The sequence below is a fragment of the Protopterus annectens genome, chromosome 5.part0 (genome assembly GCF_019279795.1).
Source record: "Protopterus annectens isolate FY-2018-M chromosome 5.part0, PAN1.0, whole genome shotgun sequence".
Taxonomy (NCBI): Eukaryota; Metazoa; Chordata; order Ceratodontiformes; family Protopteridae; genus Protopterus; species Protopterus annectens.
The window spans coordinates 353,387,445-353,531,623 of NC_056735.1; the positions used below are offsets into that span (position 1 = coordinate 353,387,445).

Here is a 144,179-nt window from a genome sequence, read left to right on the forward strand (position 1 = left end):
CTAAAGAAAACCATATCCCCTCGAGCCACACGCTCCAGGGATCTAAACCTCACCACAACAATGAATAGGACGTGCTGGAGGGATAGATTCCTGTCCCAGAGACTTCCCATGCTCTGGAACAAGATTCCAATCTACATTGGGCAGAGCTCTTCGCTAACCCTCTTCAAGAGAAACCTTGACGAGTGGATGGGAAACAGAAAGTTTACCCCAGGGATCACTTCAATGGCTCTGCAGGACAGAGGCACAGGGAACTAATCTAAGGGGGTGGCGAAAGCCAACACATTCTGGCTAGGCTTATAAATGCCTTCGGGCAGATAGCCTAGTACCTACCTATGAACCTAAGCAATTGTTTCACTTACTTCATTCTCAGGAATGTAGCTTCTGGTTCTATGAGTTTGGCTACAGCAAAAAGAAGCCTCTTACACTGTCCAACAATTAGGAAATTCAGTAATGCTTCTTAGAGTGAGCTGCCCATACCCTCATTTCATTACACAGTGAATTTTGTTTTGCTTAAGTCAGACTTATTGAGAAGCTGTTTCATGCCTTGTCATTGTAGTTGCCCACAACAGAAACCAGTTTATGATGAAAAGGTAACAGTTCTTCAGAAAGTGCACACTCAATTTCTCCCTCTGCAGGTGGATATGGTATGACTCAGAGAGCAGCAACTCCCTCTTTCCATAGTTGGAAAAACTAAATCACAAGATATTGGCACTTGCAGGTAGTGAGGCAGGAGCACAAAACATTGTAGTTTGGCATATGTTTGACCAAACTTTGCCTCTCCAAAAACCATTAGTGTAGTACAGCAGCACAACAGATGCACTTGCCCAGGATTAATGTAAGTTATCTGTAGTACAAAATAAGCAAGATCACTATTTACAGTGACAGTAACTTTTCATACCACATAGCTGGCTCAGTGACTCATAACTCAACTGGAATTTAAAAAACAATTCACAGGTCATTTAAGACCAAATTTCACCCAGGTACAAACCTAAATGCTGCAACCACCACAAGTTTCAGATTCACTTCATTAAATTGTCCTCTGAGTCCTCTTATAGGCTTCCACAGATTCCATCTTCAATAAAGATACCCAGATTCCCCATTCCAGACATCAGTCTCTCTTCCAGTTGAAAGGCAGATGCCATTCTCTTCCTGCCTTTGGCCATCTCTATAGGAAGGGGGCATGACCTCCTTCGCTCATCATGTCCCAAAATATTCCCTTTCATGACCAGTTCATATAGTTCCAAATCCTGCTGAATGTACATCTCAAGCTGTACTTTGGCTCAAACTTATGAGGTCAACTAAAGCATAGTAGTGGAGTTGTATCTTTGGTACAGATGTGCGGATAAGTTAGTAATATATACAAGCAAGGGAAGGTGGAGCGTGAAGGCCTCCATGTCAGGGGGTATGGAGCAAACCCCAATTTTAAAGATATTATAGCTATATTCCATTTACTGGCTCATTAGGGAGACATGATGAGAAGATGAAGTAAAATTAATTTTTTTTTATTGTATAAAGGCTAACATTTAGCAGAATGTGCAGTACATTTGCATTACATGAGCAGAAGATGAGTTGGCATAGTTGACATTATTTCAATGGAAATCAGATTGTAGCTGTAATTTATTGATTGCAAAATGAACATTTTTACACACACACATACCTGAAACACTTTCTGAATCACAGATCCACTTCTGCAATATAGAATCAATCTAAAATGTGGCCCGACATCAGTGTAAATGTTAACAAATGAGTCATACTGTTCACCAGCCCCACAAACAGGTCTATTTTAAGAAGGTTGTCATCCCTTGAACTAGCACTAGACTTTATATTGGCATCTTTAATATAAGAGCTCCTCTAAAGAGTCATACAATGTGCAGCAAATTCAAAAATCACTCCTGATGCCAAATAAAATGCGCACAATTTCAAAATGCTATTAGTACCCAAGTTCGTAACAAACATTCCATGTAGGAATGTAAGATGACATTCTTCTAAAAAAATTAACTTTAAGTAATAAAACAATTCTGCCTCCACCTGTCATTTCTGGAGAATTTTTAGCCATCTTTGAATCCTCTGGCACAGATCAACTTTATCTCCTTCCTCTGAATCGCTAGCCCTCACTGAGAGAAATAAATACAGTAAGTATTCTCAGCATGTCACCCAAGACAACTCATACTGTGGCTACCACCTGCCTACCGAATATTTCCCACTTATTTTCATCATAGGGAAGTAAGCAAAATGCAAGTAAATTGTCTGCCAATCTGAAGCAAACACACTCAAATGCAGCTAATATCTTAGTCTTATCCAAGTCTGGTAGAGGCTTGTGTGATTTGGTAGACCAAGTGAACAAAGGAAAGCTACCATGAGTAGCTAATGGTTAGCTTGGGGGTTTGCTAAAATATATTTTTTTAAAAAGTCATACTTTTCTGTAACAAAAAAATCTGAAACTTCCACTCACCAATCCTTAGTGTCTGCACACTAAGTAGATATTTTATATAAATCAATTTGTATCAGCTGGTCAGGCAGCACAGAGAATTAAGACTATTGTCTGTTAATGAGCCATTTCATGTGGTCCAGAGTTCCATTCTTTCATCCTCCATTTATCTACTGTGTGACTCTGAGCAAGTCTCATAACCAGACAATGCCCCCAGCCTAAGTATGAGACATGATACTGCTAAACAAGACTTTAGTTCCACACTGCTATCACAAATCTATATACATGTTCATGTGTTGTGGACATAGAGGAAACATTCTTTACCTGAAAAAGATTACAAATAATAAGACAGAAAGTTATATATTACATATTTCTGAAACATACTTCAGAAGTTCCGGTCATGTTTGCCTATATATCAATGGTTTCCATAGTAGCTGGCTGATAAATAAAATAAAAATGTAAGACAAGAGATTTTATATTAGATTTGATTATTGGACGATACACTGATAACTGACCATTTGCAAGTACTGTCTAGGAAAATAATTAAAGGAGAAATAACAGAGGCAGTAAGCTGTACATATCAAAAACAGAACAGAAAGGAATATACAACAAAACTATACAGCAGCTATTAATAGATGTAGCAAGAATTATGAGGGAAATCCATGTTTTACAATTCACATGAGTATATTTCAGGTCTACATCATTGTGGAAATACTGTAGGATAATGAGAGTCAGGGTCATGGATTCAATCTGACCTCCTGCTTTGGTCTATGTAGATTTTGTGCCCCCCTCAAGTTTACATGAGTTTTTTCTGGTTACTCCAGCTTTCTAAACACCCTGACAACTGGGCTAGGTAGTATACATGTACAAAGTACAGACTAAACAAAACAAACCATGTAAGAATGGAAATATGGCAACTTTATTAACCAAGCAAAAGATAACTGGTTTTATCAATAATGTTCAAAGAAAATCAGAAAGCATAAACCAAACTGTTTAAATTGGGTTACTATCAAAATATCGAAGTTCAGAAAACTGAACGTTCGATACTATGAAAATGATGTCAGACTACTAGCATACTAATTAGGTTATAATGTCAAATCTGTTGATCGAATTCAACAGATTCAACATTTATGTTGAAAATCAGCCACGATGCTAGTGTAGGTGCAAACGTAAGTGAAACACCTAAACTATCATTCATGTTTTAGCAGGGAGGAAAGCCCACAACCCCTGCAAATTAAATATTCTAACTCCAAGATCGCACTACAGTGAGAAAAGGGATACATTTCTATTTCCGCATTGTACCGCGACTCTACTCATAACATCAAGTTACTATCACCAAATGCACACTTGCATTCACTGATATGTAATCTCGATCTCCTAACATTCGGCAACATGGAAAGTCGATGATCGTTCAACTTTCCACATTCGCTGAACCAACATTCAACATTTTGATGGTAAACTGCTTAAATTTACCAACTCGCCACCGAAAAAAGTTCCATAAATTTAAGCTGCTTATGAAAATAGAAAACAAATTGCTTAAATACTGAAAAAATGCCATTATGCAAGTTCCTTTTGTAGAACCCAAGAGCCCCTTAGACCCTGTGATGGTGAAGACCTCTTGAAACCCCACTGTATTATAATCATCTCTATGGTTGATTTACTTTGGAAAAGGTTTACATACACTGAAGTAGTTTATATACACTGAAGTAGTAATCTCAAAAAAATTAATAGCATATTCCATTAAAGAAGAAAACAAATGGTGATGTCCCCATGATGGGCCAGTAATCAAGGAGCCTGAATCCTCACCACTGACACTGGAGAGGGACATTCACTTGGAATAAAAATGGACACAGTATTTCCAGATGCAGACATCTCTGCATCAAGCACAATTTCCCTTAAGAGCACCCATGGAAAATGCTCAGTCCAGGGGTTGGTTCATCTCTTTCTCTCCAGAACCCCAATGAGACTCCCCAGTGGCACAGCCTAGACTCTAGTCCTTAGCTGGGGTTACAAGTCAAATCCTCCAACACCCTCTCTGTGAAAGTAGTGTTTTGTGTCCCTGTTCCAACAGATGGCACACACACTCTGAGATTTGATTTGCACACACACACACACACACACACACACACACACACACACACACACACACACACACACACACCTACCTGGGAAAGGCTGGCAGATAATCACCTGCTGTGCCCCCTTCTGCCCAGACTATAAGGTAGCTATCGCTGCCACAGAACCCCTGCCAGCTACTTTAAGGCTCTTACAAGGGTACCCAATTATACCGTGTACATGTTAATATTAACAGAAATGGTAATGTTGACTAAACAGCAAGGATTCAGGGGTGGCCAGAGCTGTCACCAAATAAATATATGCAAATTCTCTCAAAACTTAATTTTTTTTTTTCAAAAAGGATCAGCCAGTGAGAAATTTAAATATATTTAATAATAAATAAAAACATGAAAACACTAAATATCTATTTACAGTAAACACCAGAGTTTCAGCCACAGGGAATATTAAAAATAACACCGATGGAAAGTTTCCAAGGTTATAAAAAACAGTATTTAGCTAATCTCATTATTTCCTGATGGACTAAAAAATTACTGATCCTACTTACTGAATACAGCAAGGCACTATGGATGAGTGGTCATTGCTGTCAGATCCAAGATGGAATACAGACTGCTGCTCAGACTTTGGTCACCTCTAATATTAAAACATTTATATCTGTACAGAATGACATCATACACATCTGGTCATCTGTTTCCCACACTATCCCCCATCACTAGAAACTACCAGGGTTTTAGCACCTATGTGTTACCATACACGTAGGCAGAGCTTTGCTCAGATGTTGTGCAGCTGCTGGAAGTCATAAAACCATAAACCATTTCACTCTTCCTACAGAAGCTACCAACTATTCTCTAGCACAAACATTGCGTCTCTGGCTCCATTCAAAACTGTGGGATAACATCTTTAAGGCTTAATCTATAAAGTAATTTAATTTCAAGAATATTTTGCAAAGTCAGGTAGATTAAGATCGACATTCTCACTTCCAATATAAGCTGTTAAATGTCTACATTTAAAGATTTACAATAATGCATGTACACTTCTTTTCCTTCCAGCAGGGCAAACAGTTGATAAATTAACACAAGCAAACCTCACAAATACATTTTTATCAAAAACATCTATACAAATCAGTTTGATATACAAATGACATATTATTTACAAAATTCCATCTACCTATGCTAGCATACGCTGCCAATCAACTGCCCTATTTCTCCTGGCCTGGCTGGCAGTACTCCTATCATCACATCTCTCCCCCTTTGAAGACTCAAGCTAGTTTTTCAAGTGCCCCTTGAGAAACGTCATTTTGACAGGAATGAGCCTATCTGGAATACATTATCCCATACCCTGTCTTGACAGCCCATCTGCATTGGCACTGCCAACCCCACTATGTTGCTCCACTGTCATATCATATGCCTGCAACCCTAGGCTCCACCTTAGTAACTTGGCATTTTGCTGGCTGGTTCAATGTCACCACATTAAGGGATTGTGGTCTGTAACTACAGTGAATTTCATTCAATACAGATAGGGTTGAAATCTCTACAGTGCCCATACTATGGCTAAACATTCTTTTTCTACTTTTGAATAACATTCCTCCCTAGATTGGAGAATATGGCTGCTATACCACTGAGTGCTCTTCTCCCTCTGAGGAAACCTGGCTGAGTATAGCACCCACCCCATGGCTCGAAGCATTCAGCTTCACAAAAAAATATTTGCTGTAATCTGGACTGGCTAACAAAAGGGGATCTCCCAAAGCCCCTTTAAACTTTTGGAATGCCTGCTCGGAGGATGGGGTCCACACTACCTTGTCTGCCCTGCTTTTCCTCATCAGGTCTGTGAGGGTAGCAGCTATTGTACTATAATTGGGAACAAACTTTCTATAGTACCCCACTGTCCCCAAGAATACTCTCACCTGCTTTTTAGTAACAGGGACAGGCCATGCCTGAATTGCTTTTACTTTGGCAGGTTCTGGCCTAATCTTACCACTCCCCACTCTATGTCACAGTTTGCAGACCTCTGCCTTACCCACCTGATACTTATTGGACTTAATGGTCAACCCTGCCCTTTGCAATCTGCCAAGGACCTCCCTGACATGCTGAAGGTGCTCATGCCAGGAATGTCTGTAAATGGTAACATCATCCAGGTAAGCAAGGGCATAATCACCTGCTAGGATACAATCTACCAGCCTCCGAAAGGGTGCTGGGGGAATTTTCCATCTCACAGGGCATCTCTGTGAAACCATATAATCCAAAAGCAGTCACAAAGGCTAACCTCTCTCTAGCCGTGGGAGTCAAGGGCACCTGCCAGTAGCCTTGGTCAGATCAATAGTGGTCAGAAACTTAGCCCCACCCAGTTGCTTTAAGGCTTAATCTATCCTAGGCATGGGGTAAGCATCTGACTCTGTGTGACTTCTTAGTTTCCTGTAGTCCACACAGAACCTGGTGCTGCCATCTTTCTTTGGTACCAGCACCATTGTGGAGGCCCAGGGACAGCTGGACTCCTGAATTACCCCAGTTCCACTATTTCCTGTATCTCTTCTCTCACAGTCTAACTCTCTCAGGCACCATGTAAGGGGCCTGGCTGATAGGCCTTTGGGTACATGTATCCACATGATGCTGCACCAGGTGGGTGCACCCAAGTTTCCCAGTGAACATGTCCCCAAACTCCTGCAACACTGCTCAAATTTCTTGAACGTGGGTAGGTGATAGCTGCTGGGACATTGCTATCCCTTCCATGGAGGTGTCAGTCCCAGCCTCACTGAGGAGATCAGTCACCAGATCATTGCATGTTTGCATGGTGTGCCGCAATGCGCAAACATGCTTTATAAAAAAACAAATCTGAAAAAACAAAAGGAATATTATGTGACAAAAATGTATTACAGGACCCTGCTTGGAGTATCTACAATGGTGCATTTGTGCTGTTGCTAATGTGGTAGGGCTTTGAACTGTGTTGTTTCCAGGGTCTGAGCACGGATCTCTATGCAAATGTGGTGGAGTTACTGAACACCACAAATGGGTATCTGTGTCCACATATCCCCTCTGTGTAGGCACAGGACCATGATGGTGTCCGCATAAGAGGTGGCTGACATCAAGGGAGGGTGTGTCCAATAATGTGCAAGCTGATTTGAACTTAGCTGCAACTGTTTGTGCGGTGTGCTGCCATGCTGAGCGTGGAAGTCTGGGGGGTGCGTGCACTAAGTCCTAACCTTTGTTTACCTATGGGGCATGTATTTCCATATGTTTGTGTGGTGTGCCACAGTGCTGAGAGTATCTAAAAGCTAATGATATAACAATTACTTTTGACCCTTTTTAACTTAAACTAGGACCATTAAATGATGTTAATGATATACTAGGCAGAGGGAATACATCATAAGTAGCCAATCACACAGTCAGCACCTACAGCAGAGCACTATAAAGTATGCATACACCCTATAGTCTTGATTTTTCCCCCATACTCTGGACCATTGGAGTACAGACTTGGGAATTATAACTGAAACTGTACAATGAGGCACTGGACGACAACCAGAGTACAATCCACTGTTTAATGAAGTACACAGCAAGACACAAACATAAGAATGCATTAACTGAATCACCGCGTTTTCATCACAGTAACTTCCTCAGATGAGTGTGCCAATATATATGCACAGAAAATCCCAATCAAGTAATCAAAAAATTAGTTACCATGCCTACCCTGTAAAAGTGCCTATACTTGAAAATGTGTATATACACAAGTGTTTAAAACAAGTAAAATGTATAAAACATCATACAGAGTGTGTTTGGGCTGCTGAAGTCATGCTTCTGGTGCCTCGATATATCTGGTGCATCCCTGCAGTACTTTCCAGCCAAATGTGCACATATGTTCACAGTATGTGCCATGCTATACAATATAATCCTGTGGAAGCAGCTGCAGTAAGATCAGCAAAGGGAAGGGATACACAGCCCCCCCCCCACCAGTGCCTAGGTCACCACAGCCACATTCACAGGTGGACTCCGAGGAGGAGCCCCAGACGTAGGCATGCCCAGTATTCCCTGGCATTGGCAAAGAGACTACACATAGCACATTCACTGACAACCTAGGACCCTAGGGACTGGCACCTTACTCCTACTCACAAACATATATTAAAATTTTTGATGCCATGCAACCCACAACCTGTACCTATTCATGTATTGGCTGTGTACTGCTTGCATCACACAGTCAGCCCTGAACTACAGTTCTGTCAACTGCTGCATTTGTAAGCAAGTCTCTAACCTACACACTAATTGTAAGGATTACTGTAACATGTTATCGTATGTATGTATGGATCTGCTGCTGTTATGCAAGGAAATATAGTGGCCTACTTGGACAGATGTAACATCCACATGGGGCTACAGATACCCAATCCAATGGTTTGTGTTTCTTAATATTCACTAGGCTTCATGTTTGAAATATTCATGACATCAGGCAAGAGAGATGTTAAACAGTGGGCCCACATGATATTTGGACTACTGTCTTCCCCAGCTGATCATGTGCTGCTGTTCCCCCACACCCAGCACAGCATTGTACACATATAACTGCTTTAGCAGAAAATCACCTATGGTATATCAGTGGACTGGGCAATGCCAGGGCAGTAACAGACATTGCTCACACACTGTACGTCTCTCTACAGGGAGTTTAACATACATATTTATGCTGTTGATTATGTGATAAATGACTTTTTTCTGTTTGTCTACCTGTGTGGCTCAGTGGACTAGGGAAGCTAGCATAGGTGATGGTGTTGATGGTTCTAATCAGGAATGACTCACATCTTTTACATGTGAGGTATTACTATGTTGATGTTTTCACAAACTGTCATACCTCTCAACCTCTCAGTGTAAGACATCTGGACAAAGCCAGAAAGACTGGGGGGACAAAGGTCCAAACATAGGGACAGACTTTAAATATTGTCCCTATAAACCTAGAAAGTTGCTGGAATAAAAGGGGTTACATTACTACATATGTTCTGAAGGATATAAAGTCTGAAACGCATGTTTTGTCTTATTTAGTATAATTTAGTGACGTCAATATGGAATAATACACCAGAAAAACACAAATGTATGAGGAACAGACCAAACATCCAAGGCAAAACTCTGGACATTCTGTGAAAATCAGGACAGCTGATAGATATGCAGACTGTCAGTCTATGTATGGTGTAACATTATCAACCTCAGTCATATAGTAAGTACAGCAGACAGCTGGAGAATGCTGTGGACATTTTGAGTGAAGTACAGTACTGCAGAAACAGGGGCAGATGTTAATGACTGCAACACACAAAATCCCGGACTGGAGTACAGGCAGGTGTGGCCTGGAGTCACTTTATAAAAGTACTGACAGTCCCATTGGGCATGCCCAGGACACACACACAGCTAAATATATATATATATATATATATATATATATATATATATATATATATATACACACCCCTGTTATATACAGCAATGTGTGTGTGTGGATGTTTGTATTGTGCTACATTCCCTAATAATGGTGAGCAAATCTTCACTATTACACATCCATACTGTTACTCAAAGGATCCAAACTAAGGGCGCAACAGTACATAATCCACTGAACTACAGACCCCCCGTCCCTGCTGGAGGTCACCATGTAGACAGACACAGGTGAGCAAGAGGTATAATGTATAATGTTGTCAATGCACGTATGGACAAGAGCACATTGTTCCTGCCCACAGGTTTGCCTTACTACAAGCAGCCACATATGGCCATACTGCAACTGTACACACATAGCTAGACTAAAAACAGTTATCTCACTACTATGATACTAGATGCAAATAACAGTATGAAGCAATATCACTCTGCAGGTCACAGATGCTGTTCAACACAAGCCTAGTTTGTGTAATGCACAAATACTGTGCCGGCAATCACGTATACAACATACTTTACTTTTCACATGTGCCACAGGTTCTGTGTAGGCTCTGTGATCTATAGTGTACAAGACAACACAGATAGGGATTCTAATCTCACTCTAGCCTGCTCAGTGTGTGTGTGTGTGTGTGTGTGTGTGTGTGTGTGTGTGTGTGTGTGTGTGTGTGTGTGTGTGTGTGTGTAAATCAAACTTCAGAGAGTGTGTGTATCAGCTACTTGGGCAGGGACACAAAGCACTGGTTGAATAGAGAGGGTGCCGGAGGTCTCGGCTTGGCCAATCAGCTGAGATCTCAACTCTATAGCTGTGCAAGTGGGGAGTCTTATTGGGGATCTGGAAAAGACAGAGAAACCTGACCCAGACTGACTGTGGGCTCTGTGTGCTCTTAAGGGAAAAGTACAGTTCTAAATGCCAGCATACAGTATCTGTCATTAATCACTACAAGTGGCATGGCAAAGCAACACTGCATTCCACAAGTACATATTAACTAATATAGTCACCCTGTGCAGCAGACACATGGCTTCATTTCCCTGCATCCACGGTGAGAATGACAGTGATGTGGCACAGGTATCACTTGCACAGGGTCTTGTGTGGGGGTGAAGGAGGCCTAGTCTGGCCCAAACGGTTGACAGCATGTGTGAGAGTCAGGAAGTGCAGTATGTGAGATGGACCATGGAGAGGTGCCATGTGTGTATCTGTAGGTGACCTGCATTTAACAGTGGTGGTTGAATGTGTGTGTGTGTGTGTGTGTGTGTGTGTGTGTGTGTGTGTGTGTGTGTGTGTGTGTGTGTGTGTGTGTACAGTCAAGCTCAGTACTAGCCCAACACATGTGTATGTCAGACAGCTCTGGACCGTACATGGTAGAGGTGACAGTTCATCTCCAGCCCCAAACACGGAAACTGCCTATCCCAGGAGTTGCACTAGCACCTTCGTGCCCAAGGTCAGAAGTGGTGCTAGTACCTGCTGGTGGCTACTGCCTGCTGGGACCGTGTCCCCCAAGGGACTACCCAGGACCACAAAAACATGGCCTGTCACATCATGGTGTGGACAGCACACTCCCCTCTGTAGCACTGGATGTCTTGCCACTATGGGAGTGTGTGTGCATGGTCATGTGGACTCTCAGCAGATGGGGTTGCTGACCAACATCCATGGAACCAACACCCAACTCCAACCAGACTTTCCAGCACAGACAATGTGCGGTCCAAGACAGACACTGTCTCAGCCCACTGTCTGTCCACTGCATCAGTGAACTGATCCAGGGTGTCCCCAATGCGGTGGAGGCAGTCACAGATGTCAGACTATACTGGATCCATAACCCTATGCATTCATATGGTGTTCCATTCAGAACATGCTTGTGCCTCCATAATGGCCCAAAACATGCACCAAGTGACCTGTGATGTGACACCTGCAACAGGTGTTGGATAGACAGCAGGCCTCCTACAAGCACTCCTGTCAACTTGCCAGTGTGGAACATCACCAGCTCTCTGACTATGGCCAGTGTCTACATTCACTACAGCCATAGTTACCACACTTTCCTGTTCAACGACTCCACCCTCTGACTGTCCAATATCTTGTGGCCTCTGGGGACTGGGTATGTGTGGGCATACTGACTGTGTGTGGTAATAATGGAGGCAGAAGACAGATGTCAACCTCTGGGACAGATTCAGGCCCAACAACCCTACCTGTGCCTCACTGTGGCCATCATCAAAGTCACAAGAGACATTGATATCAGGTTGTGTGGGGGGAGAGACACCAACCCCCCCCCCCAGTCACCTGTGAAAACCAAGATAAAAGCAGTACACTAATACCTGTACTATTAAGTATGGAAAATTCACCAAGACTCATAATACTGAAGACCCACAACTGGATTATCAGTCTCACATTGTTCATCTCTGCTTTTGTCCACAACAGACGTCCTCAGAACAAAATACACATTCAACTCAAGGCCTTTACAACAATCATGTTGGGTAAATCAAGTGAAATCTGACAAGTAAAATTTTACTTATGCAAAATGAAACTATACTTGATAAAACAACACATAAAACTCAGTACACCTATATTAACAAATATATATAAATACAAGTTCAATGCCTACTTTATTTACCATCAACCTTTCGTTTTTTTAAAAGGCATGTTGGATTAATTGCCTCATGTAAACCAGGAGGCTTACTTACTCTTAACTGTAACTGCAAAAGTGTTTCTTGTCATTCAACTACACTCCTGTGATTACCCACTCTAAGAACCTTAGGTAAATGTTCCAGACTGGAACATACAAACATTCTTCTCTGGTTGCACACAAAATTAAGTTTAAATACGGCATTATTCTGGGCCTTAACTTTAATAGCATATAAATGCTCTGTAACTAAACAGTATCAAGCTTATCAGAAGCAGGACCATAGCCTTGGATACTACCTGATGGACATGAAAAAAGTTGTGGGTGAGGTAATGTCAGTACCATGTGTTGCAGCACAACAAGGTAATACATACATATATCTCACACATACAGCAGCTGTCTTACTTGATGCACTGGTCACATTCTGAGTATGAGTACAAGAGAGGTAAAATCCCACCCCCTGTAAAGCACACAGACCTGACACCCACGTAAAAGTATGTACAGCCTGACACAATGACTGCTACAGTATTGCAATGGTGATCACAATAAGTTCACCTCCACGCCTCTCTGCTGTGGACACTGTGGCACCCACATCCACGATATATGGTGTGATGAATGCCTGGGAGCTGTCATGTATGCCTAGGTTTGCCAGAATTTCAAGTGAAAAATACACTCCAACCAACTCCAAAATGCAAAAAACACATCCAAACTGGAAACAAAGCTGAAAAAAATGAAAAACACATCAAGGTAGAATAAAAACTCTTTACTGGTGTTTCTCGGTTCCTCGGCTCAACAGCCTTTCAAGGCAGTCATTTTTACACCAAAAAAACACAACATATTTAAATGTACATCAATTAGGCTTGATAAGAGTCATTCAATTATGAAAGTGCTAAACAGTAAATGTAAACACATTAACCCTTCGCTATCTTGTCCATCTAAATCATAATACATCAATAACATTTGTATATATTAATGAATGAACCATGGTGTATAATAAAACATGCAAAAATGCACATCTTTTGATCATCTTCTGAATATCTTTTTACATCTTGTTAACATCTTTCTGCCATCTTTTTGATGTATTTTAATGCATAAATCCAAATTGTGTGACGCATGGGGATACATGAGAATATACACACATAATATACCTTGAAAAAATTATTAACATTAACACGTTCACTTATTAATTGCTAAATTGCATAAATGTATAAAAAAAAATATAAAATTTTGTGACCAAATAGCACATAAATGACATCCCTTGTGAGAGAGGAGAAACATTTAAAAAGAGAGAAATATCACGTTACATTGAAATAAGCCCTCTTACAACACTGAAACAAAACCAACTTCATTTACTAACAAATGTTGGTATAAAATTCTTGATTCAATCCTCTGGGGAATAATGTACCATAATTAATAATAAATTTAGGCTCTAATCTTAATAGTTCAGTCAAAAAGACATCACCCTGTCTGTTGAATGGTTTGGACAGAACACTAAAAAATAAACTGGAATCAAAACCAGCATGAACTGTCTGAAAGTGTTCAGATACAGGATTTTCCATCCTGCCATGTTTGATGTCACCCAAATGCTCCATTATATGATTTTTTTAACATTCTTTTCGTTTGCCCAACATACCATCTGATAGGGTCGCATCCACAGCCGATGATATAAACCACCCTACAGGACCTGCAATTAAATAACTCCATGGCCTTATTTTTTTTCCCATTTATGAGAGTTCCATCTATATTACGGACTCTCTTGCAGATTTTACAATGTCCACATGAATAACATCCCTTAAATCCCTGATTTTTCTTAACTCTTTGGGTGTTTAACAATTCTTTCAGATTAGAGAAATGACTATAAGAAAAATTGATTCTCCTGGGAAAGAAATTCTTTAGGGTTGGTTCATTCACAATTATAGGCAAAATCACTCCACAACCATCCTCAGACTTCTAGAAAACGGGGTATATTTAGTGACGAAAATTAATTTTTCATCATTATCTGCATTAAATACAGAACCAAAATTACCCCTACACATATGCAATGCACTGCCACTTGAACTATGTTTAAAAGGAACAGAATTCCCAAATGCCCTTTCTGCTTTATCAAGAACACTTTCAAAAATTCCTCTCTCACAGTGTGTTTTTTACAAGTATTATTGGAAATACGATTGTATTCTCCATGGAGTAATGCAGCCAGTAAGTGTGTGTGTGTGTGTGTGTGTGTGTGTGTGGGGGGGGGTGCATGCTGTTGGCTGATAAGAAATCATTAACTGCTCTCTCTTTAGTGAAAGACTCGAAGGTAACTTCCCTAAGTCAAGAAACTGAACTCTCTCCCTATCTATATTATAAGTAAATTCTAACCCAAGGTTATTTTTCTGGTTGAGATTGTCCACGAAGTCTTGGAACTCAGAAAGATCACCCCTACATATAAAAAATAAATCATCTATATATCTCCTGTAGATGATCACGTTACGTGAAAAATTCAGTATTATAAACAAACAGATTTCCAAAATGATTCATGAAGATTATAGCATAGTATGGGGCATATGATGCCCCATCACAGTGCTCTCTTTCTGTAGAAAATACTGCTTGTTAAATCTGAAACAGTTATGTGTCAAAGAAAACTCCAATAACTGTAATATAAAGCTTGTACGTGGACCCTCCCCCATCATCTTGCCAACTGCTTCCAAACCCCAAACATTTCTAATGCTCGTATAAAGGGCCTTCACATCCACTGTTGCTCAACAGTATCCAGTATTCCATTTCATACCTCTCACCAAATCACATAACTCTTTACCATTTTTTATATGAGAAGTAATCTTGCTCAAGTAGGCTTTTAACTGATGGCCCAAAAAAATGCCCACATTTTGCAAAAAAGAGCCCTTCCCTGATACTATTAGCCTACTCGGCGGATTGTGCAAATTCTTGTGTATTTGGGGTATAATTAAAAAAAAAGGCATCCATAGGGTTTTTCACAAAAGGTTTCTTGACATCCGAATGGGTAAAAAAACCCAAGCTTTCGCCCCTTTCCAATAAATCCAATAATTTACCACTGAAAGTGGAAACAAGTTCTTCCGACACCAAAGTATATACAGATTGATCCCTCAACAATTCTTCAGCCATGTTATTGTACTTGGCAATAGGTAAAATGACACAATTTCCACCTTTATCGGCTTGAGTGTACACATAATTTTTTATCATTTACATCTCTCAAGCTGTTAAGCACCAACCACTTACATTTATTTGAATTATATGTCCTGTATCTTTTTGTAAATCTATTGTATTCTAATTCTACCTCTCTATACAAGGCATTTTCAAATTGCTGCACAATTGCTGATAATTTCGGTGGAAAAAAGTCACTACAATGAGGGACCCGTGGAACTGTTAACCTACCATATCCTGTACAAAAACACACATCATGCCTGTTTGCATTCTCCTCTGCTTCCCCCACCAGAAGATCAGTCAACTCATCACAAAACTCATTGACATATAAAGACACATTCAAAAGTGAATCATCAGAACAAATACTCAAATTGTCCCCCTCATTTACAATATTAACCTCTTCATTAGCATTGTCATTAGGCACCCAATTTTGAAAAAAACACCTTTAAATGTAATTTCCTACAAAAATGACTTATTTCCAAAATGACATCAGCTAATGATGGAAAAAATGTAGGAACAAACTTAGTGCCCTTCAATAATAAAGCTTCAACATCATTGCTTACATTCAAACAGAAAGGTTCACAATATTTAAATCCATACGATCACTTTGAACAGCCCCATGTGCCACATACCTGGATAAAAAGCAAGCCTCATTGTTATTAGTTACAGAATTGACATTCAAATCGATACAAATGTCATTAATTCTTTCTTCTTCTATTGTTTCCACCTCCACCAAATGCATTCGTTCCCTGCCATTTCTGATCCCTTGTTTGGACTTGTGCCAAGGATGGTTGTTCTTCTACAGTGCCTTCATTCAAAATGGCCTCCTCGAATGAAAAATTCTTCTTTCCATTAGATGCTATCTCAGCCGAAGAAGCTGAAGAATCATGTAGTATGTGGGATCTGTTGCCATTACGAAAGCTTCTGGACCTTCCCCTTCTCGTTTTCCTTTGCCATGAGAAAATGGTGCCATTTTTATAGTCCCTTATATCATATTCTAATTTTCCCTCCTTCCGTGTAATCATAGCCTCCTCAACCTTGCTAACATGGCCTTGTATCTCTTTGATCCTGTTATTAAAAGACAAAACAGGAACGGATTTACTCAAACAATCTTGTAACTCTAAAATCTCCTCCTGCACATTAAAAAGACATCAAAAAGGTGGCAGAAAGATGTTAACAAGATGTAAAAAGATATTCAGAAGATGATCAAAAGATGTGCATTTTTGCATGTTTTATTATACACCATGGTTCATTCATTAATATATACAAATGTTATTGATGTATTATGATTTAGATGGACAAGATAGTGAAGGGTTAATGTGTTTACATTTACTGTTTAGCACTTTCATAACTGAATGAGTCTTATCAAGCCTAATTGATGTACATTTAAATATGTTGCGTTTTTTGGTGTAAAAATGACTTCCTTGAAAGGCTGCTGAGCCGAGGAACCGGAAAACACCAGTAGAGTTTTTATTCTACCTTGATGTGTTTTTTGTTTTTTCAGCTTTGTTTCCAGTTTGGATGTGTTTTTTGCGTTTGCCAGGAATTCCTCAGTGGCCAAGAGTGGTTGTTCCAGTGTAGGACCTCCACCAGTGTTGGCGCAATCCCTGGCTACATCTGCTGCACTTAGTCGTGCAGCATTCACCATGTCAGTTGCATGATGTCGAACCTGCTCATATGTCCTGCCCTGATGGCCAGTGGCATTCACATCCCAGACAAGGTCTGCCCACAGTCCGTGTTATGCCTCCCTCTGGATAGTAGGATGTGATGCTGCTGCTTTAGACCTTCAAGTATTAGTTCATTCTGTGCATCTGAGAAGGGTGCATGGCATCTACAGTGGATATAAAAAGTGCAGACACCCCTATTAAAATGCCAAGGTTTTTGTGATATAAAAAATGAGACCACAATAAATCATTTCAAAACTTTTCCCACCTTTGGAAGGGTGGCCTAATGGTTAAGGTGTTTGCCTTACAAACACAAGGTGCATGGTTTGAGTCTCACAAGGGATAATTGGCTAGGCTTAAAATGGCTTAAAAGGGCAGTTAGCTTAGTATGAACCTATGAACCTATGAACCTATTTAATGTGACCTATAACCTGTACAATTCAACTGAAAAACAAACCAATTTGTTAGGGGAAAAAATATAAAAAATAAAAAACGTACAATACGCTGGCTGCATAAGTGTGCACACCCTTAAACTAATACTTTGTTAAAGCGCCTTTTGATTTAATTACAGCATTCAGTCTTCTTGGGTACACACCTACCATCAATTAAAGAGACTCTGATTACCCCAAATAAAGTTCAGCTGTCCTAGTAGAATTTTCCTGACATTTACTCAGTTGTCTGCTACAGTAAAAGCCATGGTTCGCAGAGAGCTTACAAAGCATCAAAGGGATCTCACTGTTAAAAGGTATCAGTCAGGAGAAGGGTACAAAAAAAATTTCTACAGCATTGGATATACCATGGAACACAGTGAAAGGCAGTCATCAAAAAGTGGAGAAAATATGGGACAACAGTGACGTTGCAAAGAACTGGACGTCCCTCCAAAACTGATGAAAAGACAAGACAAAAACTGGTCAAGGAGGCTGCCAAGAGACCTACAGCAACACTGAAGGAGCTGCAGGAATTTCTGGCAAGTATTGGTTGTGTACTACATGTGACAACAATCTCCCATATTCTCCATATGTCTGGACTATGTGGGTAGGATTGCAAGATGGAAGCCTTTTCTTACACAGAAAAACATCCAGGCCCAGCTAAAATTTGCAAAACAATCCATCAAGTCTCCCAAAAGCATGTGGGAAAATGTGTTACGGTCTGATGAGACCAAGGTTGAACTTTTTGGCCACAATTCCAAAAGGTATGTTTGGCGCAAAAACAACACTTCGCATCACCAAAGGAACATCATCCCCACGGTGAAGCATGGTGGTGGCAATATCATACTTTGGGATTGCTTTTCTTCAGCTGGAACTGGGGCTTCAGTCAAGGTAGAAAGAATTATGAACAGTTCCAAATACCAGTCACTTTTGGCCCAAAACCTTCAGGCGTCTGCTAGCAAACTGAAGATGAGGAGGAATTTCACCTTTCAAACATGACAATGACCCCATGCATACATCCAAATCAACAAAGAATGGCTTCACCAGAAGAAAATTAAAGTTTTAGAATGGCCCAGCCAGATCCCAGACCTAAATCCAATAGAAAATCTGTAGGGTGACCTGAAGAGAGCTGTGCACAAGAGATGTCCTCACAATCTGATATGTTTAGAGCACTTCTACAAGGAACAGTGGGCAAATATTGCCAAGTCAAGATGTGCCACGCTAACAGACTCCTACCCAAGAAGACTGAATGTTGTAATTAAATCAAAAGGTGCTTCAACAAAGTATTAGTTTAAGGGTGTGCACACACAACAAAGTATTAGTTTAAGGGTGTGTACACTTATACAACCAGTGTATTGTACGTTTATTTTTTTATATTTTTCCCCCTAAAAGACTGGTTTGTTTTTCAATTGAATTGTACAGGTTATAGGTCACATTAAAGATAAGAAAAGTTTTTGAAATGATTTATTGTGGTCTCATTTTTTTATATCACCAGAAACTGGCATTTTAACAAGGATGTGGACACTTTTTATATCCACTGTATGGTACATTACTCCTGAAAGACAAAAGGGGAACACATTACAGGACCAGATACATGGACGTCCACTATGTAGAGATAGCAAGGACAAATGGCTGGCACTATCCACTGCTTGCTCACATGTCATACCCCACAGTGTTTAAACATACTGTGTGTGTGGATACAACTGAGATAGTAGCAATACTGAGGTATTTCCCTGTGTGCCATGAAAGATAATGCTGTATGATCATACACCCAACACTCCAGTCTACTGTAGTGTCTCTCCTAAGGACAACCACACAATAATATGTCATAAGACCAGTACCAGACAAACAGCAGTGTGTTATTACAACCACTATAAAGGGACAGTCCAACAAAATCAGTGTGTCACAATGACAAAAGAGAATGCACCCTTGATGTATTGTATGTCCCCTGTAAGTGTAAGAAAGCAGGACATCAATGACATGTCATTACCACAGGTCTAAGACAGGCATAATGCTGTAATCCCTATCCCCCATACCTTTATCCTCCCATCTGCATCCTGTTATACACCCAGTGCAGCTACATACCTGGTGGAGTGCAGTACTCCTCTGTTGAAATGTGCTTCTAGTAATGTTTCGCAAAGACGCTCTCTGTGTGAGGAAAGTCTCATACAGAATGGCTCCTTACAGCCAGCTGCTTGCATTTTTCACATGTTTCTCATCAGCAAGTGATTACCTCTAAACCAATCTGTGGATCTGAAATGCTAATTGCAATCAAAACAGCTGAACTGCACTATCATCGGCCAATGGCATGCAACCATAGATCAGGGCCCCTTTCTTAAATGTTGAGTTGGACATTACTGGGATGAGGAGACTACATTGTCACAGAGGGTAGGTCTGTAGCAGACACCTTTACATAGAGCTGTGTGTACCACAGGCTGCAGCTGCAGGTTATAGACACAGGCAGATGGTGTGAACACTATGGAGGACAACAAGCTGTTGGTGTAGCTGTGTCAGCATTGTCAACCATATTATAGAGGCAGAGCCAGAGTGATGGTACCCTTTACACTCCAATTAAGGCATGTGTTTAAAGTAAGTGCATCAAGCAACTGCATCAATAACAGTACTAGAGGACATACAGTTTGCTATACGGATATGTGAAGTGTGTCCCTACCTGCAGGCATCTGACTTTCAGTACCGAAAAGCAGTTATTTAATTTGCAATGCTTTGTGTGGTTAAAGAGTGCACGAGTCATTCATTAATTGCCGTCTTCACAATAATGTAATTGAAGTGTAGCACAACACTGGATTTGAACCCAGGACTGTGTGTCGCAAAATGTACTGCATGTAAGGTATTTAACAGACTGAGCTACTGAGTCATTGCTACAGCAAGTGTACTTGTAAGATATATGTGCACACATACAGGCTGTGACAAACATCTTCCATATGCATGCACATACTGATGGATGCAGATGTATTTCTGCACCAGGGTCCCAGTTGAACAAGTACTTTACTATTGATGCCTTCAGCAAGTTGCTGATAAAAGGGAACATTTATCTGCTATCACAGGTCTCACATCAATTAGCGTGTCTTTTGCTGTTTAGTGGTGTACTACTGCACCAGAGTCCAAGGTACCATCCCATTTCTTCCATTACATTTTATTCCAGTTTGTGTAGTGCAGTGCACAGCTCCGCTGAAACACGCCTAATGACTGCAATTGGCAATTACTATGTTTTGTTTAAACCACCTGTTTTAATTAAGAGTTGCGTGGCGGGTTAACGCAGTGTGCTGCAGGTGTGATGGGCTCGGGTTTGAGGTGTCTTAAAATGTTATAAACACAGTCATTATAGCTCTATTTAGCTGACCTTAGCAAAGCTGCTTGACATGGTGCGTCATGCAGCACAGCTCTAAAACAATATAAAGAAAAAAGGGGAGATAGGAAAATGGTGAAATGGGGGCAAGCAGGGTAAAAACAGTAAAAGTCAGGGAGGGATGTGCAGGAAGGGTGTAAGAAAGAACCATAGCTATCCATTTCTTGTACAGCAACAACTGTGCACTTTGACAGAATTTGTACAGAACTTTGAACTCTCCACCCCAGAGAGAGCGGTAAGGACAACATAACTGCATTGTGAAACCAATTGGACCAAATTACATGTGGCCAGTGGTCATGTGTGTGAAATGGAGAGCTATGTATGGGACAATTTTTTGGGAGACAGGTGCCCATTTTTAAACTGAGAGTGGAATGTTGAGAAAGGGACGTAGGTATGTGTGGGGGAGGTAAGTTGGGTAGGTGAAGATGCATTTGCAAACAGACAAGACAAACAAGACAAGGCAGTGTGTGACACATGAAGGGGTGAACACCTTGGAAAGGGAGGGTTTTGTAGAATCTAAGTCCCATGTGCCTCCAGACAGCAGCAATATGACTCACATCCCCACGCATGGGACTGTCAGCACTGCTCCTTCACTGCCCACAGGGTGGCAGTGCTGGAGGTTGGACACAGGGGTGAGGCTCCCCCACCAAGTCAGCCAGCAAGCCCTCAAACTGGCAGTGCTGGAGGCTGGGCACTGGGGCAAGGCTGCCCCACCAGGTCAGCCAGCATGCCCTCAAACCAGCGCAGGTGGTAGTCAAACCCATGGTAGACTACCCTGTCCACAAAGACCGGCAGCACATCCTGGGTGACAACACCCCTCCCACTACCACTCCCACAGGGGGCTGGGCCCTGTCCTGTAGGGCGGTACTACTAGATGCCGTAGGTAGTGCAGAGGCAGCAGAGGGGACCCAGTGCCATGGCTAGTTGAGGCAAGGTAGGGGGATCAGGTGGACCTGGCCTACCTTGACGTGCTGTGGTAACTGAGGTACAGCAATTAGTTGAGGTTAGTTATAAACAAAGCATTGTTAGTATTAACAGCATGTAACATCATTTTAATAAACCATTAGGCAATATACTAACCATTATGACAATTTCTCAAGCTTTGTACTAATGATTTATGATGGAAAGGTATGGAATAAAAAATATATAATACAATATTTACTACAAAAATATACCTTTTGTCTTTTAGGCCTTATTTGATGTTTATTACTACACATATGGCATATGCTTGAATGTATCTGTTTAACTGTAACTAGGGTGTGGCTAAAATAGGCCTACCTGTAAAACAAATTCATACATATATATGTAAATAATTTAAAAAGTTAACATTTCATCCCTCATTCAAGTACAATAGGCACTGCAATGAAATGTGGAATGCCTTACCTACCTTTACTCTGCATCTCCTATTGTTCCTTCTCTCCATGCAGTACTCCAGCTAAAGGGACAGAGAACAAAAAGCAGCTACAGTCAGGGATAACACATAATGAAACATGTTTCTGTGCATTACAAACTGTCAAGGAAATTATACTAAGAAAAGTACTGTTGTGTAAGTTACACTTCCATAACAATGTCTGAATTCGTTTTTTTCTCAAAATGTTTTAATTTTTCAAATACAGTTGAATAAATTCCATAGCATTTGTATATAACATCTTAAATAACTATGCACACTATTTACATCAGTCTGACACTATAACAGAGCTCAATATATACAATTACTTTATAGGTATAACAATCCAGTTATCAGACTGTATCTGTTCAGTTATTGTAAAGTGTCAATTAATGATAAGATTTTTTTCATGGATTGCTAATAAATGGCTTAGGATGAATCCTTAATGCTTTAAATTTAATTTCCAATAATGCTGTTGTTTTCAGTAGGTTGTAGAAGTCTTCCAAAGTTGGTATTGTGTTTGTATTCCATCTTCTTGTTATACACTTCCTTGAGATTGCAAGTATTGTCCAAACTAGATACATATTTGACTAATTCAAATGAGGATCTTCGTACACATTTAATAATACTAGAGCTTTAGATAAGGTAAACGATTCATTAAATAAAACTTGTAAAAAGTTTTTAATACCATTCCAAAATGGCTTAATTTTAACACAGTCAAAAACATGTGATTCCAATCTGCATTGTGTATTTGCTCACACCTCCAACATATTCTCCTTGTGGAAGAAGTAATTTTTGTAATTCTATCTGCAGTTACGAATGCTCTGTGCAAGCATTTCCAATTAAAAACTTTTCAGTATTGTGTAAAGGATGTATGTTTTATTGATAATAAAATATTTGATTTAATTTCTTCAGTTAGCTGTAATAGGTTCATAGGTAAGTACTAGGCTATCTGCCCGAGGACATCTATAAGCCTAGCCAGAATGTGTTGGCTTTCGCCACTCCCTTAGATTAGATCCCTGTGCCTCGGTCCAGCAGAGCCATTAGTTCCCTGTGCCACTGTCCAGCAGAGCCACTGCAGTGATCCCCGGAGTAAATGTTCTGTTTCCCATCCACTCGTCAAGGTTTCTCTTTAAGAGTGTCAGTGAGGGGCTCTGCCTAATGTAGATTGGAATCCTGTTCCAAAGCAAGGGGAGTCTCTGGAACAGGAATCTATCCCCCCAGCACGTTCTATTTATCGTTGTGGTGAGGTTTAGATCCCTAGAGCATGTGGCTCTTGGGGATTTGTTTTTTTTTTTTTTTTTTAGGTGGAGCATGTCCATCAATTTTGGGTTGGACATGGCCTTGTATGTCAGGCAGAGATCACCTCTGAGTAAGTGGTATGCAACTGAGTACAGCTGGAGTTTCTTCAGTCGGGCTACACAGGGCATCTATTTGAGGCCAGTAATCCTCTTGGTGAGGTACTTCTGTGGTCTTTCCAGCTGTTGCAGGTGTCTTGTAAGGTACATCCCAAATGGGGCGTTGTACTCTATGATGGGTCTGATGAGTGATGAGTAGAAGGGCACAATAACCTCTTTTGTTCTAGATGCGAACCCTTTTGTGATTAGGTGGGCCACATAGAAGGATTTTCTAACCACCTTGGCAATATGACTATCAGAGGAGAGATTACTATTTACTTGGGTCCCCAGATCCCTTATTACATTTTCTGTATTTAGGGGACTACCACGTATGTGGTAGTTCGCGGGTACTTTGTTTTTTCCAAAGGGGATGACTATGCACTTTTTGGCATTTAGCTTGAGTCCATGATTTTGACACCAGGTATCCGTCTCATTGAGACCCTTCTGGAGGATGTCTGCATCAGCTAGAGAGTCAGCTATGGCCCCCAGTTTGCAGTCGTCTGCGAACTTGGTCAGCCATAGTCCTCCTGTGCTTGCCTGTACCTCTGAGAAATATATACCGACAGTACTGCTGTGTACACTTACCATAAATGTAGATGTTTGATTGTATTCATTGTTGCAGTCATCACAATTGGGTTATCGGCTTGCAGTAGCTCTCAGTCGGCCTGATTAACAAAGTCTTGGGTCCTGTGTCGGTTGCTGTCTTATCTTCCATGACGTCAGGTAGTCAGGGGTATAAAGCATGCAGCCGACACCATTTTATCAGTTTTTCTTGCCCCAGATGTCAGGTGCCCCCATAATGGGAAGCAATTATTTACAAGGTTACACCTCCAACAAAAAGCAAATACACCAAAAAGCTTTAAGCATGGTAAACAAGAAAAGAGATATAGACAATAGAAGTCAGGGGGCTGGAGGGAGGGTAACCAGGACTGCAACAGTGAATACACTTGAACATCTACGTTTATGGTAAGTGTACAGAACTGTACTATGTTCTTCGTGTTTCACTGTTGCAGTCATCACATTTGGGTAGATTCCCAAAGCTAAGGATGGGAAGAGGGAATTAGATAGCATAAGGACCAGCTATAAGGCCCTGCAGGACTGTAGTGGCAAAGCCAGCTCTGGATTTAGAAAAAAATTGGTAAGTGGTAATGCTTGGTGAAGGTATGTACAGAACTCAAGGTAGTAGCTTCTAGGATGTCTCTGGTAGGGACACCTCTGAAAATGGCTGTAGAGGTAGATGCAGCCCTGGCTAAATGTGGTCTTATCCCCTGTGGGGTAGGTTTTCCATGGTGCTTATAGCAGAAATGAATGCAATGGGCAATCCACTTATAAATGGTTTGCTTTGACATAGCTTTCCCCTCTGCCCTAAAGCAAATGCAACCAGCAGCTGTTCAGATTTCCTGAGAGGTTTAGTCCTGCCCAAGTAAAATCTAAGATGTCTATGCACCTCCAAGGGGTGCAGTATTCGTTCCCCTTTGTTCTGTGAATTAGAAAAAAAAGTTGGCAAATGAATGGACTGATTAAGGGCCACACTGGATACCACACTGGGCATGAAGGAGGGATTGATCCTGAGGGACACCCTATCCACATGAAAGATAATGAAAGGCTCCACAGACACCATTCTTGCTGTTTTCCAAGAAAGGAGTTTCAACTCTGCACTTGTCACTGGGTAGAGTGAGCTTTTCCAATACAAAGTTAAGGTCCCAGGCTGGAGTAGGGGCTCTCCTGGGTGGTCTTAAGTTTTTGGCCCCTCTGCGGAATTGCTTCAGAAGAGGGGTGGTTCTGTATTGTAATGAGCTGAAAAGGCTGAGGCATGAATTTTGATGAAGGAAAAGGAAAGGCCCTTTTGAAGCATTTTAGTTAAGTATTGAAGAATCTGAGGTAAATTGGGCGCTGCTGTGCCCATCCCATGAGTTTGGCTCCAGGAACAGAATCTTTTCCATTTTTCAGCATAGGATTTTCTAGTAATAGGCCTCCTTGCCTCCAGAATGACATCCATCACTTGCTTACTGAGGGATGGGAATGGTGAGATCAGGTAATTAGCCAGACTGCCAAGTTCAGGGTTTGAAGCTGTGGGTGCAGAATCTGGCCTTCCTGCTGAGACAGCAGAACAGGGGTCTGAGACAGGTGCCATGGTGCCAGCAGTGACACACTGTGCAAGAGGGGGTACCAGTTTTGGTGTGGCCAGTCTGGTGCAATCAGTATTGTCCTTGGTTTGTCCTGTTTGATCTTTAGTAGTACCTTGAAGGGGAGAGACAAAGGGGGAAAGGCATAAACTGATAGTTTTTCCAGGTGAATGCCCTGCATCCACTTTCTAAGCTTGTCTGTGGGGAGTCCTTGTGCAGAATTTGTCCAATTGATAGTTCTGGGGGGAGGCAAATAGATCTATCTCTGGGCTCCCCCATTTGTTTCTCAACATGTTGATTATCTTTGGTTCCAGTTTCCACTCGTGTGGGTCCATGAGATTTCTGTTTAGGTCATCTGCCAGTGTATTTAACTTTCTTGGCAGGAATTGAGTCTGTAGGTGCACTTTCCACTCACATGGGGTCCATGAGATTTATTGCTTAGGTCATCTGCCAGTGTATTTAGCTTTCCTGGCAGGAATTGAGATTGTATGTGCACTTGGTAGCTCAAGGCTGTCTTCCACAGAGCCACAGCTCGCCTGCAGAGAGGGTATAAGTGGGTTCCCCCCTGCTTGCTTATGTACCACATAACAGTGGTGTTGTCCGTCTTTACCAATAATTGTCCTGGAAGAATGTGGTCCTTGAAGGCTGTCAGAGCATTCTGTACATATAACATTTCTTTTTGACTGATATGCAGGTGCATTTGACTTGGGTTCCATTTGCCCTGAACGCACTTCCCTGCCCAGTGAGCCCCCCATGCATAGTCTGATGCATCTGTTGTTAGGGTTTGGGCGGCATGGGGTAGAGTGAATGGCAGTCCCTTGTTGTGGTGGCAGGCCTCTGCCCACCAAAGGAACTCTATCTGTAGACAAGGTATGATAGGAATCATTGATTCTAGATCCTGAGAATGTTGACACCGTAGGCTTTTTAGATACCATTGTAGTTTCCTCATATGCAGTTTTGCATATGGAATTAGAAGAATGCAGGAGGCCATGAACCCCAAGGCTTGCAGTATTTGTCTTGCAGATAGCAGGGTCTTTGTGGCCATAAGTTTGAAGTAAGCTGTGAAATGAACTTGTTTCTCTGGTGTGAGGGAAGCCATCTGAGAAGTTGTGTTCAAGCTTGCTCCCAGGAATACAATTTGTTGCCAGGGTACCAGATGTAATTTATTTTCGTTTATGGTGTATCCCAAAGAAGTTAGCACTTTTTGTACAAACGCCAGATGATTCAATAGTATGCCCTGGCTTTCTGCCTGAATTAGACAATCGTCCAGGTATGGGTATATTTGAATATTTATTTGCCTGCAAAAAGCAATGACTTGAGCTAGGCACTTTGTGAATACGCTGGGTGCAGTAAATAAGCCAAAGGGCAGTGCAGAGAACTGATAATGCATGAAGCCTGCTTTGAAGTGTAGGTATCTTCTGCAAGATTTCCTATTGGGATGTGCAGGTAGGCTTCCTTTAAATCCAGTGTTGTCAACCAGTCATCCTTGCCTAGCATAGGAAGCAACTGGTGAAGAGTTAGCATCTTGAATTTTGGGATCACCAAAAAAGTGTTTAGGATTGAGAGATTCAGGATAGGTTACCAGGAGTTGTCTTTTCTGGGCACCAGAAAAAGTGTTGAGTAGAAACCTTGTCCCCTTTCCTCTTCTGGGACTGTTTGAATAGCCCTTATATTTAAGAGAGAGAGAACTTGCTTTTGAGCCTCTGCCCACTGATTTAGGGGTATATCTGACCAACCGTTTTGGGGTTGGTAAAGTGCGGAAGTGAAATCTGTATCCCTGGGAAACTATATATAAAACCCATTTGTCTTAGGCAATGAGTTCCCAGTTTTTTGCCTGCAGAGCAATCTTTCCTACTAAATGAGCAGTCAGTTGAGAAGGGATTGGAAGTTTTAAAGTTAAATTATTGAGACAGTTTACCATAAGGGAGGGGGGTCTTACTACTCCCTGCTTTGGACGTGGGAGCCCCCCCACTGCTTAGTCCTGTGCGTACCTTGGGACTGAAGCCTGAGTGTTCTGCTGGGTCTGGGTTTGGACTGAGAAGGCCTGGAAGAGGCAGGAACGGACCAATTCTTAGAGGGCCAATGCCTACTAAATCTTGGAGGCTGCACTTGCAGGAAATCTTTAACAGTTTGCAAAGATTTAGCCTTTTCCTCCATCTTTTTAAGTACTTCTTCTGCTTTGTTGCCAAACAGGTGGTCCTGGTTTAAGGGAGCATCCAACTGTTTAGCTTTAACATGATCTGGCAAAGATTGCTCCTTAAGCCAGTCATGCCTTCTAAGTACAGACCCAGTAACAGCAGCCCTGCAAGATGCCTCTAGTGAATCAAAACCAGATTGCAAAGTATGTTTTCTAACTTGTTCAGCAGAATGCATTAAATCCTGTAAATCCTTATTTTCAGCACAGTCAGGAATCAATATAATTTTCTGTATAAGCAATCCAATAATGTGCTGCTGATACTTTTAACATATGAAACTGGCAATTTAGGACCCTAATGGCCAAGGTTGCAGAAGTGTATACCTTCTTACCCCATCTATCCAGTGCCCTGGAATCTATCAGAGGGGGTAGGATTTTTGGCAGTTGTAGCCTTTATGCCCTTGGGTCCCTGTAAAATGGTCTCGGGATCCATAGTAGAATTTTAAAAAGGAACTTGTGAGAGTCAGGAACCCTGTAATATCTATCTGGTTTTCTGGGAGCAGGAGGTAAGGAGTCAGGGGCCAAGCTAGACTCCGTAAAGGTATCATCAACAATGTCCAGTACAGAGGGGATAGCTAAAGGCCTGTGTTGGGGCAGGAGTAAGAAATCCCTAAGCCTCTTTTTAAAATCAGAGTAATCCTGGCTTTCCCAGCGGAAATGCTCCCTAAGAGTATGCAAGGTTTCACTAAAAGAGAAATCCTCTGGAGGGGAAGCAGAGGGAATTGAGTCCTCTGCATCAGAATCCTCATAGGCAGATAAGGGTAAGTCCTGGTCATCGGAAGAAATAGAAATTTCAGAATCCTGATCAGAAGAATCATAGCCAAATTCAGTCCTACGTCTCTTAAAGGGGGAAGGTTGACTTCCTCTGATTAAAGTAATAAGGTCTTTAGCCATTATTATCATTTGTTTTTAGGCAAAGAGGCCTGACCATGCGGTCTGGGTGTCAGTTTTCTAGGCATGGATCGTGTTTTAGGCCTTGAAGAAGAAGATGGTGTTGGTTTAATATGCAAGTCAGTAGGCCTGAATACTCCCTCAGAAGCCAGTGCCTGCACAGCGGCTCCAGACCCATCTAAGTAGAGACATCCGCAGGTTCCACAGTTGAAGCATCTCGCAGCATACCGGACTCCGAATGAGTCTTCACTAGAGGCCTGTGAATCTGAAGTAGCAGGTATCAGGGTCTGCAAAAGCACCTCACTGAGTACCAGCCAACTGCCAACTAGCTTAGAAGCATCGTTGGCAGCTTTGGACCTAGGCGGCCTGTCTCTGTCTTTATCTTTTTGTTTTTTCGGAATGTCGGTAGTCGAGTGGCTTACTGAAGCCATATCTGGATAACTGAACCGAGTACCAAAATATTTAGAAGTGTAAATATACCGACGATGAACAGTTCGTTGTTTAAATAAGGCACAAAACCGACAGCGAGGTACGTCGTAGTCAGAGCCTAGGCAAGGAATACAGTATGAATGAAAATCTTTATGAGGTATTTGCTTTCCACAAAACATACAGTTATTGACTTTTACTGACATCGGTTAAGAGCAAGAAAAAGTTTCCCCAGTTTACTTAGCTTTAGTTAAAGACTTCAGTTCTGAAACTCGAAAACGAAAATTTCAGGAGTCGGCAGACCGGCACTTGCGAACTGCTTCGGGCACTGCACATCAAGAAAGACTGATAAAATGGCGTCGGCTGCATGCTTTATACCCCTGACTACCTGACATCATGGAAGATGAGACAGCAACCGACACAGGACCCAAGACTTTGTTAATCAGGCCGACTGAGGGCTACTGCAAGCAGATAACCCAAATGTGATGACTGCAACGGTGAAACACGAAGAACATCAGTAGGGGTCCCTGGACTGAGCCCTGGGGGATGTCACTTGTAACTGGTTTACAGTTGGACCTAGAGCCTGCAACTCTCACCGTGTGGGTTCTATCCATGAGCCAACTGGCAACCCATCTCATGATGTATGGGTTTATTTTCAGGCTGGTGAGCTTGTCTATAATACCAGAATGGGGAATGGGGTTGAAAGCCTTCGCGAGGTCTCGGTAGGCTGTGTGGACCTCCTTTCCCTCATCTAAAGCCTTGGTAACTGTCTCAAAGAAGTCCACCAGGTTTAGGAGGCATGATCTGCCCTTAATGAAGCCAAACTGGGTAGGGTCCAATGTTTGAAGGTTCCCAATGTCTCTGTTAATGAATTCCATGATGATGCACTCCATAGCCTTGCAGACCAGGCTAGTCAGGCTTATAGGGCGATAGTTCCCGGTGTCCATTGTGGCTCCATCTTTGTGGAGCAGGATAACTGTTGCTGTGCGCCACTCTATGGGTATGTAGCCTGTAGAGAGGCTGAGTTTGAACAGTGTGTTTAGGTGAGGGGTTAGTTCATTTTGGAGCTCGTGTAAGACATAGCCTGGGGCACCGTCTGGTCCCATTGAGGCTGTATTTTTGGCTTAGGATAGGGCTGTTTTAACCTTATGTGTCAGTGATTGCTGGGGCTCTACATTCTTCTGGTATGGTTATGGGCCCATTAAGGGGTGAAGTTTGCACTAAACCTATCTGCCAGAATGTTGGCAATATCAATCGATTCAGTGTATTTTGTGCCATTCTGCACTAACTCAGAGCAGATCTGGGAGTTTCCACTTAGGTTCTTGACATAGCTAAAGAACGCTTTGTCATTATCTTTGGAGTCCTTGCCAATTTTTCTTTCGAAGCTAGCCTTGGAAGATCTTATGAGGGGTCACAGTTTCTTGCTGATACTGATCAGGGATGTCTTTCCTTCTTGGGATTTTACTATTTTCTGCACTAGTTTCCTCCTTCTATTGTATAGCTTGTTTATGGCAGGGGTCCACCAGACTGGTTTCCTTTTCTTGGAGGAGTGAGGCTTGGTTTTGCTTAGGATATAATGATCCATGCATTCTTGCAGGTGTTCATACAGTGCCTTTGTAAGGGATTCAGCAGCTTAGACAGCGTTGTCCTTTAGCATGGGGGCTGTTAACCTTTCCACCTCGGTCTTAAGTAACGTAAAGTTTGCTTTTGAAAGGGTTTTCATGGTGATTTCCTTGATTGGGGGTGGGGGTGGAATGTGGATATCCAGAGTGATTAGTCTATGGTCTGATCTAACCAGCGAGGGTTTGACCTCCAGTGTAGAACATCGGACACTCATGTTGGTGATGACCAGGTCCAATATGCTGTCACCTCTAGTGGGGGTGTTGACCAGTTGATCCAGGGCATTTGAGTTTATAAATTCTAGGAAGCGTTGGGCAAGGGAGTTAGTACTTGAATAGTTCTCCCAGTTAATGTTTGGGTAATTGAAATCACCCAATATTAGGGTGTTTGGTAGGACCTTCATATTTTCCAGTGTCTCCAGAAATGTGGAATGGGGGTCCTGGGTCATGGTGGGCGATCTGTAGCAAGCTACAAATTGAATTGCAGTTTTGCCTATTGTTAGTTGCACATAGATGATCTCTGAGGCATTGTGCTGTGCCATTAACCTGGTGGTGTGGGTATCCTTGATGAATATGGATACACCCCCATCTTTTGTGTTTCAGTCTGGGTTCTGTGGCCGAAAAGTATGGTACGAGTTATAGCCTGGCAGTGCTGGGGTGCTCTCTGTTGCCTTAAACCAGGTTTCTGTTACTGCACAGATATTGATGTTCTCCATACTGTGGAGTGCCTCGAGTGCATGCATTTTGAGGTTTAGACTTCTGGCGTTGAGTAGCATTACCCTCAGTTTTTGATTACTTGTGCTATTTACGGTGGTGGGTTTGTCTTTTGAGCCTTGCCTAAAAAAGGCACTATGGGGGTGGCAAAAGCCTTGGCAAGTATTCGAAAGCCTAAGGGTGACAGGTGCAAGCCATCTCTTGCGAAGCAACATGGCTTATCGAGCATGTCATCCCAGGTGGACAGATACTGGATCCCCTTCAAATGGCACCAGAAACTTAGCCAATTGTTGAAATTAATCATTTTTTCTTTATACTGTGGCATCATTCTTGGTGAGGGCAGGATGCTACTCAGGGTCAAGGTCATACCAGCCTGGGCTATGTGATCAGAGAGCTCTTCCATGTCCCTTTTCATGCAATCCAGGGAGGTACGTCTCACATCATTCACACCAATATGGACAATGACAGAGTCGTATTTGTACTTGTTCTGGAGTGAGCTGAGTGCTTTTGTTATGTGGCGGATCCAGGCTTCCGATAGGCAGCTAACTGTAACCTTCTCCTTGTCCAACCTAGTTAGTGGGACATCGCCTATTACTAGTGTGTTGGGTATGTTATTTTGCCTTAAGGGCTGTGATTGTGTGGCACACTGATTATGTGAAATGTGTTTCATGGTTTGTGATGGGGTGTGGAGGTTGCTTGGGTGACTGCTTTGGAGGTTTCTGTTGCTTTTGCAAATTTGTATTTAGAGCCTCCAAGTATGTTTTCGTGTATTTGTGTGTATAATTTGCCGGTGTTGGTTTAATAGGTCTATGTGAGACTGGTGGTGTGTTACAAGTATTTTCCTTCTCCTCTTGACTGTCAGTTCCAGTCTTGGGATGAGACAGCTTTGCCTCCCGTTTGGCTATATAATTGCATCTCTCACATATATTAGTGTTTGGTGGTAGGAGGAGAGGGTTGTCTGTGTACATGAGGCAGTTGTCACATTGCCTCAAAATGCCCAGATTCTCCCGCTGGACTGGAGTACACCTGAAACTGCCGTTTGGACATGCCTGAATAGGTAAAGTGAGCTGTTTTACTTAGCTGGTAGTGACGAATAGAGAGCCTTGTCCTTCTGGACAGTATAGGGGGTCTAGTGCTAGGTTTAATTAGTGCTTGCTATGGGTTTTGAGCAAGTGCTGGGCTGTGAAATTAATGCTTTGAGTGCTTAAGTTGAAAGTTTGTCTAGTTCCAAGGGAAAAATTGAAGAGTAGACTTTCTGGAGCCGGGAATAGTTTAACCCTAGCTAACTGGCACTGCCCGGTGAGCAAAACCTCGTAAATGCAGTTTTTATAGCGGGGAAATGAAAGAGATAGAAATTAGCCCAAAATGGCCAATAAACTACTAACTTCTGCGCTACAGCAAACAAGATCACGACGAGTGTCCTTTTGTTATATAATTCCAATATGAGGATTTGGGTGTTGTTTTATAATTTATCAATGTTGTTGTTGTCTTTCGGCTTTTCCCGGTGAGGGGTCGCCACAGCGGAACTCCAGTCCGCTAATGATTAGCAGTAGATTTTGACGAACACCGAGGTGTCAGCTCGACGTCCAACCTTCAACGAAGGCACATCCATTTACGCATGTCTTTCGAATGCCCATCCAACCGCGGGGAGGACATGCAGACTCCACACAGAAGGCACTCCCCGCACTCCAGCCAAGACTCGAACTGGAGAACCTCTTGCTGTAAGGCAACAACGCTACCGCTGCACCACCGTGGAAGTCCCTGTTTTATAATTTATCCATATCTTGTAAAATTTCAAAATACTATATCCCATGTCATAATCATTATATATGATTTCATATAGGTATTTCATAAGTTTAGGTATTTCTTTAAATGAAGAATTACTAATTATTCTGCATAAATCTTGCGAATACGTCAGAATGCTTTGCATAGTTAGCCAGTCTTGTTGTGGAATTTTGTATGTTGTTTCTATTGTTTGCATATCCAGAACGTTTAGTTCTTTGATACAGTGAAACCAACAAACAAATCCCTTCTGTTGCCGGGAATTAATTATTTCTCTATATATTTTATGTGGATAGCTCTTTGTAACTATGAATAGTGCTAAAAGATCAAACCAGATTTTTAAATCTATATTTGCATTTATAATTTTCCTAAATAAGTCAATGTAATAATCATGAGTTTTAGCGGGCTTAGTTATGTTATATTGCATAACAATACATAACTTGTGCTGTGGCAAATTTTATCTGTTACTTGAATTTTTTTTTTTTATAACTCAAATTCATTTATTGATATTACAGTTAGTAATTATTTCCAATTTGCAGAATAATTTGGACTTATCCAATCTGAGACTGTTTTAGATATTGATGCTTTTATATATGTTTCTATTTCAGGAAAGTTTAATCCTCCCTGTTTCCACGGTCTGATGTGATGTATTAAAGCTATTCCGTTTCTTTTGGGAAACCATAAAAATTTTATTAGGCATGAGCATTCCTTCTTGTAGCAGTTGTATTGCCAAAGCTATATATATAGAATCTTGGATAGTAAAACCATTTTTATTAACTGTAGTCTATCTTCAAATATTAATATTATTTTGTTCCACTTTTCCAGAGATTTTAATTGTATTGATATTATTGTAGTTTTTTTTAGACTAATTCATTATTATCCTTGCAGAACTCAATTCCTAGATATTTTAAGGTAGATTCTTGTTTCCCTATAATGTGATTCCCCTTAGTCTGCATTTTTTTTATTTAAAAATAAAAATTTTGATTTACTGAAATGGAATCCTGAAGTCCTGTAACATGTGTCAATTAAAATATCGAATTCTTCTAACGTCTCTTTTGTATTGGATAATAATAATACGTCATCAGCAAAGAGCATTACTTTAGAAGTGTATTGTTCATAAACATCTACTCCTTTGGTTTTTGTATTGTTACTTATTGAATCTGCCAATATTTCAATAGCCAAAGCAAACAGAATCGGTGACATGGGACATCCTTGTTTAGTACCCTTTGTTATATGTATGGATTCAGAGGTGAAATGACCTAGCTTAACATACACCAAATTATTTGTATATATATTCTTTAGTAGATGGACAAAGGAAATTCAAATAACACCAGAATTTTGAATAAATAGTCCCAATTTAGGGAATCAAAGGCATTCTGTATATCTAAGCCAATTATGAGTGTTTATTTTCTTTATTAATGTAATCTACAAGAGAAATTATCATTTTAATATTGTCGTATGTGTCTATGATATATAAATCCAATTTGATCATTATTTATTGTTTTGGACAGTAGTATTTTCATTCTGTTAGTTAATGTTGTCATAAATATCTTATAGTCATTTAATAATGAAATATTTCTATATGACGTACAGAGGTTTGGGGATTTGTTTTCCTTTAGGATTGGTGTGCTTAAGGAATAACTCCAAGAGGGTGGTATTAAAGCTTGTGACTGAATTTCCAATAGAGTTTTATGGCGGAGGGATAGTATACTGCTCAGACAAGCTCCACGTGGGTTTACAGAGTGGTCCTAGCAGCAGGGAACTCAGAAAAGCGACTACCTTCTGGATTTAAGTATCTTTGCTTTTTTTCACTTAAAATAGCTTCTGTAGCTTACCTTGAACTAGCCTGAACTGTTTTTTAACTGATTGCTGCATTATTTTAAAATCTGCACTTAAAGTTACATTTAGTCGAATTTGATCAAAAGTTTGCTTGTTTGTTTGTTTAATTTAACTGTAGAGGCTGCCCACTAAAGTGTGCTAGCCTGTGTAACTTATTTATCACTGTTTCTGCATTTTTCTGTGTGTTTCTACTAAAAAAACAAAAAAAATAATCCTTGTTTTCCTGCCTTCCTCGACTAGTTTAGACCAGTTTACAGGCATTGCTGTATTCTGGGCTGTGGTGTAGTTCCTGTGTTGTCCATTACCTTACTTGGATAGAAGGAAGTTTCTTTGCTCACCAGTGGGAGTGGGGAGCCTTGAGCAGCCTACCTGTCCTTGGGGGAAGTGACCTCAGCACAAGAAGCTGTAGTAATTGGTTGTTTGGGACCATTTCCAGCTCTTTTGTAGTTCACTGTTTAAAATCCGCCTCTGGGCGTTTTTTTCTGGCTATACTGCTCAGACAAGCTCCGCGTGGGTTTACAGAGTGGTCCTAGCAGCAGGGAACTCAGAAAAGCAACTACCTTCTGGATTTAAGTATCTTTGCTTTTTTTCACTTAAAATAGCTTCTGTAGCTTACCTTGAACTAGCCTGAACTGTTTTTTAACTGATTGCTGCATTATTTTAAAATCTGCACTTAAAGTTACATTTAGTCGAATTTGATCGAAAGTTTGCTTGTTTGTTTGTTTAATTTAACTGTGGAGGCTGCCCGCTAAAGTGTGCTAGCCTGTGTAACTTATTTATCACTGTTTCTGCATTTTTCTGTGTGTTTCTACTAAAAAAAACAAAAAAATAATCCTTGTTTTCCCGCCTTCCTCGACTAGTTTAGACCAGTTTACAGGCATTGCTGTATTCTGGGCTGTGGTGTAGTTCCTGTGTTGTCCATTACCTTACTTGGATAGAAGGAAGTTTCTTTGCTCACCAGTGGGAGTGGGGAGCCTTGAGCAGCCTACCTGTCCTTGGGGGAAGTGACCTCAGCACAAGAAGCTGTAGCAATTGGTTGTTTGGGACCATTTCCAGCTCTTTTGTAGTTCACTGTTTAAAATCCGCGTCTGCACGGCTTTGCACGGTCGTGCACATAGCGCAGTGCCGGTTAAACAAGGTTAAACTTTTTCTGGCTCCGCCAAGTCTGTTCTTCAAATTTTCCCTTCAGGAAGCGCTACTCTTAGTAAAACCAGACTACTCACTGTATTATAAGCCTAGCACTTGTTCTCAATACTTCTCTACTAAGTAATCACTCTCGTACTAAATAAAGCACTACATCTACTTACCACCCCTGTGAATACCCACTTCCCTTAAAGGTATACCACTCCCTTATAATGTTCTAGCATGTCGAGTGGTAGATTACTGGCGTCGTCTCCAGTTCAGCTGGTCAATCTGGGCATCTTGAGACAATGCTACAATTGTCTCATGTACACAGACAACCCTCTCCTCCTCCCAACAAACACAAATACATGTGAGAGATGCAACTATATAGCCAAACTGGAGGCTGAACTCTCTCAACTCAGGGCTGGCATGACCAGACAGGAGGAGATGGCAACCACACACACACAACAATCCCAGTCCCACATAGACCCACCACAACTGCAAACCAAACACATAAAAACACAAAGACATACTCGGAGGCTCTAATAAAAACTTACCAAAACAACAGAGGCTCCCAAAGCAGACATCCAAAAATCCACCACCTCAAAACAAAACACATGCAACACATACTTCAATAAATCAGTGTGTCGACCAATCACAGCCCTTAAGGCCAAACACCTTGCCTGATACACTAGTAATAGGTGACTCCATAGTCAGACACACTGATGTCCCACTGACCAGACTGAACAAGGGGAAGGTGACTGTGAGCTGTCTATCGGGAGCTAGGATCCGCCACATAACACACGCACTCAGGTCACTCCAAAGCAAGTACAAATATGACTCCGTCATTGTCCATGCTAGTGTGAATGACCTGAGACGTACCTCCCTGGACTACATGAAAAGAGACCTAGAGGAGCTCTCCGATTATGTAGTCCAGGCTGGTATGACCCTGACACTGAGCACCATCTTGCCCTCACCAAGAATGATACCACAATACAAAGACAAGATGATCAGCTTTAACAATTGGCTCAAGTACTGGTGTCATTCTAAGGGGATCCAATTTCTGTCTGCCTGGGATGATATGTTGGACAAGCCACGCTGCTTCGCAAGGGATGGCTTACACCTGTCACCACTGGGCTTCCGGATATTGGCTAAGGCTCTTGCCAACCCCATAGTGCCTTTTTTAGGCAAGGCTCAAAAGACAAACCCACCTCCTTAGAAAACAAAAATGGAAAAAAACTAAGGGTAATGCTGCTCAACGCCAGAAGTCTAAACATCAAGATGCAGGCACTTGATGCACTCCTCAGCATGGAGAACATCGACGTCTGTGCAGTAACTGAAACCTGGTTCAAGGCTCCTGAGAGCACCCCAGCGCTACCAGGCTATACCTCGTATCATGCTTTACGGCCCCAAAACCCGGGCCGAACCACAAAGGGAGGGGGAGTGTCCATATTCATAAAGGACACCCACACCTCCAGGTTGGTAGCAACACATGAAGCATCAGAGACCATACAGGTGCAACTAACCATAGGCAAAACTGCTATACAACTGGTAGCATGTTACAGACCACCCTCCCAATCTCAAGAACCCCACTCAGCCTTCCTAAAGACATTGGAGGATATGAATGTATAACAAAATACCATCATACTGGGAGACTTCAACTACCCAAACATTGATTGGGTACATTATTCTAGCCCTAATACCCTAGCCCAAAGGTTCCTGGAATTCATAAATTCAAATGCACTGGAACAACTAGTCACCTCTCCCACTAGGGGAGATAATATACTAGACCTGATCATCACAAACATGGGGTCAAAATGCTCCACACAGAAAGTATACCCCTCACTAGTGAGATCTGACCACAAACTAATCACCCTGGATATACATATCCCACCTTCACCCCCAGCACAAAAGACCACAGTGAAAAACTTCTCAAAAGCAGACTTCACTCTTCTTAAGACTGAGATGGTATCCTTTAAGCCCACTGTGCCAGTGGATACCACATCCCACAATGCCGGATCCTTCACAAATGCTTTCTATGGACATCTCCAAGAATGCATGGATCATGCAATCCCAAACAAATCCAAGTCCCTCTCCACCAAAAGTAAGCGTCCTGTCTGGTGGACCTCAGCCATAAACAAAAGAAGGAAGCTGCTGCACGTCAGAGCGAAATCTCATGAAGGGAAGACATCTCTGATCATCATTAGCAGAAAACTACGTTCTCTCATAAAAACATCCAAGGCAAACTTTGAGAGAAAAATCGCTAAGGACACTAAAGATAACCACAAAGCCTTCTTCAGCTATGTTAGAAACCTGGGCGGAAACCCTCAGATATGCTCAGAGTTGGTTCACAACAACAAAAAATACACTGAAACCACAGATATTGCTAACATTCTGGCTGACAGGTTCAGTGCAAATTTCTCGCCTCCTTCACCCCCAAAAGAAGAAATACTTATCCCAGCTGAATGTAATCTCCCTGTCATCTCAGATGTCCAAGTGAGATCCGCCCTAAACAAAGCAAAAAACACAGCATCAATGGGACCTGACGGTATCCCAGGGTGCGTGTTACGTGAACTCCAAGAGGAGCTAAACCCACACATAAAAATGCTATTTAACCTTAGCCTTACTTCGGGATATGTACCTGAACACTGGCGTACAGCAACAGTGGTCCCACTCCACAAGGGGGGTGCCTCTACAGACCCTGGAAAATACCGCCCCATAAGCTTGACTAGCCTGGTCTGCAAAGCTATGGAAAGAATCATTATGGAACTCATAAACGGAGACATAGGGAACCTACAGACGCTTGACCCCACCCAGTTCAGCTTTGTAAAGGGCAGATCCTGCCTTTTAAACCTGGTTGACTTTTTCAAAACAGTCACTAGAGCCATTGATGAGGGCAAAGCTGTCCATACAGCATACCTGGACTTGGCTAAGGCCTTCGACACAATACCCCACTCAGGCATCATAGATAAGCCACGTATTCCTATGAGGAACAACATTTGGTTTATCTTCATTTTCAAACTTGGGCTACAAACAACTTATGGACATTTACGTATTATGGACAATGATATGTTGATATGATATGTTGTGGAATTTGTTAGACCATGTTTTACAATGTATATTGTTCATGAAAACTATCTGGTGTAAATGTCACGAAATATTGTAGTCTTTTTACAATTTTGAAGAAATTTATTGTTGTTGTTATCACTTTAGGAATACTGGTTTATACACAAGTGATATATTTTTTCACAAATTCCCCTTTTTTTGGGATTGCTAATAGGAGGTGATGTTTGAATACTGTGAGATAGATATATTAAAATCTCTAACAGCATTTTTCATGAACACCACAATATTATGTGATGAAGTTCACATGAATATATAATATTGATCTCTATTATATATATTGGACATCATGTTATCATTATCCTGAAATATATTATTTTTTTATCATATAAGGGGTGAATTACACATACAGAAAAATATTTTTGATCCTAGGATCATTTGTGTAACAACATAGACCAATCTCATTGTCAATATATGCTTCTTAGGGAAAGCTTTACAGGTGTACATTAACATCTAACTTTGTTTTCTGGAACACTAGTACTACATAGCTTGCATCGATACAGGGTTGAATTATCATCATAATTGGTTTATTTATTTTGGTATACTTAGTTTTATCTACCGAAACTTTGTTTTCCATTTTTGCATGGGATTTTTGACATTCTCTTTGGGTTCTGCCTCTGGTCACTCTATCTATATAAATTTGGAACCATTAAATATTGAGTTCTAGGACAACCTATATTAGTATTCAATATGGATTTGGACAAAATGTTAGATGGGTTGTGTGCTGATAGGGAGGATATTGGTGTTTTTGGATTGGACCAAATCCCAAGCAACAACCCAAATCAACCTAATTCTAACACTACTGATGGTTGTGAATTGGCCTTTCGTAATCTGGAAAGAGGTTTGAAAGGATTAAGGGCTAATATATGGCATTTGATACTCTTCAGAGCCTATTTACACAAAAATATGGCCCCCAGAGGCCTACGTATAAAATTACGGCCATTAGTCAGCAGATCTGAACAGAGGCTGACGGAGGAATGGGAACAGGCATTACAGAATGGCTCTATGGTATTTGTTAAAATATTAGCCTCATATTATGAAAGAACCATTGACACATGTGTATCTGAGGTCAAAGACTTGAGCACTGAATGCAAAAAATTTCAATCCAGTACTAATTATCAGGAGTCACTAGATAGGTTGTCCAAAGAACTCACTGTTTATGATAAAACGATTAAGGACAGGAAAATTAAGAAATTTAAAAGGGATGTCATAGATTATGACAAGGGACACCCTTTCCAAACACAGAGGACTGTTAGATTTCAAGATACAGTCCCAGGAACGACCAGGGGTAGGACCAAAAAGAGACCTAGATCCATACTTAAACATATGGACTCATCCTATACTAGTACATCAGGGGAGGAGTCCTCATATACCGACAGTGATGGTGGGAGACTAGTTGGTTCACCATTAAAGAAAAAAATCAATACTAATTTCCCTTTAGGGGAGGTAAGAAACCCAGAGGGGGTAGGAAACATACCAACAGAAATAGGAACAGATTCAATGACAGGATTGATACAATCTCTACTGGAACAATGATTAAGAATTTTGATAATGTTCTTAATCTATCGGATTATGTACTGACGGATGAACAACACACTATATTGAATAAAGGATTGGGTTTTGTTCCGAATTTTTTTTCTGATCAATACCAAATTGCATTGGATGTTATGGACTATTGTCGTAGACTTAACCTAAAAATATTATTTTCAGAACAAGACACATCTCATACTCAAAGATCCTCTGATTTCATTTTTCATAAATCAACCTTTCAACCACCCATGAATAAGAATGTGGCTATCTTCCAACAGGCTGTACTCAAAGATCTACATTTTCCACATTTGGAATGTCACATTTTACCAGATAATATGACCTCTGCAGAGAAAGAAGCACTCTCCGAACTCAGATCTAATCATAACATTGCTATACTCCAAGCTGATAAAGGAGGAGCGGTGGTGATTTTAAATATGGATTATTATGTTCAGGAGGGTCTCAGACAACTATCTGACTCCAAATGTTACATGCACATGGGCATTGACCCCACATATTGTTTTAAGCAAGAGATCGATACATTTCTTGAATCAGCCTTGGAAGAAGGTATTATAACTATGAAAACAGTACAACATCTTAAGGTTAAGGATCCCTCTAAACAAATCCTATACCTCCTCCCTAAAATACACAAATCTATTACCAATCCTCCATGTAGGCGCATTGTCTCAGGTATAGGTTCACTCACAGAACCATTATCAGCATTCTTAACCCAATATCTTAAACCTCTCCTGACACATGTCAGGGCTAGAATCCAGGATACTACGGAATTTTTGAAAATAATTGAAGATACACAATTAGAACCTGAATGGATAATGTGTACACTTGATGTCAAGTCTTTATATACGAGTATACCACACTGGGCAGGGTTACAGGCTCTACAATATTGGTTAAATAGGGTCGAACTGTATCCACCGGGATTCAACACTTTGCTTATCTGCATGTCAGAGCATGTGCTCAATAAAAATGTATTATTTTTCCAGGGGGAGTGTTACTGGCAACTGCAAGGCACGGCAATGGGGGCTTCCTTCGCCCCCATATATGCCGATTTGTTTATGGCCTATCTGGAGGAATGCCTTATTTACAACCCCCTACATAATATTTATCAGGTAGAAATAGACATCTGGCGGAGATACTTAGATGATTGTTGGATGGTGTGGCGTGCGGATTCTACCTACCTTATGGAATTTGTAGAATATCTTAACAGCAATTTGTGGGGTATCGAGTTTTCTATTACATCTAATAAAAATCAAATTGATTTTTTGGATGTTACAATATATCGAAATGAAGATCATACACTCAATACCAAGATTTATCGCAAGTATCCACAATTCAACTCTTTACTACATGCATCCAGCATGCACCCATACCACACCATCCGCAATATCCCGAAATCTCAGTATCTTAGAATCAAACGTATTAATTCTTCTGTTTTGGACTATGAAGATGCCAAAATAGATTTGAACAACAGATTTCTGGATAGGGGATATTCTACCTTCGATATTACATCCGCCAGGGCATGCACAGATAAACAGGATAGAAAAACCCTGCTACAATATAAAGACCGCACTAACAACTCAAGAGAGGATACTATCACGTTTATCACTACCTTTGGTAAGAATCATCAGATAGTTAGGAGTGTTCTAAATAATAACTGGAATATTTTGTTAGCCAATGATTATTTGCGCAGGATCCTGGGTAATCAGTGCCCCTTTACATACAGGACAGAAAAACTTTGGGTTCATTATTTTCACACTACAAACAGAGAGAGAGTGGTGGAGCCAAGTTTAAACAATTAACCATAACAGGGGATGAACTCTTAGGAACTTTCCCCTGTGGTCACTGCACTTCTTGTAGTCAAGTCAACAAGATTAAACAATTCACCAGTTCCAATACAAGTAAAATTTATGATGTCAGGATTTTTGGTAATTGTTCCACTAGTTGGGTGATATACCTGGCTACCTGTCACTGTTCTGCATTTTATGTACGTAAAACCTCAAGATCATTAAGAATAAGAATAGGGGAACATCGCAGTGACATTCGTACCAAAAAGTTGACAAATGCTTTATACCAACACACCATCAAACACCCCACGGCCAAATTCATGTTCACCATCATTGACAAAATCACTGGCAATAGGCACAATCAACTAGGGTGGCAAAGTATACTCAGTCATAAAGAAAAATATTGGATCATCCATCTTGGAGCATTATTTCCACCAGGTCTTAATGACCATTTATGATAAATATATTTATATATATCATTTCATATTTTTCATGAATAATATTATTAGCATATGATAACATCATATCAGAAATTCCATATGCCACATAATGTACTATTGCTATATGGTATTTATCATATTCTTCTGATTTTGTATTTATTATTATTTAAATCTGATGTTAATGGTTGTTTACAAATTCAAGCATTAGGTGCTTATTGTTTTGAATGTTTTCAATAATACAACCATGCCTATATATATATATATATATATATATATATATATATATATATATATGTTATATATGGCATTCTTAGATATGTCTTAGAATACATCGCTAGTATTGCACTTTTATCTCAGCATAACAGTCAACTCATGAATTATTCAATGATATGGATTGTACCAAGCATATCTATTGGCTGGATAATAATACAAGTAGACTATTGGATTGCTGGTTGCAATTTTTGCTCATTTTCTCTCACTGAAGAAGGCAGTAGCCGAAACTAGTCTGAGAGATTTGATTTATGTAATTTCTGGACATTATTATGTCCTAGTTTAATTTTTCTTAATAAAACTATGTGGAACTATTTATGCTGGCCTCTATCGTTTGATTTTGGAGTGGTTTGGCCGAACATGCTGTACGTGCGAGGCGTGCTGTTTTTGTATCATAGATAAGCTAAACAGCTTAAAAGTAAACCCTTATGTCACTAGATGGGTTGCAAACTGGCTAAAGGACAGAACCCATAAAGTTAAAATCGCTGGAGCAATGTCTGACTCAAAGCCAGTCACAAGTGGTGTCCCACAGGGATCTGTCCTGGGACCCCTCTTGTTCGGCATTTATTTCTCAGATGTTAAAGCAAACATGGGAGGGCTGTGGCTGAGAAAGTTCGCAGATGACTGCAAACTAGGCACCATAGTCGATACACCAGCAGATACAAACATCCTACAAAAAGGCCTCACTGAAATGGACAACTGGTGCCGTAGTCACGGCCTTAAACTAAATGCCAAAAAATGTATAGTCATCCCTTTTGGAAAAAACAAAGTACCCACAAATTATCACATAGACAGCAACCCGCTGAGTACGGAAAAAGTAATCAGAGACCTAGGGACCCAAGTAGACAGCAACCTCTCATTTGACACCCACGTTGCCAAAGTGGTTAGAAAAACATTCTACCTTGCACACCTCATCATGAAGGGTTTCACATCCAGATCCAAGGATGTCATCGTACCCCTATATTCCTCCCTCATCAGACCCATGATTGAGTACAATGCCCCATTTGGTATGTACCTCACCCAGCACTTGCAACAGCTGGAGAGACCACAAAAGTACCTCACCAAAAGGATCAAGGGTCTCCAACATATGTCTTATTCTGCCAGACTAAAGAAACTTCAGCTCTATTCAGTAGCATACCGCCTGCTCAGAGGTGATCTCTGCCTGACGTACAAAGCCATGTCCAACCAGGATCTGATGGACATGCTCCACCTCAAAAAATCCAAATCCATCAGGACCACGAGAGCTAAAGACTTAAACCTCGGCACAAGTATGAATAGGACATGCTGGAGGAATAGATTCATAACCCAAAGGCTTCCCATGCTTTGGAACAGGATCCCAGTTCGTATTAGGCAGAGCCCCTCACTGACTCTCTTCAAGAGAAATCTTGATGAGTGGATGGGAGATCGTAAGTTTACACCAGGGGTCACATCTGTGTCACTGCTAGACAGGGGCACAGTAAACTAATTCTATTATACAGGGGACCTTCACTGTCTCACTACTAGACAGAGGCACAGTATTCTTGATTTATTCTGTACATTTTTGTACCATTTCATGGGGTGGCAAAAGCCACATCACTATGGCTAGGCTTACAAATGCCCCAGGGCAGATAGCCTAGTACTATACTATGAAACTATGAAGGAAAAGGTTTATATATTTCCACAATTATGCCATCTCTATCTGGAACTTTATTTTTACCCTCTTTTATTGTATCTCATTTCTTTGTAGGATATGGGTGCTTGCAGATCTAGTTTTAATTTTTCTGGTATTTTTTTTTTATATTAGAACATTTATCATCTAGATTTAATTGACTGACGTGTATTTTCTTTTTGGAAATGTTCCATATAGTTATTACTATAGGCATCAAGAATGTCACCTATATGAGACCTTTTTCCCTTTGTTTTAATGGAAGATATTTTTAATGTTATTAGCTTTTGATTGTATTTTGATTCTTGTAGATAAATTATGTAGTTATTTAGGAGAAGTGGCCAAGGTATTACCTTTTAAAGCTAAACTAATTTTATGTGTTAGAATTTCGTTGTACGTATTGTTTAATACTTTTACTTTCTTTTTCACCTCCAAATTATTTTGATTTTTTTTCAGCTTTTACTGACAAAAGTTTGGATTGTAGATCTAATAATTCAGAATCCCATTCTCTGATTTTTTTTAGTTAGGGTTTTACCATATATGTAAGCTTTTAATGAGTCCCATATCATTATTTTATCTCTCTGGCGTAATTAATATCTAAGAAGAACTCTAATTCAGATAACCAGGGTTTGAACTCTTTAATTTTAGTTATACATGCTGGAATTCTGGAGTTATTTAATGGTTTGTACCCATTTTGAAGTTTTAGTATCAATGAATTGTGGTCTGAAAGGGGGCAGGGAGTGATTGAGAAATTTTAGAGTGTAAGTCATGGGCAGCAAATATTTTATCTATTCTAGTTTGGGTACCAAATATGTGATCTTGACGGGAAAACAACAAAGATTTATCTTCTTTAAATCTGAAAGTATCTACAAGATGAAGTGATTCTACCCACTTGTTTAAAGCTTTTAATACAGCAGATGTATGCAGCGGTCTTTTATTTGTAGTTTCAGAAATATCAGATATACAGTTAAAATATTGTAATATTAAGTTGCCTTTATAATTACTGGAAATGAAATCCAAGTGCTTAACAGTTCCTGATCCAATGCTTGGGAACCAGTATAGATTGGCTAGAGTCCATATTCTGTTGTTATATTTAACTCTTTATCTTCATACTTATAAATGATTTCTGGGTTAATCACATTTGTTTTCCATAAAATTGTTACCCTTTTTGGCTTTGTCTTATAAGTGGATTGTGCCAATATAATATATTCCTTAGAAATCCATTTGTAATTGTCATGTGTTTTGAAAGGAGTTTCTTGAAGAAAGACAATTTGTGCTTTATTCAATTTTAAATATTTCAGTAGATTTAATCTCCTGCTAGGATTGTTTAAGCCATTGGTATTTACAGATAATAAAGTTAAATCCATCTTAGGTTATTTATACTATGTATTTTTTGTTTTATTGTGATTATTAAACATTTTCCTCTGATCAGTATAATGTATATATTTGTGCTTTTAAAGGAAATGATCAGTTTTATACTTTGAGTGTTTATCAATAAAGTAATGTTTTGGTCAGGCATACTAAAAATGTTTTTGTGAAATAAATTTAAATTAATAAATGTTAACAAAACTAAGATCCGCACTAGCCATGGAATGAAAATAATTCCTACTCTGATGGATAAACCTAAGTCCATCAGATTGTCACTTATACCTTGACAATCCAGAACATCTGAGCTCCATAAATTGAATTATCATATGGAGAATACTTTAATAGGAATAAGCGATATTTATATTATTTTGAACAGATATAGTATTATTGTAGATTAGACAAAATTCTAATATAATATAAATGTCTATTTATTGTATAACCAATTAATATTTACATGAAAGATAGATGGCAAGCAATTCAATCATAATAAACTAGGAAGTATCATATATAAAACCTCAGTAAAAGATTATAGCACACAGTTATTTAACATATTCACCCTAACTGATGAAGTCTTTCAAAACGTATTACTTAATATAAATAGATTATAATAATATTTATACCTAATGTTTATAATACAATGTATTTCCAGAAGTTATATTTCATTGTTTAACAGCAGTTAAATAATCACTTTGTTGCTAACTTACTTAAGGCATCAAGTTTTATGTAAACATTGATGGTTAGTGCATTTTAATTATCCCTCTTCCCCCATTTCCTACACATAAGGATTGTCATAGCTGTCATTTTTTTTATAAATGAGTGAAATTATAGGTTAAAAACAACAAATTGATTTATTGTGATTAATGATTACAAGTTCCCTTTCCATATTCATAAATTGCCATTTTATGGCATAAACTGAAAGTTTTTAGATTTAAATGGCAACATTCTATTTTGTATAATCAGCAAAGGTTAAACTGAGTGATTACTGTCAATTTAATATTATCTGTTTAGAATGCAATTGTTACATTCTGTGACATTCCTAATTCAGGCTTCTATTGTTTTCTTGAACAACTTTGTCAGTTTGATGTCATCTATAAAACATTAGCTACCTTGGTATCAACTTAAGTATTATGTATGTTCAAGATGTGTTACAAAATCACAATTCAAGTTAAAACAATTATATGACTTGTTATGCACATTTACTTATATGAGAAAACCATCATAATTCCCCTTGATGTTCAATATAGTGTATGTCATTTATGACAAGTTAAAACAATAGTGTTATTATACTCAAGCCCATGTTATTAAACTGTCTATTGTCCATTTAATACTATTTGTTCAGAATATGATTGTTACATTCTGTGACATTTCAAGGTCAGGCTTCTATTGTTTCTCTTGTTTCTCTTATAGGTTCATAGACAGGTACTAAGCCATCTGCCCCAGGGCCTAAGTAAGCATAGCAAGGTTCCCTGGCTTACGCCACCCAAGAAAGTTAATTTCCTGTGCCCCTGTCAAGCAGAGCCACAGAAGCGATCCCCGGGGTGTATTTCCTATTTCCCAACCACTCAAGATTTTTCTTGAAGAGTGCTAATGAGGAACTTTGCTTGACATAGATGGGTAGCTTGTTCCAGAGTATAGGAAGTCTCTGGGTCAGGAATCTATCCCTCCAGCATGTCGTGTTTATTGTGGTGACAAGGGTTAGGTTCCTAGAGCGTGTAGCTAGAAGGGATTGGGATTTCTTAAGGTGTAGCATGTCCAACAGCTCTGGGTTTAACATAGCTTTATATGTTAGGCAGAGATCTCCTCGGAGTAGGGGATATGCTAGAGAGTAAAGCTGGAGTTTTTTGAGACGGTCAGTGGAGGGCATCTGTTTGAGGCCAGTAATCCTCTTTGTGAGGTACTTCTGTGGCCTTTCCAGCTGCTGCAGATGTCTTGTGAGGTACATTCCAAAAGGGGCATTGTACTCTATAATGAGTGCAGAGTAGAGGGGAACAATAACCTCTTTCTTCCTGGATGAGAACGCTTTTGTGACAAGGTGTGCCACATAGATGGATTTCCTGACTACTGTGGCAATGTGATTATCAAAGGAGAGACTGTCCACCTGGATCCCAAGGTCTCAATCACACATTTGGCATTAAGCAGACTGCCGTTTATGTGATAGTTCATGGATACAGAGTTTTTACCAAAGGGGATGACAATGCACATTTTGGCTATGAGCTTGAAGCCATGACACCCGGCATCAGTCTCATTTAGGCCCTTCTGTAGGATGTCCACATCATTTGGTGACTCGACTATGGCTCCTAGTTTGCAGTCATCTGCAAACTTCGTTAGCCAGAGGCTTTCTGTGTTAGCCTGTACTTCAGAGACGTAGATACCAAACAGGAGACATCCTAGGACTGAACCCTGTGGTACTCCACTTGTCACTGGTTTGAAGTCAGATTTGGAGTCTGCAACTTTTACAGTGTGAGTTCTGCCAGTGAGACAGTTGGCCACCCATCTTGCAACACAGGGATTTATGTCAAGAGAAAAAGTTTTAAAAACATACTGTTATTTGTCTTTTTCCTCTTCTTGCAAAGTGAACATGTTATTTGTTGGGATATGCCTATCAAAGATGGGCCTCATCTGTGAACAAAATGCAGCATTGCTTATGAACCTGAATAATAACTGTTTTCTGCATTTCAGAATAAAGAGATTTGGTTATAGCTTGGTGAAGCCTGGGATAAGGATGCACGGCCGAGTAAGAGTTAATTTACTGAAGCAGGCTGTGTCTCCTGGAAAATTTGAGCTACCATTGTTGAACTGCACATTCTATACTAACTGTTGGTTTGAGGTAATTTGTGATAAACATGTTTATCCTATATGTTTTTCATAGCCAACTGTCAACGGTCAGAAATGTAAGAAAAAGTTGTTTTGCTTGCAGTATAAATGTTGATGTCAGTAAACAAGTTGACCAGAGGAGATCATCTTGGCCAACATGCTGTGTAATCTGGTTAGCTGCTAATAAAGAAGTTTTTCATCACCTGAGGCAGATGCGACTCGTTTGAATTTTTCTTCTGATATTTTGGTCCTTCGGACCAGAAACCTCTACGAAGATACGGATCAGACTGACAGAGACCAAAAAACCTGTGCAGGTGAGGGTTTCTCATCTTAAGATTCCCTCGACTGAAAGCCCTCCGACTGATTTGTCGTTGAAAGGAGGCCGGCCGCTCTCTGATCCCTATCTAAGGGACGGTTTCTGAATGAAAAGGGGAAACGGAGTCTCATCTGGTTCAGGTAGGATGAAAAATAAATTTTCTTTTAATTTAATTTAACCTTGTCGACAAGGGTTTTATTTTTAGTTAAGGGTGGGTAGGATTACTTGTTAAGATTACTTTGTTAGGATCACCCGTTAAGATAGCCTCATTTTATAATAAGCCCTGTAAAATAACTTTGATACAGTCCTAAAATAAGAAATCTAGGGGAAACATGGGTTTGAGTTGCTGCAAGTGTGAGAGTGATGTCTGTTTAAATGTTGATGCTAAGTATATGAAAGGTTTAAATAAAAATAATGTTAAATTTTTGAAAAAGTGGAAGTTGAAATATGATTTTGATGGTACCCTGAATAAGAATGCCTGTGCAAAATTGGTTAGAGATTTGAAAAGAGATGCGGGAACTAGAACTAAAAAGCAGACAATTGGAATTTCCCCAAGCACAAAAATGGTTAGAAGAGGCAAATAAACGAGCTATAAAAGAAAAACAGTGCCAGGAAAAGAAAAAATAAATCAAAAGGGATCACTGGTGCCAAGTGGAAAAGTAGCTTTGTTTTTAGATAAGGAGGATGAGCATACAGTTTGTGCGGTACAAAGGCAGGCAACTGCCCCACCGTATGGGGAAATTGCTGCTTCCGTACCGGCGGAACCTCCTCAATATCAGTCTGAAGATGTGGGATCTGTACAGCAGGGTGGGTTATTGGTTGCTTAAGAAAATGTTGTGACCCCTCCAATTTACCCGCAAATTCCTGTAGTACCCAAGGTTGGTTTGCAACAGGTAGACCAACCTATGCAGTTAAGGTCAGGACCAGCAGGGCAAGGACGTTAGGCCATTAAACTTTCTGACTACTCAGAAGCTCTTCCCTTAATACAAGTTGCAAACCCACAAGCAGGGGATGTTGGACAACAGCCAACTATTTTAGTTTATCGTCCCTGGGCTAGAGAGGATATAAAACGAGCTATGGATGGTATTCCTCATCCCAAGGTTAATTTTCAAAAGTTTTCTGAGGACATAGTTGGTATGCGTTTAAGTTATCATCTAAATGGTTTAGAAGTAGAACAAGTAGTGCGACAAATCCTGGGTCCAGATTGGCACTTAGTTTGTGGTATCTGGACAGGTAAGGCAGATGACGGCACTACATTAAAGCATAATTCTTGGGTGTTAGACACGCAAGTCACTGATCTGTTAAAGAGAATTTCTGATAAGTGGCGTCCAAGAGCAGATTGGACAGTAATAAATCAGTGCATCCAAAATGATGATGAATCTGTAGATCACTATATTGTAAGATTGACAGAAGTGTTCAATAACCATTGTGGAATGATGATTCTGCAGGATCAGACCAATGATAGTCTGTATGAACAGCAATTGAAAAACGCTTTTCTTAAGGGATGTAGGGCTCCGATAAGTAGTTTTATAACTAAGCATATGGTAGATCACAGAACATGTAGACTGCAACCTTTGTTTGAATATGCACGGCATGCTGAGCGACATTTCAATTTAAAAAAGAAAGTACAAGTGCTAGCAGTAGGGGATGATGGTGGCATATTCTTGATACAGGACCAAAGGGGGCAAGGGCACCGTGTTGGCGTAAAAAACGTGGGGGCCCGAAATGGGACACGTTAAATAAACCGGGTGGACATTCACAGGAATATGAGGGGAGGTTAAAACGTGAAGAATGTTTTAAGTGTGGTAGACGTGGGCACTTCGCTGCCGACTGTGAAGAGTGGCAACATCCCCCACAGCTTAAGAACAACGGCTCCGCATGACTATATGACAGTAAAGGAAGGCGCCAAATTCATTATTGTGATTATTGTAGAGAAGAAGAAAGTGAGAATGATTGTGATGATGATGAGGCAGACACTCTCTGCGATGAATGTCAGAACACTCAGAAGGAAGGGCAGGATTGTGACTGTGAAGTCATAAACCTGGCAAATTTGGGTATTGCTATGCATCTAGATCAAAAACCCATGATAGAGTTTTTGGTTGAGGGACAGAAAGTGGAGTTTTTATGTGATTCAGGTGCATCGCGTACACTTTTAGGTCCAGCAGTTCTGCCTCCGAACTGCGAGACAGATGAGTTTGTCCTTGTGAAAGCGGCAAATGGTAAAATCTATAAGGAACCACTGTCTCATCCTCTACTGTTCACAGATCCGCAAACAAACCAAACTGTTAGGTGTAAGGTAATTATATCAAAAGTTTGTCCAGTTAATTTGCTGGGAAGAGATTTGATGCATTCATTTGGAATAGCGGCAATTCCCACACCTAAAGGCATTGAGGCGAAAAGGTTAGCGGATGGCTTGGTGGTACAGGGAGTACAAGACTTGTTTTACTGGTATAGCCAGGACTTGATTTCAAACGGGCCGGGGAGGGCTGATACAGATTTGATCAACCTAGCTTTAAGTAAATCTAGGAGCGGGTCACCGCAGGTTGCGGCACACTTACATTGTACAATGTTCTACAGAAAGGCCCCTGGTCCAGATAAAGAATTTGAAAAAGAATTCTTTAAGCACAAACGTGCAAGGATAATTTTGAATGATATGTTTTGGGATACGCAGGGTAATACAGTAGTGACCTGTACTTTGACTAAGGAAATGAGTTCTTTATATCGCTCAGATTATAGCCCACATATTTCAATTACTAAAGCGGTGGGGACACATTGGGTAGATTTGGCGAAAAAGGTAACGAATTGGGACACAATGTCCGAAAGTCAATTGAGAGATCAACAGATCAGGTACAAAGATTAAATTGGGTGACTTGGGCACAACCAAGTGTGCACCTCAGGGATGACAAAACAGAAATGGCATGACAAATCCTCCTAACCCAAGAGGAAGATAGTGCGTTAAGTGCCTTACCTGTAGATTTATGGTCAAAAGGTAAAGGGGATGTAGGACTGATGAAAACAGCAGGTGAAGTTTGTATAACTCCAAAGTCAGGTTTTAGACCTCGTAAGCACCAATACCCGCTAAGTAAACAAGCAGAGGAAGGAATTAAGCCAGCCATTGAGCAGCTAAAACAGGTAGGAATTCTTGTTGAATGCCCAGATTTGCCCTGCAATACTCCGTTGTTTCCTGTAAAGAAACCGGATGGGTCATGGAGGTTGGTTCAGGATTTACAAGCAGTTAATTCGGTTGTGATCCTAAGAGCACCGGTGGTCCCTGACCCCTATACATTACTTAATGATTTACTACCTCAGCACAGATATTTTTCTGTCATAGATATAAGCAATGCTTTTTTCTCCATACCACTACATAAGGAGAGTAGATTTTGGTTTGCATTCACTTATCAAGGTAAAAGATACACCTACACCAGATTGCCACAGGGTTATTGTGAGAGTCCGACAATATTCGCACAAGAAATGGCTGCGAATTTAGCTGTTTGTTCCCCCAAAGGGAAGCCAGGTTCTGTTGTATGTAGATGATATTTTGTTGGCCTCAGCCAGGCAGAAAAGTTGTAGAAGGGATACCCTTGCCCTCCTTAGTTTTTTAGCTGAGCAAGGACATAAGGTAAATAAAGAAAAGTTACAATTGTGGAAAGCACAAGTAAAGTACTTGGGTTATTTAATTTCACTGGCAGGTAGACAATTGGAAAACAAGCAATTCTTGAGGCACCTATGCCCACAACTAAGCGGGAGATGATGTCCTTTTTAGGTGTGACTAACTTTTGTAGAAGTTGGATCCCTAACTTTGCTGAGGAAGTAGGGTCATTGACAGCACTAATCTATGACACTCCCATGGCAGCTAGGAATAATATACAGTGGACAAATAAGGCAATACAGGCATTTATTAGAATTAAGCAATTGATAGCAGGATCCTCTGTTTTGGGTTTTCCGAACTATTCTAAGCCGTTTGTACAAATGGTTGATTGTAAGGGAGGATATATGACTTTGGTTCTGGTACAAGTACATGGGGATAAACAGACACCGATAGCTTTCTACTCCTCCAGATTAGATCCTGTTGCAAGGGCACTGCCGCATTGTGTTCAAGCTGTAGTGGCAGCCACCATGGCAATACAAGCCTCAGCATCATTAGTTTTGTTTCACCCATTACAATTGCGGGTTCCACATTCAGTAGCTACTATACTTTTGCAAGATAAGATAACCTTTTTATCTCCTAGTCGACATTTGTCGTGTATGACAGTGCTGCTGACACAGCCTCATATGACCACAGAAAGATGTACTACTCTTAATCCGGCGACACTTTTGCCGACTCCAGAAGAAGGTACTCAACATGTTTGTTTAGAAAGCATTCATGACAAAGTGCTTCCCCGACCAGATTTAACAGATATTCCGCTGGTAGATTCTGATCTCGTTTTGTTTGTAGACGGATCAGCAAAGAAAGACACTGTAGGAAAAACACTAGTAGGGTATGCTGTCACCACAGAAACTGAAGTTTTGGAGGCAAAAAGATTGTCAAACATTTATTCTGCACAAGCAGCTGAGTTGGTGGCTTTGACTCGAGCTTGTACCTTAGGGGAGGGTAAGAAAGTGATAATTTATACAGATAGTCAATATGCTTTTTCCACTGTACATGTTTTTGCTCAACAATGGAAGAATAGGAGAATGGTTACTGCGACAGGCAAACCAAAACCAATAAATCACAGAGATTTAATTTTACAGTTGTTAGATGCAGTGCAACTACCACTTCAGATAGCGATATGTAAATGTTCCGCACATACCAACAGAAAAGATCCTGTCTCCAGGGGAAATACACTTGCTGATATGGCTGCAAAAAAGGCAGCTCAAGAAAATGATTTGCTTTTACATGACAATGATTTAGAGCCCGGACACCACTTAGACTTAGAGACACTAAAAGTAATGCAAACACTGACAACACAGAAGGAAAAATGTTGTTGGGTAAAATATGGTATCACTCAACAGGATGGGTTGTATAGGGCATCAGATGGCAAAATAGTATTACCCTCAAACCTTTTTAGGTATGCAGCATTGGTTAGCCATGGACCTACCCATGTAGGAGTACAGACGATGATTCAAATAGTGTCTAAGGTGTTTTGGTGTAAGGGGTTTTCAACTTGTGCAAAGTATCATGCTCGGGGGGGGCAGTTAAAAAGTCTCAGCAGACATTCCCTACCCGTCCATATCCATTCCACACACTCTGTATGGACTTTATTGAATTGACACCCTCAGAGAGAAAAAGGTTCTGTTTGGTTATTATTGATGCTTTTCCTAAATGGGTAGAAGCTTTTCCAGTGAAGCATCTGAATGCACAAACAGTAGCAAAGCTTTTGACTACAGCAATAATTCCCCGATTTGGTTTACCAAGACGCATTTACAGTGATAATGGGTCTCATTTTGTTAACCAGATTGTTCAGAAGTTGGGTCAAGTGTTTCAAACTGATCTCAAGTATCATTGTGCTTACCATCCCCAATCAGCTGGACTGGTGGAAAGACACAACGGTGTCTTGAAGAGTAAGCTCCGCAAACTGATGGCAGAAACACATAGATCATGGACTGCATGCCTTCCTTTGGCACTCCTGTATATGCGAATCTCACCTTCCTACAAAGGACTTACACCATTTGAACTTTTGTTTGGGAGACCATATTACGTCCCGCAGTGGCAAGGATTGTTGCCAGCGGAACGTGAGGGGGGTGAGGATCTAGCGGATTATATGAAGAAGCTGCTAAATGTCAAATCTCTTGTAACCAATGACTCCTTTGCAGATTCCAGAAATGAAACCTTGTTAAGAGTGGCACCCGGGGACTGGGTGTGGATCCAAATTGTGAAGAGAAAGAATTGGTCATCCCCCAGGTGGGAAAGCCCATACCAAGTACTAATCTCGACACCTACGGCTGTAAAGATCACTGAGAGGACTTTGTGGATTCATATCCCCCACTGTAAAAAAAAAAAACTCACGGCTCTTCCTTTTACCATTGATGTTGGTCAAACTCCACCAGACCTCTGAGCGCAAAGTCTGGCTACAAAGGGGGATTAGCCCAATAGGAGTTAGTTCGTCTCAAACCCAGTGAAGAAACCAACAGCGCGAGGTAGTCCTTAGGGAGGATGGCCATGTTTACTGGTACTTGAACTGTTACATGATGATGATTTTTGGTGGCGAAAGTAAATATGTCCATACGAGAAGGAACAGTTGCAAGAGAAAAAGGAATGGTGGTGTTGCAAGCGCAAACAGGTGTTACTACTGTGTTTAAGGTGAAACTTTGTGAAGGAATTTTGGACTGTTCTAAATGGAACAATAATAATTTCTTGACTTGTGCAATAGAGACTGTACGTCCTGGTCAAGTGTTTGGTGGTCAACAGATGTGAACGGATGGGAAACAAGTGGTGCAGTGATACCAGAGAAAGATAAAAGCAGGCAACAAAGAATAAAAATTGCACATTTCCAAGGTACCAAAGTAATTACTATAACCATTGTGTCACCACAAGAAAGTGATTCAGGGGTTTATGGAATCGGAGTGTCTCTTCCAACTAGAACTGATCCTTTGGGGACCCTCCAACTTAAAGTACAAAGCCTTAAGAATGCTACAAGTAGGGCAGATTTTGCCTTCACAGAAGAACAACTGTTACTCGAGACGGGATTCGTACACCATAATGAATGGTTATCTTGGGTTAGATATAGTACCCAAGAAGCACATCGTGAGAACTGTATTTCTTTTGCTGAAGGTAAACAGCAATTAGCAACAGTCCCATTGATGCAAGATGAAGGTAACCTAACGTGTCTGTTGAAATTATTCTTCAACAAAACTGAAGATAAATGCAAAAATGAAACTCAGCGTTTTCCAGTCATAAGCAAAGTTGAGAAACCGCCTGCAGCGATTTCCTATCCAGGTTCATATATGTGCATTTCCAGAGATGGCACAGGGAAGAATTATGGCAATATGGGACAGAACTATTGGAATGTTACTGTGAATGACAATGAGAATCCATTTGTGGAGAACCAAACTCATAGTTTAGCAGACATATGGTGGTTAGGTGGAGACAACAAACTCAGATCAAGGCTTACGATTCCCTGGAAGGGAACTTGTGCACTTGTAAAGTTAATTCTACCATTCTACATCTTCCCAGTTCCAGCAAGCAGTTTCGTAAGAGAACTTGAAATAAAGCCGAAATGGTTAAGTAGGAGAAAAAGAGAGGCACTGAAGCAATCCTTCGATAACTGTGTCTACATCTATAGCATTGGCGTACCTGATGAATACAAAGCAATAAACCAAATAGCAGCTGCTTTTACATCCATCTTTGTCTGGATTCAACCTAATAAGAATGTGGACTGGATCAACTACATTTACTATAACCAGCAGCGTTTTGTGAACAATACCAAAGATGCATTAAAAGGAACTGCTGAACAACTGGAGGCCACTTCGCAGGTGGCATGGCAGAATCGAATTGCGTTGGATATGTTCCTGGCCAAAGGAGGAGGAGTTTGCAAGATGTTTGGGACTTTCTGTTGTACATATATTCCAAACAACACTGCGCCGGATGGAAGTATCACTCGAGCTTTGAAAGGTTTGGAAATGTTATCCGAAGAATTGGCAGAGAACTCTGGGGTAAATAATCCCTTTACAGACTTTCTACAAGCGTGGTTTGGAAAATGGAGTCATCTCAGCAGCAGTTTCCTGGTGTCCATTGGAGTCGCTGCGGCTATCGTGGTGGTATGTGGTTGCTGTTGTATACCCTGTATCAGAGGTCTTCTACAAAGACTGGTTGATACTGCTGTTACAAAGACGATGTACCAGCAATTGCAACAGACTGGTGAAAGTGAATACATTGAAATGTGACTCTCTACAAATGTTTCTGAAGTTTAAAAGTTTGTCTTGCCAATGAAGTAATGTATGCAAAGAAAAACTTAGTTTTTACCATATATTGCTGAAATAAAAGTGTTTTCAGTGGGGAAATGTTAAGAGAAAAAGTTTTAAAAACATACTGTTATTTGTCTTTTTCCTCTTCTTGCAAAGTGAACATGTTATTTGTTGGGATATGCCTATCAAAGATGGGCCTCATCTGTAAACAAAATGCAGCATTGCTTATGAACCTGAATAATAACTGTTTTCTGCATTTCAGAATAAAGAGATTTGGTTATAGCTTGGTGAAGCCTGGGATAAGGACGCACGGCCGAGTAAGAGTTAATTTACTGAAGCAGGCTGTGTCTCCTGGAAAATTTGAGCTACCATTGTTGAACTAAACATTCTGTACTAACTGTTGGTTTGAGGTAATTTGTGAAACATGTTTATCCTATATGTTTCTCATAGCCAACTGTCAACGGTCAGAAATGTAACAAAAAGTTGTTTTGCTTGCAGTATAAAAGTTGATGTCAGTAAACAAGTTGACCGGAGGAGATCATCTTGGCCAACATGCTGTGTAATCTGGTTAGCTGCTAATAAAGAAGGTTTTCATCACCTGAGGCAGATGCGACTCGTTTGAATTTTCCTTCTGACAATTTATATCTAGTTTAATGAGTTTAGCTATAATTCCAGAATGGGGGGTGGTGTCAAAAGCCTTGGCTAGGTCAAGATAGGCTGTGTGAACCATCTTACCCTTATCTACAGCTTTGGTGACTGCCTCAAAGAAGTCAATCAGGTTCAAAAGACATGATCACAAACCCAAACTGGGTGGGGTCCAGAGTTTGGAGGTTCCCAATGTCTTTGTTTACGAGTCCCATGAAAATATGTTCCATGGCCTTGCAGACCAGGCTTGTCAGCCTACTAGGCCAATAGTTCCCAGGATCAGTGGTGGCCCCCCCCTTTGTGGAGTGGGATAACAGTTGCTGTGCACCATTCAGTGGGCACAAAACCTGACGTGAGATTATGACTGAACATGGTGCTTAGGTGGGGAGCCAGTTCGTTCTGAAGTTCGTGTAAACCGCAGCCTGGGATGTTGTCCGGTCCCATGGATGCTGTGTTTTTGGTTTTAGAGAGTGCAGCTTTTACCTGCATAGATGTGATTACAGGGACTCTGCATTCTTCCTGTATAGATATGGGCCCTTTAGGGGGTGAGGGGGGATAGTTAGCAGTGAACCTATCTGCCAGGAAGTTGGCAATATCAGTTGGTTCTGTAATTTTCATGCTGTTGTGCTGTAACTCAGAGCAGATCTGGGTGTTGCAATTGAGATTCTTGACATAGCTATAGAATGCTTTGTGGTTACCCTTAGAATCAGTGGCGATTTTGTTTTCATAGCTAGCTTTGAAGGACCTTATAAGGGATCGCAGCTTCTTACTGAGGTTGACCAGGGAGCTCCTCTACTCATGGGATTTTACTCTCTTTTGCAACAGTTTCTTCCTTCTGTTGTAGAGTTTGTTTATGGCAGGGGACCACCAGATTGGCTTCCTTTTTTTTGGAGGATAGCATCTTGGTTCTGTTTGGGATAGCACAATCCATGCACTCGTGTAGGTGCTTATAGAGTGCATTTGTGTAGGATTCAGCAGTCGTAACTGTATTATCCATCTGCATGGGTGTCATGAAGTTCGCCACTTCTGTCTTAAGAAGCATGAAGTTGGCTTTGGAGAAATTTTTTACCATGGTTTCCTTAATGGTGGGTGGGGGCAGGATGCGGGTATCTAGGGTGATTAGCTTATGGTTGGATTTGACCAACAAAGAGTTTAGTTCAGGTGTGAAACACCAGTCACTCATGTTGGTAATGACTAGTATACTGTTGCTCCTGGTGACGGTGTGGATAAGCTGATCCAGGGCAGTGGAATTTATGATTTCCAGAAAGCGTTGAGCAAAGGAGTTGGTACATGAGTAGTTTTCCCAGTTAATGGTGGGGTAGTTGAAATCGCCCATTATTTCGGTGTTTGGTTGAACCCTAACATGTTCCAGTATATCAAGAAAAGAGGAGTGGGAATCCTGGGGCATGGTGGGGGATCTGTAGCAAGCTACAATTTGGATTGCAGTTTTGCCCAGAGTTAGTTGCACTTGGATAACCTCAGATGCATTAAGCTGCGCAACTAGCCTGGAGGTGTGGATATCCTTAATGAATATGGACACACCTCCGCCTTTGGTGTTCTGGTCCCGGTTAAATGGCCAAAAAGTGTGGTATGAGTTATAGCCTGGTAATGCAGGGGTGCTCTCTCCAGCCTTGAATCAGGTCTCAGTCACTGCACAGATATCAATGTTCTCCATTTTAAAAAGTGCCTCGAATGAGTGCATTTTGAGATTTAGACTTCTAGCATCGAGTAACATTACCCTCAGTTTTTGCTTGCCTGTTCCTGTTATGGTGGTGAATTTGACAATTGAACCTTGCCTAAAAAAGGCACTATAGGGGTGGCAACAGCCTTAGCCAGTATCCAGAATCCCAGGGGTGACAGGTGCAGGCCATCTCTGGCAAAGCATCATGGTCTGTTGACCATGTCTTCCCAGGCAGACAGATACTGGATCCCCTTAGAATGACACCAGAAGCTTAGCCAATTGTGCACAATTTCCTGTGTCCCCTGTCAAGCACAGCCACAGAAGTTATCCCAGAGGTGAATTTCCTATTTCCCATCCACTCAAGCTTTTTCTTGGAGTGCTAATCAGGAACTCTGCTTGACATAGATAGGTAGCTTGTTCCAGAGTATGGGACAGGAATCTATCCCTACAGCATGTTCTGTTTATTATGGTGACAAGGTTTAGGTCCCTAGAGCATGTATCTCTGAGGGATTGGGATTTCTTTAGGGGTAGCATGTTCAACAGCTCTGGGTTTGACATAGCTTTGTATGTTAGGAGAGATCACCATGGAGTGGGCATCTGTTTGAGTACCATAATCCTCTTTGTGAGGTACTTCTGTGGCCTTTCCAGCTGTTGCAGATGTCTTATGAGGTACATTCCAAAAGGGGCATTGTGCTCAATAATGGGTCTAATGAGAGCCGAGTAGAGGGGGAAAATGACCTTTTCCTGGATGAGAACCCTTTCGTGATTAGGTGTGCCATGTAGAAGGATTTCCTGACTACTGTGGCAATGTGATTATCAAAGGAAACACTACTGTCCACCTGAGTCCCAAGGTCTCATCACACCTTCGGCATTAAGTGGACTATCGCCTATGTGGTAGTTCAAGGGTAGAGAGTTTTTACCAAAGGGGATGACAATGCACTTTTGGCATTGAGCTTGACCCATGGCTCTGACACCAGGAATCTGTCTCAGTGAGGCCCTTCTGTAGTATGTCTACATCGTTTGGCGACTCAACTATGGCATTCAATTTGCAGTCATCTGCAAACTTCATCAAGCAGAGGCCCTCTGTTTTAACCCGTACTTCAGAGACATAGATACCAAACAGGAGAGGACCCAAGACTGAACCCTGTGGTACTCCACTTGTCACTGGTTTGAAGTCAAAATTGGAGTCTGTAACTTTTACAGTGTGAGCTCTGTCAATGAACCAGTTGGCCACCCATGTTGTGATGTATGGATTTATACCCAGTTTAGCTAGTTTCTCTCTAATACCAGAATGAGGAATGGTGTCAAAAGCCTTGGCGAGGTCAAGATACGCTGTGTGAACTGCCTTACCCTCATCTACGGCTTTGGTGACCATTTCAGAGAAGTCATCAGGTTCAGGAGGCATGATCTGCCTTTCACAGACCCAAACTGGGTGGAGTCTAGAGTTTGGAAGTTATCAATGTCTGTTTACGAGTTCCATGATGATGCATTCCATGGCTTTGCAGACCACGCTCATCACGTTAATAGGGTGACAGATGCCAGGTTCTGTGGTGGCTCCCTCTTGTGAAGTGGTATAACTGTTGATGTGCACTATTCAGTGGGTACAAAGCCTGACATGAGGCTATGATTGAACACGGTTCTGAAGTTCGTGTAGAATGCAACCCGGAATGTTGTCCAGTCCGATGGCTGCTGTGTTCTTGCTTTGGAGAATGCAGTTTTTACCTGCTCAGTTGTGATTTCAGGGGCGCTGCATTCTTCTGGTATGGATATGGGCCCTTTAGTGGTTAAGAGAGGGGGGGGTAAAGTTATCACTGAACCTATCAGCCAGGATGCTGGTGATATCCATTAGTTCTGTAATTTTCGTGCCATTGTGCTCTAACTCAGAACAGATCTAGGTGTTGCCACTGAGATTCTTGGCATAGCTATAGAATGCTTTGTGTTGTCCTTAGAATCGGTGGTGATCTTGTTTTCATAGCTAGCTTTGGAAGATTTTATGAGAGACCAGAACAATACCACAGTACAAGGACAAAATGATTAACTTCAACAAGTGGCTAAGCTTCTGGTGTCATTCTAAGGGGATCCAGTATCTGTCTGCTGGGATGACATGGTCGATGGGTGTTGATGCTTCGCCAGAGATGGCCTGCACCTGTCGCCCCTGAGATTCCAAATACTGGCCAAGGCTCTAGCCACCCCTATAGTGCCTTTTTTAGGCAAGGTTCAAATGACAAATTCACCACCGTAACAGGTACAAGCAAGAAGAATGAGGGTATTGCTACTCAATGCTAGAAGTCTAAACCTCAAAATGCACTCACTCAAGGCACTCCTTAAAATGGAGAACATAGACATCTGTGCAGTGAGAGAGACGTGGTTCAAGGCTCCAGAGATTACCCCTGCATTACCAGGCTATAATTCATACCACACATTTCGGCCACCTAACCTGGAACGAAACACTAAAGGTGGAGGTGTGTCCATATTCAATATGGATATCCACACCTCCAGGCTAGTTGCTCAGCAAAATGCATCCGAGATCATCCAAGTGCAACTAACTCTGGGCAAGACCACAATCCAAATTGTAGCTTGCTACAAATCCCCCACCATGCCCCAGGATTCCCACTCATTTCTTGATACACTGGAAAATATTAGGGTACAACCTAATAATGGGCGATTTCAACTACCCCACCATTAACTGGGAAAACTACTCATGTACCAAATCTTGTGCTCAACGTTTTCTGGAATTCATAAATTCCAATGCCTTCGATCAACTTATCCACACCCCTACCAGGGTCAGCAATATCCTAGACCTGGTTATTACCAACATGGGCAACTGGTGCTCCACACCAGAGGTCAATTACTCGTTGGTCAGATCCACCCACAAGCTAATCACCCTAGACATCCACATCCCTATACCACCCCCATTAGGGAAACCACAGTAAAAAATTTCTCCAAAGCCAACTTCATGCTTAAGGCAGAAGTGTTAAACTTCACGACACCCATGCTGACGGACAATAGCGGTATGACTGCCGAATCCTACACAAATGTACTTATAAGCACTTACATGACTGCATGGATCGTGCAATCCCTAACAGAACCAAGATGCTATCCTCCAAAAAAAGAAGCCAATCTGGTGGTCCCCTGCCATAAACAAACTCTACAACAGAAGAAAGAAACTGTTGCAAAAAAAAAAAAAAAGTAAAATCCCATGATTGGAGAAACTCCCTGGTCAGCCTTAGTAAGAAGCAGAGATCCCTCATAACATCCTCCAAAGCTAGTTACGAAAACAAAACTGCCACTGACTCTAAAGACAACCACAAAGCATTCTATAGCTATGTCAAGAATCTCAATGGCAGCACTCAGATCTGCTCTGAGTTACAGCACAATGGCACTAAATATAGAGAACCAACTGACACTGCCAACATCCTGGCAGATAGGTTCAGTGCTAACTTTACCCCCCTGTCATCCCCCAAAGGGCTCATCTCTATACCAGAAGAATGCAAAGTTCCTGTAATCAAGGCTGCACAGGTAAAAAAAAAAAAAAAACACTATCCAAAGCCAAGAACACCATGGGACCTGACAACATCCCAGGCTATGAACTACAGAATGAACTGGCACCCCACCTAAGTACCATGTACAATCATAGCCTCACCTCAGGCCTTGTGCCCACTGAATGGCACACAGCAACGGTTATCCCACTCCACAAAGGGGGAGCCACCACAGACCCCGGAAACTACTGCCCCATTAGCCCAACGAGCCTGGTCTGCAAGGCTATGGAACTTATAAACAATGACATTGGTAATCTCCAAACTCAGGACCCCACCCAGTTCGGGTTTGTAAAAGGCAGATCATGTCTCCTAAACCTGATATTTTGAAGCAGTCACCACAGCCATAGATGAGGGTAAGATGGTTCACACAGCCTATCTAGATCTCGCCAAGGTTTTCGACACCACCCCCCCACTCTGGAATTATAGATAAACTCACTAAACTAGGTACAAATCCCTAAGTCACAAGATGGGTTGCCAACTGGCTCACTGACAGAACCCACACTGAAAGTAGCAGACTCCAAATCCAACTTCAGACCAGTGATAAGTGGAATACCACAGGGTTCAGTCCTGGGTCCTCTCCTGTTTGGTATCTACTTCTCTGAAGTACAGGCTAAAACAGAAGGTCTGTGGCTAACAAAGTTCGCAAACTAGGAGCCATAATCAAAACTCCTAACAATGTGGACATCCTACAAAAGGGCCTCGCTGAGACAGATGCCTGGTGTCAAAGCCATGGCCTAAAGCTCAATGCCAAAAAGTGCATGGTCATCCCTTTTGGCAAAAACTCTGTACCCATGAACTACCACATAGGTGGTAGTCTACTTAACACCGAAAGTGTGATGAGACCTTGGGACACAGGTGGACAGCAGTCTCTCCTTTGATAATCACATCACCACAGTAGTCAGAAAATCCTTCAACGTGGCACACCTCATCACAAAAGGTTTCTCATCCAGGAAAAAGGGGTCATTGTTCCCCACTACTCATCACTCATTAGACCCATTATAGAATACAATGCCCCTTTTGGGATGTACCTCACAAGACATCTACAACAACTGGAAAGGCCACAGAAACACCTCACAATGAGGATTACTGGCCTCAAACAGATGCCCTACACAAACCGTCTCAAAAAACTGCAGCTTTACTCCGTCACATATCACCTACTCAGAGACAATCTCTGCCTAACACACAAAGCTACGTCAAACCCAGAGCTTTTAGACATGCTCCACTTAAACAAAATCCCAGTCCCTACGAGCTACACGCTCTAGGGACCTAAACCTTGTCACCACAATAAACAAAACATGCTGGAGGGATAGATTCCTGTCCCAGAGACATCCCATACTCTGGAACAGACTACAAAGTTCCTCATTAGCACTCTTCAAGAAAAATCTTGATGATTGGATGGGAGATAGGAAATTCACCCCGGGATCACTTCTGGAGCTCTGCTCGACAGTGGCACAGGAAAATAATTTTCTGGGGTGGCGAAAGTCACTGTACTTTTAGGCTAGGCTAGGCTTATATAGGCCCTAGGGCCAATGGCCTAGTACCAACCTATGAACCTAAATGCAGCAGAAATACAACAGAACCACAGTAAAAACAGCTTTTAAGAGAAAGCCAAAAAGGTACTTGGAATCAGCAAAAAGTCTCTCCTTCTCATTTCTGGTGCTGTAGTAGTCTGCAGGACACCCAAACAGGTTCCGATGGGCTAAGAATCTGTTCTACCTTGTCTTCTGGCTTGTAACTCACATATTCACCGTGCAGATGTCCAAGCGACAAGTAAAACAGTTTTGCAAGTAATGATCCTCAACTCAGCCAAACAGGAAGGTTAACAAGTTGACAGTCAACTTCTCCAGTACAAAACTGAGATCCCAGAAAAGAGATATTTGTCTGTGTTGGGGGGGGGGTCACAATTGTAACACTATCATAAACTGACCACAAAGAAAAAAAAGAGGAGGATCCAAGGGCAGACAAGTTGAAATGGCCACTAACTGCACTTTGATAGACGCACACCAAAGACCAGACAGTAACTTACAAATATTCAAGGATCATGAATGCAAACTCCCCAACAGGACCCTAGTTATTCAACTACACAACAACAAGAAAATCCTTTCCATTTGCCAACACAACTTTTTATTAGCAGGCTTTCTTGCCTCCTTTAGTACCTGCTGTACATAGTCATGAAAAAGTTGCCTGAAAGGTCTCAACACTGAATCATCCAGGCAGTCAGCTGGAGTTGCTTCAAGCTGGGGTGTATCAAATTCCCCTTGTCCTGTGTGAGTAGACAAAGTCTGTGAGGTGGTTTGTGGTGATTGCCCTTTACCAATTCATAAGTAAGAACCAATTTTGCCTAGGCCTAAAGGCAGCAACCACAATGACTTTTGGTAATTCTTTCTGAAACTTCAGCAGCACCCTGGAAATCATTGAAAAGGGTGGGAAAGGATATAAAAACACAACCAACAGGGGGAATAAAAGAGCTTCTGTTCAGTAAGCTTGTTTGCAAAGATTTCTGGAACAGAATTTGTCTTATCTGCTTTGAAAGGAAGTGAACAGAATTACTTGAGATGTTCTTCAAAGTCTAGATCAATTCCTGGAACACCTCTGGATTGTTCCACTCATAGGTTTACTATGCTAGAGACCACAAGCCTACCCATGCATCACAGTTCTCTGTTAAGTTCTCATACCCTTGATAAGTGCAAGCAAGGGCTTGGGAGATTAGCAATTACAATCTGGGGACTGGGCAATGAACCATTCATAGGCTGCCTCTATCCATTAGAGGCATAAGAGCCAAACAAACCAAGGATGAATTTCCTAGTCCCCATCAAATTGTCCCAATTTGGGATAGGGAGGAACTCGGCTACACATGGATACAAAGCCTGTTCCAGAAAAGTAGTCTCTGGGATACATACCTCTCTCTCCAGCATGTGTTACTTGCATCACAGGCAAGATTTAATTTTTTTGGAATGGGTAATGCTGGTGCTGTTTGTTTTGCAGGTCTATCAAAGTAGGGTCAGACAATGCCTTGTATGCCAGACAGACCTCCCCTTAATAACATGTAGGAAACAGAATACAGGAATAAGACCTTGAGGCAGTCTGCATAGGACATGTTACTTACACCCTGTATTCTTTTAGTGAGGAACCTCTGCAAACATTCCAGTTGTTGGATATGCCTAGTTGGGTACATACCAAAGGGAGCATTGTACTCAATGATAGGTCTGATGAACACAGTGGAACAATGACTTATTTGGTCCTAGATGCTATATATTTATAAGTTGCACAACACAGAATGACTCTCACTATTGTAGATATTCGATAATCAAAGATTACATTACTGTCTGTATCACGTCCCTGACTGCTAAGTCAATTCGACAGTTAGCTGGGGTGGATGACTTCCAAAAGAATACTATTAAGCATTTCTTGGAGCACATTTGCATCAGTGGCGATTCAAAGAAAGTTCCTAATTTGCAGTCATCTGCAATTTAGTCAGCCAGAGGCCACTGACAACAGCCTTGGCTTCAAAAAAGTAAATGCCAAAAAGCCACAGTCCCAAGACCAATCTCAGGGGGACTCCCCTTGTGACTGGCCTCTTTGTAGAATTGGACTCCCAGTTCTAGCTTGTTGGGTCCCGTCTGTGAGCTAGCTGGCTATCCACTGGGTGACATAATGGTTTGTACCTGACCTCCTGAGTTGGTCAATGCCACAGTGGGGTATTGTGTCAAATGGAAAACAAAAAACACTTGACCAACGGCAACCGGGATGACAGAACAGTAGATTTATTAAAATAGACACAACTTTACCAAAAAATATTAGACTATATTAATTAATATTAAGACTTCTTCAGATATATGCAACAGAATACTCAGCTTAAAAAGACCAATAAGGTCACATGATACAGAAAACACAATGAACTAATAAGGAAAGGAGAGGCAAAGCAATTTAAAGTGACCGGCAGTAATTGCAACAAAACTGCACAGAATACTTGCACAAACCATGGAAACACAAAATTTTAGTTGCAGTTTGTCTTTCGGCTTTTCCCGGTAAGGGGTCGCCACAGCAGAACTCCGGTCCACTAATGATTGGCAGTAGATTTTTACGAAACGCTGAGGTGCCAGCTCAACGCCCAACCTTCAACGAAGGCACACCCATTTACGCACGCATGTCTTTCGAACGCTACCCAACCATGGGGAGGACATGCAGACTCCACACAGAAGGCACTCCCAAGCCCAGCCGAGAATCGAATGGGAGAACCTCTTGCTGTGAGGTAACAACGCTACCGCCGTACCACCGCTGCATTCTATAAAACACAAAATTTTAGTAAACTCGAATAAAAATACTTAAATATTCAAGATCAAAAATATATCACTGCCAACACTCTTTTTGGAGAGTACTTAATTTCAAATGCATCTGTGATAGTAGTAGTATCAGCCACCACAGCTCCCTCTCGTCCAATAGGGACCAAGGGCCATTCCTAGGGTCTGGTCTGGTCTCACCTGCTCCAGGACCCAAAAAGCAAAATGTATGCTCTGGAAATAATGGGATAGGTCTATAAAAGGGCACTAGTTTCTTTATGTTTTTTTAATATCAAATTCCTTAGCCAGTTCAAGGCAGGCAGTGTGAACCACTCTGCCCTTATCCACTGCTTTTGCGACCTTCTCAAGGAAGTCCACAGGGTTGAGTAGGCATGACCTGACCTTAACAAAGCCAAATGGGGTTGGATCCAGTGTCTGGAGGTTTTCTATGTCATTACTGATCATTTCCAGACAAGTGGAGTACCCAAGGGTTCAGTCCTGAGACCGCTTTTGTTTGGCATCTACTTCTCTGAAGTACAGGCCAACACTAAGGAACTCTGGCTAACAAAGTTCACAGATGACTGCAAACTGGGAGCCATTATTGAATCCCCAAATGATGTGGATATTCTACAAAAGGCTCTTACAGATACAGATGCTTAGTGCCAGAGCCATGGGCTCAAGCTCAACGCCAAGAAATTTATAGTTACCCCCTTTGGGGGAAAAACATGTACCCGTGAATTACCACATAGGTGGCAGTACACTAAACACCAAAAGTGTGATAGAGACTTAGGGACACAGGTGGACAGTGGTCTCATCTTCGATAACCACATCACCACAACAGTCAGGAAATTCTTCTATTTGGCACACCTCATTACTAAGGGCTTTTCATCCAGAAAAAAAGGAGGTCATTGTCCCACTGTACTCATCCCTCATTAGACCTATGATAGAATACAACGCCCCATTGGGCATGTACCTCTGAAGCCATCTGCAACAACTGGAAAGGCCACAGAAATAACTGGAAAGGCCACAGAAATACCTCACTAAAAGAATCACAGGCCTAAAGCAGATGCCCTATGCTGACCACCTTAAAAACTTCATCTATACTCTTGTCGCATATAGTCTACTCAAGAGGCAATCTCTGCTTAACATACCAGGCCATGTCAAACCCAGAGCGGTTGGACATGCTACACTTAAAGAAATCCCAATCCCTCAGAGACGCGCTCCAGGGATCTAAACCTTGTCATCAAAATGAACAAAACATGCTGGAGGGATAGGTTCATGACCCAGACTCCCCAGACGCTGGAATAGACTGCCCCTACATGTCAAGCACAGCACCTCTTTGGCCCTCTTTAAAAGGAACCTTAATGATTGGATGGGAGATAGAAACCCAGGGGATCACATCACCCTGCTAGACAGGGGTCCAGGGAAGTAAACACTGTGGGAAGAAATAGCCAGGGAATGGTTATGGTTAAGCTTATATAGGCCTCAGGGCCGTTAACCTAGTACCAAGCTATGAATATTCTTTTCATGGCTTTATGAGACTAGGGAGACTTGTGCATCTGTAGACGACCCACATTTATGCAAAGCAATAACTGTTGCTGTTCTCCATTCATGAGGCATGAAGCCCGTTTGAAGGCTACAATTAAATATAAATTCCATACAACCAGATAGGTCATGTTTCATGCTGTTTAGAAGGCATCTTGGAACACTGCCCCCATTAGCACGATGAAGTGAAACTATTGCCAGTACTTCTTAAACTGTGCAGATTTTTCCACAATGTCCAGATTTTTTTGCCCCATTTTTAGTTTGTTCCTTATAACATTTATGTTTTTCTGGCAAATTATTAAGGACTGAGGCCACAAAATAATGACAAATATATGTATCTGCATGATTAACATCCTTTAGAAAATCCATACTACAGAAATATTTTCATTACAGCAACTTTCCCCCTTTAAATTAATCACCATTTTGGGACTTTCTCCCATTATTTTAGCTTTGTCCAGATTTCTTGCGTGTCAAGGTTGAGAGGTATGTTACTACATATAGCGACAAACAATATTTGATAATATGCCAAAGAACTGTCATGTGTTAAAAATCATACATTCTTCAATTAAACCACTGCCAGACTTCTTCACCATGTACTTTTTCTACTACTTCATGAACACTCCTGGGCGATGTTTTACTTTACTAACTCACCAGATGCACAGGAGCAAGCACTGCCCTAACCCCACTCAGAGTTTGACATCATGGTTAGGCACTGAATATTCAAGTGGACTGTCAGGCAACAGTACCATCACGCCAACAAGTGCATAGTGAGAACACTGACACATGCTTTCAGCCCTTCTGAACTTATTTTAAAAGCATTGTTGTTGCAACTGTTTATATTCATTAATTTAACAGCGAAAGGACACTAGAAAGGGTAATTTAGCACAGGATGCAAGTAATTGGTAGTTTGAGCTTTTAGTTCTGAATACATAACATCTGAACGGTCATACAACAAAACAGGTAGGCAGTTGGATTAGAACATTAGACTATCATTAAAGGTATCAGTTGCAGTCAATACATGTCTTTCATCAAGGTGAATTTTGACTTGAATGGTGCAATCCATGGTTCTGGATCTACAGCTGCTGTAGACATTAACTGAGTCTCTGCTGATACCGCCATTATCTTGATGTCAGCCAGTGAGACTTTGACTATACTGCATACGGCCAGTCAAATACAGAGTGGATGAACATGCACCACACTGGTAGGGTGAATTACATTTTGACAAAGGTTTTGGAGTCTGTGCTGACTGTAGACTCTGGTCCCAGTGCAGAAAAGACACTTGCAATGTTATGCCCGTGTCTCTGTGGATACCGCCGTTATCTTGATGTCAGCCAGTGAGACTGTGGCCACATTGCATACGGCCAGTCAAATACAGACTGGATGAGCATGCACCACACTGGTAGGGTGAATTATATTTTGACAAAGGTTTTGGAGTCTGTGCAGACTGTAGACTCTGGTCCCACTGCACTTGCAATGTTATGCCCATGTACACATCTCCTTAGAAGTACAGAGGTCCAAGAAGATGCAGATGGCAAGGACCTCTACCCACACACAGACTGCCACAAGTGCTAATCATCAGGATTCTCATCATAAGCAAAGGTATGAGTGGTACCATTGGAAGTCCCTGTTCTTCATTACGCATTAATTCTCAATGTTGTTCAGATTATTATACTTAAATCATTGCACTAATGCACTGGACTTCCTTTCCCTCTCACTGACAATATAATACTAAGACTTCCTTCTTGTCAGCATTTGCTCCTAATACAATCACCCAATCTGGCAACTCTCTGTACTCTTAACTACCTCTCAAAACTCTGGAACCCTCTCCATCTCCAAATCAGACAACTACAGAAACTACTTAATTTCAACACAAGCACTAACTAAACAATAGCCATCTCTCTGTAGTAGAACATTCTGCTATTTTTTTAATGTATTAATTTTATTTAATTGTATAACTTCCACAGATTCATAAGCAAGTATTATGTAACTATCATTACATTGCTTTGTATTGTATGCACCGGTTAATATGAATGGCATGTCAATCATGCCTCATTTCATATGCAGGTTCAGTCGTCAATCATCCCCGCTACGCCCACTCCTGCGCGAAACTCCGGGTGAGCCAGCAAATATCGCCTACTCCTGTACTGCTCTTTACACGTTGCGAGTACACGGTTTTGTTAAAAAAAAAGTGTATATATATATATATATATATATATATATATATATATATATATATATATATATATATATGTGTGTGTGTGTGTATAGGTGTAGATTTAAGATCGACATTGTCTTGTGATGGCGAAGGTCACGGTTTATATCAAATAAAGAACGTAATTTGTACGGATTAAACAATGATTGACAGAATGCAGAAATTAATAGCATCATTTATTTGAATTTAAAATAGCAATTCATCGCGTATCTACAGAACATTAAAGGCTCCAGAAACACACTCAGTCAAAACAATAATCTCCCAACTCCCCTTACAGACTGTTCTAGAGCCATAGCTCGCGCTCTCCCCTCATAACTGGGTGCAAACCAACACAGGCCGTCGGAACATACGCATGCAGGTGTAAGCACTTGTATATTCTCAACATTTCCGAATTAACAGCGCAACACAGCCAGCAACTGCACCGATTTATGGCTCCTTTTCGAGTTACTCATTTCAACATATACACAGATCGGGTTTTTGGGGACGTACTGCAAAATAAGCCTACTTGAAAGTTTCCTGGTTCTAATTTAGAAGGCCTGCTGTGAAAAATAAAAGTTCTTATATTTTTCTGTCTCTCTTTTAGGTATGATCTACTAGGACTTTCAGGTTCACTGTTTTAACCTATAAAGCTCTAACGTATTAGAAAAGTTAACGAGTAAATTAAGGTCTCATATCACCTTTCATAGTAACTTAATAAATCTCTTGTACTCTTGAATGTTGCCTCGTACCCTCTCTCTCTCTCTTACATTTTTTCAGGTAACTCACCGATGATTACGGCCCCTCTACTAATGTTTTAAGTGTTCTCATTATTCACAGAATGCATACTCTGTTTTACTTTAAAGTGAGAATAATATTTAAATTGTTTTGGGCCTACCGCCGTTATTTTTGGCTCTGTCATTTTTTTATGCGCAAAAAAACTTGTGAAATTGTATGCCCTCTTGTAACGACAAAGTAATTACCGGGAAGGGGATCATTCACGAGATTTGAGTGCTTGCCGGTCTACACAGGCACACACACGAAGGCGTGCGGGTTTGTATACACATACCATTATATTTTGCAAACATACATACCATACACACATACAAAGAAAAGTGAAAACAATCAGAAGCACGTTGGAAAGCAACTAAATGTCTGCGGGCGGCATAATACTAATGCATCGCCAAAAAGAAATAAAAGCAGATCGCTTATTAGCAACAAAATTAACAGCAGATGAGGCACAGCAAAAAGACATGAGGTTTTAGCAAACAGTTTAATACATTAATTAAAAAAACTTCATACTTTTTCTGCACACCGTTTTCACCAGCAGTCTGCCACGTTTTGATTACATTTTAATGCACAGCTGTATTGATAAACGTAAACACAAGCAGATTATTATTATAAAGCATATGTAAAAACATGTATACTACTAACTCTCTTCATATCCGAACCTCAAAACTGTTTTACATCGATACTTCCACGATGTTACTGGATGTTCACACAGCAGGGCTGGCTCGCAACAACCAGTTTAAATAATGCATTTTCAATAATGTTCAATAACGCTAGACACGATGTCATTTGTGACATACATATAAAACAAAATGCAGAATACGCTCATTTTAAAAAGTTCTGCTACCACAGTTGCAGGCAGCAAATAAACCGCGAACTGTAGTTTCAATCTGTAGTTATATGGATGTCTTCCTCTATATACCCATGCCTCCATTAATAGCAGCTACTGTATTATGCAAGAATTCGTAACTCTGAAGCTTCTTATAACTACACATTTAGCTCCTCCCTGGAGCGACGCGTGACTTAGTCTTACCCAGACTGCCTACCTCTCCCCCTTTACTTCGAGCTTTTTGTATTTGCAAACTCCAGGGAAAAAAATAAGACTGAAAGCTCCAACACAGAAGCGACACCTCATGGCCATAATTTTTAACTGCATGTATTAAATTAACGGCAGTAATTTTGCTCTCGGTTTAGCTTTTGCTTCTAAATTTGCAGGTACGTTTCTTTCAAATGTCCCAAATTTTCAGGGACATTCCTGATTTGACTCAGATTTTAGCTTTGTCCTTAATCCCTCCTAAAATTGATGTCTTTTGTATATGCTGAATTACACTTAATAAATACTGACAATAATCGAGTTACTGGGCCGGATTCACGAAACCTCCGTGTAAGACTTAATATGTCTTACTCGGAGGCTGCAGTTGAACGGTATGACGTCAGCATGCCATGCATATTCATGAGGGCATGCTGAATCATACCCAAGTCTAACACGGTCCGTGTAGGAAAGTAGGGGGCATGTCCGATTGCGAGTACAGCAAAGGGACATGCCCCCAGAAGAGTCAGTCCTGAAAGTAAACACCCACGAGCGAGTCCGCTGAAATGTCAAGGAGCACAACACCACACATCCCCACAGACTAAACCCTACTGAAAATATGTAAAATGTAAAAATAGCAGTTTCCTTTTTTTTTTTTTTTTTTAATTTCTAAAATGTTTGCCCACATTTGCACTCGTTTGCGCGGGTATGCCCTTCGCTTAACCACAGTTAGCAGATATGACATTGAAAAGCATATAAGATCTACATATGCAAATTAAGCAAAGTGGCAATAGCGTAGCGGTACAGACGTCGCCCAAAGAATAGGTAGTCACGGTTCGAGCCTCACAACATCCCCCTCTATTTTTCTTTAAATAAGTATGAAACAATTCCCTGATATATATAAATTTAATTTAAGTAAAATGTAAAGAAATGGCCCATGTATTTCTGAACAAAACCTATATTACGTATATATAAAAAGGATCATAATTGCCCGTAGCTGAGCAGCGCTTTGACAAGCTTAATATGAGTGCCCGTAGCTTAGCAGCACTTTAACAAGCTTAATATGAATGCCCGTAGCTGAGCAGCGCTTTAACAAGCTTAATATGAGTGCCCGTAGCTGAGCAGCGCTTTAACAAGCTTAATATGAGTGCCCGTAGCTGAGCAGCGCTTTAACAAGCGTAATATGAGTGCCCGTAGCTGAGCAGCGCTTTAACAAGCTTAATATGAGTGCCCATAGCTGAGCAGCAATTTAACAAGCTTAATATGAGTGCCCGTAGCTGGGCAGTGCTTTAACCAGCTTAATATGAGTGCTTATGGCTAAATAACACGTTACCCAACGTAAGCTGTTTGCGCGGAGCTGCACAGCGCGCCAACCAGCTTACAGTCGGGCAATGTTGGGCAAGCTGTAGCAAAGTCGCCTTTACACACAGACAAACCTACTAGCCTGTCTAGACAGTAGTAAAATAAAAAAAGCAATGGCAAGGATCAAACCCAGGATAGTGTGCACCATAGTCAAAGTACTGAACCACTAAGCCATGACAGTTGTACTGAGAAATACAGTATTACCATACATATAGGAATGAATGAAAATATAACCATGATAAAGCAGGTTTGCTGTAAGCACAGAAATATCCAAAACGGCCAATCACAGATAAGTGCGGGAAAACCGGCATATATAAGCCCCATAGGCGGGAATACACACCATAACTGATTTTGGTACCCATTTGCAGTCAGGATGGCAGGTGCAGGAGAGGGAAATTGCTTTAGAGCACAAAGGTGGGGAGTCAAAATATATGGTTTGGCTCCTAGTCCATGATCGTGAAGCGCAACTCATGCAGGGCCAGGTTCAATGGGGAGCGTATAAGGCAGAGGCGTGGAACCGGTTGGCACATGATCTCACCAGTGCCACAGGCATTCCGAGGACTGGTGAACAGGTCCGTCATCACCATGCAGAACTGAAGCAACGAAAAGAGGACCTTCTGAACCGATGGATCCAGGAGGCCCGCCAAATGCCCAATGCCCCACTACTGAGTAAGTATCCATGTAATTAAGTATGTAAGAAATGCTATCCTAGCCTATAGTATGGATAGGTATGTTACAATATTCCTTCATTTATATTACAGCTGCAGGTGTTCGTTCCACTAATCGGCAAGCCTATGCTAATAGGCTGTCGGGGTTGCGCCACCAGGCAGGTTAGTAATTATTCTGCTGGTATTGTTATAGAATATAAGTGGGACAGCTTGTAAAAGAGTTCAGTGTTGTAACCCAGTAATAAAGGTCAAATAAGCCTAGAAGAAAGATTCTGCTAGTATTGTAAGATTAGATAAGTGATGCAGCCTGGAAAAGAGTATTACAATCCAGTAATAAAGATTAAACAAGTCTCAAATACAGTTCCAACCTGTATTGTAATATCAGATAACTGCTTCAGCCTGAAAATGAGTGTTGTAATCAATCAACAAAGGATAGACACCTGTTGAATACATCCTTGTAAATTTTGCCATATGAAATAAGTGAGTCAACTTGGAAAGGATTGTTGTAACCCAGTAATAAATGTTAATAAAGCCTAGAATTAAGTACCATCCTGAAATGTAAATATAAAATAAGTGAGAGAGTGTGAGAAAGAGAGTTTGAAGCTACCAAGAAAGCTGTAATAAGTCTGGAATAAAGGTATACTGCGTTCACTACATAATGAAATGAATGAGACAGCCACAACCAAAGAGTGAAATGTCTTTAACAAAGTATAGAACCTGGACTGTGTCTGACCCACAATTTGTATATGTTGCTGTACACTTGCATTATGGAGATAGTATGGTTGTATGAAATGCTGAACATCCACAGTTGTCTAGACCCAAATAAATCAAATGTAGCAGGATGCTTTACCTGAACACAGCCAGATATGAACATATATGAATAAAAATGGAATGTATATTAATGTAGCAGTAACATCCCCATCACCAACATTCCTAAGGTTACATACAGGAAACTGTACTAATACTTGTAGGGGATATATATCTGCATCTACTAGGAATGTACAGTATATGTATAGGTAGTTTAAGTTGTTAATGTAATATTTCTCCACCCTACCCTATTTTCACAAATTATGCCATTCCACACCAAACTGGGTATGGGTATTCACAATTAATTCCCATGGACATTTGTCCTGTTGGTTTATACATATCTGCATGTACGTTGATGCATGTGCCCTGTTCACATATCCAAACCTGATGGCCTGTTGCCACCAATCAACCCTGCATGCTGTTGGAATGTCCACTGTTCTAAATATGCATGTGTTATGCTTGCTGCTCAATGTTCGGAATTCATGTGTGTTTGGTTAATGGGAATACTGATGCATGCTGTTACAACTAATTTTGAATGGTGTTGTTTGTTACTAACCCAAAATACCATATAATACTGCTAAACATAGGACAACAGGGAAGGCGGGTTCCAGCGGACCCACCTCTCCCACCTCAGCTGGCGAGTGCACCTGGCACCAGTGCCCAGGCCGGGACCTCCTCCTCTGGTGGCCCTGTGCCACCTTTGGGTGGAAGCGCTGCAGGGGATGGGGCTCATCCTCCCTCTGCAAGCGTGGCCAGAGGAGAGCCTCCACTCACCCTCCATACGGTCCGGTCTGTGGTGCGTAGTGAGATCAGGCGTTCTGTGACTGATCCCCTACGCCAGCTTGAGGCGAGAGTGGCGCAACTCACGGGTGTGCCTGCCCGTCCTATCCAGCCCCCAGCACAGCCCCAGCCTGGGCTGTGAAGGCGCAGTGGTAACTGCCCATGGGTGGGGATCTCAGTTCCACTGTTGCCATCTGTGGGCTCATGGGCTTGCAATATCCAAACATCCATCCCCGTCAATTGTGTTTACCCCCCACATGTGTCATACTCCGCCCCTGTATGCATCTTGTTTGTCTTGTCTGTTAACCTTCCAAACCTACCTCCCCAAATATACCTACTTCCTGTACCTCACATTCCACTCTCACCTGAAAAAAAAATAAAAAAGGGCTCTCTGTTCCCACAAAAAAATTACGCCCCATACATAGCTGCCCATTTCGCATACATGTCTGCTGGACATGTAAACTGATAAATACAATTGGCTGTACAACATATTTTGTTATCCTCACCCCTCTCTCAGGGGTGGAAGGTGTGAAATGTCACTCTAAATTTCTAACATATGCACAGCTGTTGCTGGTAAAGAATTGGGCAGCATTGGGCCTTCCCTACATCCTTCCTGCACATCCTGAGCTTGTTTTCCTACTGTTCTACCCTCTTTGTGCCCCCTATTTCCCCATTTTCTTTTGTTTAAAAGAAAATAGCACGGGTGTTAGTGGGAGTAAGCACTTTTAAGCAGTAGTCAGCGGGTGTGCGCTTGTGTGCGCTTAGCTAAGCGTAGCTAAGCATCGTGCAAACCCGCTTACAACTGCTTAAAAGTGCCTTAGTCACTCTGTATGACAAGGCCTGTAGTCTGCTCATCAGCGAAATAAAATACCCCTATCAGTCTCGAACCCAGGACCTTGGAAACACTAGACTGCATGAATTACCACTCAACCACAGCAGATATACACGAACTTGGTGCTAAAAGAAATATATCATGAAATACAAGGAGTGAATGTAAAGGGAAAATAGGAAGGCCATTACACAAAGCTTGTTCTGTGTATCTTTACTGGCAATTCTTGTGGAATTGCATTACATTAGTGTGATAAGGGAAACAGCCATGCTAGTAGGTAATAATGTTACAGTAACACCTTACAAACCCCACACAGTATCAGAGCAGGATAAACACCGCCATATTTGAATAGGTAAGAGGCCAGACCTCCCAACTGTGACTGATTTACAGGGATGTCCCTGATTTGCAAACAAATGTTAACTGTGCCCCACTGACTCCCTATGAAATGTACTCACAGTAGGCAGAAAGGTGGGGAATCCCACATAATGGTAACTGTCAGTAAGTTACAGTAGATACTACTTGCATGTCAGAAATGGTGTAGTAATACATATGCTCAAAATACCCCACAGTCACAACTGCAGAATATCTGAAATATATCACGGGTGTATCCCACTGATATGTACCTTTCCCTGAGGCTGGTCAAATATATACCTGAGAGGATCTGAGGCCTGGAAGTGTCAGAAACACACAGGCATATTAGCCTGTCTGCTGTTAAACACTCTGCAAATAGCTGTAGAATTACTTCCACAAGCATACCCTTATGTAGGAGTACAACACAGAAATATCAAAGGATGTAGCCATCTAACATACTAATGACAGTATAGCAGTACACAAGCACTGCATGTGCCTGATATTCATACTTGTTAGTACAATATGCTTAGTTGTCCTCACCCCTCTCTCAGGGGTGGAAGGTTTCAAATGTCACAGCAAATGTCAGACATATGTACAGCTATTGCAGTTAAAGAAATGTGCAGCTATGGACCTTCCCTACACCCAGCCTGCACATCCCTAGCTGGTGTACCCACTGACTTCCTGCTTCCCGCTTACAACTGTTTAAAAGTCCCTTATTCACTCTGTATAACAAGGCCCCAGTACTGCTCAGCAGCAAAATAAAATACCTTTGTAAGTGTCAAACCCCAGACCTTGGGTTCACCAGACTGCATGAAGTACCACCAAGCCACAGCAAACATATAAGAGCTTAGTGCTGAAAGAAATATATTATGCATTACAAGGAGTGAATGTAAATGGAAATTAGGAAAGCCATAGCAACACATTCCAGTAAAGACAAATATCAGGCATTCAAGGAGTGAATGTAAAGGGAAAATAGAAAAGCCATAGCAACACATTGCAAGAACAACTGTTGTATGCCAGTTAATCCACAAATCCCACAGGAAAGTACATACTCCCATGCAAACAGTGCTGGTGTGAGTTAACATACACACTGAGAAGAGTGCACTGGAAGAAGCAACATTCAGGTTTCAGTACATACATTTCAGTGGCTACAGCACAGCCTCAGATATGAGAGATATACCAACCTTTTGACTGACACAACAGTGTCCACAGCAAACCAGCATGATCCCCACCTTGCAAAACTGAAAGGCCTACGCCTACCTAACCTATCATTTTATAGCAGTGTCCTGAAATCACAGTGAGAACTGCAATTACCACACAGCAGGCTGCATGCTGGCCACCAATTGGTGCAGAGGCCATCACATGCACATGTGCAGATACCTACAAAAGCAGCCTGTACTGCCAGTCCACACATGCAATAATATCGTTGCAACACGAGAGAGAGAGAGAGAGAGAGAGAGAGAAAAAAACAGCCGTCAGACAAAGGTAATGCTAACATTGTGTACACATTTGTAAACTGTGTTTCCTATCTTCCTCTCACAGGTTCTGATGTTGCTCTGGTGGAGTGCAGCAGGGAACCTGAAGCCACTGCTGGGGATAGTGGTAATGATGATACATGTGTAATGGCACAGGGAGGTGTGACAGGGTCTGTCGTTGGTCAGCTAATCGACACTACACAGCAGTCAACCCCATCAATGCGCACAGTCATCCTGCTGATACATCCATTGTCACCAATGTCCTTAGCTGAGGGACAGCATACAGTGGGTATTGACCAGGGTAGTGTGGTATCATTGGCACATGCATCCCATCACAGCAGCCATGGCCAGATACCTGACATGGTACCACACAGGCAGATGTCCAGGGGTTCTCGTGGGAGCATCCGTGGTTGTACTGCCCCTATCAGACGTGCCCACAGAGGTCTTTCAACCTCAGCTATGTTCTGGGCTGTAATGCAGGCACATATGGAACGGTACACCAGACAGGGTCTGAGGGAGCTTAGAGCACATCGCACGGCTATGAATGACACTATGCGTGACTTTGCGGCTGCCATCTGTAATTTCAGCGAGGTCATTGACAGACGTTGGGGGGACACATTAAATCTCTTCCACAACTACATGTCCAGGAGCCAGGACAGTGCAGGATGGTTGAGGCATCGACGTGGACATATGCCAGTAACATCATCAGCTGGCAGTCGTCGCGGATGACAACAAACCCGCAGCCGCTCCCATAGTGCCAGTACCAGCCCCAGCAATGCTGGGTCTGTGCTGTCATTACACCGTCCTAGAAGACCATGTGCACATGGATCTGGACAGTCCCAGCAGGGACATGTGTCCAGTCAACAACCCACTGCTTCTGATGACAGGACCCAGTCTGGCTTAGTACCTGATATTGTCCGTAGCACCCCTGCCAGGCACAGGTACAGTGTCCGTGGCCGGAGACAGTGATCTGTATGACCTGGCAGGTACAGTCTGTGGCTGTCCACAAACACCTGTATATGGCAGCCACGTGGTGGAACTGTTTGCAAGCATACACACATACATAATGCTAACACCTAGGGCTAACACATACACACACACATCGCATCAACATTGCCCCATGTTGTACTGTTGTCCCTCACTAACACACACACACATACATGTCGATTGGATGTGTCAATGGCAGACTCTGTCAAACCAAGTACACACCCTGTGCATATGATGAAACTGTGCCACCTCCTGCCATATGTAACATTGATGCAGGAACAGGATAGCATGGTGCTGATGCACAGGGTGACTACATAGCACTGTAGTAATAATATCATGTTGTTAGCAGTACAGTGTAATGATATCATTGTGGGTATATTCGAGCATGCATGATGCATTAACTATAATTGTCATTGTAGTTTTGTATACACCAATGTTAATTCCCAAAGTGTACTGTCTGCACATGTGTCACATGGCTGTTGTGTGTACCTGTGCCTGCATGTGTTGGGGTGTGTACAGTACATGTGTGATGTTTGCAGCACAGAGTTGCAGGTGTACATTTGTGAACATGGCTAGCATGGAAGATGACATGGTTTGACAGTATGCTGCGGGTGATACGGTTTCCATATGTCAATGGTCTGCATTCTGGTACAATACACAGCCTACATAGCCTGACATTCCGTGGTCATTACATGCTGTCTTCTCAACTGATACACATATGTAGGAACCTGGTGTCAGTGATATCCCTGCAGTACTACACTATACCATTAGCCATTCTTACTGAGCCCCACACATCCCTGGGAACAATACTCTTTGACATATAGCAGTCTCACATACATGTCAACACACTACGGATATGTCCATCCACGACTGCAAATGCATACAGTGGCCTACAATGCATTCTACACATGACACACCTAACCACCACAAGGGTATCATACAGACAGATACTTGTTGTCCAAGCCATGTTGTATTGCTGTAATGCAACTGTAGCATTGTCATCGGCATGTAGTTAACATAGTATTCCAACAGTACCATGTAGGTGGTAGCACCCATCATGTAGAACGGGTAATGGTGTGTACATGTGGACAAGTGTTATCTTGTCTATCCTGTGATATTCACATTTCCAAAGGTATTCTGCAGTCCCTTGGTGTATCACCTAAGCAAGACGGTGTCTGTATGCATATCGGCAACAGTTGCCATACACCTACACTGGATGTCCATCACTCACAGACTTTGCTGTGTTTTAACATGTCTGACATATACTCCAGACATGAACCCTCACCCACATTAATCTATCAAAGCTTTCATGGGTGTGTGTCACATAGTTGGCCTAGGACACAGATCACTGCAGTAGCCTGCATTGTCACCAACATACAGGTATGGCCTATGGTCTGGTAAGCTTCGGCACATGCTGGCAAAGGTAACAACTGTAATCATATGAGGGAGGCTTCACACATAGGAACTATTAAAGGTCACAGGTACATATCCGTATGTGGCACACACATACCTGATGTGTGCATTGAAATTACTGTTATAATAATATGTCATACAATAATATAAGCAAAACACACAACACATTGACAAACTGTGTGACAAACACACACATGTCATTTGTAGGATTCAAACCCCTACCTAACTATGTTATGATACTTGAGAGAGACGCATTAGCACAGCGTGCTATTTGCATTACTGGATTATTTCCCTTCTCCTGCTGTATTTATAGGGTGCTGACATCATCAGTCTTTCCAAAGAGGAATGTACATCTTTTAGTGTGTTATCCCAGTCTTCAAAAAGGCCATTCCTTTCACAGAGACTTGCATACATACACCCCCCCCCCCACACACAGCATTGTGCAGGATTCAAACCCCTACCTAACTATGTTATAATACTTGAAAGAGATGCATTAGTGCAGCATGCTATTTGCATTACTGGATAATTTCCCTTCTCCTGCTGTATTTATAGGGTGCTGACATCATCAGTCTTTCCAAAGATGAATGTACATCTTTTACTATCCCTCAGTATGGGGGATAACAATATCTGTGCATTAACAGACGCCTAGTTCAAGGTCACATATGCACACTGGCACTGCCAGGTTATGTTCTATACCATGCTTCGTGACCACAGGACTTGTAACACACAACACAAGTAGGGGGTGTATCCATATACATCACAGATATACACACCTCTGGGTTGGTACCACTGCACTAAGCATGACAGGCCATACATATACAACTACCATTGTGCAAAACCGCCTTTTGGTTTGGTGTGTAGCTCATACCACCCCCCCATACCCAGGAACCGCACCCGGCTTTCCTGGGAACAGTGTAGGATATGACTGTCTTCACACACACCATTATAGTGGTTGACTTCAGGTACACAAATATTGACTGGGGATACTACTCAGGCCCTCAACAACATCACCCTACAGCCACTACAATTTGTGGATCCATGTGCTATGGCGCAACCAGTCACCACACCCACAAGGGGGAATACATATTTATTTATTTTATTTTATTTTACATTTGTTGACCGGGCTAGTCTAGCTGGATATATGTCCATTTTCAGTAGAGGCCTGGGGAGAAAAGCTCCACACATAACATAAGCAAGACAGATAGACATATTGTTAATAAAGACATTACACATAAAAATATACATTTAGATCAACTACTAATCAAAAATCAGCATACATTAAAGGAACTCAAAAATTTAGATTCATACAAATGTTCTGTCGATTTCAAAGCAAGTTTACCTAAAACATAAGGTTTTGCAGTTAGGCAACAGCCAAGAAGATTACATAAGAAGCTCGAAGGGACGAGAAGTAAAAGGAGTATGAAGGAAAGAAAAGAAATGACACAAGGCCAGAGTCATAAGTAAGAGAGGAGAAGAAAAAAAAAAAGAGAGTCAAGACAAGGTGGGAAGAGATGGTAGATGTAGGTCAGAGCATAAGAGGACAACAGAGAAGGGAAGCAGGGTAGATGTTAGATTTCAGGAAAAAGAAGGGTTAAAGGTTAGGAGAGAGTAATGAGAGGGAGGTTAGCCTGGAGTACTACAAGAACAGAGCCAGTGGTTTTGGAAAGCTAGCCTGGAGTACTACAAGAACAGAGCCAGTGGTTTTGGAAATGTAGTTTGATTTGTTGTTTGAAGAGAGGCAGGGATGAGATTAGTGTTAACTCTTTAGGCAGCAAATTCCATACTCTGCCTACAGTATTGGTGAAAAGAGAGTCACCAGCTACGTTGTGGGCCTTTATGGGTTTGGTCATAAGTTTACAGGAGGAACAAAGAGGTGAGATTGTTATAGTGGAGTAGAAGTTGTGAAAGTATAGGGTATTACAAGGTTGGTACAGTATTTTGTGGGCAATTGTAAGTTGTGAAATATTAAGAAGGTTTTGTAGTTCCAGCCAGCCTAACTGTTTCAAATTGAGGCAGTGATGTGTTCTAAAAGGGTTACCAGTGGCGAAGCGGGCAATGTTATTATAGCAAGTTGCTAGTTTGTTTAGGTTAGTTTTTTAAGGTTGGTGAAGATAGGAGGCATAGAAGAGAGTAGATATAAGATGGGAGTGAGCAATAGTAGCTCTAGTTGATGGGGTAAGAAATGGTTTTATACGGTATAATGATCCAATTTTTCTGTTAACAGTTTTGATGGTGTTGTTGATGTGTTGGTCAAAAGAGAGATTGTTATCAATGGTAACACCAAGTAGTTTTGTTGTGGAGTCAGGAGAGATGATTGTTTTGTTGTTAGAGTAGATAGAAGTTAAGTGGAGAGGCAGTGGTGGGGGTGAAGAGGAGAAGTTTGGTTTTTTTGGCATTGAGAAGTAGATACCGTCTAGTAAACCATGTTTCTACAGTGTTGAAGGTAGTTTGAGTTAGAGTGGTTAGATCAGAGGAGGTGGATGCTGAACAAATGATAGTAGAGTCGTCTGCATATTGAATGCAGGTAGCTTGAGGAATTACAGAGTGGAGATCATTAATAAAGAGGGAGAAGAGGACCAAGGATAGAGCCTTGAGGGACACCAATTGCAATGGGAAGTAAGGAGGAGATATGGTTTTCCCAAAGAACGGCTTGTTGTCTGTTACTGAGGTATGATGTAAACCAGTTGATGGCAAGGCTGTCAAATGAGAGGGATTTGAGAATGCTAATTAGAGAAGAGTGGTTGACCATATCAAAAGCTTTAGAGAGGTCAATGAATAGGGCAGAAGAGAGTAGGTTCTTGTTGCGATTGCTGTTAATGGTATCTGCAAAGGAAAGGAGGGCAGTGGTAGTACTATGGTGGGGTCTAAAGCCATGTTGACAGTGAGCTAAAATATTGTGGAGGGATAGGTACTGTACCAGTTGCTGATGTATACATTTCTCCATAATTTTTGCTAATGGAGAGAGAAGAGCAATAGGTCTAAAGTTGGAATAGTCAATAGAGTTTCCGCCTTTATGTAGTGGGATAATATGAGAGATTTTCCAGATATGAGGGATGGTTCCTTCTTGGATGGTTCTATTTATGAGTAAGGATATTGGGTAAGCAATTTCTTTGGCTGCTTTTTGTAAGAATAGGGGAGGGAGCTTGTCAGCAGAGGGAGTACAAGGTTTGAGTTTGAGAAGTAGTTTGAAGATGGTAGAAGTAGAGATGGGTTGTAAAGAGAAGCTACAGTTAGAGTTTAAGTGATTGTTAGGAGGATAAAAATTATTAGTATTTAATTGTCTAGCGAGAGATTGAATAGTATCAGAGAAGAATGAGTTAAAAGTATTTGCAGTTTGAAGAGGGGTGTCAGGGTTGGCATTTAGTGGGGAGGGAGTTTTAGCAGTACCTGGAGAAAGGAGTCTATTGATAGAAGACCAGAATTGTTTGGGTTTATTTAGGTTAGTTTCTTGTAGGTTGCAGTAGAACTTTCTTTTATCAGTGAGGATGGCTTTTTTGGTAAGATTTCTAAGTTGCTGAAAGTGATGAAAATCAGAGCTGATTCTATGGGACCTCCATTTGTTCCAGATCTTATTTTTGGAGAGAATTAGTTTTCTAGTTTCATTTGAGAGCCAAGGGGCTGTAATAGATTTCATTCTAATAGTGCGTTCGGGAGCATGATTGTCTAGAATGGAAAGGAAAGTAGAATTAAAGAATAATACTGCTTCATTTAGTGGAAGAGTCTTTAAAGGGTTCCAGTTGCAAGTTCTGAGTTCGTTCTGAAATAGGTCGGTTTTAAAGTGTTTAGTGGAACGTATTTTTCTTATATTGAGGGGGGGAAGATAATCAGTCTTCTCTCTTGCAATGTATGTTAAACAGTGATCACTGAGGTCATCAGGCAGGGTCCCAACATTATAAGTGATATTACATTTGTTTATCAGAATCCAGTCTAATATAGTCTGTTTTTTGTTTAACTTATTAACTCTTGTTGTGGATGTAATGGTTTGGGTGAAACCGTTTAGGTTAATGTGTGAGATGGGATTATCGGTATTAATAGCATTCCAGTCAATATTTAGGTCGCCAAGAATGATAGTTTCTTAGGGGTAGTAGTTGGAAACCCAATTGAGAAAGTCTTCTACAACTGGAATGTTGTTTCCTGGAGGTATGTAAATGCAGATGATGTAAAGGGCTTTTTTGGCATTAAGTTGAAGTTTTGAGACGATGGCTTCTACCTTACTATCTTGGGTTGGACAGGCAGGTAGGGTAGAGATATTAAGATGGTTCTTAAACAGTATTGCTACACCACCACCCTTTCGTTTGTTACGGTCAAGCCTGAGTATATTATAGCCTTGTGGTATAATGTCAGTATCCTTAGTGGCTGGCTTTAGCCAGGTTTCAGAGAGACAGAGAATGTCAAAGCTGTGTATATCTAGGAGGGTATGAAGGTAGGGTACTTTGTTGTTTACACTGCGTATGTTAAGGTGTCCTATGAGGAGTGTAGTATTGGTGCCATGTTTGGGTGTTTGTGTAGAAGGATGTATGGGGCCAGGGTTGGGATGAATGTCACCGTCTTGTAAGGTAGGATTGATGGGTTTAGATGTGATTTTGATACTAAAAAGGGTTAGAGGTCTTATTTTTTTGTTTGAGTGTAGAGTGTAGGAGAGATGGGAGTACCTATGGTATTTGGGTAGGAGGTATCTTGGGGTAGTATTGGTATTGGAGAAAGAATTCAGAGAAGTATAGAAGGAAGAAGTGTGTGTCTGTGAGTTTGTTGGCTGAATGAGAAGTGGATACTCGAAAAAGGTAAGGAGGTAGGTTGAGTAAAGAGTAGTTAAGAGTAGAATCAGGAGTAAAAATAGTGTGGATAGATTGAGACTCATGTTAGAGAGTAAGTAAGTTAGAGGAGGTTGTAGGGAAAAAGTCACAGATTAGGGGTAGTCTAGAGGAAGTGTGGGTGTTTGAATGTAAAGAAGGGATATATAGAAGTGTAATAGAAGGTATGGTAGTGGTATGAAATGTGAGGTAGGGAGAGGGGTGAAATGAGTGGGGAGATATAGAAACGGAGGTAATAGTGGTAGAAGAAAGTAGGTGTGAGTATTGAAAGGAGGGCTAGTATGTAAAAGAGAAATGAGGGAGGAGGATATGGAGAGTGTAGAGGGGAGGGGATTAATTTGGAGGTAAAGACAAAAGGATTGGATGGTAGGTCTAGGGGAGGGACAGGAGAAGTATAAGGTTAGGACCCCGGGGGGTGGGTGGGAATTGGGGTAGGGAGGGCGGAGTGAGCCAAGAGGGCTTAACGGAGCGGACACACAGTAGACCACCAAGGAGGGAGGAAAAAGTATCAGAGTAGGCTGGTAAGTCAAGATGGGAGATAGTAGCCTAAAGAGGGAAGGATTAGAGAGAATATCAGAAGGAGGAAAGGGATAGTAGTAGGAAAGGAGAGAATAGAAAAAAATGAGGAAGGTAATAAATACTAATGTAAGGAGTATAGGTGGGTGTAGGGTGACATCTAGTGGCCAAAAAGCAGAGGTGCACAAACATGCACAGGAGCTTCCAAAAGTAGAAGTAGACTAACTGGTAGAGAGAGGAAAAGCAAGATAGCAGTCTAAAGTGTGGGGGAGGAAGGAGATAAGGGAATATATGGGGGGGGGGGTTGCTGCTGGCCGCTTAGCTGGGGTCAGACAAAGGCTTAGCAGGATAAGTTTGTTAAAAATAACACTTCGTGATGTGGGTAGACATACTTTCTTGAACTTCTTGAACATATTGGACCTGATCATCACCAACATGGGGACTCTATGTTCCACACCAGAGGTAGAACCCTCATTGTTAAGATCAGACCATAAACAATTTTCCCTGGACATCCATATCCCGTCCCCACCCCCAGCCAAGGAAATCACTGTAAAGAATTTCTCAAAAGCAGACTTTGCACTTGTGAAAACTGGGGTGGAATACTTCAAAGGCCCTGTGCTGGAGGATAATACAGCCCAATCTGCAGAATCCTTTAAAAACGCATTGGATGAGCACCTGCAGGTATGCATTGATCATGCTATCCCAAATAAAACCATGACTCCTCCAAAACAGGAGACCTGTCTGGTTGACCCCGGCCATATATAAGCTGTACAACAGAAGGAGGAAGCTAATACATAACAGAACAATATCCCACAGAGGGAGGACATCTCTGAACAGTATTGGCAAGACACTTCAATCCCTCATATAATCATCACTTGCACATTTTGACAGTGAAATTGACCAGACACTACAGATAATCACAAGGCCTTCTTTAGTTATGTCAGGAATATGTGTGGAAACAATACAGATATGCTCTGAATTGTTGCATAACAGCACAAAATATGCCAAACCTACGGACATAGCCTACACCCTGGCAGACAGAGTCTGCACAAATGCCCCCCCTTACTCCCCCAAGGGTACAGCTGCCCATCCCAAATGAATGTAACCTCCCTGACATCACAGATGCACAGGTGACAGGTGCCTTCTCCAGAGCAAATAACACAGCATATGTATGGGACGGTTTACTATTGAAAATGCGAACGACACTTGGGCGACAGTTGGATAGTCGAACGTATAAGGTCGTAAACAAGGACGTCGAAGACAAAATAATCAATCTAGGAACGGTTTTAACATGGGTCGAGGTAGGTGTTCAGTATTATTCCCTACTACAAACATCTTCCCTACCTCGACCCATGTTAAAACCGTTCCTAGATTGATTATTATGTCTTCGACATCCGTGTTTACGACCTTATACGTTCGACTATCCGACTGTCGCCCAAGTGCCGTTCGCATTTTCAATAGTAAACCGTATGGGACCAGACAGTGTTCCAGGCTGTGTCCTACACGAGCTCTGAGTAGAACTGAACACTCACATTAAGTCACTGTTCCAACTTAGCCTTACTACAGGATATGTACCCTGTGAATGGCATACAGATACAGTGCTCCCACTCCACAAAGGTGGTGCCACAACGGACCACAGGAACTATCACCCCATAAGCCTGACTAGTGTGGTAGAAAAAGCTATGGAGCGTATTATCATGGAAGTCATAATCAAAAACATTGTGAGCCTCCAGACAGTGGATCATACACAATTCGGCTTTGTTAAGGGCAGATCTTGCCTCTTACACATAGTTCATATCTTTGAAATGGTTACTGAAGCCATGGATGAGGGCAAGGTAGTTCACACAGTCTACCTGTACCTTGCAGAAGCCTGTAACACAATACCCCACTCAGGCATCATACATATGCTTACCAGCTTAAATATCAACCCCTATATCACTAGATGTGTTGCTATCTGCCTCAGGGATGGAACCCACATGGTCAGAATTGCAGGTGCCATGTCCAATTCCAGACCAGGTACAACTGGTGTCTCACTGGGCTCAGTTGTGGGACCTGTCCTGTTTGGTATGTACTTCTCTGAGGTTCAGACTAACACGGGGGGATTATGTCTAACAAACGTCACAGATGACTGCTAACCGGGGGCCATAAGCAACACTGCAGCTGACACATGCTTCCTCCATAAGGGTCTCACAGAGATGGATGCTTGTTGCCTGAGCCATGGCCTCGTGCTAAATGCTAAGACATGCATAGTCATCCCCTTTGGGGAAAACAAGGTGCACACAAATCACCACATAAGTGGTAATCCATTAAGTACAGAAGATGTATTCACAGATTTGGGGACCAACATTGATCATAACCTCTCCTTTGCTAATCACATTGACAGAGTCATTGCAAAGACAGATAGTAGAAATGTATAAACTGCAAGGAACCACCATGAAAAATAAAATACACAGTTTTATGGAAAAAAACATGGGATAGTTTGCAAAGACTTGTCAACATTCTTTCATACTGGCTAAAACACTGCAATACTGTTATGGTGTAGTGATTCAGTACTTTCACTATGGTGCACAGTATCATGGGTTTGAGTCCCATCTCTGCTTTAAATGTTCATACTGAGCAGACCAGACTGGTTGAGGGCCAGTTGGGCAACTATGAGCATGTTGCATTTTGTTCAGCTATGGCCTACTTAAACCAGGCTTGTCTGACATTGCTGTGTATTCACCAGCTTGGGTGGACATTGCCATACATTACTCCACATTGACCACAGTTGTACTAGTTGGTGTGTGTGATTCTGTTCATAGGTTCATACTAGGCTACTAGGGCATTTATAATCCTAGCCAGAGTGTGTTTGGCTTTCAACACACATTTTAAGTGGAGTTTGCCATGACATTTTTCAAGGTTAGTATACTGTGCCTCCGTCTAACAGTGACATAGAAGCGATACCCAAGGTAAACCTACAATCTCCCATCCACTCATCCAGATTCCTCTTGAAGAGAGTCAATGAGGGACTCTGGCTAACCTGGAGTGGGAGTTTACTCAAGAGTGGAGGGAGCCTCTGGGTTATGAATCTGTCACTCCAGCATGTCCTATTTATTTCAGTCCTGAGGTTCAGGTCTCTAGAGCGCGTAGCTTGATGGGATTCTGATTTTCCAAGGTGCAGCATGTCCATTGATTCCAGGTTGGACATGGCTTTATACATCAGGCAGAGATCACCTCTGGGCAGGCGGTATGCCACTGAGTGAAGCTGCAGTTTCTTTAACCGGGCAGCAAAAGGCATGTGCTTGAGCCCTTTGATCCTCCTGGTGAGGTACTTTTGTGGTCTTTCCAGCTGCTGCAGGTGTCTGATAAGGTACAACCCACAAGGGGCATTGTACTCAATTATGGGCCTGATGAGGGATGAGTAAAGAGGCACGATGACCTCCCCTGATCTAGATGTGAATACCTTCATGATTAGGTGGGCTATATGAAATGTTTTACTAAACACTTTGGCCACGTGGTTGTCAGATGAGGGATTGCTATCAACTTGGGTCCCCAGGTCCCTTATCACTTGTTCCATACTTAATGGGTTACCACCTATGTGGTAATTTGTGGGCACTTAGTTTTTGCCAAAGGGGATGACTGTACACCTTTTAGCATTTAGCTTGAGGACATGGCTCTGGCACCAGTTGTCTGTTTCTATGAGGCCCTTTTGTAGGATGCTTGTGTCAGCTGGAGGGTCGATTATGGCGCCCAGTTTGCAGTCATCTGCAAACTTGTTCAGCCACAGTCCTTCTGTGTTGGCCTGTACCTCCGAGAAATATATACCAAACAAGGGAGGTCCCAGGACTGAGCCTTGTGGGATGCCACTTGTAGCTGGTTTGGGGTCTGACATGGCTCCAGCATTTCTGACCATGTGGGTTCTGTCCTTGAGCCAGTTTGCAACCCATCTAGTGACATAGGGGTTTATATTGAAGCTGGTGAGCTTATCTATAATGACCAAGTGGGGTATTGTATGGAAGGCTTTTGCGAGGTCCAGGTAGGCTGTGTGGACCACCTTCCCCTCGTCAATGGCCTTGGTGACTGTTTCAAATGACTCAACCAGGTTTAAGAGGCAGGATCTTCCCTTAACAAAGCCAAACTGGGTAGGATCCAGTGTCTGTAGGTCCCCAATATCTTTATTTCTGAGGTCCATGATGATCCTTTCCATAGCTTTGCAGACCAAGCTAGTCAGGCTTCTGGTCCAATAGTCTGCAGTATCCAATGAGGCACCACCTTTGTGGAGAGGGACCACTGTTGCTGTACACTGCTCTTTGGGTACATATCCTGTGGTAAGGCTGAGATTGAACAGTGGTTTTATGTTTGTGTTCAATTCTTCTTGGGGTTCATGTTGGACACAGCCCAGGACACTGTCTGGTCCCATTGATGCTGTGTGATTTGCTTTGGAGAGGCTGGTTGTTACCTGGGCATCTGAGATGTCAAGGGGCCAGCACTCTGCTGGGATAGATATTTGCCCTTTTGGTGGGGAGGGGGGGGAGTTTGCACTGAACCTGTCAGCTCAGATGTTGGCAATGTCTGTGGGTTTGGTGTATTGTTTGTCATTTTGGACTAATTCTGAGCATATCTGGGAATTCCCACCTAGATTCCTACCATAACTAAACAAAGCCTTGTGATTATCCTTAGTGTCCTGTACAATTTATATCTCAATGATGGCCTTAGACGATTTTATGTGTGGCCGTAGTTTTTCAATAATACTGATCAGAGATGCCTTCCCTTTTTGGGATTTTGCTCTATCATATAGTAGCTTCCTCCTTGTATTGTATGTTTTTTATGGCTGGGGTCCTCCAGACAGGATGCCTGCCTTTGGAGGATTAGATCTTGGTTTTGTTTGGGAATGCATGATCCATGGATTCCTGAAGGTGTTCATAGAATGCATTTACAATGGGTTCCGAGGTCTTGTCCGTATTTTCCACAGGCACAGGGGCTGTGAGGGATTCCACCTCAGTTTTGAGGAGTGTGACATTTGCTTTAGTGTAATTTTTTCACTGTGGTTTTCTGGCCATGGGTTGGGGTCGGGATGTGAATATCCAGTGAGATTACTCTATGGTCTGATCTTACCAGTGAGGGATACACTTCTGGTCTTGGGCATAGAGTCCCCATGTTGGTGATGACCAGGTACAGTATGTTTTCCCATCTTGTGGGAGTGGTAGCAAGTTGTTCCATAGCATTTGAGTTTATAAATTCTAGGAACCTTTGGGCTAGGGTGTTGCAGCTAGGGTAATGCTCCCAGTCTATGTTTGGGTAGTTGAAGTCACAAAATATAATGGTGTTTGGGGAGACCTTCATATTTTCATGTGTTCTCCAGTCAGCCAAGTGTGGTTCCAAGTGTGGCTATGAACTGGAAGGCGATTTTACCCACTGTTAATTGTACATTGATAGTCTCTGATGCTTCATGCTGTGCCACCAACCTGGAGGTGTGGGTATCTTTGACAAATATTGATACTCACCCTCCTTTTGTAGTTTGTTCCATGTTTTGCGGTATGAGGTGTAACCTGTTAGTGCTAGGGTGCTCTTGGGAGCCTTGAACCAGGTTTCTGTTACTGCACAGATATCAACATTCTCCATGCTGTGGAGAGTTTGGAGTGTGTGCATCTTGCAGTTTAGACTTCTGGCATTGAGTAGCATTACTTCTAGTTTCTTATCCCTTGTGATACCTATGGAGGTGGGTTTGTCTTTTGAGCCTTACCTAATAAAGGCACTATGGGGGTGACAAGAGCCTTTGGCAATATCCAAAAGGCCACAGATGACAGGTGAAAGCCATCCCTAGCAAGGCATCATGTCTTGTCGAGCATGTCGTCCCAGGCTGACAGGCATTGGATCCCCTTTCACTGACACCAATACTTAAGGTAATTGTTGTAATTGATCATCTTGTCTTCATATTGTGGCATCATGTTTGGTGAGGGTAGGATGATACTCAAGGTCATCAAGTTTGCATATACTACATGGTGGTAAATGCTGTTTAGCACTACCTTATGTTGCTTAACACATGGCCATCATGCCTCAGGTGGTGCTGCAGGGCTGCCTATGTTGGATGCACATACTACACTCCCTGCACATGTTTGAAAGCAGGTTGTGTCAACTTAGGCATCCCTTTCACTATATGTGGGAGTCAGAGAGGTATAATTTCCAGGGTTCCTACTGAGCCAGTGTATGTGCTATGTGTTGCCTCTTTGCCAAGGCCAAGGCATACTGGGCACGCCTCCTTCTGCCTACTGGGGCAGGCTCAGGTTGTTCCTCCTCCGAGTCACGCTCTGCCTGTGATGGCCTTGGCAATGGTGGGGGGCTGTTTGGCCCAGGCCTATGCTGGTCCTGCTGCAGCTGTTTTCGCAGAATCATATTATGTAGCATAGCACATACCATGACAATTTGGGTATATGTAGTTGGTGAGTATTGCAAGGCTCCACCAGATGTGTCCAGGCACCGGAACCGTGACTTGAGCAACCCAAACACATGCTCGATTACATTTCGTGTTTGTGCATGTGCCTCATTATGGCGTTCCTGTTCAGGTGTGTGTGCGTTTCTGATGGGTGTCATCAGCCACGGCTCCAGTGCATAGCCAGCATCCCCCACTAAGTGACCATGTGGGATGTCCCCATTGACAAATGTCTGGTACAGCTGCGTCAGATGCCAGATATGGGAATCATGGTAGCTTCCAGGGCAGCCAGCACACACATTCATTATTATGCCCTGGGCATCACACATGACCTGGCAGTTGATGGAGGGGAAGCCCTTGCGGTTAATGTAGGCCCTACCCTGCTCACCGACTGGTGCTTTGATGCGTATATGCATGCAGACTATTGCACCCACTACCTCAGGGTATTCTGCTATTTGCTGGAAGAGATGCATATTGCTGGCCAATACCTCACGGGAATTGGGGAAATATACATGATCACCAACATGTGCTGACATGGCATCCAGGAACTGGTGCAGTACCCTGGATGCTGATGCCTGTGATATCCCCATCATATCACCAGTTGGTCTCTGGAAGGTACCTGTTGCTAGTATTCTTAGGCAAACACATACCTTGGTTTCCACTGGGATGGGTTACCCTCTGTTGGTTCTGTGTGTGAGGCGTGGCCTGCACAGCTCAACAATTTGCTGCAGGAGGTCTCTGTCCACTCTACAGCGCTCCACTATCTCCAGCTCATGTAACCCCTGGTAGGTGACCCTGGGTTGCCTGGCAGCATTTGCATTGTCACCACCCTCAGCATGTTGCATATGTCGCCTTATAACAGCAATGGCAGCCCCTAGCATTTTCTGTCTGAGTGAAGCTTTTTCAGTTTTTACTTCTAGTAGCTTACTCCAGTGTTGCAGTTTCTTTTGAGAGAAACAAACTGCACTGTTGTTTGCAGAGTTTTAAGTGCTGGGCTGGGCTAGTGTTCTGCCTGTGTAATTGCCTGATTCTGATTGTTTTCACCTGCTAGCTCTACTAGTATTCCCTGGTAGCTTCCTACTATTTGTTGTGCTTCCTTTTTCCTTTCTGTTTCCTCAGGGGGGAGCGACGTGCATACAAGCGCAAACACGCTCACAGCAGCTCACACGCGCACACACATGCTTAGACGGACTAAAACTTGCTTATTTGGGTTAAAACACGTGCACACCAGCGCAAACACGCTTACAGGTCTTTAAACAGCCTTATACATGCTTACTCCGGCTTAAACGCGTGCGCTCACACTTTGACGCGCGCACTCTGTCTTACTCGGGTTTACAGGCGCGTACATGCGCGCATACCCACTCAGCAAGAAACTTTGGTGTTATCCACAGTATACACCTTCCATTTCTTGGCTTTCCCTGGCCTACCTGTTGACACACCTCTTTCCATGATGTCTAACTGACAGCTGACACATGCCACTCTGCTCCTATGAGCTTCACTACTTTCATACATACCCCCCTTGTGATGTCACCTATCTCCTACTCTGTTACTCCCCATATCCTACTCCTACACTCCACTGACTGTGCTCATTTGCTATGAAAAGTGCGATTCACTATCTAACACTCATTTACATAGGATTGCCTACTAATGCTTGGTTACATGTCTTAGACTGGGCTTCTCCCCTTAGCAACCCCTACACGGTGGCCATGTTGTCTTCAGCCTGCTATTCCCTTACATTGTAATTTAACAGTTTTCATAGATTCCATGTTTGTGGCTTTTATTTTCTTATTTTATCATTTTTTTTAGCGCACCCCGTTTGTGCGGGCTGCGCTACGCTTAAATATCAGAAATTGCAGAAAAAAAAAGTATTTTTATTTTAATTTTGCATCTGGGAATATTTCCAATGGCCGTATATTTGGCCATTGGCATGCTTCCTCAACCATATGCAACCTTTATTTGGTGCTGACAAGGCTCCATTGTGCTATTTGCAGAATGGTACTCAGTTGTCAACTGAGTACATTTCTGCAGCTAACACGGCTCCTACTCGGACAGGTTTGTGCTTTCTGGATCACAAATTTACCTCATTTGCATGCCTTTTGGCTGCAAGTGAGGTAATTTGCATATCCCAGCCCTGTCCATGTAGGAGACGTTTTAGGAGCTCTCTTACATGCCCCTACAAGCTGTTCCTGGATCGCTCGTCAGACATGATGGCTGCATGGAGTCTTACTCTACTCGTACACTGCGTGCAAGCCATCGTGAATCCAGCCCACTGATTTATTTCAGAAAAAAGGTATTTTAATTCACATTCTCTTATTCTGTTAACATCTCAAGTTAACAGTACTAACATTTTAAAAAAGTATCCTTGATAATTTCTGGATTTATCCCTGATTCTGTTGAGACTGAGATGGCAGTGATCCAGTTGAGAGGTACATAAAGGAAAAATTATTCAGTGTTAGCATTTTGGGGGCCTTCAGCAAGTTCCAGTTAGGGGACCCCTGGAAACTTCAAGTCTCAATATCAGCCTGTCACTGCCCCCCAAGCAACCTTTTAGTTCATGCTGTAAAGTTTTAGGAGTAGAGTGCACAGACTGAACTGTAGCTACAACACTCTTACATTGTGACAGGCCTATGTACCACACAAATTGGCTTATGTTGCACAGGCACATTCACAGTGAATAGCATTTAGTTGTCTTGAAGAAACATTACAGTAATCCTATATACAGAACTGGTCTTAGGTGAAATGGTGCCCTAGTTAAAGGGCTCCATGGTACCACCACCCCTTTGATTGGTTCCCCTCTTCCCTGCGCACATCCTCCAGTGCTCCACCTTGATTTTCCCTGTCTCCAGCTTTTCACACTACAAACATTGAGTTTTTCTTCCTTTTCTCACATTTTGCCTTAGTCTTCAACTTTTTCAAGAAGTCATAGCATTTTCAATGTTGTGAATCGCATTTTAATGTTTTTTTAAACCTTTAAATCTAATGATGGCTTGAACTAAATTTTTTGATTAAGGAAAGAAATTGTTGCTGTTCAACTATACAGTTCCTTGAATCCTTTCAACATACCTTACCTGACCAAGATAATACAGTAATAAATATGAATCAAGCCAGGGCCATAAAGTTATAGATGCTCTGAGGTACATTTTATAACACCATTATTGAATTATCACTTGTGACATAGGCAAATTTACATTTATACCAAAAGTAATCAAACTGTATTAACAAATTAACATTAACAAACATTATACTTCACACACATTGCTATATATCATATAACCTAAGCAACATTACATAAATTATTCAATTCTTGCCCCTTTTTTAAACAAGAAACATCTTTATTAAACCATCACTTATGACATAAGCAATCATACATTTATATAAATGAAAACAAACCACACTGACACAACCCTAGTTGCATTTTTGAGCATTTAACCAAACTTTGGATCTTGTGATGTCCTGAACAAAAAATCATGAGTAAGAAAAGAATTTTGGTTTTAATTTTTCTATCATGAAAAACATGCATTGTTCCCAAGGTTTAATGTTCAAAGCTGAGGAAATATTAACACACAATAAACTAACAATGCAAATGTTTGAAAGGAAGGATACATAAATCTTATCTGGTAAAACTGTCTGCCTTCCTATTACCCCCCCCCCAAAAAAAAAAAAGAGGCAGTCACTGTCTGTGCATCCCTCTGGTGTTGGATTAAGACGAAAGCAGAGGTTCATATGGTCAGAGTCTTAACATGCTATTCACTCTTCACCCCATCCCAAAAAGACAGCACCTGTATACATGCCTGATGTGTGATTGTGAGGAAAGTGGGGAAAATGATCATAGTAATGTATTCCAACTTGTTGCCCCTAGACAGTACATTGGCCTTAATACTAGCAATAGTAACCTTCTTTGCACATCTCTTGAGATCTGTCAGAAAATTAAAAGAAACAATGACCACACTGTTCCAAATCCCCACATAAGCTATAATGACCACCTCTGCATGCCTCTGAGATTTGGTCATAAGGAAAATTAAAGTAGTAATGATCACACTTTGCCCAGCCTGCACACAAGCTACATCAACCTTCTGTACACATCTCAGAGCACGGCTGATTTTAGAGTGGATGTGTTTGAAGGGAGAGGCTAATATTAAGTCCATATCAAAATTAATTTATACGGTTTGGGGTTTGGGGGCCTCCAGAACCCTACAAGCTCTAAAGGTCTGAATGTTTAGTGATGTATTTTTATGTTTTAATTTTGAAAGATTACTTGTTAATGGCATTTTTTTTTACTGTTAAAAAGAAGAGTTATGAATGGGCATGGCATTATTGTGTGCGCAGATAAAAAAACAGTGATTTTCTTTTTTAATACACACACTACACATTCACCTTCAAAGGAATTCACCTACTGCATGTCTTGGAGGTGCTGGAGGAAAACAAAGCACATGAATACACACACACACACACACACACACACACACACACACACACACACACACACACACACCAAATAAACTCTACACAGAAAAAGCCACACCCAAGACCTCAACCAGAGTAAGGCAGTATGAAATGGCAATGATACTAACAGCCACTGTGGCAATGAGTGGTTGTTTTCTCACACATCCTTTTCCTGCCAAATCACCAAAGATAGCCACCTTTCACATGTAAGGTCTATATTTGCAATGGTTAAGACATTACGGCCAATTTGCTATGCTTAAATACACTGCAACCATGCCTCCAATTAGCATAATGGCAATGTCAATAAAAAGAAGTTATGTACTCACCATAACGTTCGAAGTTGTTGCTCTTCATTTGTCTTCAACCTGTGGGTACTCGGATCTGGGATGGATCCGACTCGGCCGCATTTCCAGCATCTGAGCTGAGCTCCAAGCTCCTCCCCTCCCATAATGTCCCTGTCTCCCTCCTCCCTTCAGATTGAGTTTGCTGCTATCTATAGCATCCCACCCTGACCCAAGACCTTATCCCATAACAGCAGGTCTCCAGAAGCATGAAGAGGAGAACAAAGGTATGTTAACATGGTGACTATATCTCTTCTGGCCAAACCACCACATAAGGCAGGGGTAAGGAGGGAGGGATGGTTGAAGACAAATGAAGAGCAACAACTCAGATGGAACATTATGGTGAGTTCATAACTTCTTTATCTGAAGTTGTCTTCATTTGCTCTTCAACCTGTGGGATAGAGTCCCCATCTACCAAACATCTGGGAGGCCCTCATGGAAGGATATTCAAAGCACAGTGGAGCAAAAGGATGCCATGTTCCTGGATAGAATGTCCAACTTGTAGTGTAAAATGAAAGTATGCAAAGATGCCCAAGTGGCCACAGAGCAAATGTCATACAATGAAACTCTGGACCAGAAGGCAGCTGAAGTAGCCATAGATCTAGTCAAATGCACCTTAATATGACCTGTGGGGGTAATCCTCTAGCTGAATATGCTACAATAATACACTGAGAAATCCAATGAGCAACGTTGACCTTTAATACAGGTTTCCCTAAAAAGGGCTTAGAATAGGAAACAAAGAGTTGGTCAGACTTATGGAAAGATTTAGTCATATCCAAGTAAAAATTTAACTGTCTATCAACATCCAAGAAGTGCAATTTGTATTCTCCCTTATTCTGAAAATTTGGAAAGAAAACAGTGAGATTAATTATCTTTTTAATATTTGATTCCGAAGCCACTTTGGGAAGGATAGAGGGGTTAATGTGCAAAGACACCCTGTCCTTATGAAAGATCATATAAGGAGGTTTGACCGATAATGCCTGAAGTTCCGAAACCCTTTTGGCTGATGTAATGGCAATCAGAAAATCCATTTTCCATAACAAGAACTGTAGATCCACCAAAGCTGCAGGTTCAAAAGGGGAAGAGACAAGAGCTTGCAGAACCAGTGTAAGATCCCAAGGAGGCATTGGGTCCTTAATTGGTGGCCGAAGCAAAAAGATACCCCTCAAAAAGGCTTTGCAAAGCTTAGAAGAACTAGAGAAGCCATGTTACCGCCTACATGAAAGTTAGATATAGCTGCCAGTTGGACCTTGACCGTAGAAGAACTGGCTCCTTGATGAAAAATGCTTGCCAAAAAGTCTAGAACCACTGGAATTGGAGCAGTAAAGGGATCTAGATCACACTGAGATGTCCAAATAGAGAAGCGCTTCCACTTGCTGTAATAAACCTTCCTGGTAGAAGATTTATGAACTGGAACTAATATCTTTTTGACCGGTGAAGATAACCTGGGAGTCCTGACTGTCATGGGAACTGGAGCAGCCAAGCAGTGGGTGAGGAATCCCTAAGGGATGAGAGATAAGATCCATAGCCAGATCTAATGTCCAGGGGGGGACACTATGTGAGACCACAGAGAAGGGAACCAGACTTGTCGAGGCCAGAATGGGGCAATGAGGATGACAGAGCTCCCAGCCTGCAAGCTTTCTGAAGGAATTTTGGGATCACAGGGAGAGGAGAATAAGCATACAGAAGACCAGAGGGCCAAGCATGAACCAAAGCATCTCTGGGGGCTTCCCTCGGTGGGGGGTTCAGAGCAAAAAAACTTGCTGCACTTCAAGTTGGAAGGACAGCCAAAGAGATTGCAGCAAGGCTGACCCCACTTTAGAAAGATCTGCTGAAGGATTCAGAGGCTACACATAAGGCAGCAGGATAGACCTGCTGAGCCTGCCCACTAGAATGCTGGACCTCCCTGGAATGTGCGTTGCCACTAGAAAATGGCCAGAGGAGATAACCCACTACCACACTCTCATGGCTTCGCAACACAGGGGATAAGACCTGGCTCCCCCTTGCTTGTTGATTTACCAGGCTACAGACATATTGTCTATCTGGATGTCACTCTTCCCTACAGGAAGATGGGCATGGAGAGCTTGCAACACTAGGAGCACTGCCCTCATCTCCAGGATGATGATATGCAATAGAGTCTCGTGGGGAGACCACATGCCTTGGACTGTTCTTCCCAATCAATGCCCCCCACCACCTGAGTAGGGAGGCATCCGTGGTCACCTTGGTCAAAGGGGCAGGAAGAATAACTGGATGATCTCAAAGAAGATCCAGGGATTGAATCCACCATGGAGGAGAATCCCTGCATGTCCAAGATATATGAATAGGGTGGGACAATGGAAAGTCTAGCAGGGGCCACTGAACCACAAGGGTCTACTGATATACCCTCATGTGCAACTGGGCCGTGATATGAGGGTGATCATAGCCACCATGGACCTCAATGCCCATAAGACCAATTCTGCTGTTGGCAATTGAGCTTGAAGGTTACATAGAACATGTTGTTTTAGGGACTGGAGTCTGCAAGGTTAGAAATATAAACGAACTGTAGCTGGTAGTCAACTGACTGAAAACATTTAGAAAAAAATAAAAAATAATTACCGAAACCAGTGCAGTTAACCATTTATTGCAATCCAAAGTACTTGCAATTCAAACAACTAAGCGCTTTCGCCAGATAATCCAAAGGCATCTTCAGAGTTGTTTAAACATTGTCTCCAAACAGGTTAAATAGTAACAGATGCTGTTTGTAACTACACAAGCACCCACCCACAATTTTTCTGCCCAAACTTTTAAAAAGACAGTACATCTATCAAATGCCTATTCTTCTTAAAAAAATATATATATTTTTTTACATTGTAACACAATACTTCTTAATCATTCATTAAGTAACATACTAAATCTACTTGAAATTATTAAAATTATATTCTGCATGATTTTTTTAAAATAAATCCTGAAAATTAGGTATGTCAAACAATTTGGTTATGTCTAATCTTCAAAAATGGCTTAATGGAAATAAAATAATTTAAACCAGGTTCCATAGAAGCATTTAGCTTCAACTGCCATAAAGATTCTTTACTTTCCAACAACAGATCATTGTCACCTTCATGTTCATTCTTGACAACTCTATCCCAAAAAACACAAACTTTTTAAAATTAATGCATCTTTCGGAATGTATAAAAAGAGCATTATGTATGTCTTTATTCCATATAGCCCTTACATGTTCGCCTATCCTGTCCCTCAATCTACGAATGGTTTTACCCGCATAGAAACCGGGGCAGGATAAGCAAGTAGCTACATATACTATGTGCGTTGTGTTGCAGTTGACCCTACCTGGACATGAAATGGAAATGTCACTGCCCTGAATAAAGACGTATGGTCCATCATTTATATATCTACAAAATTTACAATTCTCACATTTAGACATGTAGGATTTGTATACAAGTTTATTTGTTTTAGTCTCTAGTATATTCTTTATATTTCTCCCCCTACTAACGACTATTTGGGGTTTTTTTTTCCAAGAATTGTTGACATGTCCCCTGGAAACTTAATTCCCAACATTGATTGACAATGTCAACAATCTTGAAACTGCTATCATTGTATTCCAAAACCATGGCATTAGTCATATTGTTCTCTTGTTCCAAATCTTTATTTTTATCTTTAAACTGCCACTCAGACAACAATATAGGTGCAAACATTCGTTCCCTTTTCTTATTAACTTCTTTTTTGATATTCAACAATAATTTTAAAGGGTAGCCCCTTTCCAAAAACATTCCTATAAGGTTGTACATTTCTGTGTGGAAGACTTCTTCACTACTAATTATTCTTGATAGTCGTACCATCTGCCCTTTGAGTACACTACGTTTTTGATAATATGGATGGTTACTATTAAAATCCAGCAGTGTGTTTGAATATGTAGCCTTCCTATATATTGCACTTTGTAAATTTTTGTCCTCATTTGATAAACTGATATCTAGATAGTTAATGTGATTTTTGTTCCATGTACTAGTGAACTTCAAAAAATCGGTAGTTCCATTAAGATATTTCACAAATTCATCCGCTTCTTGCTCATCCCCTTTCCACAATATTAATATATCATCAAGGAATCTACTATAGGACAAAATTCTCTCATTATATTTTGTTTTTAAAATACATTCAGTTTCCCAATCAAATAATACTAGACTGGCAAAAATGGGGGCACATTTTGCCCCCATTGCCACTCCTGAAATTTGATGAAAAATTTCACCTTCGAACGTGAGAAAGTTATTTTTTAGAACTATCCCCATGAAGTCAACTAGTACTCTGACTGAAGCTGTATCTTTAGTAGGGGGAGAAATATAAAGAATATACTAGAGACTAAAATAAATAAACTTGTATACAAATCCTACATGTCTAAATATGAGGATTGTAAATTTTGTAGATATATAAATAATGGACCGTATGTCTTTATTCAGGGCAGTGACATTTCCATTTCATGTCTAGGTAGGGTCAACTGCAACACAACGCACATAGTATATGTAGCTACTTGCTTATCCTGCCCCGGTTTCTATGTGGGTAAAACCATTCGTAGATTGAGGGACAGGATAGGCGAACATGTAAGGGCTATAAGGAATAAAGACATACATAATGCTCTTTTTATACATTCCGAAAGATGCATTAATTTTAAAAAGTTTGTGTTTTTTGGGATAGAGTTGTCAAGAATGAACATGGAGGTGACAATGATCTGTTGCTGGAAAGTAAAGAATCTTTATGGTAGTTGAAGCTAAACACTTCTATGGAACCTGGTTTAAATTATTTTATTTCCATTAAGCCATTTTTGAAGATTAGACATAACCAAATTGTTTGACATATCTAACTTTCAGGATTTATTTTAAAAAATCATGCAGAATATAATTTTAATAATTTCAAGTAGATTTAGTATGTTGCTTAATGAATGATTAAGAAGTATTGTGTTACAATGTAAAAAAAAATTTGGAGTATATTTTTTTTAAGAAGAATAGGCATTTGATAGATGTACTGTCTTTTTAAAAGTTTGGGTGGGTGCTTGTGTAGTTACAAACAGTATCTGTTACTATTTAATCTGTTTGGAGACAATGTTTAAACAACTCTGAAGATGCCTTTCGATTATCTGGTGAAAGGTTTGAATTGCATGTACTTTGGAGTGGAATAAATGGTTAACTGCACTGGTTTCGGTAATTGTTTTTTATTTTTTTTCTAAAGGTTAGAAATATCTTGGTCTGAATTGTGTCCAACCGAGCTCCAATGAAATCCAGAACTTGAACCGGAGTCAGTAGGGATTTGTTAAGATTTATGGTTCTACCCATAATAATTTGCCAGTGATTTGACAGAAAACCACAATTTTATGAGAAACAGACCAAAAATGAGGGAAAAATCTGGACATTCTGCATAAATCAGTACAGTTGAGAGGTATGAAATTATACTATTTATGCGATAAATAAAACTGAGATGAGTGTGAATCAGTCAGTTGGTTGATAGTAGTTAAAGCTACAAGGGGGAAAGATGCATTGTGAAACAGATCAGTCAAAGCACAGTAGAGGTAAGAATACTAGGATACTTACTAACATAGAACCTATGCAAAGTGGGGGTTAAGGTAGGAAGGAAAATGAGGAAGAGCGGTAGAAACATTTGTTGAGCAGACAGGGATAGAGGTTATAAAGGGATAGGGGTGAGCTGACAAAAGATAATTGAGTTACCCAGGTGACCAAGTGTGGTTTAGGTGGTGTTTTTAATAAGGGCAAGAAGACAGAAAGTTTCATGATCTGTTTTAAGTATGTTGGGATGGTGATCCAGTATTTAGATACAAAATGGGAGTATAGTGAATCACATGGCAAGCTATTAGACGTTGTTGTAATTACTAAGAGCTTATTGGTTTAGTGAACATCTCTTCCTGTAGAACAGTACTGCAAGGTATCTTCTAGCACTGGACATTTTTCTAGTGCATGAAGAAGACTGTGTACAGTAATATATTGTAAGTATGCTAAATAGTTGGGTATCTCAAACCAGTATAGTTGTTTCAGGGCAAAGCAGTTACGAGTCCCATATGCAAGGTTGGCAGCAAATCTGGCTACTTTATTGAAACAGGTAGAGACTTTTTGAGTGTATTATTTAGGTTAGTAAGAATAAGTGAGGCATATAGTAGGGATGGGAGAAGGTAGGTAGTGATGGTCTTGCATTACCTGTCAGATAGGCCTTGGTTCATAGGTTTATACTAGGCTAATGACCACCCAGGTCTTTACAAGCCCAGCCATGCAAACCAGCCCAGTGTTGTCTCCAAGTTCTTTGGATGTCTATATGTTGGGGTATGTTAGTAAAGAGGTAGCTAAGAGTTATGTGGGGGGAGGTATGCTAGTTGGGGATTAATTTACTTACTGTTGACCTCTGTCCAGAGACATGGGAGTCAGACTGGGGGTGAATTTGCAATTTCCCATCCAATGACGTAAGTTTCTTTTGAATAGATTCAGGGATGAAACTCTGCTTCACATATGTAGGGAGCTTATTTCATAGCACAGGGATCCTTCAAGACACATACTGGTCTCTTTCCAGCATGTTCAGTTTATGTCACAAGCAAAGTTCAGGTACTTGGACCTAGTGTTTCTGGTGCTTGTTTTGCAAATGTACAATAGATTCATCAGAGCTAGATCTGGGGATGCCTTATATGCTAGCCATAGACCATCTGTCAGTAACCTGTTTGAGACTGAGTACAGAGATAGGACAATAAGGTGATCTGTGTAAGACAGAGTATTGATACCATAGATTCTCCTACTAAGGAGGCTTTGAGGGCATTCCAACTGTTGTAAGTGCCTGGTTAGGTACATGCCAAAAGGGGCATTGTACTCAATGATAGGTCTGATAAGGACCACGTAGTATGGTACTATAACTTCCTTGGATATGGATATCATACCCTTTCTTATGAGAGGGGTGACATAGAATGATTTTCTTACTATCTTGCCTACATGTTGATTGAAGGCCAGATTACTATCTACATATGTTCCCAGACACCTAACTCTGGGGCCAACTCTTAGGGGTGTTTTATCTATGGAGTAATTTGCTTGGGTGGACAATTTCTTAAAGGGCACTATAATGCATTTCTTCGTGTTGAGTTTTAATCTGTGGCTTTGGCAGCAGCCATTTGTTTGTGTTAGACCCTCTTGTAGGATATTGCTGTTGTGGGGGGTAATCTATGATAGGTCCTAATTTAGTCATCTGCAAAAGTCAGAGGCCTTTGATATTATCATTCACTTCTGAAAAGTAGATGTCAAACAGGAGTGGGCACAGCACTGAGCCCTGGTGTACTCCACTGGTGACCAGTCTCCAGATGGGAGGTGGTCTCACTGATACTGACTTCTTTGGTCCTATTTGTGATCCAGCCAGAATTCCAGCAAGTTATGCAAGGATTTATGCTTAGTTCCAACAGTTTGTCAACATCTGAGTGGGGTATTGTATCAAATGATTTGTTCAAGTCAAGGTAGGTGGTATGCACAGTTTTCCTCTCATCCATACCCTTGGTGACCCTCTTGAAGAAGGGTACCAGGTTGAGTAGGTAAGGCCTTCCCTTAAAGCCAAACTGGGATGGGTCTATTGTCTGTGAGTTGCCAATGTCCTTGGTGATCATTTCCATGTTAAATCTGACATGCAAAGCCATGGAATGAATGGTCAGTCTGATAGGTCTGTAGTTCCTGGGGTCGGTTGATGATCCACCTTTAAGAGGATGACCAGTTGTAGTCCTCCATTCTTTTGGGGCAGTAGTTTAAGAAAGCTTCAAGTATTCCTGCTAGGTCTTGTTTTAGGCAAATTTAGGAGGCAATCAGGAACATTGTCAGGACTCAGTAAAGCAGTTCTTTTTGGCCTTAACAAGCACCACCATGACCTGCTCCCTGTTGACAGCTGGAGAGATATGATTGAGGGAATTTCACAGGGGGTTGTGGGGTGCAGTTAGACCTACATTTATCAGCCAGTAGATTTACTATAACACCCTGGTCATTGCAGGGTGTGCCATTTACCACTACTTCTACTGAGTGTTACCTTTAAGGTTCCTGATATGGCTGAAGAAGGCCTTGTGATTGTCTTTAGCCTGAGAGGCTATCATGACCTTGTAAATGGCCTTGTTGGAATTTATTAGATATCATAGTTTCTTGTTTAGTTGAATCAGAGATCATAAGATATGAGAGTTGCTCTTTCTGATTTTGGCCATGACTTTTTTTCTTTTGTCATATGTAGGAGTACATTCTGTGGCTTTAAACCAAGTCTCAGTGACAACACGGATGTCTATTCGTCAGAATGAGGACAGCATGTTGGTTGTGGAATTTAGGTTCTGAGCATTGAACAATAACACCTTAGGGTTGCTTTGAGTTTTGTTTTGTCTCCTCTCTCCCTTTTCCCAATGTTGGCAGTTTTGTTATTGTCATATTGCTAAAAAAGGCCCTATGGAGCTAGATAAAAGTTTTAGTCAATATCTAAAAACCCAAGGGGGACAGGTGCAGACTATCCTTGCCAAAGCGATGTGGTCTGCTAGCCATGTCTTCTCATTCTGATAGATACTGTATTCCGCTAGAGTGACACCAGAAATGAAGGCAGTTATTGAAATCAATAATTTTCATTCATACTGTGGCATCATCCTTGGTGAAGGTAGAATGGTGCACACTGCAAGGCATGTACTGATCTGCGACACATATGTAGAGAGAGCCATAATGTCTTTTTTCATAAAGTCCAGTGAGGTAGGTCTCAGGTCAAATATACCCACATGGACCATGGTAGAATCACCTTGGTACCTGTGGTGCAGTGACTTGAATGCATGTGTGATGCTGTGGACCCTTACTCCAGCCCTTTGTCTTCTCCTTGTCCAACCTGGTAAAAGGGGCATTAGTGTATCATACAATACAATCTGACAAGAGTACTAGGTAAAGTGTTTGCTTGCCTTATGGGCTTTGTTCCTGGGGGATTCACTGGATCTATAGAGGGAGCCAAGTTCCTTGTGTTTTTCTAATTGATTATAAAAATGTTGAATAAGAGTAAGCCTAATGTTCATTACTGTGGGATGCCAACAGTAACTGCTAGGAATTACTAGACATTTTGTATCCATTTGACTGCTTCTCAGTCAGATTAGCTATGGTAACATGAGAGAGAAGGCTGGATGAAGCCAAGGGAATAAAATTTCATTAAGAAGATATCAATGGGATACAGTGTCAAGTGTTTCTGATAAAGCTAAGAAAAGTGACGGTACAAGGTTGCTGTCACTCCTATGTCGGCTCGTAATACTGATGAAGCTAGGAAGAGCAGTGGTAGTACTATGGTGAGGTATAAAATCATGCTGTGTTTTGGAGACAAGATTGTTAGAATTAATGTACAGTGTAAGTTGTGAGTGGATGCATTTTTCTAAGGGCATAGCTCAGATTTGGATAGCTTTATCAGAATGGATGCAGTGAAAGCCAGAGCATCCACTGCTATTTGGGTATTCAGTTGGAAGCTGGTCAGCAGCTAATACGTTTGGTTTGGAAGTTCTTTTCTAGTAGAGGTGGGGACTAGGAGGAATGGGAATGAACATGACTGTCTAGGACAGGATGAGGAAAGAGAAAGAGGTGAGTTATTATTAAATCAGAGACAGTACCATCTGGATAAAGTAGGAGTTGAGATGATATTGAGTTAGTGGTGTTAGATGACAGAGTCTGGTGGTTTGTCTAGAAAATATTAGTTTGTTTATTGATGACAAAAAAATGTGTGGATTGTTTTGTTTATATTGGAGGTTGGTATTACAGAATTGTTTATCCATTTTAATGCAGTCATTAGCAAGATTTGCAAGAGGCCTATATGTATGAAATGTATATTGTGTTCTGCTTTTATGCTGGTCTTTCCAGGCCTTGTCTCTTTGAAGTTTCATTAGTTAGCCATGGTGCAGGGTTTTAATTTGACTCTCTATTCATGTAGGGGATAGGTTGCCAAAAATATAAAACTTTCATTAAAGTGTGAAATGGCAGCATTAACTGACATGGATTTTAATGTTCCGGTTAAACTGGGTCAGAGTACTGATAAAGACAAATGTTAAAGCTTGTTGTATTACATATTTGGCTATATGTTTTTGGATTGGGTACTATAGTTTCTGACTGCATAGGCGGGAAGGTGGTTGCTTACTGCCTGGAAGACATCCATATGTTTGAATTGTGTTTAGTTTGTTTTTAAGGATCCAGTGTAAAGTAGAGTGTCTGTCAGGTATTTTACTGATTATAGTGGTAGATATGATTAGCTGTGTGCAGCTATACAAGTTAATCAATTCTGAAGGTGTGTCGTTGATCAGCTGCCAGTTTATTTTGAAGTCACATAGTATAATAGCTTCTAGTACAGAATATCTTCTGTTGTTACCAGTGAAATATAAATAACTAAGATACAGACAGACTTTCTATTGCTGATTTTGGTAAGTGATATCAGGAGTTCCCCAATTTTGGAATCTGTACAGGGTGTATTTCTAACCAGTTTGTGTAGATAATGGTGCCAGCATGTTTGTTTTCCTGTCAAGTAAGACTATTTTAAATGTGGTGTGGGGGGACTTCATTATCTAGTACATCTTTCCTTAACCAGGTTTCAGTAGTAAATAGTATGTCAGGGGAGTGAGTAGCTAAATATGCATGAAGTCGTGAATTTTATTACATACACTTTGAATATTCATGTTTAGGAGAAGTAGCTTAGATTCAGAGGAAGACAGGGAAAGTAAATGTAGAAGCATTTGTAGTCATTTTTCATAGTTTGTATACACTTACACTGTTGACCAGAATAGTCTGACTGGGTAAGTGCCCCTTTTTCAGCAGAGTCCTAGGAGAAAAGCTCAACAATACATAAAACATTAGATAGCAGTTAAAAAGTTATTAAAAAATTTGGCAGTATATATTGTCACATAAGACTAAAGTAACAAGTTGAATAACAACTGATGGAGGGTTAAAGTTAACTATACAGGTGAAGAGAATTAAGTACAGAATAGTGTATGTACATATACAAAAAATGAAAAATATTAAACACCATTTTAGTCACATATGTATGATGTACAAAACTTAGAATTCCCTCACAAGTTAGGCTAACTCTTAAGGAAATGTTAACATATTTTTAGACAGCTAGATAAGGCTTTTTGACAAACTGTTTCGGGCTAGCTGTGTCATCACCAATCCCTTCATACCAGACTAAGCATCACTCCACAGTTCTTTGTTGGGTCCAAAGGTGACTCAATCCTCCCACGACATCACACAGATCATCCACAAAACCTATCACTTTTAGTTCTGACAGACGTATATTAAGCAGTGACAAAGTTATATTTTTGTTGTTATGTTATCAAGGAATACTGTGCATTTTAAGTAAATTATTTACCATAGGCATCAGCTTGAAGGGTTCTGTGAAGTACAGAGATGGTCATGTCATAACAGTAATAAGAATTGACAGCAGACAAATGTTAAGTGTATACTTACCATGGGAGGTCACTTCGGATACCTGACAAATGAAGAGGGCACATTGGCTAACTGACAACATGGGGGTAATCTTCATGGCCATTCTGTATTTTTATAGAATACAGAGGAAAATATATTTTCAGGGTACAGCACTATTGTTTGGGATGCTTCTCTTAGGCTATTGTTAGTTTGCACATACTAACAGACCGTTAATGTGTACATATATACATTTTATACATATACACACACAGATATATATATATATGTGTGTGACACACATACAGCTGTTCCAGAAATTTCAACCTTACATTAGTGAAGGGCATTGTATCCCCTTGTGATCCTCAAAGCTGTGTTGTCTGGAGCATATGTTTCTGAAAAGGTCCACTTTAGCGAACTGGAGCCTGACAAACAATCCATGATGTTTTAGTTAAAGATAAGAATCTCACCTAGAATAGGGATAAAGGGATACATCCCTGTCGTCAGGCCCAGAGGTGGCATTTCCTTACAACTGTCCAATGGCCTGGAGTCATGCTTAGCCTAGCTAGGTTGAATCCAAAAAAATGCCATGCCCATCCATAACTGATCATAGTGATCCCAAGGCATAGCAAGAATCTGGACACTTCTCAGGATCACTTCTCATTTCATGGTGGTGCTGGTTGGACCAATTCTCTTCTTGGGCGAAGAGCATCAAAAGCCAAACAACCCATTCTTTTTCTTGGTTAAGTTCATCAACCCTCTCCCTTTTGAAAAGAGAAGTTCAAGTGGTAGGGTCTAGACCAGTCAGTAGGTCAAGTGGACCTTCCACCTTCTCCCCAGGAGCTCCTAGTCCCCATCAGCAGCTCATTTGGACTCCAGTATAAGTGCCTCACTTCAGGGAGACATGTGTGTTATCACATAAATGCTACATACTTCATAACCTGCAAACACTGAAAACAGGTAAAAAGGCCTTTGAAAAGTAGGTACAGCCAGCCAAAAATCTTAGACATCTAATTAGCATAAAGTATGGATTCCAAAATCCCACAACTCTTCCCACTTCCAGTAGAAATGGGAGACTACTCCGAAATGTGTTCAAAAGAAGAGTGACAAAAATGACGGAAAATGTCAGCACATCATCAAACAGGCAGTGTAAACACTGTAGACTAAAGATCTACATTGCAAATTTTACCACACAAAGTCATTCATTTTTGCTTCTGAAAAGAGAGGTGTTAGTGTGTGTGACCTTTCTTTAAATTAATAGTGCTACTAGTATGATGGTCATTTAGTGTGGTTTCTTTGTACTAGACAGCTTCAAAAAAGTGTGATAACATGGGAGTCAGAAAATTGTGTGAAGGGGTAACTCGAGTCTTAAAAATAGAGAGACACCTCCAAAACAGATACATCATTTTGCAGGAGTACATCAGGCCTGAAAATATGAATGTTCCTCCAATATCCTATGGCTTCATAAGTGGCAGCACCTGCAACTTATAACTAGTCAAAGTTAATTACACCACAAAATATTGCAAAACTAGCATTAATAATGAAGGGGGAAAAAAACGTTTGCTAGTCTGCAAGCTCCCCTTCACTCCCCAGATGGAGACCTCACCCTCACACCCCTCTCCACTTCTCTAAATATACTAATTCTGAAACTGTAGTCATGTGGGTATGTGGAGAAAGTTTCCTTTTCCCCAAAGTCTGGATCTCAAAATGGTAAAGCTGTAAATTCAACTAATTGATGTTCATCTAATAATACTTGACTATCAATTCCAAACAAAATGTATGCACCTGTTCTTTTTGGACATCTATACAAGTCATGGATTGTTGGTAATAAGCACAAAATTTGAACACAAGGATGCCTGCAAGTGTACTTGTTACTGGAATACCTTGGGCCAAAGGTAAGTAACTGACTTTGCAGTCATGTCATCAGACCCGAATGTTTTGGGCATTTATGTCAGAGGTGCTGAGGTGTCAACTAGCACCATCAGGTTTTGAACTCATCAGGTGTCAGATGGACAGAACTAAGAAGCCCAAACATATAGGGATGGTGTCCTAGAAATGCCAGCTGACACTTCTGTGCATGATTAGTTTAAATCCCATCTCCAGAACATCTCCATATACCCAGGAAGTCAAGAAAGTGGAGTTGGAATAGTCTGTTTAAGACCTCAAAAATTCAGGCAGTAGCAAAGAGCTGTGCAAAACAGTTCCTAGCAGTTTGCATGGCAGAACTGATGACCTGCTGGTGGAAACAAAGGACAGGCAAGTTCTCAGAAGACAGTCTCTAGATTCAACTGATAGATGCTAAGCCAAGAAAGCAGCAGCTGCAGTAGTTGCCAAAGGCCTAGCTGTGAAAAGAGTTTGCCAAAGCCATGGAAATGACTTTTGGATGGACTTAAAGTGGTTCTGACAGACTGTGCGGTTTACTCAAAAGGGTGAGCCATGCCATTGCCCAGACTTTTGTCAGCAAGAGTAGAGAAATGATGACCTCGTCTGGGGTTGCTGTCAAGAGGTAGAAGGAGCATTCTGAGGCACTTCTAAATTCAATGGACCTGCATTCTTCTGAAGAGACAGATGGTGGAAATTGATCTGGTTTGGAGAAGTCATTGTACAATTATGAAGCTATGATATCCAAAGCTTTTGAATGTTGCATGGAAGTGTATGGCTTTATCTGTGGTAGTGGTCCATATTTTCAAAATGGAGGAAAATAGGATGTGTTCTAATTATGGCAGCATCACACTACTCAGCCTCTTGGGGTGTTAAAGGGGAAGGTAAGAGAAAAAAAAAGAGACAGACACTTTACCAACAGTCAATTCTTTGATTCAAGAGGGGTAATGTTGATTCTATCCTGTCTGCAGAACTGGGTGAACTTTTTGTCATTACACAATTGGAGGCAGTTTAGGAGTTTGGCAACTCTCACAACATGTGTGTTTATGCTTGTAGAATGCACATGACCACGTACATTGAAACATCTTGTGAGAAGTGCTACAGTAGTGCAGGTTCCAGAGCTGCTGAGGAGTCTTACTTAGTCCATGGATTTGAGTAATGAGAGTTGTGTCCAAATTATCTAAGCATTAATTCAGATATGTTCAGGGAAGGCACAAGACTCAACCAAGGGTGTGTGTCTTACCTCCTTTTCCTGTTTGTGAGATTCAAGGATATGAAGTACAGATGGATGGACAGAAACCAGTTTTGGGGATGTGATGGTTACACCATCAGTTGATGATGCTGTCCTCTTAACCACGAGTGACTGATTATAAATGTGGACTGGATCAATTCACTGCTGATTGTGAAGTGAAAGTGACTGCCAATGTGCACTGGAGCAATTCCTTGATGACTGTGCTCACTTATGTGCACTGCAGTAATTCACTACTGAGTATGAAGCAGCATGGATAAAAATTAACATTACCCAATCAGAGGTGAGGGTTCTGTCCCAGTGATCTGATGTCCACAGGTGATCAGAAATGAAATTCAGGAGTTTAGGCAGAGGAATTGAAGAGACTGACTGGTGAATGAGTAGCAAATATCACCATACTGCAGACACCACAGTAGGCTGTCGTGGTGAGGGAAGAACCAAGTCACAGGACAAAGTTATACTGCAATACACAGACGATAGTGGCTACATCACTAGTCCTCAATCACAAAAATGCAGATGTTTCTGCCTACATGATTGTATGTATGTGTATATATATATATATATATATATATATATATATATATATATATATATATTTTTTTTTTTTGCAGTACCCTATTTTCCATACATCTGTTCTTTTCTGTGTAGTATTGCTAGCCCCTGCCATCTCCAATACATTGCATTTGTCAGATGTGTGGTATTCCATTCCATGTTATGCATGTGCACATTCACACTCACTCATCTTACTCTGCCACTACACACACACACACACACACACACACACACACACACACACGCACACACGTGTGCATTCTCTCACTTAAAACTGCAAACAGAAAATAAACTGAAAACTGGCTTCAGGAACAATATTCCACCACCTCTTCACAGACATTCTTCCTGCCTACCATATCTTATATACTTATTTTCATTCAAAGTAGAGCAATTCCATCATCTTGACCACAGCTCCAAAAGCTTTATTTCTTTCTTTAATCTCAGTTGCACTTCTAACTGCTTTTCCAGTTCTGTCACTTCTGAGATGCACCTCATTCTTATTACCACACCTAATCTCACCAACTCCCTTATTATTCAGCTTGTTTCCTTTACCCTAATTCCATATTCCCACATTCATTATTAACATGAAACTAGCACCACTTGCTGGATATCCTTGTATAAATACTCTCCCTTTTACTCATTCTTCCATTTACTGACACTAATAAAAGTCTCATAAACTACTTTTAAAATATTAGTATCCACTATAGCATCTTCTGTCTTTTCCCATAAACAAACATTATACTTGTCAAAAGCTTCTGCCACATCACATTAACTTTTCTTCTCCGTCTTCCTTATAGTATCTATTCATTTTACAATTTTCATAATTTCTACAAATGTATTATTTTTCTTGTCTGTTTCTTTAAATTATATCCCAGTCCATTGGGCGCAGAAGCAGACTGCCAATTACTTCACACATTATCAAATTTTCCCTTATTATTCTTTAACAAAAAAAAAAAAAAAAAAAAAAGAAGTCTACATTCTTTTTATATTAACATTCCACTTTTCAGCACCTGCTCTCATCCTCCTGTACATTTCCTCTGCATACCTTGTCACCACTTCCATTATTTTCTCCTGCTTATATGCAATTTTTCACTTTTTCATATCTAATCTCTATAATCCTACTTTTCCTCACTTTACTTCCTTATCTGAGTGTCATTTCTTCTTTTTTTGCTTTTAAAACAGTCTCTGCCTATGCATCAACTGAGTGACCATTTCCTTATTTTTCATGCAGTTCTTTTTACTTTTAAATATTCTTCACTTTTCTCTAGTAAAATTATTGATTCACAAAACTATATATTTTTTAATCTTTATTAAATGTTACATTTTTAAAAAGTGGTTTAGCATATCTTGCTCCTTACCTTTCTCTAGTGTATTCTACTTAAATATTTGCACTTTTCTTATTGCCCATAAAATGGTCATGATTTATAATCCATTTAATTTTGAATCTGGCCATTTTTAGTTAACTGGAATATCAACCTTTTAATTCCATTCTTCTGTACTATTTCATCTTTACCTCTGACTATAGCCCATATTGTGATCTAAGTAATTACCTACCCTTCTTCCCCCGTGAACCACCTTCCTATTGTTTGACAAACTAAAATAATAATTTCTGTTTATAACTTTCCTCTTCTAGTCATAAACTGATGTTCTTTAAACAGTTTTAGCTATTCATGCCTCATCACTTTGCTCATGTCTTTTATATTTTACCTGTCATTGTCCTTGGATTACAGTTCATATCACATACAATTATTATACTGGGTCCAAATGGAGAGATAAGTAGAGCATTATTGCTGAAATTGAAATAATCCTCAAGTCTTGGTGAGTACCTTTGCGAAGTGGTCCCTGTTTTTCACAAAATCTCACCAAGACAACACAGATATATAGAATGTATTTATATAGCATATGTCATGGACAGAAGTAGGTTAACATTTAAAAGAGACAGATGGGTGCACAAGACCCAGGATAAAAAAGTGCCCAATCCTGGTAGCCACACTGGTGCCAGGACTGGAAAAGATGACAGTGTAGAATCCTCAAAATACAGAAACATTCCTACAATGGGGCCAGGTCAGGCCCAGGGGGAGGATGGCTTCCTGTTGTAGAAGGAAGTAGTAGACCACAAAAATCACAAAAGCTGATAGGCCAATGAAAAGCCATAAAGATGATAAAGTGGACTATTGAGGATAAGAAAGAAATTATGTATTGTTACTATTATGCAAAAAGCCCAGAATTTCCAGACACAAGTTATACAAAATGATTACGAGAGAAATTAGAGGAAAGAAAAATACTTCCACAGGAAAAAACTGAAAGAAGCTTCAAATGAAAATTTGTGTTCATTAACACAACAGATTTGTGAAAAAAGTACAGTTGTGTACACTTACTATAAATGTAGATGTTCGAGTGTTTTCACTGTTGCAGTCATCGCACTTGGGTTATCTGCCTGCAGGTAGCCCTCAACCGGCCCAAATACCAGGGTCTTCGGATTTCTGCATCAGTTCTGTCACTTCTTCCATGATGTCAGGTCATCAGGGGTATAAAACATGCAGCCGATGCCATTACATCAGTTTTTCTTGCTCCCAGATGACAGGAGCCCCCAAAATAGAAAGCTATTACTTGGTGTGGAACACCTCCAGTAAAAAGTAAATACCCCTGCCATGAAAGATGGCCATAAAGAGGATAGGTAGAAAGGAAATAGAAAATCAGGGGGGTGGAGGGAGGGAAACCAGGACTGCAACAGTGAATACACTTGAACATCTACATTTATGGTAAGTGTACACAACTGTAATATGTTCTTCGTGTTTCACTGTTGCAGTCATCACACTTGGGTTGATTCCCAAAGCTGAGGAAGGGTAGAGGCAGTCAAGAAATGTTAGGGCTGGCTAGCAGGCCTTGTAAGACTGCTGTAGCAAATCCAGCTCTGGATTTAGAAAAAATAGGTAAGTGGTAATGCTTGGTGAAGGTGTGTACAGAACTCCAGGTTGCAGCTTCCAGGATGTCCCTGGTAGGGACTCCCCTGAGAAATGCTGTAGAGGTTGAAGTAGCTCTAGTGGAATGAGTTCTGATCCCCAGAGGGGTAGGTTTTCCATGGTGCTTGTAGCAGAAATGGATGCAGTGTGCTATCCATTTGGAAATGGTTTGCTTTGAAACGGCCTTGCCCTCTGCCCCTGTAGCAAAGATGACTAGCAGCTGGTCAGATTTTCTGAAAGGCTTAGTCCTGTCAAGGTAGAACCTGAGCTGTCTGTGCACATCCAAGGAGTGCAGGATCCTTTCCCCTTTATTCTGAGGATTAGGAAAAAAGGTTGGCACATGGATGGTTTGGCTTAAAGCCACACTGGATACCACGGCATAAAGGAAGGGTTAGTCCTGACAGAAACCCTGTCAGCATGGAAAATAATGAAGGGCTCCACCGCCATTAGTGCCTGTAACTCAGACACTCTTCTTGCTGAAATAATAGCTAGAAGTAAGGCTGTTTTCCAAGAGAATAATTTTAACTCTACTGAAGCAGCAAGTTCAAAGGGGGGGGGGGGGAGTGTGAGCTCCTCCAGTACAAAGTTAAGGTCCCAGGTCGGGGTGGGAGCTCTCCTAGGGGCCCTTAAATTATTAGCTCCTCTCAGGAACTGTTTGATGAGAGGGTGAGAAAAGAGAGGAGGCTCTGTATTATAATGAGCTGAGATAGCAGAGGCATGAATCTTAATGGAAGAGAAGGACAGGCCTCTGTAGAGCAGCTCTGCTAGGTAATCAATGATTTGAGGTAGGTTGGGCACAGATGTGTCCTTTCCTTGAGACTGACTCCAAGAACAATATATTTTCCACTTTTTAGCATAGGATTTCCTAGTACTAGGCCTTCTGGCCTCAAGGATGATGTCCAGCACCTGCTTGCTGAAGGATGCTGGTGGTGCATTTAGGGAATAAGCCAGGCTGCAAGGTTTAGGGTTTGCAGCTGTGGATGCAAAATTTGTCCCTCCTGCTGAGACAGCAGGGAAGGTGTGTGATGCAGGTGCCAGGATGGCACTGCTGTCAGACTGCATAGGAGTGGGTACCAGTGCTGGCGTGGCCAGTCTGATACAATAAGGATTGCCCTTGGCCTGTCCTGTTTGATCTTGAGTAGTACTTCTGAGAGGAGGGGCAGAAGAGGAAAGGCATAAATTGAGAGTTTTACCCATGTAAAGGATAGGTGTCCACCTTCCAGGCTCTGTTGTGAGGGTTCCTGGTGCAAAATTTGCTCAATTGGTGGTTTTGGGGGGAAGCAAAAAGGCCCATCTCTGGGTTAGAAGTTTCAATGAGTTGGGGTCCAGTTTCCACTCTTGAGGGTCCAGTAGACTTCTGCTTAAGTCATCTGCCAGTGAATATTGCTTGCCTGGCAGGAATGGAGCTTGTAGGTGCACTTGGATGCTCAAGGCTATGTTCCACAGAGCTATGGCTAACCTGCAGGGTGGGTAAGAATGAGTTCTGCCCTGCTTGTTTATGTACCACATAACTGTGGTGTTGTCTGTCTTTATCAGGAGCTGTCCTGGAAGGATAAGGTATTTGAAGACTGTCAGAGCATTCTGTACAGCTAGTATCTCTTTTTTGATTGATATGCAGGGGAATTTGTTCTAGGCTCCATTTGCCTTGAATGCATTTGCCTGCCATGTGACCCCCCCCATGCATAGTCTGATGCATCTGTTGTCCGGGTAGGTATGATAGGAATCACTGCACGAACCAAAAGAAAAGATAAAACTGAAGACCACAGATGAAGAATCCACTTAAAACACCAGTTTATTGTACCTCTAGTGCTTCGGCAACCACCTTCAAGGAGTATAAAACATCACATAACTTACAGTTTATAAACCCTAATACATCTAACAATTAAACAATTAGCCTAAACCAATTAATCAATAAACATTAAAAAATACTTAAAACTGCTTTCTTATCAGATAAGAAGTCTCCAGTTACATTCCACATTCAGACCCCGAGGAAATAAAGTATCATATTTCAAAATGAAAATACTTTCTTTATATAACAACTTATTTTTATACAAATCATCAGAAAATACACCATTCATAATATGTTCTAAGATAGTGGCTTGTAGCCCATTTGGATTAGAATTGTGAACCAGCATGAAATGTTTGGCAACAGGGCTATCTTCTTTATTATTTATAATATTCCTGTCATGCTCCTGCAGTCTAGTTTTAAACTTCCTTTTACTTTCTCCTATATATATATATATATATATATATATATATATATATATATATACATATACAAGGTTACAAGGACATTTCAATGCATAAATAATACCTTCAGTGTTACAGCTATATATATTTTTAGCCTCAAATACATGGCCATTTATATACTTAAAAGTTGGAACAATATAATGACAAACCTTGCAATGACCACAGGGTGAAGTTCCTAGTCTCTGCATGGTCCTATTCTGCAGTGTCTCAGTGGGATATTTAAATTTATTGTGTGCCAAGATATCTTTTAAATTCCTGCCTCTATTAAATGAAATGCCTAAAGACCTAGACAATACATTTTTTAGGTCCATTGATCTTATGTAAAAAATTCCAGTAGTGTTTAACAATATCTATTAAAACATCACTGAAAACACTATATGCAGAGACAAAATAAACGAGTCTTTTCTCTTGATTTCTAACATCTAACTTATACCCCTTACTTCCATACTTATAAGTACCAATTTTATGTTGTTCATAGTTGATAGGAATCACTGTTTCCAGGTCCTGAGAATGTTGACACCAGAGACTTTTTAAGTACCATTGAAGTGTCCTCATATGCAGTCTTGCATATGGAATTAGCAGAATGCATGAGGCCATGAACCCTAGGGCTTGCAGTATTTTCCTTGCAGATAGCTGGGTTTTGTTGGCCATTAGTCTGAAATAGTTTGTCAAATGGACCTGCTTTTCTGGAGTGAGGAATGCCATCTGGGAAGTTGTGTTCAAGCTTGTTCCCAGGAGTACAATTTGTTGGCTGGGCACCAGTTGTAATTTCTTTTTACTGATGGTGTATCCCAGTAAAGTTAGAAGTCCTTTTACAAATGCCAGGTACTGAAGTAGCAATTCCTGACTGTCCGCCTGAATCACCCAATCGTCCAAGTATGGGTAGATTTGAATATTCCTGCAGTATGCAATGGCTGGAGCCTGGCATTTTGTGAATACTCTGGGTGCAGCAGATAAGCCAAAGGGAAGTGCAGAGAACTGATAGTGCATAGAGCCTGCCCTGAAACGTAGATATTCCCTGCAAGACTCCCTTATGGGGATGATCAGATAAGCTTCTTTTAAGTCTAGAGTGACTAACCAGGTATCTTTGGCTAGCATAGGAAGAAGCTGTTGCAGTGTAAGCATTTTGAATTTTGGGACCACCAGAAAGGAGTTGAGAATTGATAGATCCAGGATAGGGCGCCAAGTGCCCTCTTTTTTGGGCACCAGGAACAGTCTGGAGTAGAAACCCTGTCCCCTTTGTTCTACTGGAATGGGTTGAATAGCCCTGATATGAAGAAGGGAAAGTACTTGCTTCTGAGCCTCTGCCCACTGGTTTGGAGGAAGGTCTGGCAACCTGCTTGGAGATGGCAGTGAGTGGAAGTAGAATCTGTATTGCTGGGATACAATGTTTAGAACCCATCGGTCCTGAGTAATGGATATCCAGTTTTTTGCATAAAGGGCGGGTTTTCCTCCTAGGGGTGCAAGTACTTGGGCATGGCTGGGAAGGATAATTGGAAATTCATTGTGAACTTTTTCCATATGGGGATGGCTTACCACTCCCTGGTTTTGAGGTGGAAACACTCCATTGTTTAGGTCTCTGCATACCCTGAAACTGTAGTCTTGGTGGTCTGTTTCCCCTGGGTTTTGGACTGAGAAGACCTGAGAGGGACTTGAAAGGACCAGTTTTTTTGAAGGCCAATGCCTACTGAATCTAGGTGGCTGCACCTGTAAGAAATCTTTGAAGGTTTGCATAGATTTAGCTTTTTCTTCCATCTTTTTAAGAACTTCTTCCGCTTTTGTGCCAAACAACCGCTCCTGATTTAATGGAGCATCTAGTAATTTTGCTTTGACATGGTCAGGCAAGACTTGTTCCTTTAGCCAAGCATGCCTTCTCAGTACAGACCCAGTGACAGCAGCCCCGCAAGATGCTTCTAAGGCATCAAACCCACACTGCAAAGTATGTTTACTAACTTGGTTTGCAGAATGCATTAACTCTTTTAAATCTTTATTTTCTGCACAATCTGGAAGTAGCACCATTTTTTGTTTAATTAGTTCCATAACATGTTGCTGGTACGTCAACATGTGAAACTGGCAATTCAAAGTCCTGATGGCAAGAGTTGCAGAGGTATATACCTTCTTACCCCATCTGTCTAAAGCGCTAGAATCCCAGTCTGAAGGGAGAAGGTTTTTGGCTGTAGCCTTAATGCCTTTAGGTCCCTGGGAAATGGTCTCTGGATCCGCAGTAGGATTCCTAAAGAGAAATTTGTGAGAGTCAGGTACTCTGTAGTACCTGTCAGGTTTTCTAGGAGCTGGTGGTAAGGTGTCAGGAGTAAGACTGGACTCCAAGAAGACATCATCTACAATATCCAGGACAGGTATTATAGTTAGAGGCCTGTCCTGAGGCAAATCTAAAAATTCCCCGAGTCTCTTTTTGGACTGAGGATAGTCCTGGCATTCCCAGCAGAAATGCTTTCTTAAGATATGCAAGATTTCACCAAAAGAAAAATCCTTTGGAGGGAGGCAGAGGGAATGGATTCCTCTGCATCTGAGTCCTCATAGGTCGATAAGGGTATGTCCTGGTAATCAGAAGGGTTAGAGTCATCAGACTCCTGGTCTGTAGAATCAGAAAGAAATTCAATTATTTGTCTTTTGGCAGGGGAAGGCTGGCTTCCCCTAATTAGAGTAATAAGGTCTTCAGCCATTCTAAGCATTTGTTTTTGTGGCATGGGAGCTTGAGCATGCGCTTTGGACATTGGTTTTCTAAGCGTAGTGCAAACTCTGGGCCTGAGAAACTCGGTAGTTTTAGTTGAAAATGAAGTTGTCAGTTTAATATGAATATCGGTAGGTCGGAATACAAACTCAGAAGCCGGTGCCTACACAGTGGCTCCAGACCCATCCAAGGTAGAGACATCTGCAGGTTTCATTGTCGGAGAAGCATCTCGCAGACTCCGAATGAGTCTCAGCAGAGGCCTGCGAATCTGTAGAAGCGGGCATCAGGGGCTGCAAAGGTGCCTCACTGAGTACCGGTGGACTGGCGACTAGCTTAATGGAAGCATCGTCTGCAGTTTTTGACCTATGTGGTCTGTCTCTGTCTTTGTGTTTTTCGGATGATTGGTAGTTGAATGGCTTACTGAAGTCATTTCGGAATACAGAAAATGACAGCAAAAGAATTTAGCTACAAAAATAGCCCGATGATGAATGGTTCGGGTGTTAAACAAGGCACAAAAATGACAGCGAGGGACATCATGGTCTGGGCCTAAACAGGTGAGGCAGTAAGAATAAAAATCTCTGTGAAGTATTTGCTTTCCACAGGCAAGACAATTGTTAATTTTTTCTAACATCGGTTAGAGCAAGAAAAAAGAATCCCCAACAGGTTATTTAGCTTTAGAAGATTTTAGGTCTGAAACTCGAAAAAATGAAAATTGCAGGTAGTGGCAGACCGGCACTTGCAAACTGCTTCTGCTTCGGGCTCCTTCTTGGCAAGAAAGACTGATGTAAAGGTGTCAGCTGCACGTTTTATACCCATGACGACCTGACGTCATGGAAGAAGCGACAGCAACCGACACAGAAATCCCAAGACTCTGGTATTCGGACCAACTGAGGGCTACCTGCAGGCAGATAACCCAAGTTTGATGACTGCAACAGTGAAACACGAAGAACATCAGTATATAGATCAAGAAACTTTGATCTGTTTGGAAAAAAGCAGCATCTGAGGAAGTGCGAAAATATAAACAAAACCTAGAGATATATGAAAGGTTTAAAAAAGAAATATGGACATGGGAAAGAGAGATTTGATATGGTGCAATATTTATGCAAAGGAGAAAGCCAGATTAATCAATATAAAGAAGGCAGCCCCAAAGATATTTGAAGAGATATACAGGCAAAGGCATCCATATATGGAAAATTTTACAATACCAAACATATCACAAAGAGGGAATGAAAAAAAGAAGATTAGTCAAGTAGAAGTTAAAAAAATAGAAGCTGAAGTTATGGAATGCCTGTGAAGTGAAGGTTTTGGTGTAGAAGGTCTAACACAGGTTACATCATAGCATGATGGAGTGAGTCCCCAAAGTAAGGAGAAGCAGGAAGACCAAGAGACATCTGAAAAAGAAATATGGACATGGGAAAGAAAAAAAAAGAGATTTAATATGGTGTAATATTTATGCAAAGGAAAAAGCAAAACTAACCAACACAAAAAGAGCAGTACCAAAGATATTTGAAGAGAAATTCAGGCAAAGGAATCCGGACATGGAAAACTTTACAATGCAAAAAAAAAAAAAAAAAAAAAATAAGAAGACAAAGAGAAAAAGTAGAAAAGGAGATTAGTAGTGGAGAAGTTAAAGAAATAGAAATTGAGGTGATGGAGTACCTGTGAAGTGATGGGTTCAGTGTAAAAAATCTGCTTCAGAAAGCACCACAACAGGATAGAGCAATGGATATCCAAATTAAGGGGAAACCAGTGGAATAGGAAGCAATTGGTCAGGTGCCATATGAAAATATTTTGGAGCCTTCCACAGGAAACCAGTATAAACGTTCACTTGAAGCTAGACTGCAAGGGAAGAAACAGGAAACTGTGGAAACTATGATGCAGTTAATGTGGAGGAGTGATAGGTCAATGAGTTCCCGTAGGACAGAGCAATGGGTGGCCCAGGATGAAATTGGAGAAAATGTGTCACAAGAAGACGCTATAGAACTTTTTGTAGAATGCCTGCAGGAAATGAAAAACAAGTTTTGTGCCCTCAGTTTGGAAGAAAATGAGCTAAGAAGAGCTGCTTGACTTAATAGACAGATATATGAAGATCAATGAAAGAAAAAGACTGCAGAAGGTCAATAAAATCCAAAAAGTCAGAAGTCTGATAAAACAAATGAATACAGTAATTAGGACTATACATAGAGATCCATGTGATAAAACAAAAGTAAAGAGGATACATTACTGTGCTGTGCAGCTAAATGAATAACTGTTAAAGTTCTACCACAAGAACAGGGTAGTGAGAGAATGGAAGGGGTGAAACCGAATACCATCATGGAAGTATCGAATAGACAAAACTATAAAGCAATTAAGATAAGAAGTGTCACTGTTAGAAGACTCTGTAAGAGGGAATAGATCAACAAAAACACTAAGAAAAATAGACATGATAAAAGCAATGCACAGTATTAGAACAGACCAGGATCTATCATGCACTATTGCAAATAAACTAAAAATTTCAGCACAGGTGGAAAAACTTAGAAGATAGAAATAAATATAAAGGAAAAGTACAAAAAAAAGCAATTTATTGATGATCCAAAAAGGTTTTATAGAGAACTGGGAAACAAGGTAAAAGGAATTGAAAGACTGCCAAAAAAAGAAGAAACAGATATATTTTGGAGAAGTATCTATGAAGATCCTGTGGAACATGTTCTTCTTCTTTCGGCTTTTCCTGGTTAGGGGTCACCACAGCAGAACTCTGGTCCGGTAATGATTGGCAGTAGATTTTTACAGTGCCAAGGTGCCAGCTTGATGCCCAACCTTCAGCGAAGGCACACATTTTATATACGATAAAGATGCTAAATGGACAGAAGAAGTAAAAGAAAGAATAAGAAGTTTAAAGGTACCGAATATAAAATGGGATGAAGTAACAGCCAGAGAGACTGAAACAAAGTTGAGAAAAGCCTCTAATTGGAAAACCCCAGGCCCAGATGTAGCACCTAACTTTTGGTTAAAAGTATTAACATCTGAGCACAAAGATTTAGCCATGAATAAGAACTATTTATATGCAGACCCCAAACATTCACCAACTGGCTAACTGGAAGAACAATGCTCCTACTTAAGAGTGAGCCTGCAAGTTACCCTAAAAATTATAGACCAGTAACTTGGCTTCAGATGATGTATAAACTATACAACAGAATCGATGATGACACGAGTTTATAGTCATTTGGAAGAAAACTCAATTATGGCAGTAGAATAAAAGGGCAATAAAAGAAAGTCATATGGAACAAAGGATCATTTGTTGTTAAATAAAGTCACAGTGGAAAACTGTAAAAAGGGGAAGAATCTAAGTATAGCATGGATTGACTTGATAGTATTCCACATTCGTAGATAAAAAGAGTGCTTAGAAATGTATATGATACACCATACAATGACTGACTACATTATAGTTACCAAGAAACAGTGGCAGACCACTTTGCAATTAAGCCATGATAAAAGACAAATTATTATCCCAGAGATAAAAGTTCAAAGGGGGATATTCCAGGGTGACTCTCTGACACTGTTGTTATTCTGCCTTGCCTTAACCCATTAAGCTATTTACTTAACAGCTTAGGCCATGGCTATAATTTGACTCATAGAAAACAACAAAGTGTAAAGAATTCTCATCTTCTCTTTGTCGATGATTTAAAACTGTACAGCTCATCAGATGAGGAACTGAAAGCACAACTGCAGGTTGTCAAAACTTTTTCAGATGATATAACAATGTAATTTGGTCTTGATAAAAAAACAACCTTTAAAGCAGGAAAACTGCAGCACCAGGAAAACATCAGTTTGGGACAAGAATGTGATATATAAGAACTTGAGCAAGAGGGAGTGTATAAATATTTGGGAACTGATGAAGGATCAACAATAAAACATGAATACATGCAAATAAAACTTAGTAAGGAATACTTTAGAAGACTTAAATTAATCCTGAAAACAGCGTTAACATCTAGGAACAAAATCCAAGCTATAAACCAATTTGCTCTTCCTGTCCTAACTTACAGTTTTGAAGTGATTGACTGTCCCCAAAATGTGTTGGATAGATTAGATAGGAAAACAAGAAGGATGCTTTATGCTCACCAAATGATTTATAAAAATCAGTGTATACCAAGATTATATATTCCCTGTTCCGTAGGAGGGATGGGCCTCCTTGAAATTGATTACATGTTTAGATCTGCAATTATGGGACTCCACACATCTGCTGACCTCTCAAGACCCAAATGTAGTGAAGTTTTGAAACATGAGGAGAATAAATTTAAGATGACTTCTCTGCTTAATCTAGCAGAAGCATATCGGTGTCAAGCAGAAATGGAAATCAAACCAGAAGTAGATAAAAATCAGGCAGCAACTGAATGTGCCAAAAACAAAAGAATGAATATAGGAAGGCAAGAAAGGTGGAATAGCTGCAAGTATAGAAAACTTCTGGAAGAATCTTATGTTGATCAGGAACAAACACAGGAATGGTTAAGGAGAGGCAAATTCAAACCAAGAAATAAAAGGTTAATATTGGTGGCCCAAGACAGTGGGCTACTTACAAAGTCCACTGAACATGTGGGAGAAACAGACAAATGCAGGTTTTGTAAAACCAAATTGGAAAGAGTCACATAACCTTGTTGCTGGCTGTGCCATACTAATGGCAGAAGGACTATATACTGAAAGGCATAATAATGTGACAAGACTGTTGCACCGGGGATTGTACAAACATTGTAGTACTGAAGGGGCTCAAAAACACTGGAAACATGAGCCACAAAGCATCATAGAAAATGATGAAGTTTATATCACATGGGATCACCCATTACCAACAGTGCAAAAGATAGATGCTAGAAAACCACAAACAGTGGTCCATGAAAAGACAAAAGTAGCACTGATCATTGAAATCGCCACACCCAGTGACTACAGTGTGTTCTGTACAGAGGGACACAAAAGTCATAAAATATCAGGATCTGCATGCAGAAATGACAGCAGTGTGGAAGAAAGATACCCAGACAGCTCCAATAGTAGCAGGAGCAACTAGTCTTATAAAAAATGAATATACAATCGTATTTATATATGGTATCAAGCCATGTAACCCCATATGAATTGCAGGAGTCATTACTGGGCACATTGTGGGTGCTGCGAAGTGCACTTTTGGCTGACATCAAAGATTGAAACAATACTAATTTTATGAACTTTAATCATACTTTGACTTAGGAATGGGATCCATTCCCATCATGGTATTAGAAAGCCAAAAGATTTGGAGAAATTAAAAAGACAGAGTTACTATACTCATTTATAACCAGATCTTATATACTCAAATAACCTCTATTGTCTACATTTACATATGCATAAATTACAATGAATCTTAATATAGTTGAATTAATCCTATCATGTACAACCAGTATTCCTGTGACTATTACTTCCAAAATTTTCACATCTGTTCTCTTAATCAACATTGTCATCTCAGATCATGCATATTTAAAGGGCTATACCCCATCCTTTTCTTTTACTTACAAAAATGGTCTTACCTTCCTATAAATCTAGTAGCCAGTAAACGTATACCTTCCTCAACATTCCCACACTAGATTCAGTAATAAGCTAATACTATTTATACTGTTCACATTAACCAATACTATAGTAAAATTCACATTTTCATTTCTTTGCTTCTTTGTCTTTACCCTCACATTATCCCCATCAACTTCACCTCTTTTTCTGAACCAGTTTCAAATTCCCCCTTCCTTTCTCTCATATATTTCTAATATACCATGTATGTTTGCACCCATTATTTCCTTACATGTATGCATAGTAATAGTAGTTGCCTCTATTACTTCTAATCATTGTTCATAGGTTCCTCTACACTTGCTCGTTTTCTTCTTTCACATGACTACTTTTCTTTCCTCCATCTTCACTTTCATTTTCATATTGTATTAATTGGCAATCAATTCACAGATGGCTTTCTCTCCCAATTTTTCTACACAAAATGTTATCTTTCATAGCATGCCTAAATTTCTCTTATCGACTACCTCTTATTTTAAGAGGGTCTTTTATTAAAGGAGTCGTATCCCCACAGACGAAACATGCTTTTGGCTGCTTACAGTATTTCACATAATCCCTTTTTTCCATTCAACATTGTATCATTAAATAAATGCTGCATTTTATTATTGCCAGCAAAAAGAAATCAAAATCTCCTATGCCCTAGTCGGCATTTTCTAATCATCATAAAGTCTTTCAATGTCACACACTTCTGTTGTTTTAATTTGAACTACTTTCAGCAGAATATTCAAGTTTTATAAGACATTCATTCCATGGTACATAAAAGCCCCCCCCACACACACACCCACACACACACACACACACACACACACACACACACACACACACACACACATACACACACACACATTCATCACAATCCTTCTTCCAGTAAAAAAAATCTTTAAAATATTTCACAAGACATCTGACTCCCTGTATTATTTAATGCTTAAGCCACCAGTAAAGGCTATGTATATAAATGTTGTACAGCTAACTACAGGGCCTATTTTGTTTTACTCCTTACTACAAGAGGTCTCCTTATGTAATTTCATTGTTTTTTTCTTTCCTTTTGTATAGTATCTTCTGAATCTGTCACTGCTGCTACATGTGTTTTCTTTCTGAAACTGCATTTCTGTTCCTTGTCTCTCCACTCTTAATGAGCTTGAAAACTGATATTAGTGAACTGTTGCCTAAAGCCCTGTCAGAGTTCACACCCTTAGAATAAGATAATCCACTGAAGCTATGCATCTCTTCTTACTGCTTCCAAAGCCAGTGTCACCCTTAACTGTATACCTTTCTATGCACAACTAGCTGCTCTAGACACCTTTGCCTTCCTGGAAATGCCAAAATACTTTTCTACTGCCTCGCTCCTTGCAGAAACCCAGTGTTCCTCAAGTTCTTCTTCATTCCAACATCTAATTAAGTGCTGTATTATCCATTCCACTTGTCACTAACCATTGCTTGGACCGTATAATTTCGCTATATTTCCTCAAGACAATGCAGCTCTGCCCCCCCCCCCTTCAGCTGCTGTCCTCTGCCATACTTCTAAGCATTAGCAGCAGCTGTCTGGCGCTGCTTTGTACTCTAAAAACAGTAGTTTCCCTGATGCCCTGGCCAATTTTCCCCCACTCAGTATGAATATCAAATAAAGTCTCCTCTGAAAAGAGGCTGCTGGCCTAATAAACCTAACCTGGTCAACAAAGCATAAAAATACATAAAATAAAGATAATGGATGATGAGCCAGAAGTTTAGCAGAAATTATTCAAGCAGATGAATGTGTGGGAGATATCTACAGCACCTAACTACATCCTTGTTAAAGGCTGTATCTACATAAATCACATTTGTGCGGGCTAAGTCTCTAAGCAATACAATCTATGTACCTATTGGCAAATGATCCAAATGGCAGGTGAACTTGAACAAAGAATTGTGAGATATCCCAAGAAGTGGTGGATAATTTTGGTCAAACGTGGGGAGGTATAAAAAGGGATTTCTGACAGAGAGTATGTCAAACATTTCAACCTTTCATAACTAGGATTGAAGGAAAGGGAAATAAAAGGCAAAGAAAAAGAACTGTACTCACAAGGGAATCTAAGTGTCTTCATAGAAAAATAACAGCTTTGGGCCGTCTTACCAATTAACCTAGAAGTTTTTTTTCTGCTAATCAGTTCACAGTAACCAGGAGGAAAGATATAGGCATTAGGACAGACCTATTCTTAACAGAACAATCTATGAAGATTAAAGAAGTATGCACTATATAAAATGGAAAATCATTTCCCCAAGCAAAATAAAAGGTAACATTTACTCCTCTTGAAGGCTGGTTAACTGCTGTCCCATATCATTCATGCTTTTCCTTATTGCAGAAAGATTGCATCAATCATAATCTTTTTGCTGTATTTTTCAATGACTACATTTCCTATTGTTAAAATGTATTAAATCAATTTATTTGCTTAGGGAAAGACAGCCAGAGTTGTTCCTGAAAACATTCTAATGTTCAGGACCTATTACCTATTTAGCAAAGAAAATAAATAATAAATAAATTAAATTACAATAAAAATAAATATGTACATACTTACAGTTGTCCTTGCTGGGCCTTTTCTTCCAAGTTTAGTTTACAACACAGCAACTTCACATCTTTGTGGGTCACTCAGCTCCAGATATGCCAATCACAAAATAAAAGATCTGGTCCATACTTGCAGCAGTCAGCTTGTCAACTGCTAGCTCATTAAATTGCATCAGTTGATGGACCACCTTTTCAATTAGTCAATAAATTAAGATCTCAGCTTAGAAAATCAATTACTAGAGGAAGTACAAAAATAAGATTTTTTGTAGCTGCAAAAGCTGTTTCATCCTGCCTGATATGGAGAATACATCCCTATACTTCTGGAGACTATATATACCAACTCCAGAATCAAAATGTCATGGAAAAAAATGAGACTGCACACTCCTTGTATAGGAAGCTCAAGATTTTTATTATATAGCTCAATAAACAGTATTCAACAAAACAATGTGTAGTTCACTTACCAAGAAAAATTCAACCAAGTTACTTGTAATAAAGAAGACTACACCTATAAGAAACTTGGTTGAAGCTGCACATCTCAGACAATGAAGCATTCTAATTTCCAGGGAGGTCACGCTCAAAGGAGCAAATGGGATTTACATTATCAGATGTAACTTTTCCTATACCTTTAACCAAGTACAGTTCCCACAAATACAGATGAGACAATGACTATCAACAGTTAAGACACGGATGGATGGGCAATCAAAAATACACCCACAGTCTGGCACCTCAACTTGTTATGTTGTAGAACATTAATGCTATGTAGAACATCAAACTAAAATGAAGTACGACTTTTATTTTATGATTACATCCTTTAAAACTGTTTCTTATCCTTGACAGTATGTGCAGTGGAAATGGAAAACACCTATCTATTTATCCATACAAAAAATGCAGTATAACTCGACTATATTACATGTGGTTGCTGCAAAATGGACTACTGTGTTTTGGTGTAGATTGAAGGATGAGATGACCAATGTGATTTGCACAGTAATGCAACATGTAGTTTTCTTATCCTGGAAATGTATCAAATGAGGGCTGGAAAAGTGCAATACATAGTTTATTACACCACTGTCAATCAGGTATAATATGTCCAGACTTGCCTGTGACAAAACATGGAACCAGTAATGTACAGAATCACCTGTTTAAAATGTTACTGTCTGACTCTCTTTAAAACAAAATGGGGAAAAATAAACTTGCCCATAACAAAGACAAGCACTGCACTGCTAGGCTGTTCCACATTCCCCCTCCTCCCATCATGGGGAAACTAGGACAACACTAACCTTTCACTTCCTGCTTACATAAGATGTACTGAAAACCCATCTACAACTAAGGTTTCAGTCTACCAGACTAAAAAGTGGAACACACTATGGAATGCTTTACCAGCTTCTAATATCTCTTCCTTCAGCTACTACTTACCATTCACCTCATAAGCACACCTTCTTGAACAAGCAAATGTAGAAATGAAATTGCACAGCTTGGAAATTAGAACGAATTAAACACATAATTCAATTGCATGCAGTCTTGTTTTAGTTTTACCTATTGAACTAAACAAGTAAAACAAGAGCATGGCTACGTGCAATGCAATTAAGGTACATAAATGGTTACTCAGTCCTGTTGGCTACTTCCATTTTGGTTGGAGTCTTCCCTTTTCATTCTTATTAGTGTACATGAACAAATGAAATACAGGGTGTCGCTTGTCTCATACATTCAAAAGACAATGAATCAGTGTATGGGTTCAAGATATTTATTGTACATAAACATTGTCAGGAACTGTAACTGGAACATATACTTAGATCAACTGATTCACTCATTAATTCAAACACACTCGCATGTGCATCTCCATTCATCCCTGCATTCACTGTGGCTGACTGTACAAAATGGCACTGTTCTCACACATGCTCAGTACTTATATGCATGTGCTATCTAGCTACAGTGGCTCAATAGGAACAATACATAATTATCTACATTCTCCCTCTTCGATTTGTTCGACATGCAATAAGAGAACAAGTCAATGTATATGCTAGATAACAGTTCAATATTAACAACAAATCAAACTCAAGTCCAAGTCGCTGTGTATTTTGGATTGGGTTTGGAAATTCTACCTGATCTAGTAACATAAAAGCTTTGACTAGGTTTAGCAACAGGGATAGTCTCTGGGGAATTCTTCTCAGTAGGAATTTCAGGGATAACATCAGGACTGAGGAAAATACACTGTTCTGAAAATGGGAACAAGTGTAAGGTTGTTCTGGGAAATAATCTTTGGCACAGGCAATCTGCTGCATCACTGGTTCAGAAACTGGACATATATGTCTGCGGTTTCTTCTAAATTCCATTCACTCTGGTTGAACAATACAAGATCTCAGTTCCTCACAAATACCTTTGATAATACCCACTTGGTTGTATCCTTTGTTTGTCTGCATCCTTACAATTTCTCCTTGTCTTAGTGGTCTAAGAGGTTTGCTAGAGTTATTGTAGTACAACTTTTGTGACTAATGTTTCTTCAAATGTTGGGTTTTGATCACTTTGTTATTCTTTGTATTTGGAATCAATAGTTGTTTATTGATCGGTAAGGTTGTTCACCTGTCTAGACATTAATCTCTAAGCAAATGAACCAAGCAAGTTATCTCAGGGAATGTTTCTGAGATTAAGAAGGTTAAAGAAAATATCAGTACCATCTCTCTTGGATTTCTCTAACAAAGATTGAACACTTTGGACTGCATGCTCAGCTAATCCATTTGACTGGACAAAGTCCCAAGATTCAGCAAATTTCTTTAACTGCTGACTGGTCAACTGCATACCATTGTCAGATACAACTTTGTGCGGACTACCATGCACAGAAAAAGATCTATTCTTGTTTTAATGACAGTGCTGGGCATTAGATTAGGAAGGTGGTCAATTTCAAACCAGTTTGAGTAAGAGTCTAACACTAAGTAATGTTGAGCATTGCATTAGAAAATAACAGTAGCAACTGTCGACCATGGTAGTTCAGGAATCTGGTTTAGCTGAAGTGGTTCTTTTTGTTGGTGTGGTTTAGTACTATTGCAAATAGAACATGCTAGTGTTTCCCTCTCTATATCTTTCAATGTGGAAGATCAAAATACTATGCCTGTTGCCTTTCTTTTGGTTGAATTGCTACCTGGGTGTCCACAATGTAAGATCTTGATATATTCCTGTTGTAATGCTGAAGGAATAACTACTTTAGGACTTATCATGATGATACCATCTTCCATCATGAGCGCATCTCAGTAAGGAAAATATTTCTGGACATCAAGTGGTAGACTGGTTTGTCACACTGGCCATCCTTGACTGATAAAAATATCAGCTTCTGAAGAACTGGGACTAAAGTTGTGTGATGTTCAGATCAAGACTTGATAAGGAAAAATTTGACTTCCACATCGGGTTTCTCATTGTCATGCTGTTTTAATGTTTGTCTGGGTTCTGTTGACAAAGCATCAGCAAGGTAGAGATATTTACCTTTTTATAGACAATATTGAAATTGTACTTTTTGCAATTTTAACATCATATGTTGCAAGCGTGCTGGGGCTGAATGTACTGGCTTTTTTAGTACTGTCACTAGAGGTTGGTGATCAGTCTCTATTTGAACAGGTTTGCCAAAAATATAATCATTGAACTTCGAACATGCAAACACGACTGCCAAAAGCTCTTTTTCAATTTGCGCATACTGCATCTCACTTTGGGTTAAAGTTCTGCTGGTATGCCTTCTTGAAGACATGCTGCACCAAGACCATGCTTAGAAGCATCACATGAAATTAATAGTTACTGACTTCTGAACATCATAATATCTCAATGTAGATGGACTAGCAATTTTCTGTTTCAGAATGTCAAATGCTTTCTGATGTTGTTCCAACCAGGACCAGTTTAGATATTTGCATGTCAACTCATGTAATGGCACTGAAAGCTCACTCAGGTCTGGAATGAACTTTCCTGAACATCTGACCATACCAAGAAAATGATGCAAAGATGTGACATTGTCTGGAACTGGCATCTCAAGAAATGCAGAACTGCAGCTTGCTTAGATGGATCTGGTTGTAAACCAGAACTAGTAAACAAATAAACAAATGACCCACATAAGTAACTTCTCTCAGCTTGAATTTACACTTCTGAGGATTCAGTTTAAGACTGACTGCATGTGCAAGCTTTAGAAACTTCTTGTGGTTTCTGTCATGTTAGTCTTCACCATTGCCCCCTACAATAATGTCATCTTTTATGACAGCACATTGATAATATGAAAAAAATGTGCAAGGTCTAGAAGTTTCTTGAGGTTTCTATCATGTTCGTATTCACCATTGCCCCCTACAATAATGTCATGTATTATGATAGCACATTGATAATATGAAAAGATTTGCTCCATCACACACAAAGACTTCACTGGCAGAATATTTCCCAAATGGCATTTTCAAAAATCTGTTGCGTACTGAAAGTGGTTAACAATGAAGATTTGTAATCCAGTGAAATTTGCCAAAATGAACATTTTGCATCCAAGACTGAAAAAATAGTTTCATTTGGCATATGAGCTGCTACTACTTCTACTGTGTGTATCAGATGATGAGGACATTTAAGCACTTTGTTTAAATCTCTAGGATCAATAAATATTTAAATATCACCTTGAGCTTTTCGTATGAGCTACGGCCATACAGGATACCCATTCAGTCGGTTCTTTTACTGGAGTTATCACACCTAAATTCACCATTTTGTCTAGTGCTGTTTTCACTTTGCTCTGCATTGCTACTGGACTTTTCCTTGCTGGTCGTACAACTGGCTGACTTCATGGTTTAAACTCATAGAAATGTGACTGGTACCTTGCCAAGCTCATCTTTGAAAATATCAGCATACTCACAAAAAACACTCTGTATAAAACTATTGTGGTTGTTCAGAATTATATGGTGAACTTTCTTATTAAATGAATCTGTCTTATTCTCAAACTATCTCTGAGGCCTAAGTGATTGCATGTGTTTTTTCACTATGTAAAACTGCAAGTCATAGCTGTTCTCAGCAGAATGGTATGTGAGAACTACTGCAGCATCAGTTTGAATCTCACGTACCATGCAATGTTATATCAGCACACTTTGCTAAATCAGTTTTGCTTTGGCAAACATTTGTGCTGATATAACATTGCACTTGGATCCAGTATCTACTTTAAGCTCTACCGGTTTCCCATTAATCTGTACAGTAAAAAAAACATTGTCCCCTTTGCTGCCAGATTACCAGTTGACTGGTTATCTTAATCGTTTCATCGATCAGAGATACATCAACATAAAAAGCTTGCTTGCGGCTTTCTAACTGATCTACTTGCTTCTTTGGATGCTCTCTTTTAATAAAAGATTGTGCTACTTTAGACATACAAAGCCTTTTGAAATTATTCCACTTTTTACATTTGTGACACTGCTGACCAAAAGCTAAGCACTTTTCTCATTTAGGTTCATGGTTGCCTCAACAATTACAACAGTTAACAATAAGATTACTTGTAGCTGCCCCATTCCGTTTATTGTTAAAACAGGGTACTGCCACATTCTTCAGCTTATATCTCTTATTCATCTTAGCTTTGTGTCTCACAATATCAAAATTCGCACTAGCAGACATTGCATGCATGCTTTTCTCATTTGTAAGCATATTTGTGTGCTTTTCTTTTTTTTTTCAAAACAGGTTTATTGGTTTAACATATAAGAGAAATATCATAACAATTTTATACAAGTAATTAAAAATAGGTATTATTATAATATTCAACAAAACAACTAAAGTATTTACAAAGACATCCACTACAATCAGATCAATTAATTAAACTAAAATACCATGTTATTGAAATTAAAATTTTTTTAACAAATTTTGTAAATTATCCCATACAATATAATAAGATGTTTTTCTATTTGTTCTTGTCCTAATTGTGTTTATTTCCATATGGCACACTATATTCATAACATTTTTAAATTCATTGAACGAAGGAGGTGTATCTGAAATCCAATTTCTAGTTATTATTTTCCTAGCCACTGCTAGAATAATTTGTGTGCTTTTCTGTAAACTCATATATTTGACAAATCTCTATGGCTTTGTTCAAGGTTAAATCACTACCTCAAAACAGAATCTCATACTGCATCATTAATAACACCACACACATCTGTCCTTTATCAACCCATTTCATAAATCACCAAATCCGCACGTTTTTGCTTTATTTTTCAAGTCAGTAATTATGCTGCTATAGTTTCACCTGGCTTTTGATTTCTTGTGCAAAATATGTGCCTTTCCATTGCAATATTCATTTGAGAGTTACAAATTTCCCTAAATTTATTTTAAGCACTCAGGGTCTTTGCAAGTTTCAGCCTGTATCACAGTATTGCGGTTCTTCCCCTCCCCTGCATACACAAAGGAGTTTTCCCTCTCAGTGGTTTCTGATCCTGCTAAATTAAGAAGAATGAAGGCTTTTATACGTGCATCTTTATCAGAAAAAACAGCCTGCATGAAAATATATTCTTGGTCAAACACTCCAGTTCTCAGCAATACTGTTATCAAACACCAGCTGCTCAGGTCTGCGAAATCCCTCAGCCATCACAACAAAATACATTTAAACAGAAGCATTTACCAGGTACATTTCATTTATGTTTGAATGCACAACAATCTCTTTGAAAAGGTTTCACGTTAACAATGTGAATGTTCCAGAAACTTCAGCCATTTCGAACAGCTTTAATTAATGCAAAAAAGTAGTACATTGCAAAATAATGCAGTCGTTTTAGCCCTTTCATACATCTTAAACATTTCAGAAGTAATTTAGAACACTTTCATATTTATTATGAATACTTTTAGCAGTATAACAGTTTCGGACATTTTTTTATCTCAGCAATTTTGAATGATTCAAATGCTTCACCATATAAGTGGTGACTAAAATCATTTAAACAAATTTAAGTACCTTTGAATAATCGCTGATCTATTTGAGAGTTCACTCCAGTATATTCCTCCACTTCGAACAGTGTTTCTCATAGCTTGTTGCTTCAACTTCCAATCACATTCTGAAACCATGATGCTTGTCTCATGCATTCAAAGGAGACAATGAAGCAGTGTATGGGTTCAAGATATTTACTGTACATAAACATTGTCAGGAACTGTAACTGGAACATATACTTAAGTCAACTAATTTACTCATTACTTCAAACACACTCACACGTGCATCTCCATTCATGCATGCATTCACTCTGGCTGACTGTACAAAACGGCACTGTTCTCTCACGTGCTCAGTACTTATATGCACATGCTATCCATCTACAGTGGCTCAAAAGAAACAATACACATAATGATCTACAAAGGGATTGTGGCACTATACTAACTGATTTGACTAATTCTTAAGATTTCAACTACAGATACGTAATTAATATGCGAATAACACACTGTGGTGCCAGGGTTAATGCCATGCTAAAGATGCTGTTTTGTTTGCCCCCCTTCTCTCTCTCTCATCTACTACAAACACATCTGGTCTACAGTGTCTGTATAACATTGGGACATCTTGTCTTGTAAACATAAAAGGAGATGAAAAGGGAAATGCTGAAATCTATTGCTTTAAGTATAAAATATAACCTCTTGTATCTTTGGAGCAAGCAGGCCATAAAATGCAATTATAGCCTAATTCAATGAAATAGACTAGAACAATGAAAAAGAAAGCAGACATTAAAATGCAGAAGAGTTAAGAGATGTGAACTAGTGTATTGTTTCTGGGCCGACATAATTATACCCTTGTCGTTTAAAGATAGGACCACTGGTTTAGTTACTATTGCTGATAAAAAGCAAATGACTAAAATAACCTGAAATAATGTTTTCTGCCAAAGAAAGTTTTTATAGTTTCTGCAGAACAGGATTGAGGAACCGAAATGTATAAACATGAGATGGTTTACACTATTGGGGACAAAGATCAAAAACTTAAGCTTTAACCCCACCAGTGATCAGAGTTGCTTCATGGTAAATCACGGTTAGCTAGTTGTGCCACTAGCGATGCCCTTTTGGGAGTAATTCCCCCTTCAAGTTAGTGTGACCAGGGAGTTGGTATATATGTTGTGGGGCTTGCTCCCTGCCAAAAAACTAATATATATTTCACCCCCCCCCACACACACAAATGCAGTTCAGATATTACAATTCTCCATACATTCATTTTCATCCACTTCTTTTTTCTGTCTTGTCTTTGCAATATAGACAAGTAAACGAACACGAACTAGTAAACCAACACAGCTGAAACGGAGCAGGAAAAACAATACTTCAAACGGCCAAAAGTGGAAGGAAGTTTATTAAAATGAAGCGCTTTTTGTCTAGTTTAATGACACAGACTTCTTCAGACAATTACTTCTAAAAAAGGCTTGCTATATATACACACAGTTACAAGGAGAAGGAGAACCCAATCAACAAGCAAAAAACAATTAAACTATTAAACAATTAAGCAATGAAGTCTGTGTCATTAAACTAGATGAAAAGCGCTTCATTTTAATAAACTTCCTTCCACTTTTGGCCATTTGAAGTATTGTTTTTTCTGCTCCATTTCAGCTGTGTTGGTTTACTTGTCTTTGCAATATACTGCAGTGACTATGCCCAGGTAAGTTTGCTATCTACAATTTCAGTCCATCTTCTAGGAATGCATAATGTTAAAAGTTCAGTATTCAAAGTTAAAGCCATTTAGACATTTTCCTAACCTAGGTAGGGGTTTTAATATTCCTATTTGAGCAACTATTCCTTGTGCACTTTATCTTTACAGTGAAGAAAAAGTAAGTACAAAAGTGGTCATTTCTTTCTACAATATGTAGTTTTTACTTTAGCTGCTTCACTGGAACTATAATCTTAGTATATTTTGTTTGCATTTCCTTAATGCTGAGCATCTGCATTCTAACTCACATGATCCTGCATTTTGATGACACAAGTTTAAGAGCCTGCACCAGCTTTTCAAACACAAAGTGATACAGAGTGGAGCAGGCAGGCAGACCCCCCCCCCCAAAAAAAAACAATGAATAACTAAAAAGAAAAAAAAATTAAGACTCCTACTAAAGTGTATAACAGCACACAGTACAACAATGTAATAAACAATTATATACCATCGGATGCTCACTCTTGGGAAGAAAGCGAGGAGTATATGAATCTGTTTCAGAGATATACTCATTTGTAGGCTATTTGTGTTATGGATTAGTGCTGGAATAAAAACTCTTCACAGACTTACATGAGCTTCTTGGGAATGCAGAAGCTTGATCTGTATTTGAGATGGAGTACTGCAGGAAGTACCTTGTGGGGAGTGTTCTGTCTTTAAAAATAGATTTTTATGGCACCACAAACCCACCCTTATCTTGGATGGGGAGAATGCAGGCATGAGGAGCATGCTGCCCTACAGATGAAGCTCCTTGACTCATCATAGCTATACTGCTCCACCTACATCAGATGTGGTTCCTTGCTTGCAATAACATATCTGACATAGAATTGCTGTCTCACCAAGCCCTTCTAACACAAGAACCCTTTGACCTTGTTTAATGTTTACACTGTACACGTCATGCTCTTGAACAGATCCTGTGTGTATAAGTAAATAGGTTGTGGCTAAAAACAAGTGCATGCATATACACGTTAGCATTTAAAAATCACTAACATGTTATTCCTTCACTACAACTTTGCAATGAAATGAAGATGCCTCCTCTAGCCTTATAATCTTAGTATGAATACTGCATGAAGAGAAAAGGACAGAAAAGAAAAATACCCAATTCAGAGAGGACATTTCTTTAAGAATATATTGCAGTGCTTTAAAAAAGAACCAAGAAAAGTATACTAAGAATTTTTTTTTGGGGGGGGGGGGGCAAGAGGTAAAGACGAGACTCCAAAAGTTCCTGAAGTTTATCTAAAAAAAAAAAATTGGCAACAACTCTTGTTGCTTCAACCTCATTTCTATAACAAACAACATTGTTACAAAAATACTGTTCTGCTCGACAGAATAGCTGATCATTTTTGTCCTACTAGCTCTCAACATACCAAAGCAGATGTCAGAATAGACCATCATCAGAAAACACTGAAAATCTTACATAACCTAGGACACCAGCCATCCATTCTTCCCAAACAGTAAGGCTCACAGCAGTGACTATATATGGTTCCTGGGTTTAAAATGTGTCCACATTACTGATCTGCCTGGTATACTTCATGTAATGCCTCATTACTATCTGAGTGACTCTGGTTCTGAAAGAAGTTGCTTTGTATAGTCATTCTGAAAATGGCACACATTTGGTCTAAAATTCCTGTTTTGCTGCCCCACTCCCCCCCCCCCCCCATATGCCAAGTATGGCTACAGCACAGCTCATACCATATAATTGTACTTCAAAGGAGCACTTCCTCGTTTGGCTTTGTAAAACGTCCTTGTTCTGTTTAATAATCATCATTAGGATTTTTAATCAAAAATAAATTCAGGGTAACAGCAGCTGGCTAGCCAGGTCACTGCAAGCTGCCATTTGTAACAGGCAGGTCAGCTCAGATTCAGGTTTGAGAAGGTGAGGTGGAGTAACAGGTAGGGTCAGGAGGATTAGGGTAGGACAAGCTGTCTTGGAATGGTATTGAAAAAAACTAGGAACAAAGCAAATTAGTCTTTTCAATCTGTGCCACAGCAGCATTCAAGTATTTGTGCAATGTGGGTGGGCTCTGACCCTGGCAAGTGCCTTTTGGTTTCTGTGTCAGTTCAAACATGGAGGTTTACAAGTTTCTGGTGTTGTTTTCTTTATTAAAGAAAAATAGTTACTTTAGCATTAGAAAGTTAGAACATAGTGGTTTAGTCGTATATTAAGAATGTATGTTTGCAATTAGATTAAGGGTATAGTTTGATTTAGTTTTTGGAATTCTCATTCACTTGCAGTTTGAAAAGGCTTCAAGGTAAGACTAGAGGCAGGCCGGAGGATTAAGGGACAGGTTTTTTTTTTTTTTAAGTTAAGCAGCATGGACTCATATAAATACACAAAGAAAAATCAAACAAGTAAGAAAGTTTTCAAGCAGGGATTGCATCTTTTGATAACAGGGCTTACCTGGGGGAGGGGGTGTTATAAAGGTTGCTAAGCCTGGTTGAGGTCTGGGGATTTTAGCTGAACTGGAGCAAAGAAAGCGGTAGGTTTGGTTAACAGGTTAAGGTTTATATCCAACAAATGTACATATATTACTTATATATTAAGGATATAACAAAATAAAGAACTGCAACATGGCAGAGGATGTAGGAGTAATAATAAAATAGTTGTATGGCAAGGCTGATGAGTTGATGATTTAATACTGGAGTGGTTGTTCCAGCCAGTATTTATAAGATATGGTATTCACTAACCATTTTGATAGTAATTACAGTCAAATATTTTATGCATATTTAAAAAAAAATAATAAAACTTGATGGGAGCTGAACAAGGAGCATGTACAGGATTGAAAACTAGTAAGTTTTGGATTTTTTTCCCTTTTATGTTGTTCACTTTTAAATGGCGCAGCACGTTCCCAAGCAGAAGTACGAGCTTTGTTAAGCCTTACATGGGAAAGATTGGTGGGCGAAGGTATATCAGCAGACAATAGGGTCAGGGCAGTTAGTTGCACATTCCTCCAGTGGCTAACACAACTTGGGAATAATCTGCACCTTGACCTTCAAGCAGAACTAAGCATAGGGTTTCACATTTTAGAAGGAAGCAACAAAAGGAAAGAGGATGAACGTGGGTGGCAGGATGAGAAGGCTTGGAAACAGGAGGATAAGAAGCAAGGCAGGAAACGCAAGAGGGCAAACAAGAAAGCAGGTAAGCATGAGATAAATGATGATCAAATGTTTTTACAATGATTACAGAGTGAATGATTTGTTTTTAAAGGATGAGGAAGCTGAATATGGGTCTCAGTCCAGCGAATGTGGATATGCATGTCAGGAGAGTTTGCTGAGACAAGACTGAATAGGCAGAGGATGGGGGCCCAAGGGCAAAGAGGAATCAAGCGAGTTAGGGCTAACTGGTGGTAAGCAAAGAGCTGTCACAGTTAAGAAGGCAAATTTTGGACCAGATTGAGGTGTGCCAGTAAGGACCCAAAGTAAGACCAAAAGTCAGAATAATATGGGGAAGTGAAGAGGCACTAATGAAAGGAGAAAAAGGGGAAACAGAGCAGGATAGGTACCACACTGCTGTTACATTTGAACAAGAAAGTTAAGCAACAAATCACAAAAGGGGATTATGTGGGTACATTTGCCCTTTAGAATAGGGAAGATGATAAAAGGATAAGGACAGCAGGACCAACTCTCCAATTGACAGAAGGAGAAAACTGGTGATAAAGACATATTAAAACTATTTATGCAGGGATTTTGGAAGAAAGGTGTCCGAACAAAGAAAAAAGACATCTTGATGCATTTCAAAGGAGTGACCACTACACATTAGTGGTTATATATGATGTGATGAGGATTATTAGAGAATGAGGCAGGCATACCCAGAAAGGCCAGTTTGTTAAAGCAGATGGGGGAAGTGGAGAGATATTTTTAATACAACTTTGGCCAGTGTTGGAACCAGCTACAACGCAAATTTTGACATCAATGCATAGCATGTGGAAAGCCAAATCACCCAGCCAATACATGCTTTTGTCTCTCAGGACCCCAGAACAAAAACACCTACATGCCGCACCCCTTCAAAGGATACACAGGACCCTTTTCCAACACCAGTAAGAGGGGACGTTTTAAGTGGCTCAGGGCTTATCTAGATAGACAGGCAACAGCACCATTGGATTAAAGGCATACCACTGGGTTTAGCATACTGGCAAAAGGTAATAAAAAAGGGGGATCATCAAGAATTTTAAATCTGCATGACAACATCTGGGAACAGTTAAGGCCAAATTAAAGAACTAGTAGTGAGCAGACTGGCAGGCCTACTTCACAGCCCACCCAGACGACCATTCAAGGTTTCACCTACAGACAGTCCCAAAAAGAAACCAGGTGAATTCTCATTCATTACTCCTGAGTGAGAGTCTGTGAATGAATATATAAATGATGAAAGGACTTCTGTGCATTATGCTTTATTTGACAAGGCAGTTAGGAAAGTAAGGAAAAAGGGAGAGGTGGCCTTTAAAGCAAAAGCCAAAGTCTACTTTTAGAATTGTTCACATTGTTCCTAAAGAACGGGGTGAGTGGGGGGCTTTGCTTTTGAATACCAGTATTACAGGGATAAATGCATGCCAGTGGGTTGCATAGTTGCACTTGATGGGGGAAGAAAACATTGTTCATTACTTGCATGACTTCTTTGTGGGGAGGAAAGATATGGGGAAATGCCAATGTGCAGACACCTTTAATCAAATATGGAAAGGACTTGGGGGCACCACTAGCAGTGAGAAAAGCAGAGGGCCCAAATAGACAAACTATCATTTTGGACATTGATAACTTGAAGGGTCTATGCAGACTTCCAATAGACAAGGTGCAAGAGTTATGTTTAGCATCAAGTCAAGTGTTATGGCAGAATAAAATGACACAGACAACTGCAGGAGTTAGTAGGGTAGATGATTTTTGCATGCAGAGTAATCCCAGTGGGGAATTAATTTATGAGGCAGCTTGCTGCCAAAGGGTTGTGATACACAGTCACACCACCAAATTATGGTTTCACAAGAAATGAAAATGATTCGGGGGTATGGTTTAAGTTACTTGCAGATTACAATGGGGTAGCAATATGATAGGAGAGTAAAACAACCTCTGTTCAAAGTGCTTACAGATGTCACAGGGGGACATTGACTCCTAAAGCCTGTTCTCAGGGCAGTGGTTCAGCATGGTTTGGCCAAGTGAAGTTAAGGACAGGTCAGGTAATTCAATTGCAGAGATGATTTTTTTCCAATGGTAGTGGCCTTAGAAATATGGAGAGCACAGATGAAGTATAGGGTGGTTCAGCTTTGTTCTGATAACAAGCAATCAATTAAGGGGTAAGGGAGTAATAGACAGATTGACAAGGCATTTAAGTGCTTAACACCAAATCTGACCATGGACAGAGTGTCAGATCACTTGTGGGTCTTAATGGCTGATGAAAATTGTGGCCAGTATGTAATGCCCTCAGTGGAAGGATAAGGGTAAGGTATAGTAAGTGCATACAGCATTTTTTGCAGACTGGATTATCCAGGGGGTGGGAACCAGCATGGTCAATTCCACCTCACCAAATTAGGTTTTATATTTTGGTAATGAAGGAAAAAGGTTGGTGTTTAGGGCTAGCAATAAGCACATAATCAGCCTTGAATTGGTTTCATCAGGCTCTAGAGATAAGGGACTTGGCTAATTCATTTCAAGTCCGATGTTTATGGGCTGGAGGAGGCAAAAGCCCAAGATTCCAGACAAGAGGTACCCTACAGGGCAAGTAGTATTATGTGAACTATGGTTTGCCATCCTAGAAGTGTGCTCTTCTTTACATAAAGTAGCATTATTTAAT

At 40.6% G+C, this 144,179-nt stretch overlaps 1 long non-coding RNA gene across 1 annotated transcript; it reads right to left on the minus strand.

The window, feature by feature from the left end:
• Window positions 1–15,046: 15,046 nt before the first annotated feature.
• LOC122802627 lies at window positions 15,047–73,493 on the minus strand. The gene is made up of 3 exons (XR_006364967.1): window positions 73,120–73,493; window positions 22,509–22,556; window positions 15,047–16,730 (listed from the first exon to the last, which is right to left on the minus strand). It is a non-coding gene; the product is annotated as an uncharacterized LOC122802627 (long non-coding RNA).
• Window positions 73,494–144,179: the final 70,686 nt, after the last annotated feature.